We start from the raw sequence: 144,179 nt of genomic DNA, 5'->3' as shown, positions 1-144,179 counted from the left end.
AAGGGTCGCAAAAGCAAATGTTTTGCCCCCCATAGCTTTTTGTCTGAAGCATCCCTCTCGTGTAGTCCAACCCTCCTCATGTCCCCCTCTATCTGGGCTCTCCATCTTTTTCTTTTGCCAGGTTTTTCCATGTCCAGTACTTTCTCTTCCATATAGTCAATGTTTCCTCTCTGTACATGATCAAACCACCTCAATCTTGTCTCTCTCTTCACTCTCACGTCTTCATTTAGCTTCCTGTCTTTTATAGTCACTCCCAAGGACCAATGCAGTATGTTCATCTTTCCTACCTGTAATGTAGATTCTAGCCTATCTGTAGATTCTAGCCTATATGTTGTTGTCACTGCTTCCATACCATAGGGCATGGCAGGCATGGACATTGATTTGTATATCTTGCTCTTTACCCTCAACGGCATTGTTTTGTCACAAAGTACAGCAGTTACATTTCTCCATGAATTCCACCCAGATTATGTCCTTTTCTTGACTTCCTTCTCACCACTGTCTTCTGCCTGTATTGTTGATCATACATAGTTGAATTCATTAACTTTTGGGACATCTTCTCTTAAGGTCAATCCTGGACTTTCTACTTGCTTATTTATACACAGGTACTCAGTCTTTGTTCTGCTGATCCTTAGTCCTCTAAACTCTCACCCTTCTCTCCAATCTCCATCCTCTTTCTCCAAACTTCACTTGTCCTTGTTTGCCAGCATGATGTCATCAGTAAATATCTTGCTCCAGGGTGGCTCTTTCTGAAGATGATCTGTAAGGCTGTCCAGTACCACAAACATGAGAGGGTTCAACACCAATCACTGATATAGTCCTACCTTTGCCTCAAATTTGCTGGTTGTTCCAACTGCATATCGAACTATGGTCTTACAGTCCCTCTACATGTCCTGAATTATGCTGATGTAATTTTCTGCTATTCCCTTTGCCCTCGGGCAACACCACGATGCCTCTCTTGGTACTCGGTCATATAACTTCTCCAAATCAATAAATACACAGTGTAATTCTTTCTGTCGTTCAACGTATTTTTCAGTTAAGATCCTGAGTGCAAATATCGCATCTGTGGTACTTCTTCCAGGCATGAATCCAAATTGTTATTTCCCTATAGTGACTACCTTCCTAAGTATTACTTCAATCACTCTCTCCCATATCTTCATTGTATGTCCCATCAAAATGTTCCCTCTGTAGTTGCTACTTTGAGTATCACCTTTTTTTCTTGTAAATTGGTACCACTATGCTCTTTCTCCATTCGTTGTTGAAGAGTCTAGTCATGAACTCTATGACAGTATTGCCTAAGTATTTCCAGACTTCTGCTGGTATATTGCCTGGTCCCATAGCTTTTCAATTTTTTATTCATTGTAATGCTTTTATCACCTCATCCCTTGCAGTCTCTCCCATGTCCTCTTCATTCATATGTGGATCATCTGTCCTTCGATCTCTGTTATTCTCTTCATTCATTAGGTGCCTGAAATAATCCATCGATCTCTGTAAAATATCCTCATCTTTTGTCAGTACTCTTCCATCAGTGTCCTTGATCAGTTTTATTTGTTCAACATCCTTGCTTGCTCTGTATCTCTGTTTGACTGCTCTCTATATATATCCCTATCTCCTTCCTTTGTATCTAGTCTTTTCTATAGGTTGCCAAATGCCCTTGCCCTTGCTATCACTACTGATATCTCATTTTCTTTCTTAGCTTCCTTGAATTCAATCTTGTTTTGCTCATTCTCGTTTTTGTCCAGCTTTATTTTGGCCAACTTTTTCTTCGTTATGCAGTGCTGCACTTCTTCCTCCCACCACCAATTTTCATGTCCCTTCTTTTTACACCCTGGAGATTCTCCTAGCGCTTGTCTGCCTGCTTCCCTTAGTGGAGTTCAGGGAGGAGTTAAGGCAGACACTGGGTGGTAGTGAAGAGTTGCCGGGTGGCTGGGCAAGCACTGCAGAAATAGTGAGGGAGACAGCTAGGAAGGTACTTTGCGTGTAATCAGGACAGAGGAAGGAAGACAAGGAGACTTGGTGGTGGAATGAGGAAGTACAGCAAAGTATACAGTGGAAGAGGTTGGCAAAGAAGAAGTGGGATAGTCAGAGAGATGAAGAAAGTAGACAGAAGTACAAGCAAATGCAGCATAAAGCGAAGAGAGAGGTGGAAAAGGAAAAGGTGTGTGGTGAGTTGTATGAGAGGTTAGATGCTAAAGAAGGAGAAAAGAACTTGTACTGATTGGCTAAACAGAGGGAGCAAGGCTGGGGATTAGCTGACAAGCGAGGAGAGTGTGTTGAGAAGGTGGAAGGAGTACTTTGAGGGGCTGATGAATGAAGAAAATGAGAGAGAGAAGGTTGGATGGGGCTAGTGAATCAGGAAGTGCAGTGAATTAGCAAGGAGGAAGTGCGGATAGGTATGAGGAGGATGAAGAGTTGAAAGGGAGTCGGTCCAGATGACATACCTGTGCAGGCATGGATATGTTTAGGAGAGATGGCAGTGGAGTTTTTAACTAGATTGTTTAACACAATCTTGGAAAGCGAGAGGATACCTGAGGAGTGAAGAAGAAGTATACTGGTACCTATTTTCAAGAATAAGGGTGATGTACAGAATTGTAGAAACTACAGGTTATAAAGTTGATCAACCACACCATGAAGATATGGGAAAGAGTAATAGAAGCTAGGTTAAGAGGAGAAGTGACGATTAGCGAGCAGCAGTATGTTTTCATGCCAAAAAAGAGCACTACAGATGTGATGTTTGCTTTCAGAATGTTGACTATGTATTGTAGAGAAGGCCAGAAGGAGTTACATTGTGTCTTTGTGGATTTAGAGAAAGCATATGAGAGGGTGTCAAGGTGTGGTATTATATGAGGAAGTTGGGAGTTGCAGAGAATTATGTAGGAGTGGTGCAGGATATGTAGTATAAGGGATGTATGACAGTGGTGAATTGTGTGGTTGGAATGACAGATGGGTGAAAGGTCGAATAGGGATTACATCAAGGATTGGCTCTGAGCCCTTTCTTGTTTGAAATGGTGATAGACAGGTTGACAGATGAGCTCATGCAGGAGTCTCCGTGGACTATGATGTGGATGACATTGTGATCTGTTGTGAGAGTAGGGTGCAGGTTGAGGAGAGACAGAAGAGGTGGAGGTATGCACTGGAGAAAAGAGGAATGAAAGTCAGTAGGAGCAGGACGGAATACATATGTGTGAGTGAGAGGGAGGTCAGTGGAATGGTGAGGATGCAAAGACTAGAGCTGACAAAGGCATATGAGTTTAAATACTTGGGGTCAACTGTCCAAAGTAACGGGGAGTGCTGAAGAGAAGAGGTGAAGGAGAGAGTGCAGGCAGGGCGGAGTGGGTGGAGAAGAGTGTCAGTAGTGATTTGCGACCAGCAAGAGTTAAAGGGAGGGTTTACAAGATGGTTGTGAAACCAGCTGTGTTATATGGTTTGGAGACAGTGGCACTGACGAAAAGACAGGAAGGGGAGCTGGAGGTGCAGAGTTGACGATGCTAAATTTTTCATTGGGAATGACAAAGATTAGGATTAGGAATTAGTCTATTAGAGGGACAGCTCATGTTGGATGGTTTGGAGATAAAGCAAGAGAGGCAAGATTGAGATGGCTTGGACATGTGTGAGGGAGAGATACTGGGTATATTGGGATACAGATGCTGAATATGGAGCTGCCAGGGGAGAGGAAAAGAGGAAGGCCAGACAGGTTTATGGATGTGGTGAGAGAGGACATGCAGGTGGCTGGTGTGACAGAGGCCTAGCATTCATGGACTTGCACCCATGCCTGTCGCTATAGTGACAGTCACTGCCTAAACTGCAGGTCACAAAATCTGCAAAATTATTTAAAGTGTCAAGGGAAAACAGCCTTGAAAATCTTGACATTTGCCAACTGCGGACAAACTGCATCGCAAAGAGGAACAATGATCGCAAGTCAAACTTCACCAATGAGGACAGACGGAAACATAACAGGACAGAAAACTACGGCCTCAAAGATCCAGTCTCAACCAAAACTGAACATATTTAATATCACAAAGTTAGAATGTATGCCAGGGCTGTCATTCAGGAACCACTTAGATCTCAGACCAATGTAAAAAGACATAACTTGGTGTAAGAAAAACAAAATCTGGACCACTGAGCAATGGAAGAAGAGAAATATGGTCTGATAAGTCATCTTTCACCTTTCTTTTCTTACATCTGGACAGTTTTACATTGACAAAGCCAAAGGATGTCTTAAACTGACAATGTCTATTCCCAGCTTTTAAACATGGTGATATATCTGTTTTGGCCATCTCAGCCATCTTGTGGGAGATATTGGGTTTGAGGATGGCTCTGCATGGTTGTGTAACAGCAAAGAAATATGAGTCCATTTTACAGGACTAGGCATGCTATATGGATGCAAACAGGGTTTCCTCATGTCGTGATATTCCAAGAAAATAATGCCCCATATATCCCAGAAAGTTAAATCAGTTCTTCTGAACACAATGTTTAGTGGGAAAAAAACATTTCATCACTCATCTAAGTGACTTTGTCAGTCTAAACTGACTTCAGGTATCCCCAACCTTATAAACAATACAGTTGCATAATGACCTAAACCAACGACCAGTTTCATGTACAATTTGCTGTGATCATTAACTAGAGTTGCAATGGCCATGTGTACTATTCACAGAGGATTGGGGAATAGTTACAATCACAGCATTGTAAGATGGCGATAGATGCACTCTTATGTTTTAATACAGGCACACTTCTAATACCCAGAGTTGGTTATTTTGTTCTTCTAACAATCAATACTAGATCTATACATAATCCGGTCCTCTATGTGTGGTTGTTGTTACTGCTGGTGGTTTAAATTTGAGAGAGTACACTTCCTTTGGATTTTTTAAAAAATTATTATTACTTTATTTTTTTGGTAATTTTTCTAGTACACCATGGCAATGTATATAGTGGTTAAATTGTTCTCGTGTGTGATAAGGGACTTTCTCAACATCAAACTGCAGCTGAACTCAAAGTTTCCAGCTTCAAAAAACTGTTGTAAGATAATTTGTGTAAATACTGTAATATGTCCTAAGAAAAGGCGCTGGCAGATAAAGGTATCAGAAGGATAATAAACTTGTAATGTGAGCAAAACACTATGTAAGATTCAATGTAAGATTAGGTAATAAAGAAATATAATTGGGCATTGATAAAGTCGTCTTCGTATGGGGGGGGGGTGAAGGTGGGTTTAAAATTGTAAAGAATATAATGAACCAATCAGAGTATAGCTTCAAACTATACTGGATGAGGGCAGGTAGCTAATCTTTAATATATCACTCCATGTAAGAATAGATAATAATTTGATATAACTGGGCATAAATAAAGTTATCCTCCTGGGCGGCATGGCTCAGGAGGTAGAGCGCATAATTTGTAGGTCGCTGGTTTGATCCCCAGCTCCTCCAGAGTGGGTCAAAGTGTCCTTGAGCAAGACACTGAACCCCTAACTGCTCCCAGTGAGCAGGTTGGAAACTTGCATGGCAGCCTCCACCATCAGTGTATGAATGTGTGTGTGAATGGGAGAATGTGAGGCATACACTGTAAAGCGCTTTGAGTCATCAGTAGACTAGAAAAGTGTTATATAAACACAGTCCATTTATAATTTTACCATTTATAAGAGGGGGGGGTAGAGATGGATTTGAAATGTAAGAAATTATAGGCTTACATATTAATTACTATGGTTTTAGCTTTAGATAAAAACATAAAACAGTGTATATTATAGCTTACATTCCTAAAGAACACTCATATTAACTAACACTAGCAGTTGGTGACCAACCAACACCTCTTACATCATCTTACATCCCCCCAGTCAGAGCAGTCTAGAACCGGGCCTGATCTAGGGGTGCTCAAATGGCAGCAAGTGTAAAATCAGTGAGGATCAATGGGCAAATTTTTCAAATACACAAACCATTGCAATTTTAGGAAATTATCTTTCTATATTTGCTAATGTTCTCTATGTTTGCTAATGACCACAGCATATCTTACTCTTCACTACTGATGCAGAAGTGCTTTGCCAACTAGTACTCTCTATAAGACAATTCTATTCATGTCTGCCTACTTTGATTTCCTAAATTCACATATAGCCTACAAATAATCTCCACTATATGATTAGACTCTAATGTAGGGTTATGGTTGTAGAGTATGTAACTTTTAAGCAACAAATACATAGGAAAAAAAAAAAAACAATTCCTTTCACTTCTTGCCTGAAGTTATTTAACTAGTACATTACCCAAGGGTTACATGTTCACAAAGTGGTTAGGGAGAGGAACTGACTGACTCTAAGAAAACAAACTTCAAGTGTAATGAGTTTCGATTTGCTTTCTGAGTCTTTCACTGCATGTGTGGTGTGAGAGATGTGTAATGCTGAGTCTCTATTGTGACCAGGATTACCTTGAGGATGAAGATCAAGACATGAAAGGATTTAGAGTTGATACCAAAGCTTGCACTCTTTGAGGCTGTCCAAGCATTGTAGATCAATTAAACTATGTCCCACCATATTGATCTACCGCCGTTGTGCAAAGCATTTAGGGGACTAATTCTGTCATTGCATATCCAACTTTTTATCCAAAAATAAAGACTTTCATCAATTATGAAGGAAAACATAAATATTTATGTTATCAATCAAATTTGATTATCCCATCAGTTCAATTCAGCATTAGCATGTCTCTGGAAAAGCCATCTAGTGCTGATAATGAACTCTGCTGCTGCGCAATCTGTTCACCTGATGAGTCAGTCATTCGCTATATGATATTATTATATTTAACAGTCTGATGCTAAAACATTGTCTAAAATGGTTTTATACGTTATGTTTAAGCGGTATCTTCTCATATTGCTGAAGTTTTTTAATAAAAATAAAAGGACTGCACAGGATCTGACATTAAATCCCTTGATGGTGACAATTATGGGGCTACATACTCCAGTTCCACCAAATAACTTAACACACTTGTCCCTACATCAAAGGAGAGGACATCAGGTGAAGCAATCAGAAATCTCCTTAAAACAAATAGCTTAGTCAGATACTAAACTGTAAACACCCTAGTTTTTCCACTAGGGGTTATCAAGTGGGCATCTTCTCAGTGACTTTGAGGTCATGGAGAGCATACATCTATCTAGCCAGCTTCCAGAAGCTAGAAACCAACCAGGAAAAAAAAGAAAAAAAAAGGCCCAAAAAACATTTATTTCCCATGCGCTAAAACAAGGTTTTTCAACATAAACCCATTATAAAATATGAGAGATGGACACTATGTTTCACTCATTGTATTGATCTGTTTCACAGAATGTGAAACTCCTTGCATACACTACTCAGCACATGGAACTAGAAGTTCACTTTTTCTGTCTGGTATTTTTTCTTTCTGTATGTCTTACCCCTTTACTAGCCCCCTGTTCCCTCCATCTTTTTTCTTTATTCTTTTTATCAACTCTTTCTGTCTCATTTTCATCCATGTCCTGTAAGCTACTTGCCTCTTAATTCCAGGGAGGAGTGGACCTTGTGTATCTGACTGTATAGTCCATTACTGATCTAACATACACATGCATATCATTCCAGACAGAAGCACTGAAGTTGGAAGCCTTGCATTTAGTTTTGACCAGGTGCTTCAGAAGGTGCCCAGTCTCGCAGATGAACTGTTCATGTACAACTTATTTGCAGCTCCAATAATAACATGATGACCAACGTTTTGTCACATGCATATAATGCATGTCAACGTGTTGATGAATTGAGGACATCGTTTAGGACGTTCATGCAGGTATACTTTTAACTCCGATTTACACTCAGTGTAGATTATAACACTTTATGACCAGTCTCCCAGATGTCACAGTTGAACTTAACCATCTCAAGCATAACACCTAGCTATAACCATTTCAAACACTGTTGCTGAACTTAACCATCTCTAACATAAAGTACCAAAGCAGATGATCAGGATGGATGGCCTGAACAATGTCCTCATTCATCGATATGTTGAAATGTATTGTATGTACATGAAAAACGTGATTTAATAAGGTGACACATAGCCTAATGAGGCCAAAAATATATGTTATTCTCATCCAGAGATGGGGCAGTATTTCAATTAAAAGTATTTGAAACACACATTTGAACTATCCAAAGGAGTTGAATCAAGTGCAACTGGACTTGGTATATATCCGTGAAGACGTTTCGCCTCTCATCCAAGAGGCTTCCTCAGTTCGTACCTTTCTGACTAGACCAAGCTAGTCTGACTGGCTGGTGATGAGACTCAGAATTTATCCACTAGGAGTCGCTGTCAGAGCTATAGATATAGGTGGCTCTTTGTGTTCCGATGTTTACCAACGCCCGTCGCTAACAAAGCCATAGATATGAGTGGCTCTTTTGTGTATCGATGTCCAGCCGCGTCCGTCGTTATCGGAGCTATTGATATGCATTTGTTTAGCAGCGACGGTCATTGAGGGTGTTAGTTTCGACTTCATTGTTCAGTGGTCATGAGAGTCGTTGGAGCCATTAGTGACCGACTGTTGTTCTTGGAGGCTAGGCTTCTTGAGTCTCCTGGGTAGAGATGAAAGGACGGCATTGTAAGTGGGAGATAGGTGGTGTCGCGGACCTCCTCCTCTGTTGAGGGATGGTTTTTCCAGTTTCGCATAGATGGCTTCCTTCACCCCTCTTTCAAACTATCTATCTTCTCTGTCCAAAATGTTTACGTTTCTGTCCTCGAAGGAGTGTGTCTTCTCCTTTAGGTGTAGATAAACTGCTGAGTCTTGTTCCGAGGAGTTTGGCCTTCTGTGTTGGGCCATCCGTTTGTGTAGTGGTTGTTTGGTTTCTCCTATGTATAGGTCAGTGCAATCCTCATTGCATTGTACGGCATACACCAGATTGCTTTTCCGGGTGTGTGGTACATGGTCTTTGGGATGAACCAGTCTTTGCCGGAGTGTGTTGCCCGGTTTAAAGTATACCGGGATGCGGTGTTTGTTGAAAATTCTCCTGGGTTTCTCGGAGACCCCAGAAACATACGGGATGACTGTGTTATTCCTTCTGTTCCTTTTCTCCTCGTCACTCACCTGGTTGGTCTTTTTGGAACGTGTTGCAGTTTTCACAAAGGTCCAACTGGGGTAGCCGCAGGTTTTTAAAGCTCCCCTCAGGTGTTTGTGTTCTTCTCGTTGGGCCTGAGTGCTGCTGGGCACATTGTCGGCTCTGTGTTGCAAAGTTCTGATGACGCTGAGTTTGTGTTCCAGCCGGTGGTGTGAGTCGAAAAGTAGATATTGGTCTGTGTGTGTAGGTTTCCTGTAAACCCCAATGTGGAGGCTCCTGTCTTCCCCAATGTGGGCGTCACAGTCCAAGAAGGGCAAACTGTTGTTCTTTACGTCTTCCCTTGTGAACTTAATGTTCTTGTCCACTGAGTCGATGTGTTTGGTAAACGCTTGCACCTCTTGTGTTTGGATTTTGACCCATGTGTCGTCCACATATCTGAACCAGTGGCTCGGAGAAGTTCCTCTGAAGGAGTTCAGGGCCCTGTGTTCTACCTCTTCCATATACACTCACTGGCCACTTTATTAGGTACAACTTGCTAATACCGGGTTGGACCCCCTTTTGCCTTCAGAACTGCCTTAATCCTTCGTGGCATAGATTCAACAAGGTACTGGAAACATTCCTCAGAGAGTTTGGTCCATATTGACATGATAGCATCACGCAGTTGCTGCAGATTTGTCGGCTGCACATCCATGATGCGAATCTCCCGGTCCACCAAATCCCAAAGGTGCTCTATTGGATTGAGATCTGGTGGCTGTGGAGGCCATTTGAGTACAGTGAACTCATTGTCATGTTCAAGAAACCAGTCTGAGATGATTCGAGCTTTATGACATGGCGCGTTATCCTGCTGGAAGTAGCCATCAGAAGATGGGAACACTGTGGTCATAAAGGGATGGACATGGTCAGCAACAATACTCAGGTAGGCTGTGGCGTTGACACGATGCTCCATTGGTACTAAGGGGCCCAAAGTGTGCCAAGAAAATATCCCCTACACCATCCAGCCTGAACCGTTGATACAAGGGAGGATGGATCCATGCTTTCATGTTGTTGACGCCAAATTCTGACCCTACCATCCGAATGTCGCAGCAGAAATCGAGACTCATCAGACCAGGCAACATTTTTCCAATCTTCTATTGTCCAATTTTGGTGAGCCTGTGCGAATTGTAGCCTCAGTTTCCTGTTCTTAGCTGACAGGAGTGGCACCCGGTGTGGTCTTCTGCTGCTGTAGCCCATCTGCCTCAAGGTTCGACGTGTTGTGCGTTCAGAGATGCTCTTCTGCATACCTCGGTTGTAATGAGTGGTTATTTGAGTTACTGTTGCCTTTCTATCAGCTCGAAGCAGTCTGGCCATTCTCCTCTGACCTCTGGCATCAACAAGGCATTTTCGCCCACAGAACTGCCGCTCACTGGATATTTTCTCTTTTTTGGACCATTCTCTGTAAACCCTAGAGATGGTTGTGCGTGGCACCATTTGAGTTACTGTTGCCTTTCTATCAGCTCGAAGCAGTCTGGCCATTCTCCTTTGACCTCTGGCATCAACAAGGCATTTTCGCCCACAGAACTGCCGCTCACTGGATATTTTCTCTTTTTCGGACCATTCTCTGTAAACCCTAGAGATGGTTGTGCGTGGCACCAACAACCATGCCACGTTCAAAGTCACTTAAATCACCTTTCTTCACCATTCTGATGCTTGGTTTGAACTGCAGCAGATCGTCTTGACCATGTCTACATGCCTAAATGCATTGAGTTGCTGCCATGTGATTGGCTGATTAGAAATTTGCGTTAACGAGCAGTTGGACAGGTGTGCCTAATAAAGTGGCCGGTGAGTGTATAAGTTGGCCACAATGGGCGATACTGGTGAGCCCATTGCACAGCCGTGTTTCTGTCTGTAAAACTGGCCCCTGAACTGGCCCCAATTCAGGGGCCAGTTTTACAGACAGAAACACTCCTTCAAGGACAGCAATGTACACATTTTGGACAGAGAAGATAGATGGTTTGAAAGAGGGGTGAAGGAAGCCATCTATGCGAAACTGGAAAAACCATCCCTCAACAGAGGAGGAGGTCTGCGACACCACCTATCTCCCACTTACAATGCCGTCTTTTCATCTCTACCCAGGAGACTCAAGAAGCCTAGCCTCCAAGAACAACAGTCGGTCACTAACGGCTCCAACGACTCTCATGACCACTGAACAATGAAGTCGAAACTAACACCCCCAACGACCGTCGCTGATAAACAAATACAAATCAATAGCTCCGATGGCGACGGGCGCGGCTGGACATCGGAGCACAGGAGAGCCACGCATATCAATAGCTCTGTTAACGATGGACGCGGACATAACATCGGTACACAAAAGAGCCACTCATATCTATGGCTCTGTTAGCGACGGGCGTTGGTAAACATCGGATCACAAAGAGCCACGCATATCAATAGCTCTGACAACGACTCCTAGAGGATAAATTCTGAGTCTCATCACCAGCCAGTCAGACTAGCTTGGTCTAATCAGAAAGGCACGAACTGAGGAAGCCTCTTGGATGAGAGGCGAAACGTCTTCATGGATATATACCAAGTCCAGTTGCACTTGATTCAACTCCTTTGGATAACCATGACCTGGATGAATGAGAACATTCACAGACACATATTTGAACTACTTTTGAGTATTTTGTAATATGTATTGTATCATTATGGAGAACATAGACTGTAATTTGCAATATGTTACTTCTGGGAGCAGTATTTTGAATTTGAAAATACTCAAAAAATATTTTTCAGCAATGACTTCAGACACCAGACTTGAGATTTTTTTTTCTAGCGATAGCCTATTCATTTATGTCACAGTGATGATGAGAATAATACACGGATAGCAAGCTTCCATATAACACGTGGTGACGTGAGGCGGATGCTGTGTACGCGGTGTGGATGCTGATGTGGGCTGCGTTCAGGCTTGATAGGTCCTCCCTCCCACTGATATATTATAGAAATTCCAACAATGTGAGGCATGAACTGCAATTAGCAAAGACGCATTGAAGAATACTGTTTTTTGTTGTTTTTTGTTTTGGTTTTTTCAGTAAATCTGTTAGTTACAATAAGACCTTCTGGACAAATCAGTTTTGTGCTTGGATATGCTGTATCTGCAGACGTACACCTCCATTTCCTTATCTATGTATGTCCATTTTGTCTTAGCGAGGGTAAATACTTCTTTAAATGCACATTAGCATCTTTAAGGCTGATCTATCAGGACAAATTGTAGAGAAGGGTTGGTGTGTAAACTGACTGGATTCAAACCCACGGCATTGATACTAACAAAATAAGGGTGGGTAAGACAAAAAGACTGTAAGCCTATATTTTTCAGGAAAATTTTTCACACAATCAGTTGTCCTCTTTATATTTGTTCATAACATAAAACTGATTTTAAGCACCCTTCCACTGAAGAACTGGTCTTTGGAGAAATTCTGTCACCCCAGATGCTATGCATTTTTTTTCTTTTCGGTATTTGAGAGACAAAATACAAGTATTTTAATTATATACATTTCTCAACACCTTTTGATATATTTCAAAAAATGTGAAGTGTCTGCTCATCTCTGTTCTTATCATAAAGTGGCGTAGTCACATGTGGACCCATGAGACTAGTCGACATGCATCATATGCATGCACAACGTTGGTAATCAACATATTTTGGGAACTTCAAATAAGTTCTGTGAGCGTTTTGACTTTGGGGCCGGGTTGTTCAGAAGTGTGTTACGAAAGCGGGATAGTCTGGGCTGTTTGCCCTCATTAGGCTGTGAAGAAGCTAACAGTTGTCAGGTTGACATTAAATAAATACTTCAAACAGATTTGCTCATATTTCAGCAGATATGACCAGAACGTCACAGGTTGGGGGGGATGAGAAAATGCATCTGCACAAAATATTTTATAACAGCAGTAGTGGAATTTCAACTTTATCTGTAATGTTAAACAGGTATTAAATAATTTCCGGTCCTCATTAAACAGGAGATGGAAGTGGTGTATTGAAATAGCTCCTTTAATGATAATTATTTTGAAATTATGAATAAAAACTCAATTATCACTGACCAGCTTTCAATGTTTGAGGTGGGAAAACTGACAAGTGATGGAAATGGCTTTTTGAACTTATTCAGTGGCAGAGCTATACTTCTAAATCCTCTTCCATCACCTCTTGTATTTTTTTTTATTATGGTTGTTAATAAGTCAAACACATATACATCATCTGTGTCTGGGACGTTTAATTGCGCATTAAAAATTCTATATGATCTTCTACACTGACATTCAGAGATATTTGGAAATGTAAAAGTGTCTTTTAAATAAGTCAACAGCTGATACCCATATGCATGACTTGCTTTGTTGATGAAGCTTTCAAAGTTCTCAATATTCCATCGGGCACATTTTCAGAAACTCTTGTTCTCTTTTTCTTATCTGGTGAAATGTGTCCGCTTTGATCGGCTTTTAATACACCAGATCTGACAGTGACAATCTGAACTGTTAAAGTGGCATTTTGAAAATTTCTGGACAGTCTCTGTCCGGAGTCTTCCTAAGAGCTGATGGTTGGGTGGTGGATAACACGACAGTTCTCCACAGGGTCTGGACCTTTGATTTGTTCATAATTGAATGTTACCCTTTCCGATGGAGTTTTAATGAGGCACTTGTCATGGTAAAGATATGTGTATTGCTATCAGCCCTGGCGAGGCTGATACGTGTGCACATTAACCCTTCTGCACATGAACAATCCTGTGCTTTACTGTTAACAGCACAAAAGCAAAGATTTTGTATCTCACTTTATTTTCTTCCTCTGCAGTAATTTATCATGTATTTGAAGGACCTTGCAGTGTTACGGTTGCAAGGCAAAAAAAAAAAATCCTCACTATCCTTTGTGTACAGTCATTGCTGAACTTGAATATCTAATACTAGGTTGACCTTATCAATGAGGTTGCATATAAATTTTCCATTAATAATCAAATACAACGATTTAGATCACCCTTCACATCACACTTTGTGATTAGCAAGCAATGATGATTTGATGTGATAGGCTGAATTAAATGCTAGATACATGCACACAGTAGCATACCAACTGAATATTTAATGTAACCAGTACTTGTTTTCTGGTAAGACCCTCATGTGTTAAACACTTCTAAATCGATTCAAAATAATTTTCAATTATACGCTGAAACCGTTCTATTACATATTCAAACCACATTTACAACTTGATACCATATCTATGTCCATTTAATACATTTAATACAAGTCCCTGTAACTGTTGGTTAAGTGATCAATCTCACTCACACAGCTCCTAAATTTGCTTACCGCTGGATTGCTACATGCTATAAACAGCTTTTCATTCCGGTAAATTTGTGTCCAGTCAAAGCACATGCTGAAACCAATTCCTTTGTTGCCGCTAATTCCAACAGGCTTTCTAACAGGTCCTGGCTAACTGGGCAGCACTTGGCAGAGAGTGCTCCCCCAGGTATAGCGGTGAAAACTGGGCTCCCGCACCAGTATTTTCCAGATTGGAACAGGAATAGTGGATTATAACCATCTCAGGTTTACAAAAGCAGAAAAGAAAAACACAGAGAAGGGGAAGAGAATGAAACTAGTGCATGAGAGGTTTTGGATGAAGAATGAAATGAAATACAAAAGGACCTGTTGAAAGCAAAGAATGACAGAAAGAAAGGAAAGAGAGTAGCAAATGGAAAGAAAGACATCCTCATAAATCCAGAACTAGTCTCAAGTCCCTGTAACTGTAGATTAAAAATAAGCAACTCACTTTTAGAGAGGTCCCATAAACAATTCTTTCACATTACTTTAAAATTTGACTCCATAAGAACTTTTGTGAAATATATTCATCAGCTCATACACAACATGAAGAAAATAAGTCCTATTCAATACATCCACAGGCCACTGCTGGTTTATGTATGAATCCCCTGCTTCTTCTTGAATTTGAAATTGGTCAAACCTGAGGGGTAAATGGTCTGGTGGTTGCATCAACGTGGGCCAGAGATACAGAGAAGATACCTATTACAGTGACCATCAGGGCAACACAATTGGCAAATCACACTCCAGTTCTTAGTGCTTAACCAGTTAGCTAATTGAAAGCAATAATGTTTTACCAAAATAACAGCAACGACACAGATAGACATAACTTAACTTAGGAACCAACAAACCATTTAGAAGATTTGGAGCTGTTATTTGACAATGGAAAATATTTGTCAACAGCATGTTTTACCTGGTAGGCTACATCCCCTTGATTTATATGATGTGGACACCTTCATCCATCGTTGACTCGTGGTGCAGGTGTGTGGTTCAAAATTTATGCGAATGGTTTTTGATTGGCTGGGTGGTTTGATTTATACCTCATAACCAATTCACACATTACTAGCTAGGACATTCCTCATGTTTGAATGGAACAATCCATATCAGCAAATTGCTAGTTTACAACTTGCTAGTTAATACTAAAATGTTAATAAGGATGTTACACACAAATGTAGTGACAGATTTAGTAAGGACTGATGCAGGACTGATGCAGTCCAGTTCAGGTATCTATATACTAATGCTGGTTTTCTCTTCTGTCAGGTAGTTCATTACATTCGTTTCTTCCCCCAGTTATTCCAGCCTCCAATCAGGAAGGTTTGACCTGAGACGTTTCCCTGGGAAGGACACACCACTCTCTGTCCTTTTTAACAACAAAAAGATAATACGGGTTGATGTGTCTTTCTCAAAAGAACCATCTTTGGCATTACACCTGGGACAACAGGTGAATGTGATTAGCTACCTGTCAGACGAGAAAGTGCTGGTGGTACCAGGGGACCTGATTGAGAACTACTGATGTAGCATTATTCATCATCATCATACATGGACATCTAAGTCAATCTACACTACCGTTCAAAAGTTTGGGATCACCCAAACAATTTTGTGTTTTCCATGAAAAGTCACACTTATTCACCACCATATGTTGTGAAATGAATAGAAAATAGAGTCAAGACATTGACAAGGTTAGAAATAATGATTTGTATTTGAAATAAGATTTTTTTTACATCAAACTTTGCTTTCGTCAAAGAATCCTCCATTTGCAGCAATTACAGCATTGCAGACCTTTGGCATTCTAGCTGTTAATTTGTTGAGGTAATCTGGAGAAATTGCACCCCACGCTTCCAGAAGCAGCTCCCACAAGTTGGATTGGTTGGAGGGGCACTTCTTGTGTACCATACGGTCAAGCTGCTCCCACAACAGCTCAATGGGGTTCAGATCTGGTGACTGCGCTGGCCACTCCATTACCGATAGAATACCAGCTGCCTGCTTCTGCTCTAAATAGTTCTTGCACAATTTGGAGGTGTGTTTAGGGTCATTGTCCTGTTGTAGGATGAAATTGGCTCCAATCAAGCGCTGTCCACTGGGTATGGCATGGCGTTGCAAAATGGAGTGATAGCCTTCCTTATTCAGAATCCCTTTTACCCTGTACAAATCTCCCACCTTACCAGCACCAAAGCAACCCCAGACCATCACATTACCTCCACCATGCTTAACAGATGGCGTCAGGCATTCTTCCAGCATCTTTTCATTTGTTCTGCGTCTCACAAACGTTCTTCTTTGTGATCCAAACACCTCAAACTTGGATTCATCCGTCCACAACACTTTTTTCCAGTCTTCCTCTGTCCAATGTCTGTGTTCTTTTGCCCATCTTAATCTTTTTCTTTTATTGGTCAGTCTCAGATATGGCTTTTTCTTTGCCACTCTGCCCTGAAGCCCAGAATCCCGCAGCCGCCTCTTCACTGTAGATGTTGACACTGGTGTTTTGCGGGTACTATTTAATGAAGATGCCAGTTGGGGACCTGTGAGGCGTCTGTTTCTCAAACTAGAGACTCTAATGTACTTATCTTCTTGCTCAGTTGTGCAACGCGGCCTCCCACTTCTTTTTCTACTCTGGTTAGAGCCTGTTTGTGCTGTCCTCTGAAGGGAGTAGTACACACCGGTGTAGGAAATCTTCAATTTCTTAGCAATTTCTCGCATGGAATAGCCTTCATTTCTAAGAACAAGAATAGACTGTCGAGTTTCAGATGAAAGTTCTCTTTTTCTGGCCATTTTGAGCGTTTAATTGACCCCACAAATGTGATGCTCCAGAAACTCAATCTGCTCAAAGGAAGGTCAGTTCTGTAGCTTCTGTAACGAGCTAAACTGTTTTCAGATGTGTGAACATGATTGCACAAGGGTTTTCTAATCATCAATTAGCCTTCTGAGCCAATGAGCAAACACATTGTACCATTAGAACACTGGAGTGATAGTTGCTTGAAATGGGCCTCTATACACCTATGTAGATATTGCACCAAAAACCAGACATTTGCAGCTAGAATAGTCATTTACCACATTAACAATGTATAGAGTGTATTTCTTTAAAGTTAAGACTAGTTTAAAGTTATCTTCATTGAACAGTACAGTGCTTTTCCTTCAAAAATATGGACATTTCAATGTGATCCCAAACTTTTGAACGGTAGTGTATATCATAGTTAAAGGTAAGCATAATTTACAGAATGGACCTCAGGTCTTTTTTGTTTACACATACCTCTAGTATGTATAGGAACTTCACTTTCCATGAAGAGAAATTTGATTGAACAGGATCCTCCTGGGCTGTAGGAGAGACTAAATGTTCGGATGATGACGTTCATGATCAGGAGGTAGCACTCACTAAAGAGTGGGATATTCAACTTTCCTTCTTATATGTTCTACAAAGAACTGTATGACAGAATGGATGCATGAACTGAACCAGAGATATTTGTCTATTCCTCCACCAATATGCAGACCAATCAAATATGATTAGGGCACTTTTGATTTCCTTGAGATCATGCTGATTTATTTCAAAGCCTCAATCAAACTCAAGTTTCAATCAAATGCCCCATTAAAAGGGAACTGTTTTTTTTTTTCAGTATGAAGTACAGAGAGATGGGCAATCAAATCAAAGAGGCTTTGGGAAGGAAGTCTTAGTGGAAAGCTGAGCAGGCAGGCAATAGAGCGGCAAACAAGTTAAGTGTAAGTGTGTGTGAGTCTGTGTATGTTTATGTGTGTGTGTGTGTGTGTGTGTGTGTGTGTGTGTGTGTGTGTGTGTGTGTGTGTGTGTGTGTGAGAATGTGTACATGCACGTGTGTGAATGTTTTTAAAGCTCTAAAGTATTTTCTGAAGCCCAAAATGTGATGCCTGTCACCCCTTTGGCAGATACACACGAGTCATAGTTTCAAAGGGTTTCATTTCACCAAGAATACAGATTAAAACAGTAAAAGCCAATTCTAAGCAGTATTTTTATTTTCAAGGTGAGCAAACTTTAAAAGTTTGTTTTTTTTAAAGAAGGAATAAAAGAGTGTCATGCCACTATAGATTTTAAGTAAAATATTAACTAAAAATAATGCTATGCTTTCTTCAAAAGAAAGGTTAATCTATGGATAGAAAGATGTTCACCAACAAGGACTTGAGGTTTTTACTATCAAAGATGAGCAACGATCAAGCTGAGAAACTCTTAAAATCTCAGCAGGACCTGCATGCTGCTCTAAAGCAATTGATTCAGGCCTTAAGCTATTACTAAAATCAGTATTAAAAGTGAGGAAATCAAACAACTCAAGAGAGATGCTGGAGGTGTGGTGCTCTTCATTTAAAGCAAAAGTGTTCCTGGGACAGTATTCTTTAATGCTGCGGTAGGCAGTTTTTTTTTTATGGTGTCATTGTGCAAAAATTCCATAATAACTTTTCCGCATATTGTAATTCAAATGTTCTGAGAGAAAACTAGACTTATGCACCTCCTCTTGTCTCTGTATTGAGGCTTTAGAAAATCTAGCTCGGGACAGATGATTTTAGCCAATCACAGGTCATTTCAGAGAGAGGCCGTTCCTATTGGCTGTTTTACAAACGCAGATGCGCGTGTACGCAATCAATCCGCCCCGTCTCGCTGGTCGCTTGTGGTTGTAACCCTAACCCTAAAAATAAACAAGACCAACTTGAAATGGCTGCTTCACATGAACAATACGAGCGTAACTAAGAGATTTGCTGAAAAGAATAATGTTTTACATGAATAGATTACCAACTACTATAAAAGTTTCACGAGTGTCACTTTGACATGTTCTGGTTGCACACAAGGTTTTTTTTCCCCCTTGGATTCCCCCCCCCCTTTTCCCCCCAATTTTATCAGGCCAATTACCGAACTCTTCCGGGTCGTACCAGCCGCTGCTCCACCCCCTCTACCAATCTGGGGAGGGCTGCAGACTACCACATGCTTCCTCCAGTACATGTGGAATCACCAGTCGCTTCTTTTCACCTGACAGTAAGGAGTTTCGCCAGGGGGAAATAGCACGTGGGAGGATCACGCTAGCCCCCCGTTCCCCCTCCCCCCTGAACGGTCACCCTGACCAACCAGAGGAGGCGCTAGTGCTGCAACCAGGACACATACCCACACCCTGCTTCCCACACACAGACACGGCCAATCTGGTTGTACACGAGTATAAGGGGCTGACGAGCAATGTGGAGGTCATTTGGTGGGAGGGATTTAGCGGAGTGATACGAGAGAGAGGCGGAAGGTTTTCCACTGTAATGTTCATGCTACCTCCTGCAGCTCTAAATGGTAGGCATTGCAAAGAACATATACTTATAAATGAAAGACCTGTGAGTAATACATTTACTTTTGACTTCACCAGAACAGACTGACATGGTGTAATGAAGCACATTTCCAGAAAAGGAACCGTAAAAGTCACAAATCTTTCATTTACAACGAGTCACAATTTAAAGTTTCTACATCATTTGTGATTCTACCTGAATCCTGACCTTTTATTGTTCGTTCTTTATCACCTATGCTTCTTTACTATGTGCTGGAAAAACATTCACATGGGTTTACTTCTTTGTTATCACCATAGCCATTATAAACAACAAAACAGATAATATATCCTTTAAAAAAGGAACAAAGGGGAATAATAATAAAAAAACCTATGGGAAGAACGTGGATGATGTTCACAAAACGATGTGTAAAAAAACAATAGGAGCATCCATATTGACAGATGTATTTGAAAATAGAGTTGCACAAGCCAAAGAAAGGCTATATTTTACACTTTTTTTCACAAATATTTTCAAACATTGTGTTTTTCTCAATAAGCTGAAAAATGTTTCAAGGATTTCAGAAAGCTTATCAAACTGGCAAATTTCAGTTGGGAAACCATGTCCTAACCAAGTCAAAAGTGCAGTAAACAATGAAAAATTAGTTTTCCAGGAAATGGTCAATCCACAGGACTAACCCAGCCACTGAGGATGCATAATTTAGTGTATTTTTGATGCCAGTCCCAAGCCCAGAAAAATAGGAAGGGTTGCATCAGGAAGGGCATCTGGCACGAAACCTTTGCTAAATCAAATATGCGGATCACAAATCAGATTTCCATACCGGATTGGTCGAGGCCCGGGTTACCAATGACTGACACCGGTACTGTTGGCCACCAGGGTGCCGGGGGAAACTATGCTACTGTTGGGTGAAGGAGAAGGAGAGGGAGTAGGCATGTGCAGAGACAGTGGGAGAGGAAGAAGGGTAAGTGTGTGGAGGTGAGAATCAGAACTTTGAATGTTGGCACTATGACTGGTAAAGGGAGAGAGCTGGCTGATATGATGGAGAGAAGGAAGGGAGATATACTATGTACGAAAGAGGTGGGTTCAACCTTTTGTACCATGGTGCGATGGGAGGGAGAAATGGGGTAGGGGTAATTCTGAAGGAAGAGTATGTCAAGTGTGTGTTGGAGGTGAAGAGTGTGTCGGACAGAGTGATGAGTATGAAGCTGGAAATCAAAGGTGTGTTGATGAATGTTAACAGTACATATTCCCCACAAGTTGGCTGTGAGATGGAAGAGAAAGAAGAATTCTGGAGTGAGTTGAATGAAGGGGTGGAGAGTGTACACAAGGAGGAGAAAGTGGTGATTGGAGCGGTCTTCAGTGGGCATGTTGGTGAAGGGAACAGATGTGATGAGGAGGTGATGGGCAGGTATAGTGTCAAGGAGAGGAATGTGGAGGAAAAGATGGTGGTGGACTTTGCGAAAAGGATGGAAACGGGTGTGGTGAATACATATTTCAAGAAGAAGGAGGAACACAGGGTGACGTACAAGAGTGGAGAAAGTGCACATGTGGACTATATCTTACGTAGGAGGTGCAATCTGAAAGGTATTGGAGACTGCAAGACGGTGACAGGGGAGGGTATAGCTAGGTAGCATTGGACAGTGGTCTGTAGGATGACTTTGGATACCAAGAAGAGGAAGAGAGTGAAGGCAGAGCCAAGGATCAAATGATGGAAGTTGTAGAAGGAAGACTGTTGTGTGGAGTTCAGGGAGGAGTTAAGGCAGGGACTGGTTGGTAGTGAAGAGTTGTCGGATTGCTAGGAAAACACTGCAGAAATAGTGAAGGGGACAGCTAAGAAGGTACTTGGTGTGTCATTTGAACAGAGGAAGGAAGACAAGATTTGGTGGTGGAATGAGGAAGTACAGCAACATATACAGAGAAAGAGGTTGGCAAAGAAGAAGTGGGCTAGTTAGAGAGATGAAAAAAGTAGACAGAAGTACAAGGAGAAGTGGCGTAAAGTGAAGATAAGGATGGGAAAGGCAAAGGAAAAGGTGTATTTTGAGTTGTATGAGAGATTAAACACTAAAGAAGGAGAAAAGGACTTGTACAGATTGGCTAGACAGAGGGACCGAGCTGCGGAGAATGTGCAGCATGTTAGATCAATCAAGGATAGAGATGGAAATGTGCTGACAAGTGAGGAGTATGTTGAGAAGGTGGAAGGAGTACTTTGAGGGGCTGATGAATGAAGGAAATGAGAGAGAGAGAAGGTTTGATTGTGTAGGGATAGTGAATCAGGAAGTGCGGTAGATTAGCAAAGAGGAAGTGAGGGCAGCTATGAAGAGGATGAAGAGTAGAAAGGGCGTTGGTCCAGATGATATACCAGTGGAGGCATGGAGGACTTTAGGAGAGATGGCAGTGGAGTCTCCCCCCCTCTTTTTCTCCCCAATTGTACTCGGCCAATTACCCCACTCTTCCGAGCCGTCCCGGTCACTGCTCCACTCCCTCTGCTGATCCAGGGAGGGCTGCAGACTACCACATGCCTCCTCCCATACATGTGGAGTCGCCAGCCGCTTCTTTTCACCTGACAGTAAGGAGTTTCGCCAGGGGAACGTAGCACATGGGAGGATCACGCTATTCCCCCCAGTTCCTCCACCCCACTGAACAGGCGCCTCGACTGACCAGAGGAGGTGCTCGTGAAGCACCAAGGACACACACCCACATCCGGTTTCCCACCCATAGACATGGCCAATTTTGTCCGTAGGGACGTCCGGCTAAGCCGAAGGTAACATGGGGATTCGAACCTGCAATCCTCATGTTGGTAGGCAATGGAATAGACCACTACGCTACCCGGACGCCCGACAGTGGAGTTTTTAACTAGATTATTTAACACAATCTTGGAAAGTGAGAGGATGCCTGAGGAGTGGAGAAGAAGCATATTGGTACCAATTTTAAAGAATAAGGGTATTTGCATAGCTGTAGTAAATATAGGGGTAGAAAACTGATCAGCTGCAGCATGAATATATGAGAAAGAGTAGTGGAAGCTAGGTTAAGAGGAGTGGTGATGATTAGTGAGCAGCAGTATGGTTTCATGCCATGAAAGAGCACTACAGATGTGATGTTTGCTTTGAGAATGTTGAAGAAGTATAGAGAAGGCCAGGAGTTGCATTGTGTCTTTGTGGATTTAGAGAAAGCATATGAAAGGGTGCCGAGGTGTGGTATTGTATGAGGAAGTCGGGAGTTGCAGAGAAGTATGTGGGAGTGGTGCAGGATATGTATGAGGGAAGTGTGACAGTGGTGAGGCATGTGGTTGGAATGACAGATGGATTCAAGGTGGAGGTGGGATTACATCAAGGATTGTCTCTGAGCCCTTTCTTGTTTACAATGGTGATGGACAGGTTGACAGATGAGATCAGGCAGGAGTCTCAGTGGACTATGATGTTCACAGATGACATTGTGATCTGTAGCGAGAGAAGGATGCAGGTTGAGGAGAGACTGAAGAGGTGGAGGTATGCACTGGAGAAAAGAGGAATGACAGTCAGTAGGAGCAAACGGAATACATATGTGTGAATGAGAGGGAGGACAGTGGAATGGTGAGGATCCAAAGACTAGAGCTGACGAAGGCATATGAGTTTAAATAGTTGGGGTCTACTGTCCAAAGTAACGGGGAGTGCAGAAGAGAGGTGAAGAAGAGAGTGCAGGCAGGGTGGAGTGGGTGGAGAAGAGTGTCAGGAGTGATTTGTGACAGAAGGGTACCAGCAAGAGTTAAAGGGAAGGTTTACAAGATGGCTGTGAGACCAGTTATGTTATATGGTTTGGAGACAGTGGCACTGATGAAAAGACAGGAGGGGGAGCTGGAGGTGGCAGAGTTGAATATGTTAAGATTGTCACTGGGAGTGACGAAGAAGGACAGGATTAGGAACGAGTATATTATAAGGACAGCTCAGGTTGGATGGTTTGGAGATAAAGCGAGAGGTGAGCTTGAGATGATTTGGACATGTGTGGAGGAGAGATGCTGGGTATATTGGGAGAAGAATGCTAATATATGGAGCTGCCAGGGAAGAGGAAAAGAGGAAGGCCAAAGTGGAGGTTTATGGTTGTGTTGAGGGAGGACATGCAGGTGGCTGGCATGACAGAGGAAGATCCAGAGGACCCTTAATGGAAGCAGCCAAAAGTAGTAGTAGTAGTAGTAGTCAATCCACAGGACTAGCTCCTTCCTATTCAGTGGTCTGTGCTAGTCCCAAATGGGGCTAGCGAATGTGTGTGTGAGATTTTTTTACATTTTTTTACTTTGCTTCAATCAGTATACTTTAGCAAACCTTTACTTATACTACCTATTCATATCGTATAAGGAAAGGTTTAATCAATACACAAAGCACCTTTATACAGTGTTTCTCTCCTCCCATCTCTCTTCTTCCTTTGCTGGGCTCTTGTTGTTCCTAAGGGCCCCCAAGTCAATTTTCTGTATATTTTCTTCTCGTCTTCACTCATTCATCCTTCACTTTGTTCTTATTTCCTATGGTTTCTCTGCTTCCCTGCCAGTGCAGGATAACAGCTGTATCATGAGGAAAGCCTTGTAAACACAGTGCCTTCCCCTCCAGTGAACATCCCCATTACAGTTGCACGCTTCCTATCCCTCTCATTGGTTGAGTCTTGCTCTATTACAGAAGAGGTTGTCACTAACCAAGTAACACAGCAAGACTGCATTTTACTGCTTACCCCCATTGCAATGATTTCACCATACATGGAAATTTAGACCCGAAATAAATTTGGTTTCATTTAAAAAGTGATTTGCTTTTCTGCTGAGGCGAGCTGTTCATGATTTTCAATACCTGTTTTGATATAACGGTCATCCATTTTCCAATGGACTAAGTTGTCATATGGGTGGCCTGTGTTTATTTGACGGATCATATAATCATTTATTAGAAATAGCTACCTAGAAAAACTAAACTTAAGTTTTCTTTTTTTTTTTCTTTCGCAGTCACTGGAGGCTTTTCATTCTTCATCCAAGCCCTCTCAGGGATAAAATTATTATATTGAAAACTGCAATAGAACCTTTTGAGACATATTAACCTCATGTAGTGAGTAATGTAGCACGCCAAAAAACACATTTCTCACTCTGTTGTTCACAATGTACATTTCTCCATCAAAACGAGAGAATAAGCATGTCCAATATGATACGTGGCAGTCTCACTAAAGCACCTTTTCATTTCCATGACAAGCAGTTTATTAGTGAGTTGTATAACCACAGTATTTAAATGTTTATTCTTTGTTGCTAAGTTTGTCTTATGAAATGGCCTCTGCCCTTAGTTGAACGTGATTTGGTGGAATAATGAGAGCTCTCAGAAATGACTATCATAAAATGAAAAGACTGACGAAGGCTGACTTAAGAGTAAAACCATCCTATGTGACTTTCAGCTGTCACATAAGATGTGACATGATGTGAAAGCAATAGGCAACAAGGCATTTTCAATTTAAGTTGGCTAGATGAAGCTGCAAACGTTTCCCTGACTCACGCTGTGCTGTGACGGGTGTGACGGACTGCAAATCGAAGTTGAGCTGGCCTCAACTTTTTTAGCAGTCCAATGATGTGCCCAAGTGTCAATCAATCATCATTTGTAATTGTTCTACCTTTACACTCCCTTCCTTGTCTCTTCCAAAAGATGCTAGTTCCACCTCCGATGAAGGGAAGGAAAAAAAAATTCACTGATATCTTAATTCTCAACCTCTCATTTATTGCGACATAAGCAAAAAAAAAAAAAAGCAGTTAGGCAAAAGTGATGTCCCCTTATCTCTGTCTTTCTCTCATCGTTCATTCTTAATGACTGACCAATGGGACACATAAATATTCTCAGGAGAGATACCAGGAACTACTACTACAGCTTTCTAAATATTTGAATGAACAGCTCAGCCATACAATCCATCTTATGTTTATACCTTGTACTATGGTCTGCTGTTTCCATCCATATCTAATCTGCAGAATAGACCTGTTGTTTTGTTTGCCCCTTCACATCAAGAGGTAAGAGGTACACAAGGCACTGTACCACTAAAAGTCAGCATGAATATAGTTTTTAAGTAAATCACAGGAACATGATTTCAAAAATGTAGAGGCAAAGGCTACAGATGAAAACATTCTGTAAAATTTGATATTGCAATTTTATATGAAGGTTTATTGAATCTTAAAAGGATAATTCCACTATTTTATTTTATTTACAAACAGATCTTATTTTCATTGTGTCAGCATCATGCAAATCATTTATCAGGAATGAGGAAAAACACAGGAGACCAAGGCGAGTTTGATGTTTATTCCTCAACTCCAAAAACCAACTGCAGCTGGAACAACCCTGCACCGGCGAGCCCGGGAACGTAAACCACGCCCCCAGCTCACAGTCCTGCTGGGTGAGAGGCATAGCCCCTAGTGTCCGCCACAATAGCATCATTTTACTCACTGGTGTCGTCGTCAAGATCTTGGACATGGGACAAAACATCACAACAATGTGTAATGAGTCAGTGAACATGAGCATCAGATACATGTTTCAACAAACCCAGTTATCCTAACCATGCACTTGGAAGTGACATTGAAAATGGAAGTTAAATGTTATTATTCAGTGTCCAATATAATCAATGATCAATCTCACTGGTGAACTACTTTCTGGTTCAACTTGCAGGAATGATCAGCCTAAACTTACTGTAGGTAGAAGTCACCATCAATAAGCTACCCAGCCAGTGCAACTGACAAGTCATAGATAATGGACAATCTTGTACAGAGACTAACCAAGGCTGGTTGTTGAAAGAACATATTTAAGGATTGTGTTCTGTGGCATTATAAGACACTGGTGTAAAGCTGTATCCAGTGGTGGTCCCATTTCCAAAATGTGCAAAATGAAGCCAATGAGTAAAATGAGGTCTTAACTGAAATACATGATGGCAAAAGGCACAAAAATAATACCCAGGTTGCCAAACAACAGAATTAACTTTTGAGACATCACTTGTTCATTTGTGTGAGCTCAGCCCAGTGCCAGTCACATAGGGTATCTTAACGGTCCTTGGGGATGTGGCGTTGAAGAGACTACAGATGTTTCCCTCACACATACTTGCAGAACATAAACATATTAATCTGAAAATGTTAATTAACTAATAAACCACATCACCACTTATAGCCATGCAATCAACTACTAATGTTGAGACTATTGATATGCAGCTGTATATCAACAGTCTCAACATTGAGAGCTGTACAGATAAATGTGCTTTGTTGTGAAATGGTTCAAAGAGTGCCAACAGAAAGTTATTCACAGATGAAAAAAAGACAGTAAACTGCGTATAGAAACCAGAAAATAATGGTATCTTCAAAACGGTGTTCCTTTTGTCCACCTGTGTTGCTGTGCAGTACTTGAGGAATGATTAACCGCTTCAGAGAGTTCTCCCAGTGGTAAAATGGAGTAATGGTCAATCAATCCTGAACTTGACCCATCCAGTTCCAGAAATGGATCTCCGCCAAAGCAAAGCAAGTGAGGCATTTATTCCCTTTATCTTCAGGATCCTGACAAAATGTCAGTCTTTCTTTCCTCCTCTCTCTTCCCATGTATAAAGTGTATAGACCTGGCCTGCAGCTAAACTATTACAATTACCATCTGTGCTCTGCAAAGAAAGCTGAACATCCCCACAGTTCACAACCTTTAATACATGGAAGAAAAATCAGTCCAATTATCTTCTCTTAAGTTTAAGTGTGCAAACACAGTTTATGGTGCTGTCTGAGTCAATCCAACAACACACACAGGGAAAAAAAAAAAGAAAAAGACAAAAAGCTCCAATATGAAGAGGGGGAACCAGGTTTTGCTTTATAACCTAACAAAAGTATTTCTTTCCAGTGCCAGCCTGCCACCACAGCTGAACAAGTAGTTCATAAGACTATAAAAGCATGTCCTGTCTGACAAATATTATTTTTTTATACCTTATCAAATGGCCAGAATATGAGAGTTTACTTTTGCAAATTTCAAAAACTTTGTTCTGTTCGGGTGACTGGTTTTATCACAGCAAATGTCTCTAACTTAACAGGGTGATATCTAAGACACTGAGGCATGACACTTTGAAATTAATTTATTGAAAAGGTCACCCCCTGTAGATGACTGTCCTCACCTGGTCTGGATGAAAGCTAACTGGTAGGCCAAATCACTCTGGATGCAGACCAGAGCAAAATACTTCTCCACTTGTACACATTGTATTCTGGGTCTCACAGGGATCTCACTTTCAACTAACTGTACAAGGCAGTAAAACAAGCCCATATATTCACCAAGGCAAACAGACAGACAGACAGATCGACAGATAGGTATAAATGGCCTTGTGCATAACTATATATGAACTTATGGAACAATCAAATATATTTAAAAAAAACATTCAAAAGGTTAACTTTAAATGAACCGAAATAACCTTTAGATGATCTGTCTAAACTCAACCCCGATTATCCTTGATATGGGACACTGAACAATAAGTTTTAAATTGAGAAAACTATAACGGGAAGATGTGGACATTTAAAAAACTGAAATCAAATCACATGAAATGTATTTTCCCCTTTCTGTTACTCTATCTTGGGAACTCTTATCTTCACTCACCGCATTTCCTGACTACCAAAAGACAAAGCCATGAAAAGACAAAATTCTACCTTTACAAACATCATTTGATTTACAATAATTGCAACTTCACCAACCATGAGTTTTAATTGCCAGAGAATATGCAAGGGCAGATTATAGAAATAGAACAGTGGAAGAGAGTTTAACTCAGTGCTGGAACTCTTGTTTAACCCCTGCGAGTGAAACTGAGAGGTCGAACACAGACTTCTTAATTGTCTTTCACTCCAGGTTGGCAACAAGAAAATACAAGTAAGGAGCACCACCAGCTCAAAGGAGGTTTGAGTCCTGCTTTCCCATAGAGTCTAGAAATTCTAACACTATTGCTTGGCTCAGGCACATGAATATTAGACCAGGGAAGTAGTCGTGGCAATGTAATTGTGCATACTAATTGGAATAAACCCTAACCCGGAAGTGAATACATCTTGCCTACTGATGGCTCAAATATACTACCAAGCGGATGCCTACACGGTTGGCTGCGGACATCACGGATGTTTAGTAGTTATGATTATACTACTTTCTAGAGCTCGCTTGGAGGAAAAACTCAATTAAAGAATTCTATATAATCAATTTAATGATTATTTTAGCAAAGTGGTATAGTCATAAATCAACATTTAGCCATTCTAAACCTTTATGTATAGTATTTGAAAATTAAACCAAACAGTTCTAGTGTTAAAAACATTGTTAACTCGAAAAACAAGAAAGCTGCAAAAACTGTCTATTTGTGTTCTTTGTTTAATGTTTTCACTTAAAAGATTCACCCTGGCTCTGATTTGTCTGTATTAATAACTTTTTTGTTTGTATGTGAATTTTATTGTCCATAAAGATGTAAAAAAAAAACTTTCTAGAGCCTGCTTGGAGGATGCATTCCACATGGTAGTGGACAAATGTAAGAAGGTACTAAATGTAATGAGGTGTTTATTTGGAAGTGAATGGGGGGAAGGCAGATAGAAGTGCTTTGAAGGCCATATAAAAGTGGTTTAATTCGGTCAGTATTAGATTATGGCTGTGTGGTGTATGGGTCAGCAGCAAACACTTCTCTAAAAAAATTACTTAAAATATAGTATCAGGCTTTGTGATTATGCAGAGGTGCATTTAAAATAACCCCAACAGCAGCATTACAGGTGGAAATGGGAGACATGCCACTAGAAATGAGAAGGATACAGCTATCCTTGAACTACTGGGTTAATTTACAGGGCCATAGTCAGGATCACCCAACACTGGACACTTTAATCCTTGTTGGGAAAAGGAGAGGAGGGAAACAAAAAGCTTTGGATGGACAATGACACAGAAAGCAATAGAACTTGAAGTAGATCAATTAAACATTAGTCCAACAGTGTCTTTGCCAGCGATACCACCTTGGATACTTCCAGATGCCACTGTAGAGTTCACATGATTAGAAAAGAAGAATAAAGATAAAAAGCTTAATTATGATTCACATACCATACAGGCTGTTACGGCCCTAGTGCTGTGTCTGTAATTTTCCCTCTCCAGGTGACGCCCCGCCTCCTGTGGAGCTGCTGATTGAGCCCAGGTGACCCCAATTCCTCATCAGCTGGGTATATAACTTGGAGAGGGACACCCACCAGTGGGCCATTGTTGGTAGCAGTGTGTGGGGAGAGATGGCCAGTGGGCCACTGTTGCCAACCAGAGAGCAAGCTCTTGTGTATTTACTCCTTGAGAAGGAGGGTGAAGCTAGTGTCCTTGTTTTGGTTTGATCTGAGTCTTTGTTAAAGCCTGGTTAGTTAAGGGCCAGCATCTTTAGTTGCCTGTCTTATCTTATAGTTTGATTAAAGGGTCTTTTCGTTAATAAATCTGTTTTTACACCTGGTTCCGCCTCCCACCTTTCTTATCCCCCCCGGGATACTTTTATTTTCTTTGTTACTTCCCCTGGACCTTTAACGGGGAACGTAACAATTGGGGGCTCGTCCGGGATAATTTTCTTTGAATAAGACAGTAAGGAGGTGGATTCCTGTTGTGTTAATTGTTGCTGTGTGCAGCTTGTATCCAGTGGCGGGTACGGTAAATATTGTAAATTCGTTTGGTGTTTCAGACAGCTTCCCTGGTTAGAATAGGGGAGTGTCCAGCTGGGCTGTGACCAGTCCTTCCATCGGACACTCTTTTGTTATTTTGCCTTTCTTGTTTTAGGAGTAATCCTGGGTGGGGACAACGCTCCCTGGCGGGGGTAGGCTTTTCGGGGCTCAGGCCGCCGAAGTTCAGCCTTTAAAGCCGCCCCGAGCCCGGCACGCTCCGAGAAGACAGATAGGCGAAGCTTCAACTAGGTAGGAATGGGGGAAGTTTGTTTGTTGGGCTAGCCATATGTCTAATTTCAGCTTGCCGTAATTTGCCACTGGTGGATGTGACCTTTTGAAGGTGTGAGATTGAGTGGTGGTAGCTGAGGCCCGTACGTGGTGTTGTGGTGTTCTCAACTATGGCTACGTTTGATTTGCGTGAATTTACAGCTAATCCTACATTAGCTCAGCTGGATGATTGTAGGAAAAAAGAGCTGTGTGATATTGCGGTGCATTATGGCATCTCCATCTCAGGTTCTCTTTCTAAAAGGGACCTGAAAGCTGTGCTTATAGATGCACTAATTGTTGGAGGGGTTCTTAGCTTACCGGTGCCTCGTAGTGAAGCCGCATTTATCTCGGCTGACAGCCGCTCTGATTCTCCGGCAGAGGAGCCGGCTGAGCAAATACCAATTAGCTTTACTCCGGGTTCCCGTGGTGTGACAAAGAAACCGGTTACTACCCCCCTTTGAACCTTTCTCCGTAGAGTCCACGCCTGGTTCTAAACTGGATGTGCGGTTAAAAGTCCGTCTTGCTCGTCTCCAGTTGGAAAAGGAGAGGGAACTTCAGCTTCGTAGGGAGTTGGAGTTGAGGAAGTTGGAGGCAGAGACAGCCGTCAAAATGCGACAGTTAGAGCTGCAGTTAGGACCTGGCTCGGCTGTTACGAGTGAGTTGCCGACACCAAGCTCTACCGCCGCTTTTGATGTGAGCAAAAACATCACGTTGGTCCCTGTGTTCCGTGAGGCCGAAGTTGAAGCCTACTTCGGTGTGTTTGAGCGCATAGCCGCCGCTTTGAGCTGGCCGCAGGATGCCTGGGCTATATTGCTCCAGCGTAAACTAACTGGGAAAGCTCGGGAAGCTTGCGCCTCACTTCCCGCCGCGGATAGCATTGTCTATGAAAAACTCAAAAGTGCCATTCTGCGGGCATATGAGTTGGTGCCAGAGGCGTACCGACAACGTTTCAGAGGCCTCAGGAAAAGCCCAAGTCAGATGTATACTGACTTTGCGCGGGGAAAAGGCCTTCTCTTTGAACGATGGTGTTCAGCTTGCAAGGTCCACGACTTGGCGTCCTTAAAAGAGCTGATAGTGTTGGAGGATTTTAAAAACTGTGTGCCTGACCGCATTGTCACTTATTTGAATGAACAGTGTCCACTCTGCATCAGGCAGCAGTGTTGGCGGACGAGTTCGCGCTAACGCATAAAAGCGTTTTTGTGCCGCGTAATATTTCCTCCCCCGGCGGCGGCAACTCACGAAATCCTAACCTGCATGTTACCCAAACGTCGCGTGTCGGTACCCCTCCAAATCCTAGGGTGGAGAAACAATTTTTTTTTTGTCATAAGTCTGGACATGTGGTGGCAGATTGTGAGGCTTTGAAACGGAAGCAGCAGGCAGCTGCCCCGAGACAGCCAAAAGGGGTGGGGTTGATAAAAACGATGTCCACGTTCCCCCTTAACCAACCTTCCCTTGCCGAGGGGCCAGATGAGTGTTTCGGCCCTTTCATCTCTGAAGGGTTTGTATCGCTCACCGGCAGAGCCGAAGATCAATGTCCAGTTACTATCCTGAGAGATACTGGTGGTTCCCAATCATTCATTCGCGCTACTGTCTTGCCTTTGACTAAAGACTCTGCCTGTGATGCGAGCGCTGTTGTGAGAGGAATCGGAATGAGTTTTGTGCCTGCACCGCTTCATCGTGTCCATGTGAAATCGAAACTCGTTAGTGGTTTGTTTCCCGTAGCTGTTCGCGCCTCTTTACCAGTCAGCGGCGTTGATTTCATCATGGGGAACGACATAGCAGGAGGGAAAGTATACCCCACACCGGAGGTCATGGATGTTCCCTTGTCTGTGACAGAGTCTGATGACTTGGCAAAGAAACATCCTGATGTGTTTGGGATCTGTGCATTAACTAGAGCTCAGGCCCAGAAACGGCCAAAAGAGGTTGTTCTGGCTGATTCGGTGTTTGTTTCAGCCTTGTCTGAGGACAAGTTGTCCTCTGTTGGTGAGTCAGCGAGTGATGGGCCCAAAGCCCACAAGAATGCAAGGACGGACGCTGCTCCAAATGTGACTCTACCACTAACACAGGAAGCATTCATCCAAGCCCAAAAGAGTGACCCTTCTCTGGCGAAGTGTTTTTCTTCTGTTGTGAAAGGTGTCGACAGATGTAGAAGAAACCACTCATATTCACTAGATGATGGTTTGCTGGTGCGCACGTGGGTTCCACGGGGGGTAGCTGACTTGGGAGAAGACTGGAGTTCAGTTCATCAGCTTGTAGTTCCAGTTGGCTATAGGCAACATGCGCTGACCTTAGCGCATGAACACCTGTGGTCGGGTCATCTGGGTATAACCAAGACTTACGACCGTGTTCTAAAGCATTTCTTTTGGCCAGGACTGAAAGCTGACGTTGCACGTTTTTGCAAAACGTGTCACACGTGCCAGCTTGCAGGCAAGCCAAATCAAAAAATTCCCTGGGCCCCTTTGCATCCAGTTCCAGCTGTTGGCCCCCCCTTTGAACATGTTATTGTAGACTGTGTTGGCCCCTTACCCAGGACTAAGTCTGGTAAGCAGTTCCACTAAGGAAGATTACCGCTTCCGCCGTTAGTAGAGCTCTAAGTTCTTTACAACTTTTGGGTTACCACGTGTTGTACAGACCGATCAGGGCACAAACTTTCTATCTAAGACCTTCAAACAAACACTGCAGTCTTTGGGCATATCACACGCAGTGAGTAGCGCGTACCATCCTGAGTCACAGGGTGCGCTAGAACGCTGGCACCAAACTCTTAAATCCATGTTGCAGAAGTACTGTTATGAGACAGGGAAAGATTGGGATGAAGGTTTGCCGTTCATGCTTTTGCCATCCGTGACGCAAAGCAAGAGTCTCTGGGGTTTAGTCCGGCTGAACTCATTTTTGGCCATAATATGCGTGGTCCATTAAAGGTTACAGGAGCAGTTCATGTCTAATTCGTGCTCCCTGTCTGTGCTGGATTTGGTTTCCCAGTGCAGAGCACGACTGCATAATGCAACATTACTGGCGAGGGAAGCCCTGTCCGCCTCCCAGGATAACATGAAGAAACGATTTGACCGTAAAGCAGTGGCGCGTCAGTTCCGTCCCGGTGACCAAGTACTCGTCCTATTGCCGGTGCCTGGATCTGCCCTCACTGCACGATTTTTGGGTCCATATGTGGTGGAAAGAAAAGTCTCTGATACAGACTATATTATTCTCACTCCTGAGCGTAGGAGGAAAACACGGTTATGTCATGTCAACATGCTTAAACCTTACTTTCCCAGGAATACTCCTGGGGTGACACAGGCAAGTCCCGAAATGTCTGCTTCCTTAGTATGTGTGGGTGTCTTACCTGATGATGGACTCCACCTGCCCTCTGGTGGCCAACAGAGTGGTAGGCTGACCAACTCTGAGTTTCTATCTGATGTTAACTCCCACCTGTCGTACCTCCCTGTGGAGCAGCGAAGTGACGTCCTCGGTCTATTTCGCACCTTTCCCACTTTGTTTGATGTGCCGTCCTGTACTAGTGTCTTACAGCATGACATAGACGTTGGTAATGCTGTGCCCATCAAACAGCATTCCTACCGTTGTTCTACTGAGAAACGCGAGGTAATGAAAGCAGAAGTTGATTATTTGATTAAGAATAGTTTAGCAGTGCCTAGTCACAGTCCTTGGAGTTCCCCGTGTCTGTTGGCTCTGAAAGCTGACGGGACACCCCGTTTCTGCACTGACTTTTGGAAGGTGAATGCAGTTACGGTGCCGGACTCTTCCTTTGAAGATTGTATTGATAATATCGGCCCCGCTACTGTTATCACTAAACTAGATCTCCTAAAAGGATATTGGCAAGTTCCATTAACCTCCAGAGCATCAGAGATCTCGGCTTTTGTGACCCCTGACCACTTCATGCAGTATACTGTAATAGCGTTTGGCTTGAAAAACGCTCCTGCTACGTTTCAGCGTTTGATGCACAGGGTGTTAGGTGATGTCCCCCATTGCAACGTGTACCTCGATGATGTAGTCGTGTACTCAAATAATTGGACAGACCATGTGTCTAGCCTGAAAACTGTTTAAAAGGCTCAAGGATGCAAACCTAACACTCAATCTCTCAAAGTGTGAGTTTGGCAAAGCCACTGTTACTTACCTGGGTAAGCAGGTGGGTCATGGGCAAGTCCGACCGGTAGATGCAAAAATCACTGCGGTATTAAACTACCCAGTTCCCACCACCAGACGTGAATTCCGCCGTTTTTTAGGCATGACTGGCTACTACCGGTGTTTTTGCAGGAACTTTTCGGTGGTAGTTGCCCCCCTCACCACTTTGTGTAGCCCGGCTATTCCCTTTGTGTGGACGACTGAGTGTCAGCACTCCTTCGAAGCTGCAAAGTCTCTCCTTTGCAGTGCCCCTGTTCTAGCTGCCCCTAACTTCTCCATGCCCTTCAAGTTGGAAGTTGACGCCAGTGCTTCTGGAGCTGGCGCAGTATTGCTGCAGGATGATATGGGCGGTTTACCTCACCCAGTGTGTTTCTTCTCTACAAAATTCAGACGGCATCAACTCAACTACTCCACTATTGAAGGAAACCCTAGCCATGCTACTTGCCCTGCAGCATTTTGAAGTGTATGTTGGTTCTAGCTCACTTCCGGTGACCGTGTATACCGACCATAATCCACTTGTCTTTTTGGCTCAAATGTACAACCACAACCAACGGTTGATGCGTTGGGCACTCTTGGTACAGGGTTGGAACATTGAGATCTGGCACAAGAGGAGCTGACAATATGGTGGCTGATGCTTTATCCCGTAGGTAAAATGCCTGTCCGGTTACCGTACAAAAAGGTGTGAACTTGAAAAATGGCAAATGTTATCCCCATCCATACTTACGAGAAGTGATTAGCAATGGTGCAATTGCCCTCTTACAGATACAAACCTAAAGTTCGTATTTATAAGAGGGGGTGTTACGGCCTTAGTGCCGTGTGTTGTGTATGTGATTACCCTCTCATTTATACAAACCTAGGGTTTGTACTTATGGGAGGGGGTGTTACGGCCCTAGTGCTGTCTATTTTTCCCTCTCCAGGTGACGCCCCGCCTCCCGTGGAGCTGCTGATTGAGCCCAGGTGACCCCAATTCCTCATCAGCTGGGTATATAACTTGGAGAGGGACACCCACCAGTGCCAGTGGGCCATTGTTGGTAGCAGTGTGTGGAGAGAGACGGCCAGTGGGCCACTGTTGCCAACCAGAGAGCAAGCTCTTGTGTATTTACTCCTTGAGAAGGAGGGTGAAGCTAGTGTCCTTGTTTTGGCTTGATCTGAGTCTTTGTTAAAGCCTGGTTAGTTAAGGGCCAGCATCTTTAGTTGCCTGTGTTATCTTATAGTTTGACTAAAGGGTCTTTTCGTTAATAAATCTGTTTTTACACCTGGTTCCGCCTCCCACCTTTCTTATCCCCCCCCCCCATCCCCTGGACCGTAACACAGGCTTATATTGATAATTACCACAGTTATGTCCAGATTTATACAGATGCATCAAAGAGTTCAGTAAATAAAGTAGTAGGCAGACCTTCCCAGTTCCGAACAAGCCAACTCAAATGACATAATTGCCTCTATGGCTGCGCTGATAAACATAAGGTTTGACAGCATCGAGAGCAAGGTCAGGGCAAACGCTTTGAAAAAGACAGTTGATTTTGCATGTGCAGAAATGAAGGAAAAGAGTTGCAAAGGAGAAGGAACGAGTAGATACATATCAACAGAGGATCTCTGAGTTAGAAAGGTACCCCAGGCGATGGAACCTGAGGCTGTATACAGTTGAGTCGGAGATGGAAGATGTACGACAGAAAGCTATTGAGATTTGTCAAGCTGTCATAACAGAACAAAAAAAATGAAGCTCGCTGATACCATCGATACTGTGACACCAGGCCCAGGGACATCATCCTTCACATTACCTCATGAGTCTGCAGAGATGCTATTTGGAAAACTGCAAAGACGTCCCCCTTCCGGGAGAAAAACCTACAATTTGCGGAGGACCTTTCGAAAGAGAACAGTGAACACAGGACCAAGCTGTGGCCACTGATAGAGAAGGTTCAAAAGGAATGTAAAGCAGCCTACTTTGATAGATCAGGCATTCATTATGCAATTCTGAGGTTCCCAAAACGGACACACTCCTCACCTTGGCTATGCCTTGAGATCCTGTCCATGAATATCACAAACAGAATCAGGGGGCAATCTTGATGGAGTCTGACACCCACCAAAAACATGTTTGACTTTGTTCCAAGAATGCGGACACAGCTCTCACTTTGGATATACAAGGACTGAATGGCTTGTAGCAACTGCCCTGGACCCCATACTCCTGCAGTACCCCCCACAGACTGCCCCAGGGTACATGGTCGTAAGCCTTCTCCAAGTCCACAAAACACATGTAGACTGACTGGTTAAACTTCTATGCCTCCCTCAGCACTTCTGCAAGGGTAAAGAGTTGGTCTGTTGTTCCACGGCCAGGACGGAATCCGCATTGTTCCTCCTGAATCCGAGTTTTGACAATCGGTCAGAGCCTCCTCTCCAGCACACTAGAGTAGACTTTTCCAGGGAGGCTGAGCAGTGTGATGCCCCAATAATTGGAGCACACCCTCCGGTCCCCCTTTTTAAATATGGCAACCACCACCCCAGTCTGCCACTCCACAAGTACTGTTCCCCGCGTGTCAGCCAAAACAGCCCATCAATGTCCAGAGCCTTCAGCATCTCAGGGCAAATTTTATCCACACCCAGTGCTTTGCTACTGAGAATCTTCTTAACTACCTCAGATACCTCTGCCAGGAATATGTGTGGGGCTTCCCCCAAGTCTTCAGACTCTACCTCCTCCACTGAGGATGTGTTAGCTGTGTTCAGAAGCTCCTCCAAGTGCTTTCTCCACCACCTGACAACATCCCCAGTCCAGGTCAACAGTTTCCCTCTCCAGCTGAACACAGCCTGGGTCATTCCCCAGGGAGAATTCCAACACGGCGGCACTCAACTGGGGAGTTGTGAGTATCCTCATACCTGCCCGGCACCTGTCACCTTGGCCAACTCTGGAAAAGTAAAGAGTCCAGCTCCTCTCCAGGAATTTGGTACCAGTGTCAGTACTGAACCACAGGCTTGGACTCAAAACGCAGACTCAGTTCACAAAAATCAAGTACTTTTAATCGGAAAGAGGTCTATATACAGGTGATCAGATAACAAGGCAACAGTGCCAAATCGGCAGGCAAAAGGCAGGGTCGAAAAGGCAAAAACAGGTCAGGAAACTATAGAGCTAAAGAAACTCACACAAGGGAAAAATAGCTGGAACACTGTCACAAGGAACAAGACGAACTGGCACAGAAGGAAGAGAACACTAAGACTAAATACTCTGGAGGAGGGGAGACAATGAGACACAGGTGCAACACACTAGGGCAGGGCAGGTAATCACACAGGAGGGAAACACGTGAGGGCAGGAAGTAAAGGACTATCCAGACGGGGCGTGACAACCGGAGCCCATGCTATGTGTGGCGGTAAGCCCAACTATATCTAGATGCAACAGCTCCGCCTCCCACACCAGCTCAGGCTCCTTCCCTGTCAGAGAGATGACATTCAACATCCCGAGGACCAATCTGTGATGCCGGAAGTGGACACATCCTGGTCCCCAACTTTGCCAGCCACCCGGACTGCACTGCACCCTACCCCAATGCTCATCCTCGCATGGGTACATGGGGTGGTGGCTCCATGTTGTTGTTTTTTTTTCAGGCTGGGCCCAACCGGGCCCCATGGGCCAAGGCCTGGCCACAAGACGCTTGCCAGTGAGCTCCCTTCCCAGGTCTGCCTCCAGGAGAGGGCCCCAGTTTCACTTTTCCAGGTGAGGTGCTGTAGCTCTGCTGGTGTACTTTCAATGGGTTTCTTGGGAATCACTCTTAGTCTGGCCCCTCGCCTGAGACCAATTTGCCTTGGGAGACCCTACCAGGAGTGACTTGTAAAGAATAATAATAATAATGATAATACAAACACATAGGGAACCAACAAGAATGATCAGACATCAACACCACTGAGACCACTGCTGCCATCAACAAGCCCAACAACTGGAAGGCACCAGGGATAGAGAGAATTGCCAACTTCTGGATCAAGAACCTGCCCAGCAGCCACAAAGATCCAGCATGGGCCTACAATGACATAATCAAGAATCCAAAGAAATGCCCCAAATAGCTCACATGGGGAACCACGTACCTGCTCCCAAAGACAGAGGAGACACAGAACCCAACGAATTACAGACCCATCACCTGTCTACCAACAATGTACAAGATCATCACCTCCATCATCACCGAGAGGACCTATAGCTTCCTCGACAAAAACAACTTGTTACCAGCAGAACTGAAGGGATGTAAGAAAAGTAGCTACAGATGCAAGGACCAGCTACTCATCAATAAAGCCATATTGCAAGAGGTCAAACCGAAGAAAAATAACTTATCAACAGCATGGATTCACTACAGGAAAGCATTTGACAGCATAACACACTCCTGGGAAGGGAAGAGCCTCAATATCTACATTCTGCCCAACAACTTTCAAATTGATCACGGACAGCATGAAGACCTGGAAGACCACCCTGAATCTCCATCATGCAGAGGGGTCGATAACATCGAGATCGATCAACATCAGAAGCGGAATCTTCCAAGGGGACTCACTATCACCACTGCTCTTCTGCCTTGCACTCGTGCCACTCAGCAATCTACTGAACAGCAGCAGCTATGGGTATAAATCACAGAATGGCAAACTGACCCACCTGTTCTACACTGACGACCTCAAGGCATTTACCAAGGACGACAACCAGCAGAAGGGTCTACTCACCATCGTCAAGACCTTCAGCAACAACATCAAGATGGAATTCGGAATCGACAAGTGTGCCAAAGCCAATTTAAAGAAAGAAGACTTACCAAGACTGCAGACCTAGACCTTGACACTGACACCGTGATCAAATAGCTAGACAAAGATGGCACATACAAGTACCTAGGAGTGAACGAAGGAGATGGCATACAACACTCAACCATGAAGGAGAAGATCCAGAAAGAGTACCACAGGAGAGTGCGTATGGTACTGAAGAGCGTACTCAATGTGGCTAACAGAATTTAAGCTATCAACACCCTAGCGATACCTGTACAGCTTCAACATCATCAATTGGAAACTGAACAACATCAAGAGACTAGACACCAAGACAAGAAAGATGCGGACCATGGAGAAGATGTACCACCCAAAAGCATATGTCGACAGGCTGTACCTACCAAGAGCTTCAGGAGGACGAGGCCTAGTCCAACTCGAACTGACCTTGAAGACTACCACTATCGGGCTGGATGTATACCTGACAAAAACAGATCACCCACTCCTCTGAATAGTAAAACATCAGATTTACTCCATCAATAAAGAAGCTGCACAGTTCAAGAAAGAGCTTGATGTCCCAGAAAACCCACCAACAGAAAATGAGGCAACTACCATCTACACCAAATGAGTGAAGCAGAGGGCAAAACACCATGGCCAGCAGCAACTGAAAAAAACCTGGGAGGACAAAGCAATGCACGGGAAGTACCCAAAAAGAATGAAAGATGCAGACGTGGACCAACAAAAGACACACCAGTGACTGAGGAGCACTGGACTGAAAGCAGAGACGGAGGGCCTGATAATCGCTGCACAAGACCAGAGCCTGGCAACCAGATCATATCACCATCGCATCATCAAAGACGGAACAGAACCAAAATGCAGAATCTGTGGAATGTACAAAGAAACCATCGACCACATTGTCTCAGGCTGCCGGAACTGGCAAAGACCAAGTACATATACAGGCACAACAAGGCAGCAGTACACCTGCACTGGAAGATCTGCAGGAGTTACAAGATCAAGACGACTGAGAAGTGGTACGAAGATCAGTCAAAAATGGTTACTGAGAACAATGATGTCACCATCCTCTGGGACATGCCCATCCACACTGACAGAGAGATAAAAGCCAACAAGCCCGACATCGTTATCATACGAAAAAACAAAACAAACAAAAAAAACCCTCAGTGAAAGCCACAGAGAAGCTGACCAAGTACAAAGACCTGGCGATTGATATCAATAGGATGTGGGGTATGAAGATTGAAACAACACTAGTGGTCATCGGAGCTCTAGGACTCATGAAGAAGGGAATGGAAAAGTTCACCAACCATATCCCAGAAAACATCAACATCCATGCAGTCCAGAAGATTGCCCTACTCCGAACAGCCCACATATTACGACGAGTACTGTATATCAAGTGACACCTGTCTTATAGTACCTCAGGTCCATAGTTTAGACCCAGCTCTACAGGACATAAAACAGGAAACATGAAAGAAATAATGAATAATAATAATAATAATAATAATAATACATCCATTATCCAAGCCGCTTATCCTAATCAGGGTCGCAGGATGTTGGATCTCAGCAGTCATTGGGCAGCAGGCGAGGACACACCCTGGACAGATCACCAGTCCATCACAGGGCTGACACACGTACACACACACACACACACACACACACAGACACACACACACACACACACACACACACACCTACCTAGGGACAATTTAAGTATGGCCGAGTCACCTGACTTACATGTCTTTGGACTGTGGGAGGAAAACGGAGCACCCGGAAGAAACCCATGCAGACACAGGGAGAACATGCAAACTCCACAAAGAGGACAACCTGAGACGACCCCCAAGGTTGGACAACTCCGGGATTCGAATCCAGGACCTTCTTGCTGTGAGGCGATCACACTAACCACTGTGCCACCATGCCACCAATAATAATAATAATAATAATAATAATAATAAACTATTTATATTGCACCCTACTAAACATTACAACGTTACACAACAGGAATTATAAATGACTTATAATTGATTCAGTAACACATTTAGACATCATTAGCAACAGATGAGGAACAGGCCTCATTCAATTCATAATATAATCAGAAAATTATTAAATAAACATTTACTACTGATTTGTTCATGTGAATAATTCAAAATTAACATCCATTGTAAACGACTTACAACGTATTTATGATGTTAACATCATCACTTAATTTCATATTCACTTTGAATGTTTCACAAGTCACTCATAACCACAAATAATTAAATAATCATTTATGAATGATTTGTTAATGTGATTTAATAGTTAATCGTTTATGTGTGACTAACATTTGTGAGATGTTTAGGAATCAGGAATCCAGAAGAATTTCTTGTCATTTCAACCATGTACTTGCGCTCACAAGAGAAACAAAATTTCGTTTCTCCCAGCTCACAGCAGTGCAGCACAAAAGATAAAAACACATAATCAAAATGACACCACAAAAAACTTACAAAAACAGAGAGAACAAAGCAGAAAAAAATCATTTAACAACACAGTCCATTCGGCAACACAATCCAAAAATTCCACTGTCCAGAAAATGAACGCCAGCCAGGATGACTGCCAGAACTGCCAGTCTGCACGGGCTAGCAGTTAGCTTATCCTGCCCCACTTCTGCATACTGCCAAACTGCCCTCAGTGTTTCCTCTTCGGGCGCAACTCTGAGCAGGGCCGTGGTCCTTCGGCTCACAGGACGCAGCAGACCAGGCTCCCACAGCCAATCCAATGCTAGCTCTCCCAGCCAGACACCCTCGACACACCTCATCCGCACTCCACATAACGACACAAATGCAGACGCAAACAAAAACACTGCACAATCTATGCAAGGCGAGGCCGCCACCAGACCACCTTGGTGTTTTCTCTCGAGTGCAACTTCGGGCAGGGCCGTGCTCCCTGGGCCCTCAGGACACAGCAGACCAAGCTGTCCCAGCCGATCCAACACCAGCTCTCCCAGCCATTAAATGGAAAAATTGATCAAAATAAAAACTTCACATGATGACACAAATTTAGACACAGACATAGACGTGGACAAAGACACCGCATAGTCAGTACTGGATGAGGCCGCTGCAAACCTGAGTTCACACCGCCATCTTCCGCCATGTTAATATAGTATTATCTAATAATTTATAAAGGCTTATGAATGTTTTTTATAATGTGTTTATAATTAACTAATGTATTTTAAGTGACTTACCAATTATCAGGATTAAGTCATTTATAATATAGCAACAAACTATTAAGTAATCATTTACTAATGGTTTGTTCAAGAATATTTTATACTGGGGCATCAAAGTACCGAAGCTGCACCCGAGAGGAAACGCCTCTTCAAGAACTACTACCCTGTTACATGCTCGTAACACTTATTGTTTTTATCATTAAAAAAAAAAATCTCTTTCTCGTGCTTTTACTTTAGTTTTGCTCTTAGATGCTTGTTTAGAGAGAAGATGCACTTATGACCTGTGATGACTAGTTGTTCTCCTGATTTCCTACATTAAATGCACTTACTGTAAGTTGCTTTGGATAAACGCGTCGGCTAAATGACTGTAATGTAATGTAATGTAGCGTAGTGGTCTACTAATCGCCAGTTCAAATCCCCGTGTTACCTCCGGTTTGGTCGGGTGTCCCTACAGACACAATTGGCTGTGTCTGCAGGTGAAAAGCTGGATGTGGGTGTGTGTCCTGGTCGCTGCACTAGCGCCTCCTCTGGTTGGTCGGGGAGCCTGTTTGGGGGGGGGGACTGGGGGAGAATAGCGTAATTCTCCCATGCGCTACGTCCCCCTGGTGAACCTCCTCACTGTCAGGTGACAAGAAGCGGCTGGCGACTCCACATGTATTGGAGGAGGCATGTGGTAGTGTGCAGCCCTCCCCGGATCAGCAGAGAGGGTGGAGCAGTGACCGGGACGGCTCGGAAAAGTGGGGTAATTGGCCAAGTACAATCGGGGAGAAAAAGAGGGGGATTAATCCAAAAAAAAAAAAAGGTTTCATAGTTAACTAATAATTTATAATAGATGAATTACAACATGTGAAATGTTAACTTTTACCAAATAATTTACAAAGGTACTATTGATGTTTTGTTCATGATTTCTTAGCCATTAACTAATGTCTTAGTAATGACTTAATAATGATTGTCATTATATGTAGTGTTACCGTAGGTTACTTCATTGTGAACTCACAGTTGCTACGCAGCTCCAGTTGCACTACATGCACCATATTTTTGTGTGTCAGAGCCAAAAGAGTGCATCCATGAGCGAGTGTCCTCTAATGCCTTCATTTATGTCCTATTATTGAGGACAAAGCTGTCCTTGTTTTTTGAGCCAAAAAATTTTACCTGGTGTCAGTAATGAGACATTGTATGGTGAGATTACAGATTTATAGCGAAACACACACACACACACACACACACACACACACACACACACACACACACACAGCTTTCGATCTGTTTCCAGCACCATAGTCTCTCAGCTTCTCCCTCACTGTTAAGAACCCCTTATTTTTCTTCCTACATCTCCATCCACTTCTCTTTAGTTTTAGCAAGAGAAAAGGAGAGAGGGTTTCATCTCAATTGTTCTTCCACTGACAAACATTTCTTTTCATTTGCTACTCCTGGGGGGCCCTCATCATGACAGGGACAAAGTAGTAAAATCAATTGACATGGATTGTATGGTTGCTCTTGCAAAATGAATAGAGCTGGCCCCAGTGATGATATTTGAATATGTGTTCAGCAGGCTGGTATAAGAACATCATTTCAGCATTCAGGTGACTTTACTAACTCCATCTTTAGCGTAGCCTGTTATCCTAATCCTAACAATGTGGTGCTCTGCTTGCCATGCACATACCACTCACTATAAGAGGGGTCTATTGAGACTAGGACTCTCAACTTCAAGTTTCAAATAAATAAAAAGAGAGAATATTGACTTTAGTGTTGCTTGATCTGACTGCTGCCTTTGACACGGTTGACCATGATATTTTAATTAAAAATATTATTATTCAGTCAGCCTAGGGAGTCCTGCTCTTAACTGGTTTTCATCCTACCTAAAGGACAGGAGCCTTTATGTTTCAGTTGGTAGTTTTAAATCAGAAGAGACAAAAAAAAGAAAAATCTCTGGGGTTCCACAAGGGTCAGTCCCTGGGCCACTGCTCTTTAATTTATACATGCTCCCATTTGGTATTGTCATAAAGAAACATAATATATACTACCATTCATATGCCATTGACATACTGTTGTATATGTCCCTATATTACGGTGATCTCAGTCCTGTTAACAAATTAGTAAACTGTATTGATGATGTTAATTGCTGGATGTCCATAAATGTTTTACAGCTGAATGCAGACAAGACCGGGATACTCAGAATTGATCCTTAAAATTCAGAGACAGGGAATTTATTCACACCTGTCATCACTGTCTCTGAAATACAGTGAGCAAGTCAGAAACCTTGGCATTATTTCAGATGCTGATCTCAATTCTGAAAATCACATTACCAATATCACCAGAACAGTGTTTTAGCACTTATAATATATATCAAAACTTAAGAGTATTCATATCTCAAACTGACTCAGTACATATACGTACATATACATAAATATGTCATGCATTCATATCAAACAGGTTAGACTAGCGTAACACTACTTGCACGATTATCCAAACAATCGATAAGATGGCTCCAGCTCATCCAAAATGCAGCAGCCAAAGTCCTTCTTACACATGCACAAGAATTTGAACATAAATATTACTTGGGCTCTGAAATCACTTTATTGGCTCCCGGTGCAATACAGAATCACTTCCAAAATCCTGCTTATAATCTATAATGTCATGTTGTGACCAAAACAACTTGAAGCTTACCATTCTAAAGACAGTGGAGATGGTTGTGAACTTCAGAAAGAACCCAGCCTTATCCGCCCCCATCACCCTGTGTGGCTCCTCAGTCAACACTGTGAAATCCTTCCACTTTCTGGGCACCATCATCACACAAGACCTCAAGTGGGAGCTGAACATCAGCTCTCTGACCAAGAAGGCACAGCAGAGGTTATACTTATTCGGCAGCTGAAGAAGTTCAAACTGCCAAAGCCAATGATGGTACACTTTTACACCACCTTTAATGGGTCCAACCTCACTTTCTCCATCACTATTTGGTATGCCGCTGCCACTGCCAAGGACAAGGGCAGACTATAGTGTATCATTCACTCTGTTATGAGGATAATTGACTTCACCAGGCCATGGTCTCTTCAAAACACTCCCCTCTGGAAACAGGTTAAGGTCTATAAAAACCAGAACAGCTTCTTCCCCACAGCAGTGAGCCTTTCCAACAAGCCCCAGACACCCACTGACACTGCCCCGCACCCACCCCCCATCCTCTTTTACCCTCTCCCCACACCACATCATGACATACACTTACATACACACATACACCAACAGAACTGGAGTTGGTCCCCAAGTGCAGCATGAAGGCAGCAGCCCACTGCTCCTAGCTACACAGATCATAACTAGGATGGTTAATTTGCAGTAACTGAATTTCCTCAAGGGGATTAATAAAGGGAACTTAATTAATTACATACACATGCACACATTCACATGCACAAACACAGTGCAATCTATCAATCTGCCTTACTGGGCTCTCTGTTCATGGACACTTTGCATAAAGCCTGTACTATCCTGTAAATAACTCTTATTCTACAACAAAATTCTTTCTATGTTCTTGAACTACTTGGCAATAAATATGATTTTGTTTCTGATTATGATAAAGCTCTGAATGGTTTGGCTCCTCAGTACATTTTTGACTTACTCACTGATTATAACCTGATCAGGCCTCTCAGGTCATCAGGTGGAGGTTTTCTAGCTCTACCTAAAATTAGATCCATGGCTGGCGAGGGTGCCTTTAGTTACTGTGGTCCTGCTCTCTGGAACAGGCTGCCTGCTGAGCTGAAGGCCATCACAACTGTGTGCACATTCAAAAGCAAACTCAAAACGTTCCTGTTCTCCCTATGGTTAATTACTGTGTGTGTGTGTGTGTGTGTGTGTGCGCGATAGCACTTGTTTCTTGTACAGTTAGTGATATGTGCCCATATGATAAGGCAGGGGTTTCTATTTGATTGGGTTGATGTTTTGGGGATTTAATTGTATGGTATGTTTATGTCTGTTGGGTGTATGCTTCATTGATTCAGTTTCTGCATTTCATTCATGCATTTATTCATTGTTATATTTATATTACCTATTTTATCTATGTTCTCATATTAATGCCTATATTTTTATATTTCGCTTTTAATGTAAAGCACATTGAGATTACATATAAATAAAACTGCCACTGCCATTGCCATATGTGATCTATTATTATGTTTGTGGAAAATTATCAAATATGATGCATGACAAGTAAATATTTCTTTATTTTTACTTCAAATTTTATATGTATGTAATTTAACATTGGATTTATCCTGTTTGAAGTTGAGTAACATGTTTTTTTTTTACTGTGGGCTAGTAAAATGTTATCATCTACGCTAAAAAAAATTCTGCATGACTAACCCAGTTGGCTAGTGCCCAAACACTTTTGAATGCCTCCTCTGAATATGACAGAGATACTCCCAAGTAATTTTTGCAAGTCCAAGTCAAGTGTCAAGTCTTTCAGCTAGAGTCCAAGTCAAGTGTCAAGTCTTTGGTCACAAGTCCAAGTCAAGTCTCAAGCCTCTTACGGTTGTAATTAGTGTTCCATCAACTGCTGCATGCCATCCGGTCTGCTTAGAACACTGCATTGCTATATCAAAGGAATTCAAAGCATGTACTGCATTATCATCATTCCTTTATCTATTAGTATTCAGTATCAGCATTGATTACTTGTTTGATATATGATCACTTTAAACAGGCTATTGCAATGCAATATGGAAAAAAAACATACAATGAAAGCTTTCCTTTAAAGTTAATAACTGTATTTGGCAACATTTTACTATTTATTTATTTATTTATTAGCTGGATAGTACTACCTTCTCATACCTAACATATTTCAATGTTTAAATTCTGAATTGAAAGCGAACTGACACCAACCATGGTGCAACAAAAACTGATGACAGATAATTTGCCAAGAACAAAATATTTAACAATCCATCCATCCATTGTCTGAACCGCTTATCCTGCTCTCATTGTCGCGGGGATGCTGGAGCCTATCCCAGCAGTCATTGGGCGGCAGACAGGAAGACACCCTGGACAGGCCACCAGGCCATCACAGGGCCGACATACACTCACTGGCCACTTTATTAGGTACACCTTGCTAGTACCGGGTTGGACCCCCTTTTGCCTTCAGAACTGCCTTAATCCTTCGTGGCATAGATTCAACAAGGTACTGGAAACATTCCTCAGAGAGTTTGGTCCATATTGACATGATAGCATCACGCAGTTGCTGCAGATTTGTCGGCTGCACATCCATGATGCGAATCTCCCGGTCCACCACATCCCAAAGGTGCTCTATTGGATTGAGATCTGGTGACTGTGGAGGCCATTTGAGTACAGTGAACTCATTGTCATGTTCAAGAAACCAGTCTGAGATGATTCGAGCTTTATGACATGGCGTGTTATCCTGCTGGAAGTAGCCATCAGAAGATGGGAACACTGTGGTCATAAAGGGATGGACATGGTCAGCAACAACACTCAGGTAGGCTGTGGCGTTGACACGATGCTCAATTGGTACTAAGGGGCCCAAAGTGTGCCAAGAAAATATCCCCCACACCATTACCACCACCAGCCTGAACCATTGATACAAGGCAGGATGGATCCATGCTTTCATGTTGTTGACGCCAAATTCTGACCCTACCATCCGAATGTCGCAGCAGAAATCGAGACTCATCAGACCAGGCAACGTTTTTCCAATCTTCTATTGTCCAATTTTGGTGAGCCTGTGCGAATTGTAGCCTCAGTTTCCTGTTCTTAGCTGACAGGAGTGGCACCCGGTGTGGTCTTCTGCTGCTGTAGCCCATCTGCCTCAAGGTTCGACGTGTTGTGCGTTCAGAGATGCTCTTCTGCATACCTCGGTTGTAATGAGTGGTTATTTGAGTTACTGCTGCCTTTCTATCAGCTCGAAGCAGTCTGGCCATTCTCCTCTGACCTCTGGCATCAACAAGGCATTTTCGCCCACAGAACTGCCGCTCACTGGATATTTTCTCTTTTTCGGACCATTCTCTGTAAACCCTAGAGATGGTTGTGCGTGAAAATCCCAGTAGATCAGCAGTTTCTGAAATACTCAGACCAGCCGGTCTGGCACCAACAACCATGCCACGTTCAAAGTCACTTAAATCACCTTTCTTCCCCATTCTGATGCTCGGTTTGAACTGCAGCAGATCGTCTTGACCATGTCTACATGCCTAAATGCATTGAGTTGCTGCCATGTGATTGGCTGATTAGAAATTTGCGTTAACGAGCAGTTGGACAGGTGTGCCTAATAAAGTGGCCGGTGAGTGTATACATACATACACACACACACACACACACACACACACACACACACATCTATGGGGACAATTTAGTATGGCCGATTCACCTGACCCATTAAATAATAATAACATGAAACAATTACAGTAATAACACCTGCAATAAGATCAGACTGGTTGACTTTCTCTTACTACACTGGGTATGGGCCACAAAACATGGTTACATTTCAAAAAGATCAAGCTTGACAGTGTTATTGCAGTAAGCCTGGCTCGGTGAGGGCGCATTTCGCGGCAGCTTTTCTAAAAAATTGCAATGCACGTTGCAATTTTTTCCCCCCAGTGAAATTGCGGGAGCAAGTGAAAATTTAAATAGTTGCGATTTTTTTTTGTAAAATTCATTATAAATCGAAGGCAACCTGTTCCACTGAGAATAAAACCGCGTGTTATAAGTAACCTTGCCAAAAAAGGCTCAGGGCTACAAAAATTCTAACAAAATATGCTTTACTTCTAAATGAACAAGTGCACCTAGCGGGTATTCCACAAAGCAGCAAACAGGTTTATAAGTTAAAGTGCACTGAACCTCACCACTAACAACGCATACTGAATCTAACTCACCTTGATTCTCCGCGCTTGCAACAGATCTGGATGCAACAACCTCTGTCATGGTGATTTGTCTTGTCTGTTGTCCACGCATTTCAGCCATTCCACCACCATGCAAAACAGGGCACCCCCTCTTTCGTGCAGAACATCAGGGAATTGCCTTGCACGGTCTTTGACAGTCATTTTAGTTGGTAAATGAAACGTTCGTGGCGCACGTCTGCATCTTCACAACCAGAAACAAGAACGTCATTTGGTGGCGTATGACTCAAGGGTTTGCGCGGGGGATTGCTAGGATTGGTGAAACTCACGGGAAACTATGATGATTGGTCAAATTTGCGGAAACGTTGCGGTGAGTTGACGAAATTGCAAAGGTTGCGCAGAATTCACTGGGGATTGGGTGAATTTACACTAATTGCTACGATCGCGACATCGCGAAATCCTGGTGGCAGGAAAAGCGAGCACTCTCGTAGCCACGGGATAGAGCCTCGGGAAGACCGTTGCATGCCTGTTCCAGAAATCCAGGCAGTCCACTTCTCCATCACAGGACACCCGGGTGTAGCGAAATGAGCTCAGTCTTGACAGATGAGCCATGGTCTACATTCTTCTTGTTGCCTTCTTTCTGCGATTGCGATATAATAAACAAATGTATACATAAATATAGCGGATTCAGGGGCAGCCGGGAAAATGAACCCGGATAGCCCGGACCATGGGCGAACGCGCTAACCAGTAGACTAAAGGTCCGAGCCCGACCCATCAGCCAAGGCCTAGCGAGTCTAGAAATCCGTGGTCGTTACTTAAAAATTGTTGTCAGAGTTGAATTGTTCAGCGATTCTGGCGTGCATACCCAGTGCTAGACCGAAATAATTGTTAACTTTACGGAGGAAATAAATACACGGTGGGGTGTCAGTTATCCTCTTACCGGAATCAACGTAGAAAGAGGCACTTGATTGACAGAAGCGCTTATATACGCAAAGACCGCGTGTCAATCTCAGCGCATTTCATTGGCTGTTATCATTGTTCGTCACACAGTACCCGTATGTACTCATGAAGTTTGCCTGTGTTAATACAAAAATAAAGATTTACTTCTACAATTGAGAGCACACATTTCATATATGTCAACAAAAATAATACAAATTAGTCGTGTTGCTGCGACATGTAGCGACTTTCACGCATGTTTTACGCAACGCCTCTTTCTGCTCAATATCGCGTAACTTGAATCTAAAATATCGCCATGTAACAGAGGTCGTGTTTTTGTTTTTTGTTTTTGCCACCAGCTCGTCAGTGTTAATCTGCTCGTTCTTGTCGGTATCCATTTTTTCCTTCTTTCTGGTCTGCATACAGCGACACTAGATAGTCACGTGACTGTAGACTGCACTCGCTTCACTGCCTCAACAGAAACTGATTGGCCATTTCCCAATTTTGGGCGTAGATATGCAGAGTTCGCACAAACACGTTCACACGCACACATTTCATTATTTAATTAAATCGCAGCCTTTTGCGGTTATATAATTGCACAGGCTGACGTCGCGACCGCGATTAGATTAATCGTGTAGTACTAAACTGCAGGTGTGCTCGCCATGGTCACGGTGTTGTTGCTGCAGTTTACAGTCATCTGTGGCTGCGCGCATGCTATGCATGATAATAAGGGAGGGGATGACATTTCGCCATGGATGTATTATAGCAGAAGTGGATACGGCGCCGCCGCTCAGCCTTGCAGCCAATTTCTTCCAGTGGTCGGTCACTCGCGATATTGCAGCGAAAAATCCCCGGCGGCCCAAAAAGCATTTTCCCCATAGACCACCATTGTAAAGAGACTGCTGTAAAACTGTTGACAGGACACCTGCAGCTACAATCATGGTCAATTATTACTCTTTGTATTGTATATTCTTAACCCATGTGGTTTTAATATTTTCAATTTTTTTTCCAATGCCCAGAAAAGCCCAGATTTTTTTTCTTCTGCATGACGTCACGGCTGGGTACAAGCACTCTACGCGCGGTCATATTGTGTCTCTGGAACGAGGATCTTTGCTAGGTTAAACACACGCTCTTCGGATGAGCAAAAATCAAAGGTAAAGGTGAATAAATGACACAAAGCTGAGCCTTCTCTTTCACACGACAAGATAGTTTGAGTTTGTGGTTTTGCGTCACATTTATTGGTCATTTGTTAGACTTTGTTTTGAACGTATTTTTTATCAACAATTATGTATTTTGCATCACTCATTATCAGTAGTAAGAGTACCAGAAATTGTCTTTTCCATCATCCAATACCAGTACCCACCAGAAATTACAGTGCCTCTCAAAAGTATTTATGCAGTGGTATGCAAGTCTTAAAAATGCTAATGACAGCCTCAGAAAAGCTCAAAATCATTTCTTAATGGTGTCAAAATGTTGTCTAAATTATGTAATCTAATAAATTAATGTGCCTGTAAGTCGGGGGTCACATATCAAGTGCAGTGATAGGAATCAGAACGATTGAAGCACTACATATAATAGGGTAAGCTACAAACCTATTTATGTCATGTGACCAGCTTAATGCGATAACTGACCGAAAGTCGCCACACTTCTGACAACTGTTAAACAAGAATATAACATGACTATTGTATCTGTCACCTTAACTGGTCACATGGCAAAATGAGATTCACAGCTTACCCTGTTTTGTGGTTGTAATGTACCATGAATGGATCACTCTTTTCATTTATATTACTAGACTTTGACCCCAATTTAGAGGAAACGATAATTCATTAGATTAAAAATGTAGACAACATATTGAAGCTATTGAGAACCACTGTGTAAATAATTTTGAGAGGCACTTTATGCATTTTACATCATTCAGTACCAGTACTTAGGGTTCCAGAAATTATGGATTTTCGATAATTTCAATCCCAGTTTCAGAGAACCAGAAATGTGTTTTATCATTGCGTACCAGTAGTCAGAGTAGGTGGTTTAACACCAGATCAGGAGCAGAGGCTATGGTAATAATGTGTTTCACTTTTTCAGTCCATGATGAAGGTGATGAGATCAGGAAGAAACCCACCAGCAGTCATAATAGTGTAACGTGCATGGATAAGTAGACACGTTGGCCGCTGGCTGACGGGTCGGACCCTTTAGTCGACTGGTTAACGCTGTCGCTCTCAGAGTGGGAGATACGGATTCGCGTCCCGGGTGTGGCGACGGTTCCCGGGCTGCCCCCCTAATTCGCTACAATACAGTCACAGGCACTGAGCAGGGGCCTCTGCTGCATACATGTCGATTTCAACCCAAACAATTTACCCCAGAGGCTTTGGTTTTTATCCACTACACTACTGGAATGGTAGGTAATTTGGTGACCAGTACCAGAATTACATATTTTAGAACATCATGGTCACTGGTGGTAGATGATTGAGTTTTCATTTAAATCACACAGTTCACTGTTGAAATACTACAATAGAAAAAGGGGGTAGGACTAGAAAAGTTTGTTTTGTTTTTTTTTAACTTCTGCCTACTCCTTTTCGGACTGCCGAGATTTAAAACAAATGTTTGATGATGATATTGCCTGTTTGTTTTGATTTTTCTCTTTTGTTTTCTTTTATTATACATTTGATTTTTTTATGTTCGAAATAAACAGACGTTCAGTAGTGAATGATAATGAGCAATAATATCAAGGACACTTGAAAAATATTGGGCATACCTGTTTCGACGTTTAGCCAGTGCAGCGTCAGTTCTGTACTGGGGCTCTTGTCTAGTTTATCTCAACACTACCCACACACTGCCTCGGCTCAGGCCTGCCACTTAGTCCATCCCATACAACAATCTGACACTGTTTACATTTGTCTGATTTCTGTCAACGGTTATACACGGCTTGGGTGTGCTATACAACTGATTTCCACACATCAATACCTTACAGACTCTCGGATTGCTCTAGGGAAGTTAGTTTGTCAAAAAATTGTAAACACTGAAATGAACTCACCGAGCACAAGTAGGAATAAGCTGAGGGGGACCAGCCCAGCCTGCGAATCTTCATGGTCCAAACTGCCCTCCTTTGTACATCCTTTAGAAATTGATGCATCATACGGCCTTGTCCTGGCCGAACGCAACAGCCCCAAGCAGCACAACACACCATTTCTCCTTCAACTGCTACAAATCGGCGAGAAATAGGCTGAAAACGCATGAAAAATCATTGAAACGTCATGATAACAGAGCCAGACATTGGTAGGCAACATAGCGCCCCTCAAGCAGGTGACAGGCTCTCAGCCAATCACAGCGCGTGTTACAAAGATCCAAGGATGGCCAGACTCTCGCTATAAATGGCACTGGTTCTCATAGCCTAGAGGCACGATGGGAGTAACACTGATGCGCATATTCAGTGGGCCCCATGTAGCCGGAAGTAAACCAGAAGCCAGAAAATGTTTTGGCATATGCACCAGGCGAGCAATTCTCATAGGAATGAACAGGCGCCATTTTTAGATCTGGTATCCAGTTCTACTACAATACACCCATGCATTCCGCTCGTCAGCCGTTTCCATAACATTAATGCGCCAAAAACGAAAAAAAAAAAATCTAAAATAAAGATTTTTCTCAAGTCCCAAATCTCGAGTCCGAGTTGAGTCTCAAGACTTTTGAGGATTTGTCTCAAGTCAAGTCTCAAGTCGCTGTGTGTGACTTAAGTGCGACTCGAGTCCAAGTCACAAACTCGAGTCCCCATCTCTGGAATATGATAGTGCCTTATTGCCAAGTGAGTGTTGCTTTGTTTTCAATTTAAGTTCTCTGTTGCATGGAGCTGATTTGGACAGAGCAATGAAAAGTAGTAAGTGCTTAAAAAAACAAAACAAAAAACAAAACACTGACTTGCTCACATCGCATCATGTTATAATAGGATAACAATCTAGAGCATCCTGTCACTGTTGATTACTCTCTGATATGGAAACACATCTAAGTGCACAATAAACTAGCTAGACTCTTCTCTTCTGTCATTCCCCATTGATGGAACAAGTTACCAAACTCCATTCGATCCCTTGAGTCCCTCTCAATCGAAGAAGCTATTGACCCAGCTCTTTCTTGAACACCTCCACACCTGACACGTATATGTCCTATTATACTTGAATCTAGTTTTGTTTTGTTTTTGCACTTACTTGCATTGTTATCTCCTGACTAGATCTTTGCTTATGTTGCATTAACTCTCAGATATACATCACTTTGATAAAAGTGTCTGCTAAATTAAATTGTAACATTGCAATAAAGAGAATGGACAGAATTATCACCAGAGCATCAAAGAACTTCAAACTCCCCACACTGGACTCCTTATACACACAACACACCATCTCACAAGCAATCAAAATAACGGATGACCCTCTCCACCCAGCTCACCATCTTTTTCAGCGTCTTGAAGAAGGTACAGGCCACTAGGAGGCAGAAAAAAGGCTTAACCAGAGCTTTTTCCCCACAACTGTACAGTTGATAAATATGCAAAAGTTGGCCTAACTATTGTATGTATGGTATATGAAGCTGTGTACTATTTGTTTTTCTTTTCTTTTTGCATTTATGTCCTTTATGTTTGCACTGGTGTTGTATGTGGTGTATTATTACATCGATACTGAGATTAATTCCACCAGCATAGCTGTGTGGTAAATAAAACAAACTTGAAACTTGATGTAATACACTCTAGCAGTAGCTAGCAAGCAATGTTACAGCACCACTTTCTCTTCATATCCATAGTATAACTACATCCAGAAATTCAGCCAATTGAAATCCAACTGACCTTTCTTACAGAACCAGTGTAGTACTTGTGATCCCCAGTTTTTTGATATGACAAGAATTAAAGAGCCATTTTGCATAAAAGGCCAGAATAAAAGATGTACATTATTAATATAGCCATCTACTACTACTATATCCACGACCCCGGTGTATTATACTTACAGCAAATTGCCATTAAACTGTACAAATTACAGGAAAAAAAACCTTTTCACTAGAGCTGACCTACAGCCGTAGAACTGTAAGGAGGGAACTATTTTACATGAAAGAGTGTAAGTAGAAACAAGGTCTTAATGAGCAATTTGAAAGAGGACATTGACTCTGGCAGCCTAAACTCCACAGAGGGCATTTTAACAAAATTAGGTGCATTGATGGCACAGGCCCCATCTGTTTTGATCAAAAATCTAATGTAAGGAATGACCCAAAGCCCCCTGCCCAGTGATCTAAGGTTTATACCCAGAATGATAAGGGCATAAGAGGTCAGAGATAACAAGAGGGCAAATATAGTCATGTTCCAAAAATGGTAGCACAGCCAGTTGCCAAACTAACAGTTTACAAGTGAGGTGATTCAAATTTTGGCATCACAGGGATGTGACTCTATCATTCTTTTACTCATCTATATGCTAGCTAGATCCATTAGAGGGGTAGTAACTGCTTCAGAGAAAGAAAGTATTGTATGTGTGCAAAAGTGATGCTGAGTATATCATCTGTGTAGTATATCATCTGTGTGTGTGTGTGTGTGTGTGTGTGTGTGTGTGTGTGTGTGTGTGCGGGCACATCCATAATTATATATGCTTATGTCCTTCCACTGAAAACTCCAGTGAGTACTTCAAGCGCTTATTCTTTGTGAGCCACACCAAGTAATTTCCCACAGGTCACAGCAACAACATAACCATAGTTGACATTCTGCTTAGATTTTAAATGTCTTCTGTTCATTCTCAGCTCTATTCACCCACTGACTTGCATCATAGAGGGATGTCTTGCCATTTTTTTATAACTCATACATCCCAGCCTGGAGTGATGCACAGGGATACACAGTCTCCTTTAATCTGACTAGTATATCACACTTCATGTTTTTGTACATGATGTTTTAAATTTAAGTCCTTCTATACCAGAACCCATCTGCTGGTTTCACAATTTCACTTTAAATAGGCTTCCTAATAAATGCCAATGACATTGATTTGGATATAAATTATTGAGTCACTAAATCTTTGAAGAAAATCAATTACGTTCGGCTATGCTGTGCTATTGATATGTTACTTGTGTGAACACTGCAGAGTCAAAATTTTTAAGGGACCATGAAAAAAGGCACTGCTACTGGAGTGAACCGAGGTTTCCAAATGAACCTTATTCTACTGAGAATCCTGACAAATCCAGCATTAATTCATTAATACGAGATTAGTCTTGAATAATTTCTGTAGGTCACACAGCCGACATCCGTGTTCTCCACGAGACACTTGTCATTTCCATCCTGGTGTCATCAAGATCCTTTTCCTCAGGATGTTATGATAATATCCAAGGCCTGTGAAAAATTGAACTCTGGTATCCATCTAATCGACCACTTATGGAAGGAAAACTAATGAGGAGGCTGAGAGAGACCTATATTGATACAGACAGGAAACTGTTCATACATGCATAACACAAGCAGCTAATTTAAGGTCTTAATGCACTAATATAGGAGCAAGCACAAAAACCAGCCAAAGCTCATGAAGGCATGAGGCTAAAACAAATGTTCATCATCTTCATCACCGTGTGCTAGAAAGTGACCTCTGTGTTTGCGAACAGTACAAACCCAGTCTTATATAAATATATCAGTGACCCTTTCGTTTCTGAGCCGGCTGATGTCCATTGATGTTTCTTGTTGACATGATATGTTGTTCTTCCTTCATGACCCTTGACCTGCTCGGTTTAACCAGTCAATCAATGAAAATTAGCCTTTCATCTTTATGGGAGATTGTTTTGCTTGGAAAAGGATATACATTAGCATCAATTCTGATCATATATGTATACATCACTTGTACTCATCATATATATATATATATATATATATATATATATATATATATATACATACATATATATATATATATACACATACATAAAATCCAGTTATTGAAGTAAATTCTCTATGAGAGAGTACAAGCCTGTTTCATGCTATAAGGATTGCTTATAGCATGAAACAGGTTTGTACTGTCTCATGGAGAATTTACTTGAATAACTGGATTATTTTGCTCCTTATTTGTTGAGCACCATCCCACCCCATTGAGTGTTTCTTTTAACAAATTTATATATAACTTTGTTAAAAAGGGTGGCACGGTGGCTAGTGCGGTCGCCTCACAGCAAGAAGGTCCTGGGTTCGAGCCCTGGGCTAGTCCAACTGTGGGGGTCGTTCCGGGTCGGTCTCCCTGTTCTGCGTTGGCTTCCTCCGGGGGCTCCGGTTTCCTCCCACAGTCCAAAGACATGTAGGTCAGGTGAATCGGCCGTACTAAATTGTCCCTAGGTATCTTGTTTTTGGATGTTTTTAAAGCCTTTGACATAATTGAACACAAGTTTATGTTTTGTACTTTAGAATTGTTTGTATTAGGAGAAAGCTTTAAATTTTAATTAAACTCATTTATAAGGACACTAATAGCACAGACTTGTTACCACAAGATCCAGCTTAAAGATTCTTAATTGACAAATTAATTAAACAAGGTTGTCCCATCTGCCCTCTGCTTTTTAATCGCTGCAGCGGAAATGCTCTGCATTCTTGTGAAAAATGCAGACTTTGAAAAATTGACAGGCTTAGGCAAACAGCTGACACTCAGCCAAATGGCAGATGATACAACCATATTCATGAACAAATGGTATTCAAATTCCAAAAATGATCAATGTAATCGATTTCCTCTCTAAGGCATATGGCTCAAGATTAAACCTTAAAAACATTTAGTAACTTCCAATTCATAACTCTCCTCTGACAATAATTCATAATAACCCTGTTAAATCAACTGCTAAATACTTGGGTATACACATTACAAATGATAACACACTGGATAATCTCAACATTTGGAATAATCTAGATAAATGTAAATCGTATCTGAATTTGTGATCTCAAAGAGACATCTCTATTATTGGTTGAGTTTTTCTCACAAAAAAGGAGTGCATTTCAAGATTAATTTACCCAGCTTATACGTCACTCCCCAAAAAAATGCAATGAAAGCAATAAACCAGGTCAACTTTAATTATATCTGGAAAAGAAAAACACTATATTAGAAACGGAATGAAGATTAAAGATTTTGAGGAAGGAAGGCTGAAAGCCGTTGACATTGAATGTATTAATGGTACTATCAAAATAAATTGGTTAAGGCCCTTTGTGAAAAATGAAAACAGCTTATGGTTCAATATCCCAAGCCAAATTTTTACGAAGCTTGGAGGCATCAACATCTAACCTTAAAAAAACTCCCGATCAAATTATCAATGTTTCATCAACAAATATTACTATATTGGTAAATGATCTACAAGCATAATTTTAGTCCCCATACCACTCCATTGTAGAATTGCAGGTATGTGGTATTTAGAAATAAATCCTTGTTTTATAAAAATTGGCTCGAGAAAGGAATATGGTATGTAATGCACTTGATGAAAAATACAGGATACATTATATTTTATGAGAATTTTTGTTCAAAATTTAATTCAAATGATCGAAAACAATATGATGCTGTTATCAAAGCAATCCCACACTGTATAATAGCGATGTCTTATAATTTTTATCAAAATAATATCGATCCGCACCTTCCTAAACTTTTGGTGAATTGACATGTCATCGGTCTAAAATTGCCCAACACCACAATCCAGAGAGTCTTTGTCAAAGAATTATATCAATTTTCATCAAACAGACACTCAATTTTACAATATTTCTCCAAAGATGAAGCTGAAAACTGAGAATACAATTATTTAAGTTTCCAATTGTACCAAAAGTAAAGGAATTGCACTTTAAAAATGCTTAATGTAATATATCCTTCCGGATAATTTTTAAGACATCAATTCGGTTTAGACTGTAACAATTGCTCATTTTGCAATGAACACATTGAAACAACAGAACATGTGCTTTATGAATATCAGTTTGTTGGTGCCTTTTGGGAAGATCTGCATAGTTGTTTCCTAAATTTGACAATTTCTCTGAACTAAAAAAAAGGGTGTGATTTTTCATATGCTTGTGAAAGATGGGACACATGATTTGGCAATTAACACAATTATTATTCTGGGAAAGTTCTTTTTGCATAAGAGCAGATTCCTGAAAACAGAGCCAAACTTTTTCACATTTCAAAGGGAACTGTGACATTATTTATCATCACTGAGTTTAATGGAGAAGAAGAATGCTATGGAACTTTGAATTGACAGCAGAACTTGAACTTGCAGAGAACCTCTAGGACTCCCCTCTCTTTCATTTATGTATTTATTTTATTTTCTTAATTTTATTTACTTTTATTTCCCCCTCTTTCTTTTGTTTTATGTGTTGTATGTAGAATTTAAATATGTCAATAAAAAATGTGTCAATAGAAAAACAAAAAAAAAAGAGTATCTTCAGAGCGTGGGAATAACAGAGCGCGAGGGCACGCTTCTGGGAGAGGGTGACTACTGTAACCTACAAAAAGACTCACAGTAGTTCTAGTTTCGTTGTTAGAAGCATTATAGGAAGTATGCTAAAACAAAAAAAACTCAGAAGCCTATCATTGTGTCTAATATTCAGAACCACCCCACAACTTACATTGGAAAGGTGTAGCTCACAGGAAAGGCGATCCATTCCACATTGTGAGTTTAAGAAATAAATCAGTTTTATAAATGTTATTCGGAGAGAATAATAATATATTGGTAGCTAGATTGAAAATAAAAAGCAACATGTCGACATTTATTAAGGTTGTAACTGCAGACAGGGTCAGTTAAGTTTTTAGTTTTGTTTTCTGCATTATAATTTTGGTTCCTACTTCTCACCTGTATATTTTAGTACGGAGGGCGGAACTAATCTCCGCGGCTCTTTTGTTACCGGCAATTTAAGAATGTAGCACCTCGATAACAAGCGCCAAAAATAATAGCACTAACAGCGACAACAAGAAAATAGCAGCACACAAGACAATGCTAATTAAGAGAAAGACAAGTTAAGATAATAAGAAGGTTTAATTGTATACTTACCTGTAAGACCTGAGGAAAGAAGATAATCTAGACGGAGACCAGACGGAGACCAGACGAAGTGAAGAATTTAGCCCCTCTCAGTACTAAGCAGCTGACGAGGTAATGTTATGTGTTGCTAATTGTCTGTTGTGCTAGCTAATTTGCTAATGTGCTAACTATGTGCAGTTATTGAGAATTGACGTACAAGTATGCATTTTATTTTTATTTGCTCTCAACCCAGTCTCACGGGTTGGCCTGTTCCCGAAGAATAAACCCCGTTCCTATCCAAGACTTGCTTCGTTGTGATTACTGAGTGGAGCTACAAAGGTGTTGGGGCTTTGCGCAGTGTTGCATGTATATTTTAGGGTGTTTCAATAAAACAAAAAAGTAGGGGTTGAAAATGACTGCTCATTCTTATATCCTTCTAATGGTGATTTGTCATGGTGGGTGGCCTTTTGTGGCACACATCACAATGTCTGTCATTTGACGTCGAGGAAAAGTGGGGCCAAACCAAGGTCTGAACCAGAGTCTGGTTCTGGTGCTTTCACATCTGTTATTTTATAGTCATTAGGTTCAGGACTTTTGCGTTCATACCAGCGGACCTTGACTTGAATTTTTGGCTCGTTGTTGCCGCCAGGTGCGCTCGTTGTTGCCAGGCGCGCTCGCTGTTGCTAGGTGTTACTGTTCGTGTTTGTTTTATCACTTCCTATGATTGATCCGAAAGTCCGAACCTTTGATTTCACATTAGACATTCATGAACCTTGGTCTAAACTGAGACTACCTCCTGAGCTTGGACCAAAGACCGTGTACCCTGGTCCAAGAGGTTTCACACCTGGCAATCGAATTTTTCTGGAAAGTCTGAAAGTCCGGACTAAACAACATAAGTGTGAAAGGGCCCTTAAAATCTCCAAGTGCAGTCATTGCAGCTGTTGACATTTATGGGAGGAGACATTGCCAGCTTGGTAGAGCAAGTTACAGAAAAAATAGTTTGTTTTTAAGTAGAGTGTGATTTCTTTTGGCATGTCTGAAAGGAAGGAAACAAATAAATGTCCAGGTCCCTGTCTTATGCAATTCTCCAGTTATTGGATGAATCAAAACAACTCCAGCAAAAAAGCAACTAGGATGCATTTGTGGTGTATTTTCTGGTCCGTGTAAATGTACGGGCATGTCCCAGGTCCATCTCAAGAGCAGCACTTGAAATTTATTCAACAAGCTGTGTCTATGGTCATTAAAACAAGTCTTAGCACTCTGCTAAATTGGAAAAATGCAGTGGAGCAAATGTCAAAATGGCAGATTGCTGCATTTATAACTACTTTGGCCTAACTCTATCCCATAGCTGTAGTTTTAGCTCGATGTAAGAATCCATCCATCCATTATCCAAACCATTTATCCTGCTCTCAGGGTCACGGGGATGCGATGCTGCAGCCTATCCCAGCAGTCATTGGGCTGCAGGCGGAGAGACATCCTGGACAGGCTGCCACAGGGCCCACACACACACACACACACACACACACACACACACACACCTAGAGGCAATTTAGTATGGCCAATTCACCTGACCTGCATGTCTTTGGACTGTGGGAGGAAACTGGAGCAACCGGGGGAAACCCACGCAGACACCAGACATGGGGAGAAAATGCAAACTCCGCACAGAGGACTACCCAGGATGACCCCCAAGGTTGGACTACCCTGGGGCTTGAACCCCAGACCTTCTTGCTGTGAGGTGATCATGCTAACCACTGCACCATGTGCCACTCGATATAAGAATATGTGTGGAAAATAGGAATTTGCCTTTGCTAAACTAAAAGAATTAAAGTTCCTTTTCTTGTCACTTCCAAGGATATGAACTTGGGTGGAGAGGAACTAAAATAAACTGTGGGGGTTTATTTTAATTGGTGTTGATGCACAAGGAAAAGCAGTTCTCAATGGAAACTTAAGTACATGCTTGAATAAAAGATAAACCTAATTTATTCGAACCACCATACTGTCCATGCAATTAGAATCATATTCTATGGGATTCATGTGTTAACACTAACATACCCACTCAGATGAGACAAACCAATATAATTTTAACTTTCTACAATGTGTATTTGGCTATACCACTATGAAATATTGTTTCCATCCAAAATCAGCATTTCCCCAAGATAATTTTGCCCTATGGGTAAAGGTAGAAATTAGCTTGTTGCCAATGTCTATTGGACTTGCTGGTCTCAATGAAAGCTTGAGGAAATGTTTGTTGGGCTGTTCTACATTAACCAATTACTCCACCCTGCCACCTTATACTGATCGGTCAATGGTGTCCTCTTATCTGTGTATTCATAGTTGCCAACTGAAAAAAAAGAATAATCCTCTTGCTTTAATTTTGGCTTTACGGTTTTCACAGTTTCACAGCACTTTCTGTCCCTGTGAGGATATGCACAGCTTAAATATACAGAGCTCCATCCACCCGTGCATTTATGTGTCGGCACTGGGTCAGCAGCCTAATGTGAATGTTGAAAACCATTGTACCATGCGTCACTGTGGAATTGGTGTCAACGGCTGTGATACATGGCAGATCCCGGAGTGCAGCCATGCCAATGTTGCCATGGTGATAGCCTCATCTCTGAAGTTGGCCAAAGAAGAAAACATGGACTACAATCAAATGATAGTTATGGATGTTTCACTAACATGCTTGCGATGCAAAAAAAAAAGTCAAGAGAAAAGAAGTTGAGCTTGTAGCTGATATCATCGATCATGTCTTTTGTTAATGCCAAGGTACTGTTGTACTTACAGTGCTTTATGGCTTTGTGGTATGCGGTCGTTGTCGCTCACTTAATTTTCCTTTGCTGCTCCATTGAAAGCCATGGAACAGAATGGAATCTACAGTCAACTGTCATATTTAAAACACTGAAATTTTATTTTTATTCGTTTGTTATGAGTTGTGTCTCCTCTGTTAGGACTATTTGGGGGAAATTGCATAAGACACTAGATGATGCTATTACAACTTGAGAACAGAACTACTGGAATTTCTAGAAATAAGTGCCTTTTCAGCAGAAAAATAGATTTCAAGGTCCTGAAAATTGGCAATGGTTTCATTCAGACAATACAGTGTGTTGAAAAGATATTAAATGGAGTTTCAAATCGAAAGGAACTCTGTGAACAGAGGACAATTGAAGGAGACATTGGAACGACACACGCTAGGAACCAAATACTAAATTAAGTTGATCAAAAGTAGAAGAAAATCAAAGTAATGCTACATTTATCACTGAAATATCACATCAAAATTTCTGTACATGATTTATTTTATTTCTTACAACCCAGCAAGTGTACAGTACGTATCACCTGATTTAAAAATTCAGTTTATTCGTATCGTGCTGTACAAGTTTTTTTTCTTCTTCTAATATGATGGGAAACTATCAGCTTGGTTCAGGTAGAATGTTATTCATTTTCCGTTCGAGGGGAATGAACTCCATTTAGACTGGAAAGTGCCTGAATGAAAACACAATTATTGCACATTGATGAACTGCCACTCAGTCTGTGTGACAGCTGTGTCTACTTAATGATGATGATGATGATGATGGCGTGTGTGTGTGTATACATTAGGTGTATGATCATTTGTGAGAGTGTGCAAGGGAGCCATATGGAGGAAGAAGATGGGACTGTTTACAGGAAGAGTGTGAGAGCGTGGCCCTGGAGTGTATGGTGTGTATAAACAGACAGGCGAGTGTCACGTCGTGGTCTAATAGCTCATATGAAGACCTGTCCAAAAGGGAACCATAGAGACATCTGCAGTAGGTTGTTCTATCAGTCACTTTGCAGATGAATGTTGTGTGTGTGCACAGACATAATACTGTACTTTTAAACAACTGATGTGACACAGTTACCTTAACCTATTTTGCTTTTATTATTGGTATTAGATTTACACCTATAATCAAATCACATTTCACTACACATAAATTAGAACATCGCTCACATGTGGGAGTAAAGCTGGAGCAGGTGTGAGGGACCCTAGTGTGACATTCAGGCTCTTATTTGGACCTTATCCTCTATTGTGTTGTCATCTTTAGACCATCCCTGTGATAGAGGTGGCCATTATATTTCATGTTTTATCAACCCCCTACCCACCTTGATGCTATATCTCCATCATATATCAGAAACTAATAGTGTGACCGCCACTTATAATTGGCAGAGAGCAAAACATGAATGATGAGATAAGGAAGGAACGAGAAACTCTTTCCCTTTCCTGTAGAGTGCATGCATGCTGTCCAGTTTGTTGTTTGTTGTTCACCCTCAAGAAGTTATACATCATACTAAAACACAAGCCCACGTTTGGACGACACTTAATTACACAGATGGAAAAGTGTGCAAAGGCTATTAAGTATAGTTTAGCTCAGTTCAAAAATGAATGCAATTTTCAATCAGACAAAAGAAGTCAATTTATTCATCTCTGCCTTCTCAGAATGTGACACAGATGCTCTACCACCAAGACCTAAACTGTTCCTACCAATACAAAACACTGCCTGTGTAAACTGATGTCCAGCATTTCACCAGAGGGATAGTCTGGATTTGGAGCTTGAAAACAGTGGTCTTTATGGAAGAAACCTATTTTATATATCTTTTGTTTTATGTTCATGGTTCCTTGAACTGTAAATCAGGCTAGTTCACACAGACATGTCTGTGCCCCCCAGTCTTTAGAGGTGACTTCTACAGTTTATAGTACACAGTGGGCTGCCAGTACCTCCCAGCTCCCCCGCTGGGATACACTATCAGGAATTCACACACTGACTAACAATGTCTGCACACACACACACACACACACACACACACACAACCATGTCATCCTATATTTGTGGGGACCCCTCATTGACTACATTCAGTCCCTAACCTTAACCATCACAACTACATGGTTAACCTCAACTCTCACCTTAACCTTAACCTAATCCTAATTTTAACTTTAACCCTAAACCCAAGTCCCTAAAATAGACCTTTTTTACTCATGGGGAGCTATAAAATTCCCCCACAAGTTAGGTGGTTTCAGGTGATTCTATCCTAATGGGGACATTTGGTCCCCATTAGGATATGCTCATACATTGTTGCTTATACTGCCTTTCTCTACTCAATGTGTTAATGATGGAGTGATGCACAGGCTTGCAGACATGGTCAAAGCACTTTGGAGACTTTGGAGGTGTGCATATCTGCAGCTCTGCAGGCCTTTAAAAAGCCATGGTTACCCTGCCTTGCAACAAAGAGATGTTTACCTACAGACGCATATTTCAGCATCTACCGTATTCACATTTGATGTGAACATGAAACCACTTATTTTTACATGCAGGGATTTTCATTTCTATCTGACTGAAGCTTTCAAATGAACGGTTCATATGTACTTTTTATAACTGTTTATATTATATTATGCCCAAACATGGCCAGCCCTTTCAAAGTATCCGTTTATATGTGCAATTGATGTGGTCCGAACACAACTTCTGCACATGTGAAGAGTGGCATTTAGCATCAAGTAAGTAGCATCAAGTCCCGTCAATACATAACTAGACACACCAATATGAAATGAGATTAAAAACTGAGAGATGTCACCTCAAGTCCACCAATTTATATCATAATTTGTTTCGTGAGGTAGTGCACCTGTACCTCCCCTACGTAACTCACACAGAAACAGGCTATGGTAGTAGGCTCAACAATGCTGAAGCCTTTCAAAGTTTGGAGCGTGAAGTTTGTCCCTGCCAAGGACCAGTTCTTACAACTTAACCTGCCATGTATGTTGCTGCTTGTATACCATTTCACCCAAGGGTCAACATTAGATTAATTTAAGGACTAAATTTAGGCTTAAGGTTAGGGCCAGGGTGGTGGTTCAGGTAAATAATGTTAAAGGTCTAAATGGTTAAGGTGGCATCACCCAGATGAAATAGCGTATAAAAAGGGAGTCCCGCTTGTTGACAGTGTGACACAAATGATCCTGTGCATTAAGTACATAAACATACTGATTGAGAAAGAAGTCAGACTCAACTGTTTATATGGTCAGTTAATAACAGGTTGACAAAAGCTGTCCAACACCTCTTTATAGAGCAGAGGTCAATCGGACACCTCTTCTACAATTTACGTGATTATATAGACAAGTTTATGCGGCACTTCCGGTCCATTTCCGTATTCGGGCCACCCTATGCTTTTCTTTCCCGGTGTAACGAGTAGCTACCTAGTTACCACAGTTCAGGGAAAGGGTTTTCTTTGGTTGGCTTTTTGGCAATGAAGTGATGGGAACAAACAAACACATTTTTCAGTGGTTTCTTCAAATTCAAAGCCTTCAACCACAGCCGTGATTCGAAATCTGCGGTGGGTTTTCTGTGGAAGGACAACAATGGGATGCAGGGACATTGCCGTTTTGTGGCAGGTCGATGGGCAACACACTCTCTATCCAATCACTCATTCGGGCGTTTCCGTTTATTAGTACAGCCACGCACAGCACAATGTGTCCCTGAACCATTTTTTTATTTTCTAATGTCCATTTTTAATGTTTAATGTTGTTGAATATATCACAGATGTAGGCTTGCATGTTGATATCCAGATACAGATGTTTAGACCGGAAGAACAATGCACCCACCCTGGCGCCCTATGTAAGGGTGGGAAAACTCGTCTATAAAGGTTAATCTTTCCAATTGAGCCATCAATCAGATTGTTAGCAGATTGTTAGTATGTTGCATGTAAACGTAGCTTCTGACATGGATGCAAGTATTTGACATGTGGAAAAAAAATACAATGGAAAATCTTATGAGAACCTATGATAATTAGTAGTATTTTTGGTTACAACTTTTGCTGTTATACAACCACATTTCTTCCACAGATGGGGGTGGTGGTGCTGTGGTGTGATGGTTGAGTGATGAGGTGCAGAGAGAAACAGGACAGAATGGCGAGATGCTGAGTGATAGAGTGGAATGAAGAGCTGGTGAAGAGGAAAGAATGACACGATTTCCTGGGGGACAGAGTGTCACATCGCTGAGAGAACATGTTGTAAAGCTTCAATTTCTCACTCACTGAGAAAGTGTATGTGTGTGTGAGAGAGAGAGAGAGAGAGAGAGAGAGAGAGAGAGAGAGAGAGAGAGAGAGAGAGAGAGAGAGAGAGAGAGAGAGAGAGAGAGAGAGAGAGTAAACAGGTCTGTGCTGTTGTTGGATTGACTGGTTATAATGCTAGAGGGGGCAGTGATGTAACATGAAGGAAGAAGGTCATGAATTACAAACATAAGTCTTCAATTCTATAGCAAGACTTCTGTCAACCACTATGTGCAAGATACACATCAGACATAACGTAAAATTAAAATAAAAAACAGACACATCTGTCCCAGCCCGACTAATAGAGGCTAGATTTGCTGGAGTCAGTACAAGCTTAGCTTTCCAGATCCTTTAGACAACAGACACAGTAATTGTGTTTCAGCATAAGAGCTAAATCAGCATTTTGGTACAGGGTTTTGTGCTGGAGATTTCAGAAAGCAAGGCTCCATACAGCCACATGAATTTGTTTAAGAGGATTTTCCATTCAGGTAAGAATAAAATAAAAACTAAACTACGGTATTCACTTTCTGTATGAGACCATTATCAGAATAAAATGGGTCTATGGAGAATATGACACTGTGAAATTCTGCATCTTGAAATTAAGTGCATGTTAAAAAAACCTGTTGTTTTTGATCATCTAAATCAATATTACATGGATTTGATAAAGATCATTAGTTTAATGAAGAATGTAAATTGTACAAATAAATGTTAATGATTGCTGGGATAGGCGCCAGCATCCCCGCGACCCTGAGAGCAGGATAAGCGGTTCGGACAATGGATGAATGGAATGGATGGGCTATGTTTGAATAACTAAGATTATATACACCTTAGGAGAGATGACTTACGCAAGTGGCTACTACACTACACACAGTACAACAATCCAGTATTGTCTCATAAAGAGGTCCGCCAAATGTCTACCTCCTTTCTAAACAGATGGTGCAAAGTTAAGGCATTCAGTGGTACCTTACAGAGCCCCAATCTAAATTACTCTACAGTATTTTCCCAGGTCACGTTCCCAAACCACGATTTCAGTTATTTCATAAAAATATAAAAAGGCTTTAGACAGTTCAAGAATGAAGGCACAAACATGTCAAAATAAATCAAAAGTTAATCACAAAAACTTGACAGTCAATATACGATTGTGTATGAAAAATGTGGTCTTCATCAGAGAACAGTTTGAACTGGCCTTTGCTGCCCTTATTGTGGTCATGTGCAAGATGCCACGTACACTCCACACAGCTCTCTGGAGGCCCAGGTTTCTGATTAACTGTGGTGGAAGTTGATCTGATTGGGAAGGGAAAAGCATGATGGAGGAAGGTGCTGGCTGGAAGCAGAGCAGGGAAACAAAATTAATGGTCTTACCATGAAGTAAGCTCGGCCATGTATTGAACATATGACAGTTGTTCCAGGACTCCAAATCCCTTCTTTGACTTCTCCAAGGTTCCAACTCGTTCTAATAAGTCTATTCTGAGACATTTCTATGAATTTCCTAGGCTACACAAGGCAGATGCTGCTCTTGGAAGGGTCATATTAATCAGCATTAGTAACTATGAATGGAAACCACAACAGTCTTTAAGGCTGCGTTCACACTTAACATGTTTTGTGCATTGTAAACCAACTCTGATGTGTTTGCCAATTTAGTGGGCAGATTTTCAGTTTGTTTGGGCAGGTGTGAATGATGTCGTTCAAACTCTGGTGCAGACCAAACAACCTCACCTGGACGGCTTGAAAAGGTGGGTCTCGGTCCGTTTCCAAGTGAGTTGTGGTGTGGTTATGGAGTGAATGCTACCAGTATCAAACTCAGGAAATCGTGTTACATTCAATGCAGGGTTTTGTGAGGCATTTAATTTCATTATCTGTAACAGTTTGACCTCTTATTTGTAATGTCTGTTTAATATCAGATGAGGGTCTGAAGACCAAAATGTCACGTTTTTACTTGGACAATTATAATAAAGTATATTGTGGCGGACACTAGGGGCTATGCCTCTCACCCAGCAGGACTGTGAGCTGGGGGCGTGGTTTACGTTCCCGGGCATGCCGGTGCAGGGTTGTTCCTGCTGCAGTTGGTTTTTGGAGTTGAGGAATAAACATCAAACTCGCCTTGGTCTCCTGTGTTTTTCCTCATTCCTGCCACAATATCTTTATTTGGATAGATAGTCACACTTCATCTGTCTTGGAAGTGTTTGCCCTTGACTCATTTTGTAACCATGGTGACCAGATGCAAGCAGTCTGAATACAGGGCACACAGAGAAGTTATGTGAGATAAATGTATAAAAGCTACTTTGAAAAAAAGACAATGTGAGCCTTCAATAGGCCAAAAATAAACAAATAAATAAAAATAAACATAGTCTCTTTTTCACCATTTGGTTGACACCAAACAATCAAGACTACAGATGTGAACACAGCGTAAATACACTGTGTCACTTTTTGCTCATCAGTGAACATACGCCCCAAAACATTAATTAACGTAGTGCATGGGAGGATCATGCTATTCCCCGCGGGTCCCCCTCCCCCCCAAACAGGTGCCCAGACGAGGTGCTAGTGCAGCGACCAGGACACATACCCACATATGGCTTCCCACCCACAGACGGCCAATTGTGTGCAGGGACACCCAACCAAGCCGGAGGTAAAACAGGGATTCGATCCGGTGATCCCCGTGTTGGTAGGCAACAGAACAGACCACTACACTACCCAGATGCCTAAAATGCGCCATCTCAATGTCCAAAAAGTACAATTTGATAACCTACCGTTACAATTTCTCATGACTACAAAAAATTATTTCCAGAACATTTGGTCCTTTTAACCAGTTTCAAGGTGTTTTCTATGGTTGGAAAACTAGTCTACCAATTTCCAGGTTTTCCAGCATGCATGGGAACCTTGCTTCTCCCCTTCCCTTCAGTCACATCTCCTCTTCATTCATGAAATGGAGATTGCATAAACCGAAGAACTGTTGCTTTTACACAAATACATCTTCTGTACTAGCGAGTGTGGATAGTGTGCAGGTGTGGATCCTTTTGGGTCACACAGACAGAGCCCGAGTGTGCACAGCATCTCAGACTTTATGGATGAAACCAATAAAAGAGGAAAAGCTCTCATCTGGATCTACAGAAAGAGCAGACAGTACGAAGAAGATGGCACGAGAGGAGACTTGGCTTTGAAAATGAGACTGAACCAGGGAGAAGTAAAGTAATGGGATTTAGAAACCCAGCCCTGGTTCAAACTAATGTTAAGCACCCAGCACTTTAATAAGTTAAGCTCATTTCTTTATGAGGGTGAACATTTCAAGAGAATAATCGTAAGCACTAATTAAATTTACTGGCAGACGCCATGTAAAATACATTACCAGGGGCTGTCGTTGCTTCAATACTTAAAAATCTAAATGAAGACGCAAAATTCTGTTTGAGTTAATTGAAAAATTATTTTCCTTTGACAGTAAATGTACAAGGGCTCTTAGGCAAAAAATAAATAAATAAATAAAATAAAGTATTTGTAGAAGCTTGTATTATCTAATGAGACATTAGCGGGTCCTGCTTTTTTGCAATGGAGGAGGACATGTAGTCATTGATGCAAGACTCCTAGCTCAAAAGTTAAGGTCATTAAATTAAGACTATGGCGATATGACCCTTAGGGAATATTATTAACATCTCTGAGAAGCTGCAGTGGGTTTATTTGGAATTTCAGGACTTCAGGACACAAACTCGTATAATTTGTGATAAACAGTGAGTCCATTATTGAATTATTACATGCACCATAGCTTTCATTACTGTGTCAGCATACTTTAATTAGCAGTAATATACTCTGCACTCGGCTGGCTCATTATGCCTGGTAATTGAAGAGAAAAGAGAGCACTAAGTTACACTTATACCTTAACTACGATATAAAACGGCTTCTACCAGTAATATGAGTATTCACTGATGGCTCCCCTCTCAATTGTCAGGCAAATCAAACACTATAAAGACACACAGCTGATCTTTGTCAGACACCTTCCCAACCATCGGTTTGATATACATTCTGTGTTCATACACAGAAAAGACAGTGTTCTATGTAGACTTATGTAGACTCTATGTAGACATATATATATAGTGCCTCCATTCCTGTTTGTTTACACACAGGGTTTATGGTGACTTCTAATCTGCCTCTCTGATGGTCAAATGGCCAAAAGGCATTAGGGGCATACTCGTTGCCCTTCACTCAATTAAAAACCTTACTTCCAAAATATAGCAGTCTGCATAGGCAATGTATTCTTTTCATGCGGGAGATTTCAGCTATGCCTTGTCATTTGAATGGACATTAATGAGTTCACCATTTACATAACTCCAGCACCTTAATGAACCCTGACTGACTCAAAACATTCCCAAGGATGAGAGGATGGTACAGAGTTCAATGCACTTTCTGACTTCTGCAGATTCCAGCATGAAGTGCTACCCTTTCGTAGGTGAACTGGTGTAGGCCTTTAGGGAAGAGGCCTGCCTCAGAAAGGTGGCCAGGTGTCAAAACTTTGACACAAAGGACACCGTGGCCATAACCCTTACTTCAGCTTGCTTTTAATGTTGCTAACTTAACACGTCTCTTGAGGTGGCTATGTTGACAGTTATCAACGAATTGGACCTTGGTAAATGTCATTTGGTGTAGTGATATGACTGCTTTTTGCCTCAATAACACAATTTTCTAGTATTCAAGATGCTGGAGGAAAGCAGTTTTTGCAATATCAGGAAAAAAAATATCCCCAAACCATGGTTTTACAGGATATAATGTCATAGCATGTGGCATTGACAGTGTTATGACAATGACACATATATAAAAATGATTCATTACCAGTTGAAAGAAGAAAAAGAAAATTGAACTATTTGCCATTTCACCTGCAGCTGGTGATGACATTTTTTGACGTTTGCTTATATATATATATATATATATATATATATATATATACACACACACATATGCATGTCTTTTTTGCAGTTTGGATTTCTGCTACAATGAATGTCATTCCCAATCTGCATGAAAAAAGCTCATGTTTAATTTGTTTTAAGAAATTCACAGCTGATGTTAGTTCATTCAGTGCCTCCATAATATGATTTTATCTCTTGGTCTGTATCATGCCTCATGTTAGCTTGTAATATTTTTCACATTTAGTCCTATGCAAACACCAACTGGTTTTACTCCAGTACACCTCTTAGCCTGTCAAGTCAAGCCAATTTAGCTCCAACTGTATGTAAAAGAGATACAAGTATCTATTTCATATGTATTGTTTGACAACAGTTTGTTAAATTATTAGCGTCAGTTTTTTTTTCCATTTTTAATTTGATTTTCTATCATATTCCACACCAAAACTTCCCTAATGATTAAGAACTAGCTTTTAATTTTGAATTTGTCCCGAGGACACTGGCAAAAGCACAGGAAAAGCATGCCACAAAACAAACAAACAAACAAACAAACAAACAATAAATAAACAACTTAATTAATTAATGAATTAATCAATAATCAAAAGACTGAAGGGTTAAAATTGGGGAAAATATAGCCTTCGAGTTAGGAGGTTGTTTTCCAGATTTCATGTAATCCTTATATACAATTAAAACAGACCAAACAGCTTAATACTATGTTAAGAGTTCACACATGGCATGGATAAACACATACCCTCCCCTCCACTTTAAAAGGAAGAGGGATATTTGAGGTGGTATTCATGACATTACATGACCCTGCAGTACATGACTAGCACAGATAATAAAACCTGCCTTTCCCAAAAAATAATTTACATTGTGGAACACCTGCTTTACATGATTGATGATTGGAGTGTCAGAAGTTCAAACCATCTCACATTTAATTGACCTGGCTAATATGGTGACCCAGTGGCTAGCACTGTTAGCTCACAGCAAGAAGGTCCTGGGTTTGAACCTAAGGCCATCATAGGTCCTTTCAGTGTGGAGTTTGCATGTTCTTCCCATGTCTGTGTGAGTTCCCTCCGGATGCTACTGTTTCCTCCCACCATCAAAAAGACATGCATGTTAGGGTTAATACTCCTGTCTGTACGTAACCCTGACCAAGGCAATGGAAAGAAGAACTGGAGTTGGTCCCCAGGCGCAGCACTGCTGCTGCCCATTGCTCCTAGCATAGGATGGGTTAAATGCAGAGAATTAATTTCATTGTATGTATGTCCAGTGAAGTAAAGTGTCTTCTTTTTAAAAGTGTTCTGACACCCCTTGAAAGGAAAAATATGCCAAGATTGGGATAAAAATGAGACTGAGTTTTCACACAGTATGGGGTATTGAATGAGGAAAGGCCCCTTACCCGGTGTTATTGCCCAGATCTATTAGCGTAATAAAGGTACCACAATTAAGGTATCAAATAGGGTGGCCATGTCCGGCTTTTGGAAGGACAGTCTGGTTTTTCAGCTCTCTGTCCAGCATCTGGCGCAACATCTGGACGAACGCCTGTTTGTTCTCTTTTTGATGGTGTTGAATTAACATTGTGCATGTTCGTAAATTCACTCTTGGAGTGCTAGAGTGCACTGTGTTACACTGCATCTTATTGGCTACTGTGAAATGAGTGTGAGTTTTTATTGGCTAATGGTGCATGCAGGCACTCTGAAAGTGCACATTTATGGTCATAGCTATTTTCGACACCAATATTTTTATTTTGCAGGTTATTGGCTGGTGCACCTGTCAAAGAAATGATCTTGTATTTTATTGGTTTGATGCGCAAATGCTCACCAATCACCAAACATGTAGTATACTAACAGTGTCATTAACGTTCGTACCAGCTGATCATTGAACTTATCTCGTCCAGTTTACCTGGTTAGTTAAGTCAATCAAAATGTCGAAAAGATAAGCTGTACACAACCCTGAGTGTTGTAAAGAACATACATTCATTACAAGTGCTAAGGAGGAATTTTATGCATTTTGCAAGCTTTGCCAAGCCTGCATTGATGTGAGCAGCAGAGGAAAGGGAGCTATTGAACAGCATGCCACAGCTACTGCCATTTTCTTCTTTTAACTGATAGTGAATCAATTTTATACATGCTCAATTGGCATAACACTGTCAATGTCACATGATATGACATTATATCCTGTAAAACCAGGGTACGGTCACACATGCACAAAATTACATTGGTAAATATTCGCCTCCAGTTCACTTCCAGTCTATGGGGTGAATAAAACATCTGAAGAAAATTTGAATCTTCGTTTTGCTTGGAGTTCATCTTTGGTGAACTTCGACCAGCGAATCTACAGCCTCAACCAGGCAAATCATTAAAGTTTGTGTGGTTGGCCATACTTGGCGTCACATCCTGCACTACTCACATTCAGCATGACAAGATATGAATTTCATCTAGGCAGGCGATAAGTCTTTCACCGACATTCGCATATGTGTAACCGTAGCCTAACGCTGCACTCATATTGGCAGTGACAACAATCAACAGAGGCCGGAAATCATTCATTTCCAATGGTTGCTAGACTATACTGAGCGACACGGCGCAGTGAGTCACCTGGCAACAAAATCGCCATGACTTGGCGACAAAGAAAAATTGGACAAAATTCAACGTTAAGTGAATGAGCAGTGACAGAGTCGAGTGACAGCCAATCAGAGGGCAGATGTGTTCCTCTCATATCATTTTGTTGTGAAATGTTTTCAGTGTGTGTCGGACTCTGCCAAGTTGTCCCTTGTCTCCGATTCTATATGGGATATTAATGGACAGGAATCAAAGCGCAGCCAAGGTGAGGAATGTGTCCATTTTGGGAACCTCAGAATTGCATCTCTGCTTTTCGCAAATGATGTGGTTTGTTGGCTTCATCAGAATGCGATCTCCAGCGCACACTGGGGTGGTTTGCAGCTGAGTGTGAAATGGCTGGGATGGAAGTCAGCACCTCCAAGTCTGAGGCCATGGTTCTCTACTGGAAAATGGTGGATTGCTCCCTGCAGGTTGGGGATAAGTTGTTGCCTCAAGTGAAGGAATTCAAGTATCTCGGGGTCGTGTTCACAAGTGAGAGTAGGATGGAGTGGGAGATTGACAAGCTTGGTGAAGCATCAGCAGTAATGTGGACATTGTACTGGACCGTTGTGGTGAAGAGGGAGCTGAGCCAGAAGGCAAAGCTCTCAATTTACCAGTCAATCTTCATTCCAACCCTCACTTATAGTCATGAGCTATGGGTGGTGACCAAAAGGGTGAGATCACGGATACAAGTGGCTGAAATGAGTTTCCTCTGTAGGGTGTCTGGGCTCAGCCTTAGCGATAAGGTGAGGAGCTCGGACATCCAGAGGGAGCTCGGAGTACAGCCGCTGCTCCTTAGTGTTGAAAAGAGCCCGTTGAGGTGGTTCAGGCATCTCATTAGGATGCCTCCTGGGTGTCTTCCTCTGGAGGTTTACCGGGCATGGCCAACTGGGAGGAGACACCAGGGTAGACCCAGAACTCGGTGGAGGGACTACATGTCCAATTTGGCCTGGAAACACCTTGGGATCCCCCAGGAGGAGTTGGAGGGCATTGCTGGGGAGAGGGACGTCTGGGGTGCCCTACTTAGCTTGCTGCCACCGCGACCCTACCCCGGAGAAGCGGCTGAAGATGAATGAATGAATGTGTTCCTAAACTTAAGTTCCTGTATTAGTGTAGCGCCACTAGTCGGGACACCAACATCTACCTTGGTTCGAGGAGTGGTATACATTGATTTACTCTTGAGAGGAGTTGGTGTGGAGTTGAACATTTGGCAGTTTTATCGTCTCACAACAATAATACATACAAACAGCGCCGTCATTTGTATAGCCATCCATTATCCGTTATCTTAACCACTTATCCTGTCTCAGGGTCGCAGGGATGCTGGAGCCTATTCCAGCAGTCATTGGGCGGCAGGTGGGGAGACACCCTGGACAGGCTGTCAGGCCATCACTGGGCCAACACACACACAGACACACACACACGCACACATTCATTCCTACGGACAACTTAGTACGGCCAGTTCACCTGACCCACATGTCTTTGGACTGTGGGAGATAACCGGAGCCCCCGGAGGAAACCTACGCAGACACGGGGAGAACATGCAAACTCCACACAGAGGACGACCTGGGATGACCCACAAAGGCTGGACTACCCCGGGGCTCGAACCCAGAACCTTCTTGCTGTGAGGCGACCACACTAACCACTGGTGTCATTTGTGTCATTTGTATATCAAACCATGAAATAAAATAGAGCTCTTTAAAGCAACAATTAAAAGAGAGAAAATAAAATAAAACGTAAGTCTCTCCCAAGTATAAAGTTCCAACTTGTGCTCCTTAATGTTACAGGATCCGAGAGCAATGAGTTCAGTTCCTTGCCCCGGTGTGTATGCTGATCCAAAGAGTTCAGTTTCTTTGTCCTTGAGTGTGTTGGATGTACTACTACTATGATTACTTCTACCCGGGTAAAGCCAATAGTGTGTACGTGTTCTTGTCTGGTGTCTTGATTGATCGAATCGAGCTAGTCTGACTTCTTATGTGGACAGATCCTACGGTAGGCCACACCACTTCCACGACCATCCACAGTCTCACTGGGCAGGGCTCGCCATCACAGAATCATTAAGATTCTATCTGGTAGTTCAAAAACCATCTTACACACATAGTGCAGAGTTCTAATAAGTTATTCTGTTCTGTTATTCTTCTAACATGAGACCTCATTAGCGTCGTTTCTTCATTTAGAACATATTACAACGTATAACATATTACATTTTAATATGTTTCACTTCAACATGAATATGAATTGAATTATTACTACTAACATGTGCCTTTTAATAACCAAAATCAGTTAAATCACATTGTAGTTGTACTACAAACCATTAAAATGTTCAAACCGAATGGCTTTAATGTCAACAAAATAAGCGAAATGCACTTTTAATGCTTAAGCACACTATCTAGTGTCCACTAATCAGTTAACAGCTAGCTTGGCAATCAGCGCTAGCTTAGTGATTGGCGCTACTTTAGCGATTAGCGAGCTTTTTACCACATAAATATGATGATACTGTAGCGAATTCGGGGGACAACGCAACCACATGAACTGCCGCGGCCGGGAAGCAAACCCATATCGCCCGCACCGCAGGAGACATCGCTAACCGCTAGACTAAAGGGTCTGACCCGTGAGCCAGCGGCCAGCGTGTCTTCTTATCCATGCACGTTACAATACATTAGGCATCAAAGTACACTGAAAACATCAGACAACATTCTCATAACCCCAATTTTATTTTTTTATGAAAGGTATCTGAACATGAACACCAAATGTAGTGTAGTATTCCTTCACAGTGGCTTGCGTTTAACGTTAGCCATTAGCTTAACTACCAGCAAACAACGTGTGCCTCACTCACCGGAGTTTCACACAGAAACTGCCTTCCTCACATTCACAGCTGGGATTCTGATAAAATAACTGCTTATTAGCGTCTATATGGAAATCTTCACGATTTTAAGACCGTTTTGTGGCGGTCGGTCTGGGCGCTCCCGGATCGGCGGAGAGTGGGCCCCCGGAGCAGGGACCGGGACGGCTTGGGGTAATTGGCCAGATACAATTGGGGACAGAAAAAAAAAGAAACAATAAATTCATTATTTTTTTATGTTACATTTACCCTATGTCTTGGTAACTTATTGACTGTAATATCGTACTGAGAACGGAGTCATACTCTATTATGTAAACTACTAATAAGACACGTTAGCCCCTAGCTAACGGGTCGGAGCCTTTAGCCGAGCGGTTAGTGATGTCGCCTTGTGGTGCAGTACACCCCGTATCGAATCCCGCACCGGGCAAGGAAATAACCGTTTACATTGGTGGCAGCGGTGGGATCCGGAAGTGTAAAGATCCTCAGAAGTCTCTTCGGAGCGCGGTAATAACAAAGCGCGAGGGCGCGCTTCCGGGGAGGGCGACGACTGTAAACTACTAATAAGACACGTTAGCCTCTAGTTCACGGGTCTGACCCTTTAGCCGAGCGGTTAGTGATGTCACCTTGTGGTACAGTACACCCCTTATAGAATCCCGCACCGGGCAAGAAAATAACCGGTTACAATTATATTATCCTTTCCTTTTAACGATGCCTTCTGTTTTTGTCTCAATGTTTGTTGAATGTTTGAACCCAGCCACTGAGGATGCGAACCCAGCCACTGAGGATGCACAAGCCAGTGCATCCTTAGTGCCGGTCCCAAGCCCGGACAAATGGGGAGGGTTGCGTCAGGAAGGGCATCCGGCGTAAAATCTCTGCCAAATCAAATATGCGGATCATAAATAAGACTTACATACAGGATTGGTCGAGGCCCGGGTTACCAACGACCGCCACCGGTACTGTTAACCAGCAGGGTGTCGGTGGAAACTATGCTACTGTTGGGCGAAGGAGAGGGGGAAAGCATGTCCAGAGGCAGCTAGAGAGGAGGAAGGGTAGGCATGTGGAGGTGAGAGTTGGAACTTTGAATGTTGGCACTATGACTGGTAAAGGGAGAGAGCTGGCTGACATGATGGAAAGAAGAAAGGTAGGCATACTGTGTGTGCAAGAGACCAGGTGGAAGTGGAGTAAGGCCAGGAGTATCGGAGGTGGGTTCAAACTCTTCTACCATGGTGTGAATGGGAGGAGTAATGCGGTAGGGGTAATTCTGAAGGAAGAGTATGTCAAGAGCGTGCTGGAGGTGAAGAGAGTGTCAGACAGAGTGATGAGTATGAAGCTGGAAATTGAAGGTTTATTGCTGAATGTTATCAGCGCATATGCCCCGCAAGTTGGGTGTGAGATGGATGAAAAAGAATTCTGGAGTGAGTTGGACGACATGGTGGAGAGGGTACCCAAGGAGGAGAGAGTGGTGATTGGAGCAGACTTCAATGGACATGTTGGTGAAGGGAACAGAGGTGATGAGGAGGTGATGGGAAGGTATGGAGTCAAGAAGAGAAATGTGGAAGGACAGATGGTGGTCGATTTTGCGAAAAGGATGGAAATGGCTGTGGTGAATACATATTTCAAGAAGAGGGAGGAACACAGGGTGACATACAAGAGTGGAGGAAAGTGCACACAGGTGGACTATATCTTATGTAGAAGGCGCCATCTAAAAGGGATTGGAGACTGCAAGGTGGTGACAGGGGAGAACGTAGCTAGGCAGCATCGGATGATGGTCTGTAGGATGACTTTGGAGACCAAGAAGAGGAAGCGAGTGAAGACACAGCCGAAGATCAAATGGTGGAAGTTGAAGAAGGAAGACTGTTGTGTGGAGTTCAGGCAGGAGTTAAGACAGGCACTGGGTGGTAGTGAAGAGTTGCCAGATGGCTGGACAACCACTGCAGAAATATTGAGGGAGACGGCTAGGAAGGTACTTGGTGTGTCATCAGGACAGAGGAAGGAAGACAAGGAGACTTGGTGGTGGAATGAGGAAGTACAGCAAATTATACAGAGGAAAAGGTTAGCAAAGAAGAAGTGGGATAGTAAGAGAGATGAAGAAAGTAGACAGGAGTACAAGGAGATGCAGCGTAAAGCAAAGAGAGAGGTGGCAAAGGCAAAGGAAGAGGCGTATGGTGAGTTGTATGACAGATTAGACACTAAGGAAGGAGAAAAGGACTTGTAACGATTGGCTAGACAGAGGGACCAAGCTGCAAAGGATGTGCAGCAAGTTAGGGCGATCAAGGATAGAGATGGAAATGTGCTGACAAGCGAGGAGAGTGTGCTAAGAAGGTGGAAGGAACACTTTGAGGGGCTGATGAATGAAGAAAATGAGAGAGAGAGAGAGAGAGAGAGAGAGAGAGAGAGAGAGAGAGAGAGAGAGAGAGAGAGAGAAGGTTGAATGATGTAGGGATAGTGAATCAGGAAGTTCAGCGGATTAGCAAGGAGGAAGTGAGGGCAGCTATGAAGAGGATGAAGAGTGGAAAGGCAGTTGGTCCTGATGACATACCTGTGGAGGCATGGAGATGTTTAGGAGAGATGGCAGTGGAGTTTTTAACTAGATTGTTTAACACAATCCTGGAAAGTGAGAGGATGCCTGAGGAGTGGAGAAGAAGCATACTGGTACCGATTTTCAAGAACAAGGGCGATGTGCAGAACTGTAACAACTACAGAGGTATAAAGTTGATCAGCCACAGCATGAAGATTTGGGAAAGAGTAATAGAAGCTAGGTTAAGAGGAGAGGTGATGATCAGCGAGCAGCAGTATGGGTTCATGCCACGAAAGAGCACCACAGATGCGATGTTTGCTTTGAGAATGTTGATTGAGAAGTATAGAGAAGGCCAGAAAGAGTTGCATTGTGTCTTTGTAGATTTAGAGAAAGCCTATGACAGAGTGCCGAGAGAGGAGGTGTGGTATTGTATGAGGAAGTTAGGAGTTGCAGAGAAGTATGTAGGAGTGGTGCAGGATACGTATGAGGGAAGTGTGACAATGGTGAGGTGTGCGGTTGGAATGACAGATGGGTTCAAGGTGGAGGTGGGATTACATCAAGGATCGGCTCTGAGACCTTTCTTGTTTGCAATGGTGATGGACAGGTTGACGGACAAGATCAGGCAGGACTCTCCATGGACGATGATGTTCGCGGATGACATTGTGATCTGTAGCGAGAGTAGGGTGCGGGTTGAGGAGAGCCTGGAGAGGTGGAGGTATGCACTAGAGAGAAGAGGAATGAAAGTCAGTAGGAGCAAGACGGAATACCTATGCGTGAATGAGAGAGAGGACAGTGGAATGGTCAGGATGCAAGGAGTGGAGGTGACAAAGGCATTTGAGTTTAAATACTTGGGGTCAACTGTCCAAAGTAACGGGGAGTGCAGTAGAGAGGTGAAAAAGAGAGTGCAGGCAGGTGGAGAAGTGTGTCAGGAGTGATTTGCGACAGAAGGGTACCAGCAAGAGTTAAAGGGAAAGTTTACAAGATGGTTGTGAGACCAGCTATGTTATATGGTTTGGAGACAGTGGCACTGACGAAAAGACAGGAGGCGGAGCTGGAGGTGGCAGAGTTGAAGATCCTAAGATTTTCACTGGGAGTAACGAAGAAGGACAGGATTAGGAGCGATCATATTAGAGGGACCGCTCAGGTTGGACGGTTTGGAGACAAAGCAAGAGAGGCAAGATTGAGATGGCTTGGACATGTGTGGAGGAGAGATGCTGAGTATATTGGGAGAAGGACGCTGAATATGGAGCTGCCAGGGAAGAGAAGAGGAAGGCCAAAGAGGAGGTTTATGGATGTGGTGAGGGAAGACATGCAGCTGGCTGGTGTGACAGAGGAAGACGCAGAAGACAGGAAGAAATGGAAACGGATGATCCGCTGTGGTGACCCCTAACGGGAGCAGCTGAAAGTAGTAGTAGTAGTAGTAGTTTGTTGAATGTTTGTTGTTGTAACATTTCTTCAACAATAAAGAGACAGTGAGAAAAAAAACAACAATAAATTAAGGAATCTCAATGCTAGTTTCGACACTGAAGAGGTTGTAAATGTTCATTCAGACACACAATGGCCCACGGCGTTATGGCGCCCCCAGAGACCAGGAACAGATCAGGATTAGTAGATGGAATAATGGTTAGAGGAGAGAAATTTACCGACACACTTGCACAACGATCGAAACTGGCTTTCGGTTTCATATGCAAATTGGCGCACCGTGCCGCGAAACCGATCACCACTTTTCGGTCATTATGCAGCTGTGTTGGGGATACCTGCAGTCAGCTGAGACTGACGAATTCACTTAGATGAGTGATGAAATGGTTCTCCCACTAAACCTTGTGTCCAGATGAACTGATTCAACTTCCTGGAATTTCATTACCTGGATTACTGTTCACATCTCAACATTGTAGTTTGCTATAATGTATCAGGCTATAACAAAACTAGTATTGAGGTTTCTTCCCATTTTTTCTCCCTGTTAAAACGTTTTTTGTTTTTTTTAGGATGTTGTTCCTCATCCAATGTGATGGTCTAAGAACATTATGTTGTGTTGCTGTAAAGCCCCTGAGGCAAATTACGCATTGCGTAATATAACCCAACACTATGTACTTTTCACAGTGCTCTACCATTACCGCAGGAGGGAGAGAGAGAGAGAGGCAGATCGGAAGAAGGAGAGAGAGGGGGGGGCGATAAACAGTTTTCTGATAACCGTTTTGCCTTATAGGTGCTTGTGTGGGAAATGCCAGCCCATGGTCTCAGCTGTGAAGAGTATGCACTGGAGGGAGAGGGACGCCTTCTGGGCCCTGGTGGAGACTCAACCACAGACCTAATAAAACACGCCTGACACGGCACCTAGGCTTTGAAGAATGCTATCTGAATCCCTTTGTGTTACAGATAGCCTACATGAACTTCACGCGGGAGCATGACACTCTTCAGGCCAGCAGACATGGATATGTTTAGGGCAGAAATAATAATCTATTACTCTCTTGAGTTCTTTCAATTGTCAGATTTTACACAGATACAATAAAAGCCTTGTGGACCAAGAGAGTAAAGTACATATTGAGTGTTCAGCAGGTTTCTAAAGGAAAAAGTTATTGCTTTAAAATCATATACTTGATCTTTTATGTTGAGTTGACTTTGTACTAATTTGAAATGGAATAATAATGGTAAATGGTACAGCTAAGTATTTTTATGTAGATAAATAGCAAATTGGATACAATATTAAAACAATCTTAATAATGTTGTTTCATAATTACAAGTTTGCCATATTTAGATCATCACTACCTATATCACACTTTTGATGATTTTAATAATAAGGCTATCAATATTGATATTTTTTCCCTATCGCAGGCAGCATACAGGCAGGTTGTCTGCTGGGCCTATGACATTCTGGGCAGGCACATTAGGAAGCCCTTACCTTCATGTGTTGTGTCTGGCATCAGAAGACAGTTTCCAGGGGAAGGAGGGATTTAGAAAGGTTTTGAATGACCTCATTTGGGGGACAATCAATCTCAATGACAATCTCTTACTGTATAAAAACTGTTTTATGAAGTTATTTAGTTTTCAAACAGATCTGCATTAATGGGCTGAATCTAGCTGAATCTCCGACAGGTCCGTGACCATTACTCCCGCTGGTGGCAGCACCAGAAGCTGGTGCAGATGGCGGACCTGATAAAGCTGCTGTGTGCACTGAATCGCACCAGCTGTCAGTCTCACCCAGCCCTGGCTGCGACATCCCATCTTGAACTCCATCATATCGCGGGGAAGATAGTTCTCCAGTCTGAAATGAGCGTCACATATGACCGCGCTTTTTGTAAAAGATGCATCAGGGAAATCCTGTCTCGTCACCTGCACAAAACGCACCCAGGCACAAAAGCTAGCACCATTATTTTTGCTGCAGAAAACTGTGGCCTCAGTGTCCTGACAGGCTGGAGTTTGTGCTACTTGCACAAACGCAATAATTTACCATGATGATAAATTATGAAATGTAATACAAAACTACTGATAAAAAGAGCAACTCACTATATAATGACCGCTCGAACCCACCACCACCTACTACTGCACATAGAGCTGAGGCAGTGCTGAGGAGACTGACTCCCCTCTGTTACGCAAGTAATGTTGGAAAAAAAACAAAAAAAACAAAACGCATCTTTACCAGCTTTGCTCAAAACAGCCACCTTTTTCCTTTGAATTTGTGCTCTTACATCTTGTAAAAGATTAATTCCTGCATTAAATTTTACAAATGGTTCTTTTCAGACAAGGTTAAGAAAATATTTTGTACAAATTCAACCTGCAATATGTTCTTTAAAAGGCCCACCAAACTCGCCAGGTCATATTGTAATAAACTGTAATGTTTTTAGCCCTTCTCATTTTCCTGGGGGAGCTTAGCTGCATTAGTTGCCTACTTTATCAGGAGTTTCATTCTTTCTGCCATAGAAACTCTAAACCAAATACACTGCTGAATGCATTTGCCTGTATCTTTGTACCCACGTCTTCTATGTCACACTGAATTGAATGTACTTATGTGACCCCGTTTGGGATAAGCGGCTTGGATAACGGATGGATGGATGGATGGATGGATGTTTGTAGTATGTAGTTATATTTGTGTACTCATCTCTGAGTATATGGAGTGCATCATACGCTGTGTCAGATGGACCAGAATTATTAGTAAATCCAACCTTTACACATAATGTGAGCCAGCACACATGGTCATATTCCTGCAGAAAAGCCACATCAGTCAGTATGTATGTAAGTGCAGTTGGTAATGTACAGTAGCCCATCCAAATTAACATAGAAGTTTGAAGAAGGTGTGTCTCCATTTTTTGATGATGCGGTTTTTTTATTGTTCTTTATTCATAAACTATATCCTTGTTTGTGTTTACTAGTGCAGTGTCCTTTCGGGTATGATACCTACTCTTACCACAGTGCGGATTGCAATAGCAAAGTGGCGCCAGCCAGCCAGCCAGACAGACAGACAGACAGATTCCTTCCATTTTAGCTAGGCTATATTTACCACAGCTATGTGGCTGAACCATTTCTTTTACTTCCCTGCACTTTCCTTATCGCGTCTATATGCTGCTGTCGTGAAAACCCAATTTCCCTGCAGGGATGATTAAAGTTTTATTTGATTTTATCAGACATAACATCCTCAAATGATGGCCTGCCACGCTGGGTTCAAATACAAGGAACAATTAGGTTTTTGTCATTCCCTAAATGACATCTGCAGCGTCTACTGAATTTCAATGTGAGGTTGAAACCCAAACTGCAGAGCAAGCCCTCAGTCATGCTAAGACATACACAACGAAGGGAGTATCTGTCAATACGTTTTAAGTACTGGGAGTGCAAATCCTGATCGACAAATAAAAAGTGCAATAATATCTGGCTGCATCAGCAAGTAAAAAATGCATAAACATATGGTAATGACGATTCAAATTTCATTCATATTTGCACTGTGCTACACTAAACTGGTTAACCTTTTTACATTGTACATGTCAAATGTTTAGTCTATTGAGATAATAGGAATTTAAAATAAGCAGGCCAACATTCTCTCTCTAACTAAAAGCAAAACACAATGGCTATATCACAAACATAATAAAAAAATCCTTTTGAATGCTTTCTTGAACATATTGAGTGTCTTAGACTCGAGGAACTTTTTTAAGTTTCAGTCTCTTTAACAGGTTTGAATGCTCCTTGCAAGCTTTAGTGCCAAACAAGTTGGCCGAAAAAGAATGAATGGTCTGAATGAAAAGCATGCTTTAAATTAGATTGTGGTGAGGATCATCTCTGGTGTGAATCTATTTTCAAGATAACCCTATATAAAGTGGTGCAATGCACTGTGGGCCCATGGCAGGATGTTCTGATTGCTAGATTTCCAAAAACTTCAAAAAAAAAAAAGAAATGTTGGAGCACTTGGAGCACCGCTGTTGATTTATAGCCAGCATTTGAGCCCATGACTCAGGATGATAAATCTTGCACTCCATCTGTTAAACGTGTACTCCTCCATTCATAGTGTAAGTAAGCTAAGAGCCACAAGAACATCCTGCCATAAACCCACGGTGCACTGACCTCTTTCCTTAATTTCCCCGTCCTGATTTGGGTTTTAACCAAAAGGTGCATTTGTACTGGGCAGTATGAAATGAACAGGCCCAACACAATGAACAACACTGCAGACTTCAGAGTGTAGTTTTAACAAACTGTTTTATGTGAAAACACTTTTCGTTTATGGGCAGAGTAAACGGTCAACACTACTATGTGTAACCAGACACACAAACAGCTATGCTTTATGACTGCTCCCAGCTCAACGAGGAAGTTGTATCGAAACGACTGTTGAGAAACAGACCGCGTTACAACAAGGTAGAAACATTTCCTTTACCAAGGACATTTTTACACATACCCAGAATTTTTTCCCCACCTTTTTTCTCCCCAATTGTACCCGGCCAATTACCCCACTCTTCTGAATCGTCCCAGTTGCTGCTCCACCCCCTCTGCTGATCCGGGGAGGGCTGCAGACTACCACATGCCTCGTCCGATACATGTGGAGTCGCCAGCCGCTTCTTTTCACCTGACAGTAAGGAGTTTCGCCAGGGGGACGTAGCGCATGGGAGGATCACGCTATTCCCCGCAGTCCCCCCCCCCCCCAGAACAGGCTCCCCGATCGACCAGAGGAGGCGCTAGTGCAGCGACCAGGACAGACACTGACAATTGTGTCTACAGGGACGCCCGACCAGGCCGGAGGAAACACGGGGATCAAACCGGCGATCCCCGTGTTGGTAGGCAATGGAATAGACCGCCACGCTACCCAGATGCCTCTCACATACCTGGAATTTGTCCTCTGCATTTAACCAATCCTAAATATTAGGGGCAGCCAGATGTGGAGTCTGAGCTTCGGTCAACACCAATGGCAGGAGCATATCCCGAACATGCATGTCTTTATGGAGGAGGAAACCCATGTGAACACAGGGAGAACATGCAAACGCCTCACAGATAGGACCAAGGGACCTCTGTTAGGTCTGAACCCAGGATCGTCCTGCTGTGGGACAATATCTAGGCCACAATACCAACAAGCAATGGCAGTTAAGGAAAATATCAGACGCTCTCTTAAAGTTTGTTAACTGAACTGCTCTTTCGTTGACATTGAGGCTGAAATGCTGAAGGGAGTTTTTCTCCCTAAAAAATAATAATAATATAAATGTTGGACCGCTCCCTGGATGAACGAGAAAGGTCTCATTCGCCAAACTGGGCACGTCTCCGGTTTATGCTATGAACCCAAACAGAACGCTGACGCCGGTTTCGGCGGCGCAAGTTGATATAAAGCAGAGCCACCGCAACTGATCTCTGTCGCTCATCCATGATGATCACAAGTAAACACAAACTACTCGTGTGTGGTATTTGTTGTGTGCGGTCTAGCAAACTTGCTAGCAGCGTTGGTGTAACTAGACTGCTTGTTGTGACGTCAACACAGCGAATTCGCGTTCTGTTCGAACACACCTGGCGGAGCTGGCGGCCAAACACGGGCGAACAAAGCGGCGCGAACTCTCTCGCCGCCTTTGGTCTGAACGTAGCATCAGGGCGCGTACGCTTGCGATGGCCTTGCGGTCGCTCCATCCCACTTCTGACACCCATGTAGCGAATTCGGGGGACAACGCAACCACAAAACTGCCGTGGCCGGGAAGCGAACCTGTATCGCCCACACCGCAGGAGACATCACTAACCGCTCGACTAAAGGGTCAGACTTGTCAGCCAGCGGCCAGCGTGTCTTCTTATCCATGCACGTTACACTATGTAGGATCACAAGATTAGCTTCTCTATTCAAACAAACAGAAATGCAGAGATAGGAGAAATAAAAGAAAAACATTTTGAAAAAATGTCCTCCCGCTCTCTGAACACGTTCAAAACGTAACAGTCAATTCCTATAGCAAGCTGTCTCTATTCCACTCAATTAATTCTCTTCAACAGGATTCAGCGGAGACAAGAGCCATGTAATGGAGCCATCTTTGCCCCGAAGGCGTGACTCGCTGCAGGGGAAATGAGGGAGGGGAACTGCTGAGAGCTCTGTCCACAGGCCACTTTACTAATTAACACCAGTCAACCACCGAGCTCCAGTCACCATCAACATGTTTATCTGCTTTCCCCATTGGCGTCTGTCCCCTAATTGATGCTTCAGATACCGACGACAGCAACGCATGGAGAGAAATATGAATGTGGGTGTTGGCTTGTGTGTGAGTATGTGTATGTCCAAGTGTGCCTTGACTGCCCATTTATCAGCACCGGATTTGCAGCAGTTGGCCAAATAGCACGTTTGCTTGGCGAAAAATTTTACGAAAAGTCAAACCAACCTTCCCAGAGGAGTCATTTCCCATCTTGGCTGAAATATCTCCAGGACAGAACACAACACAACACATTCCTGCCAAACCCAACCCAGTGAATAAAGCAACTAAATTACAGCGATAATCATCAATAGAAAGATATCATAAAGTACAAAATAGAGAACCACAGCAGGCAGAAAATCAAAAAAAATTTTTTTAAGGAGATGACATTTACAAAACGACCGCTTTTCTTTCTGCATAACTTAAAAAAAAACATCTCCCTTCTTCTCTCCCTCTACCTCTCTCACTCTCCCAATAAGCTCTGGCATGTTTAGATTGTCTGTTGTCATATGCTGGAAACAAGACAAGAGCTAAACTATGCCTTCATTATGTCTGCAAAGGAAAATTGTAGCACAAAACATTGGCGTACGAAAGCATGGTTACACACACACACACACACACACACACACCTAGCAAACAAACAGCCACACAGTACAACAATAGCATTATCACTGAGTGAGTGGTGTTGTGGAGGGACCAGTGGATTGACTTCAATGTCCCCGATCAGTAATTCGTCTCTTAGGAGAGAGTACATTGAAGGCAACTCCCGTCAGATGTTCGGTATTTCTCGCGGCTAAGAAACAGACCTCTGGGTTTAAAGTCAAAGAGCAGGAGACAGAAACCCGTTCATAATCGGGCCGACTATGGAAAATCGTGTCAAATTCACCTGAAATCGTGCAGTCTTATCCCGGCATTATGGTGAGATCCACTGTAACTGCTTTAGGGCCTATTCACATGGGCTGGTCTTCATTCACTTGCAGTGATGTGGTATCAGGGAAGCAGGCAGCAGCGGCCCGTGGCCAAAAATACTAGTGGGGCGGACGCTGGGCTCCAGCTCCTGAATCGCAAGCCACGCCCACGTTTGAAGGCGTCATTTTAATAATTAAGTATTAAAATAAGTATAATAACTGTTATTATACTTAATAATTACTATCATTATAGCAATTATTAAGTATAATAATTACTATAATAATGCAATAATTATTATAGTGTGGGAGTGCAGGAATGAGGAGACGGAGAGATCGAGTCGAGTCAATTCCGTTTACTCGCCACACAAAACGACACCGATACAGCACAATCTCTCGTGGCAACCAGCTAACCGCTAGGCTGCTGCAAACACGGCTCCACCCCGGAAACTCTAAGCAGTGCCTACGTCAGCACTCTGAACGTCTGCCTTAAAGGAGCAGCAGCCCCTGGTGAATATACCCTCATTTGTGTATCACCACAATAGTAATAGTATACTTAATTTAAGTATTGTAGTGGTTATGGGGCTACATAATTCCCCTTATTGAGCTAGTACGTTAGTTTACAGCTGCTGTTTCCTCGGTTCGGGTTTACAGTGACACACTTCCGCTGCGCGGGTTTTTTTTGTTGTTGTTGTTGTAATGGTGGAAGGAATAAATGGTGCACGTTGTGTAGCCGAAAGCGAAAGTTGTCACGACTCCTGCTTGAGCTCCTCTACACTGGTGACCCCGACGTTTGTCTCTTGGTAGTTATCAGAGACAATCTTTCGAACGAACATGGTTGACGAAATCAACGCGGTTTCTCTCAAATTGCCAGAGTTCTGGGAGTCATCGGCAACGACATGGTTCGCCCAGGCGGAAGCGCAGCTTGCTATCCGCAAAATAACGGATGATGCTACTAAATACTACTACGGGGTATCGGCGCTCGGATGTTCGACTGCAACTAGAGTGGTGAGTCTCCTTACAAATCCTCCGGCGGCAGACAAATACAAGGGGCTCAAAGATCACCTCTTGAAGATTTTTGAACTTTCCGACGCCGAGAGGGCCCACCGTCTCTTTTCTCTGCAAGGCTTGGGTGACAGCAAGCCATCCGCGCTCATGGACAAAATGCTGAATCTGCTGGGACCGGCGCACACACCCGATTTCCTCTTTGTACAACTATTTCTGCGACAACTGCCTGCTCAGGTGCGGACCGCTTTGGCTAACACCAGCATTACCGATTGCCGCAAGCTAGCTGAAGAAGCTGACAAGTTCTTCCTGGCCAGCCAACAGCAGCACTGCGCGTCCGCGCTCACCCCTGCCCATCCCCACACGCCACCACCTGGTGACTCCATGGTGGTCGCCGCGGCAACCCCCGGTCGGCGACAGGAGCCCGGCCTGTGCTTTTACCATGCAAAGTTCGGGGCCAAGGCGAAAAAGTGCACCTCCCCGTGCAATTTCAGCTCGTCGGGAAACGCCAAGGCCGGCGCTCACTAGTGGCCATGGGCGTCGGCGTGGAGGACAACAGGCTACTTTTCCTGCTTGACTCCATCTCGGGGCGGCGTTTCCTATGCGACACTGGGGCGCAGAAGAGTGTCGTACCTGCATCGAGTGTGGACGCCCTGTCGGGCGCTCACGGCCCTCCCATGGAAGCTGCTAACGGCAGCTCTATCCGTACGTACGGCACGAGGCACATTGACATGTGTTGTAATGGACAGCGGTTCAGCGTGGCATTTCCCCTCCTCGGTGCAGATTTTCTTTGTGCTCATGGGCTGCTGGTGGACGTCAGGAATCGACGCCCGATTGACGCCGTCACCTTCGCTTCACACGCGTGTGCACTCAGCGATACAGGCCCCGTCAGGCTGTCCAGCATGCTCTCCAATGAGGACGTGTTTCTCCATCTTCTCTCCGAGTTCCCTGACCTCACTCAGCCCACATTCTCGTCATCTACGACCAAGCATGGGGTTGAGCACCACATCGTCACCACCGGCCCGCCGGTGCACGCCCGAGCTCGGCGCCTCGACCCGACCAAGCTCTCTGTCGCCAAGGCGGAGTTTGAGAACATGGAGCGCCTCGGCATCATCCGTCGCTCCAGCAGCCCGTGGGCTTCACCCCTCCACATAGTGCCTAAGCCTTGGCGGTGGGTGGCGTCCATGTGGTGACTACCGTCGGCTCAATGACGCAACAACACCGGACCGCTACCCGGTCCCTCACATCCAAGATTTCTCCGCCCACCTGGCTGGGAAAGTGATCTTTTCCAAGGTGGACCTCGTCCGTGGATACCACCAGGTGCCCGTCCATCCCGCTGATGTCCCCAAAACGGCTGTGACAACTCCGTTCGGACTGTTCGAGTTCCTGCGCATGCCGTTTGGGCTTAAGAACGCCGCGCAGTCCTTCCAACGCCTCATGGACTCAGTGTTGCGGGACCTGCCTTTCCTCTTTGTGTACCTGGATGACATCCTGGTCGCTAGCACCTCCGTGTCCGAGCACTTGTCCCACCTCAGAGCCCTTTTCGAGAGACTCAGCTTGCACGGGTTGATAGTTAACCCGGCCAAATGCCAGTTTGGTCTGAGAACCATTGACTTCCTGGGCCACCGGGTCACCAAGGACGGGGCGGCTCCCCTTCCATCTAAGGTGGAGGCCGTCGCAGACTTTCCACGCCCACACACGGCCCAGTCCCTCCGGGAGTTCATTGGCATGGTGTCCTTCTACCACCGGTTTATCCCCTGGGCTGCCGATCTCCTCCGCCCCCTATATGAGGCTCTGAAGGGCACAGCCCCCAAACACGCTGTGGACTGGTCTGCAGAGAGGGACACGGCTTTTAAGGATGTGAAGGCCGCCCTGGCTGACGCGGCGATGCTGGCACACCCTGTGTCTGGAGCGCCCATCGCCATCACGACGGATGCTTCGGACTACGCTGTCGGCGCGGTTTACGAGCAGTGGGTGAGCGGTGCGTGGCAGCCGCTTGCCTTCTTCAGCCGGCAGTCGAACCTGAGAGAGCGCAAATACAGCACCTTTGATCGTAAGCTGCTTGGCCTTTTCCTCGCGGTTAGGCACTTTCGTTTCCTACTGGAGGGCCGTCAGTTCACGGCTTTCGTCGATCACAAACCGCTGGTGTTCGCGATGGCCAAGGTGGCAGAGCCGTGGTCAGCCCGCCAGCAGCGACAGTTGGCCTACATCTCAGAGTTTACCACCAACGTGAGGCGTGTCGCTGGGAAGTCCAACCCGGTCGCTGACTGTCTCTCCCGGGCCATCGCTGGTGCCGCCCATTTGGGACTCGACTACAGCCAGATGGCGGCTGACCAGGCCGCCGACCCAGGAGTGCAGGCATGCAGGACCGCCGACACAGGGCTGCAGTTGGAGGATGTGGCTTTCGACGACGCCGGCGCCACGCTCCTGTGCGACGTCTCTACGGGTCAGCCCCGACCAGTCGTTCCGACTGCTTGGAGGCGACGGGTCTTCGACGCAGTCCATGGGCTGTCTCACCCTGGCAGAAAGCCTTCACAGAGGTTGGTGGCGGCAAAGTTTGTCTGGCATGGACTCAAAAGGGATGTGAGGGACTGGGCTGACACCTGTGTGGAGTGCCAACGCTCCAAAGTGCTCCGGCACGTCAAAGCGCCCCTGATACCTTGCACGGTACCTGAGAGGAGGTTCGACCACGTGAATGTGGACCTGGTAGGCCCCCTACCCCCCTCCCGTGGTTTCACATACCTGCTCACCATGGTCGACAGGACCACGCGATGGCCAGAGGCCGTCCCACTTTCGTCCACGACAGCGCCTGAGGTTGCCCAAGCGTTCATCGGAACCTGGGTCGCCCGCTTTGGCACCCCATCTGACCTCTCCTCGGACAGAGGGCCGCAATTCACGTCAGCACTCTGGGAGGAGATCGCCGCGGGTTTAGGGGTGAGGGTCCATCGCACCACAGCATATCACCCTCAGGCGAATGGATTGGTCGAGAGGTTCCATCGCTCGATGAAGGCCGCATTGCGGGCTACCCTCAAGGACGACCGCTGGGTCGACAAACTGCCTTGGGTCATGCTTGGGCTCAGGATGGCTCTCAAGGAGGACCTCCAGTCCTCATCCGCCGAACTGGTCTACGGACAGCCACTTCGGGTCCCGGGGGATTTCCTTCCCACCGCCACAGCTCCCTGGTCCGCCAGATGCCAACGGACTGCGCTGCAGGAGGAAGCCAGGGCTTTTGCACCGGTCCCCACTTCTCAGCATGGCGGCTGTCAGTCCTATGTCCCCACGGAGCTGCGGTCGGCGGAGTATGTTTTCATCCGTCACGACGCGCACCGCGGTCCCCTGCAGCCACCCTACGACGGCCCATTTCGGGTACGGGACACTGGAGATAAGCACTTTGTGGTGGAGGTTGGCAGCAGGCTGGAGCGGGTTTCTGTGGACCGCCTCAAGCCTGCTCACCTGGACTTAAACCGCCCTGTTGGTCTTGCCCTGCCCCCCCGGCTCTGCCCCCCTCCCCCGGCGAGCCGCCCCCTGCTTCCCCAGCCCCTCACTTTTCCCGGTCCAGCTGTGAGGACTCTGCTGCTTTGCCTGCGGTTAACCAGCCCCCAGCTCCTGTTCAGCGGAGCCGTTGGGGCAGAGAGATCCGCCCCCCTCGCCACACTGACTTTTCGTATTAAGGCGAATTCTGGGGGGACGTGTGTAGTGGTTATGGGGCTACATAATGCCCCTTATTGAGCTAGTAGGAACGTTAGTTTACAGCTGCTGTTTCCTCGGTTCGGGTTTACAGTGACACACTTCCGCTGCGCGGGTTTTTGTTGTTGTTGTTGTAATGGTGGAAGGAATAAATGGTGCACGTTGTGTAGCCGAAAGAGAAAGTTGTCACGACTCCTGCTTGATCTCCTCTACAGTATAATAATTACTATATTCGAGAATACCTGTAAACATACCAGCCAGCAGTGCACATAACGCGGCAGCCGCAACACATTCGAAACGCGAACAAGTCTATCCTTTAACCCGAGTATAAGCGACAGAAGAAAAAACCCCACCTGTAATGAATGAAAGGTCACGTGTTTAACTTGACCTAATCACGGGTGTACGTGCAGTGCGTGTGACGTATACAGGAAGTTAGAAGCGCATGTTATGAAGGTTGTATGTCGGATGAACGCTAGTAAAAGCTACACAGTTAAGAACCTACGAAGTCGGCTCGTTCTTGAATTATTCTTATGTCAGTAAGCCAAGGCGTCTACGGACATTACATGGTGTCAGAATAGTCTGTGTATCTGAAAACGAGCGGTCATGCCGAAGTTTAATCCGCCGAGTGAATTCAAGTTTGACTGCCCCGTTGAATGGCCGGAGTGGAGACAACGGTTTTCGCGCTTCAGGCTCGCGACAAAGCTGGATAAAGACGACGGGGAAATTCAAGTGAGTTCGCTGATTTATGCAATGGGCAGCGAGGCTGAAAAGATATTCAGCTCGTTTGACTTCGCGGCGGAGGGTGATAAAGTGGACTATGATATCGTACTGAAAAAGTTCGACGGCTACTTTATTACCCGCCGTAACATCATACATGAGAGGGCGTGCTTCTATCAACGTAGCCAGCAGCCAGGAGAGACAGCGGAGATGTACATCCGGACATTGTATGAGCTGTCTGAACACTGTGAGTTTGGGGACAAGAGGGATGAACATATCAGAGATCGTCTGGTAGTGGGCATAAAAGATAAGGTGCTCTCCCGTCAGTTCCAGCTCACAGCGGACCTTACTCTGGTGAAAGTCATTGAACAAGTGCGCCAGGCGGAGGCAATAACAAAGCAGCTCAGCCTCCAAGCTAACCAACCAGAGGCCCTGCTGGCTAACGTCAATGTTGTCCGATGGCGGGACGAACGCCAAAACAAAAAGGGCGGACAGCGTCATGGTGGCGGCAGTCCGGCAACCAACAAAGTAGATGAATGCGGGAGGTGCGGCAAGACGCAGCACACCGATGAGCGGAAGTGTCCTGCAACGAACAGTAAGTGCAACAAGTGTCATAAAAAGGGACATTGGGAGCGTGTATGTCACTCTAAAGCGGTGAGAGAAGTCACTGAAGAGGTTAAACAGCTGTACTTTCTGGGAGAAGTTGGCAAAGAGAGCAGTCAGGAAGATTGGACTGTTAGTTTAACAATAAGTGATGTACCAATAACCTTTAAAATTGACACGGGGGCTGACGCTACTGTTATCAACCAAGGGACATTTAAAAAGCTGAAGCCAAACATAAAACTGGGACCTCCTGACACATGCTTCATAAGCCCAGGTGGAAACATCAGCTGCATAGGACAGTTTCAAGCCACAACCAACTACAAGGAGAAACAATACTCCTTTCCAGTGTATGTGATCAAGGGGAGAGGCAGCTGTCTGCTGAGTCGTCTAGAGGCAGTGGAGATGGGTCTAGTGAAGCGGATGAATGAGGTCAGTGGAGTTTTCGGTTCAAGTGGACTGCTGAAAACAGACCCAGTGAAGATAGCTCTGGTGGAGGGTGCCCAGCCATACGCGGTGCATACAGCCAGACGGATACCGCTGCCACTTGTACCACTGGTTAAGAAAGAACTGCAGCGCATGGAAAATGAGGGCATTATTGAAAAAGTGACTCAGCCCACAGAATGGTGCGCCGCTATGGTGCCGGTGCTGAAACCGAACAAGAAAGAGGTTCGCTGCTGCGCTGACCTCAGGAGGCTGAATCGAGCGGTGAAACGTGAGAAATACGTGCTGCCCACTATGGAGGAAATAATGCCAAGGCTCGCAGGGTCAAAGTTCTTCACAACGTTGGATGCAGCAAGTGGGTTTTACCAGATCCCCTTGCATGAAGACAGCAGGGGGCTCACCACTTTCATCACCCCATTTGGGAGGTATGCTTTCTGCCGCCTTCCATTTGGTATAACGAGTGCTCCAGAGATTTTCCAGAGAAAGATGGCGGAAACTCTGACCGGGCTAGAGGGCACAGAGGTGTACATGGATGACATCCTTATACATGGAGAGACTGAGGAAATCCATGACCGGCGCCTAGCAGAGGCGCTGGGGGTCATTGAAACAGCAGGTCTCAAACTGAACCAAGCGAAATGCAAGTTCAAACAGAAACAAGTCCGCTTCCTTGGTCATATCATCAACGAGGCAGGCATCAGACCTGACCCGGACAAAGTGGCCGGAATAGAGAACTTTCCTCAGCCCCAGAACGTGACGGAACTCAAGAGGTTCCTCGGGATGGTGAACTATTTGGCAAAATACGTCCCAGAGCTGTCCACTGTAGGTCAGCCGCTTTATGGACTGCTTAAAGCAACGACAGAGTGGCTGTGGGGACCTGCACAGAACACAGCATTCCAAGACCTTAAAGCAGCACTCGCCACCGCCCCGGTACTCACCTTTTATGACATCACTAAGGCTACGGTGGTGTCAGCAGATGCCAGCAGCTACGGGCTGGGGGGCGTTCTGCTCCAGCAGCACGGGGAACACTGGAAGCCCGTGGCCTACTGCTCCCGACGGCTGAGTGACGCAGAGACAAGGTACGCACAGATCGAGAAAGAGTGCTTAGCCAGCGTCTGGGCATGTGAAAGGTTCGAGAAGTACTTGTTTGGGCTTGACAATTTCAGACTTGTCACCGATCATAAACCACTAGTGCCTCTCATGAACAGCAAAGACTTGGATAATGTGCCCATTAGGTGCCAGAGACTGTTAATGAGGCTGATGCGTTTCAATGCAGTGGCTGAATACGCACCAGGCAAAACTTTAGCTGTGGCTGATGCACTCTCCAGAGGCCCAGAGCAGCGCTACGGAGATGGTGCTTCTCATGATGATGTTGCAGCGCACATTGATGCCATTGTGTGCCAGGTGCCTGCCACACCTCAAAGGATGCAGGAGATAAAACAGAGCACGGATGGGGATCTGCAGCTCCAGACAGTGTTGGGCTTCATCAGACACGGCTGGCCTGAGTATGTCGATAAAGTGCCGGAGACAGTCAGAGACTTTTATCAGGTGAGAGGGGAGTTATCTGAGGTAGATGGTTTAGTCATCAGAGGCAGTCGTATCGTCATTCCCACAGAGATGAGGGAGGTGATCTTAGACAGAATACACGACGGGCACCAGGGGATAGTTAAGTGCAGAGAGAGAGCTAGCCAGTCAGTGTGGTGGCCCAAAATGACAGAGCACATTACAACAAAGATACAGCAATGTCAATTCTGCAGAGAACACAAGAACACACAGAGAAAAGAGCCTTTAATGTCAAGTGAGCTCCCATCCAGACCATGGCAGAAAGTTGGCATAGACCTGTGTGAGTACAAAAAGCAAAACTACTTGATAGTGTCTGACTATTATTCCAGGTTTTTGGAGATTCTAAATCTACCAACAACTACTAGCAGTCAGGTTGTAGCTAGGCTGAAGGCTACATTTGCACGTTTTGGTATCCCTGAAATTGTAGTTAGTGATAATGGGCCACAGCTAGTTTCAGAAGAGATGAGGAGGTTCAGTGAGGATTATGATTTCATCCATGTGACTTCAAGCCCACACTACCCCCAGAGTAATGGACAGGCAGAGAGGGCTGTTCAGATAGCCAAAAGCATATTAAGGCAGGAAGACCCTCTCCTCGCCCTGTTGACATACAGAGCTACACCCTCTTCTTCCACTGGAGCCAGTCCAGCGGAATTGCTCATGGGTAGGAGACTCAGAACCACCTTACCCACATTGCAGCATAACCTGAAACCGGCCTGGCCTAAAGAGGAACTGATCAAAACCGCTGACGCCGCAGCCAAATCGAGGCAGGCTTTCTACTACAACCGCAGGAACGGCGTGCGGACACTGTGCCCACTGAACTCGGGTGACGCAGTACTCACCAAACTTGATGGACAGAAAACATGGACAATGCCAGCAGTTGTTCACAGTCAGTGCTCCACTCCCAGATCCTACATAGTGGAGACAGCTCAAGGTGAACATTACAGAAGGAACAGGCGCCACCTGTTGGCCACACCTAAAACACTCACCTTTGTCAGCAGGGATCCTGACCATGTCACTCCAGGGGAGAGTGGAAACACGGATGAGTCCCGAGCAGCAGAAATGCCAACTTCCACACCATATGTTACTCGCTCTGGCAGGGTGAGCAAGCCTGCAATCCGGCAGGATTTGTGAGGCGTATGGACTTGTGTACTGTGGGAGATTTTTTTATTTTTTTGTGAAAAGGGGGGTGATATACAGGGTAAAATTGTTGGCAGTAAATGTTCAGAGAAATGTTTAGAAAATAATCTTAGAGGGGGAGATGTAATGAATGAAAGGTCACGTGTTTAACTTGACCTAATCACGGGTGTACGTGCAGTGCGTGTGACGTATACAGGAAGTTAGAAGCGCATGTTATGAAGGTTGTATGTCGGATGAACGCTAGTAAAAGCTACACAGTTAAGAACCTACGAAGTCGGCTCGTTCTTGAATTATTCTTATGTCAGTAAGACAAGGCGTCTACGGACATTACACCACCCACGATAAACTAAAGCAATGTCTAAAAATAGCTTACTCCTACTTTTCATAATTATGAGGGCATGACAGTTGCATTACGTCTAGCATGCAATCGAGTAGCTCGTTCTAGATACTTTTGGACGTACCTTTGAAACCGTTGCCTTTTCTAGACGCTCCTGCGTTGCAGTATCCAACGACTAAACTAAATCCACAAGGCCACGGAAGACGCCAGGGTTATCGGATGATTCGGTCTCGTCGTGTCCTCTAAGGGCCTAGCTCCAATGCTCCACACAATGTTATGCAGTCAACAAGCTTTGACAGAATAATCCAGGTTTTGTCCACCTCCTTAGCCTACTGTGATTCCGCACACTCACATGGTAGCTGTCGTCAGGCTGTGCTGCTGTTAGCTTGGTCAAACATGGCTAGTTCCATAGCACGATATAAATGTGCTTTGCTTGACTCGTGTTTCTTATCCCGTTCTGAAAAGTGCTTCAAATCACTCAGTCCTGCGTTAGTCCATATATCCCCCTTGTCCTGACCCTGCTACCGATGACCGGGACAATGGGCGCGGGAAACAGAATACTGTATTCCGTGTTGAGCGACCACATAGCCATGTTTTCTTTTCATACCATGTTCACGAAAATGTCCTGTTGTAGGTTTACCCTTCGTCCTTTGTTCGCTGAGTAATGTTAATCTCTGGTCTATCAGGGCCAAGCTGCTTAATTACTAACTTCTATTGTAATTGTAGTCGTTCAAATCGTTTTTTTTTCTTTTAATAAACTCTACACTGTTAGACACAGCTGGTGCAAAAATGCTGGTCACCATTTCTGCAGTAGTCTGACCGCGCGGACTAACTCAAGAAAACGGCAGAGGGCTGCAGAGTACGGGAGTAGGGCGGACTCATTTCTGCCCCAATGAGCCTCCACCGGCGCTTATTGCAGTTCCCATCTTTGACCACAGGGCGTTATGATAAATCTGCCAGTGAAAGCGGGGCGCTGAGGTCTCCTGCTCCAATATTGCGCAAAACACTAAATTGAGACCGACTCACTGAAATGCCGAGTTTAACTTTCATAGATCAAAAGTTGTTGACTAGTTTGATCCACTGTCACGGCCCCAATTCCGTGTGTTGTGTAGAATTACCGTCTTGTATACAAACCTAGGGTTTGTTTTTATGGGAGGGGGTGTTACGGCCCTAGTGCCGTGTGTCTGTAATTTTCCCTCTCCGGGTAATGCTCCGCCTCCTGTGGAACTACTGACTGAGCCCAGGTGACCCAAATGGCTAATCAGCTGGGTATATACCTTGGAGAGCGACACCCAACAGGACCAGTGAGCCATTGTTGGCAGCTAGAGTGAGAAGGAGACGGACAGTGGGGCCGTTGTTGTCAACCAGAGAGCGAGCTCTTGTGTCGATACCCATTCCTCCTTGAGATGGAGCGTGAAACTTGTTCTTGTTTGTTTCTTTTTTGGTTTAATCGGAGTTTGTTTTGTTAGCTAAGCCTGGTTAGTTAAGAGCCAGCATCTTCAGTTGCCTTTTTTTATTCTATATTTTGATTTAAGGTTAATTTTTATTAATAAATCTGTTTGTTTTTACACCTGGTTCCCCTTCCCACCTTTCTTATTTCTCCGGGACACTTTTATTTTCTTTGTTACTTCTCCTCATCATCCCCTGGACCTTTAACGGGGAACATAACATTCACTCATTCCACAAAAACTGTGTCCTATTTACTGCAATGTAAATTATGATGTATTGTAACATGCATGGTTAAGAAGACGCCGCTGGCTCGCGGGTCTGACCCTTTAATCGAGCGGTTAGCGATGTCTCCTGCGGTGCGGGCGATACGGGTTCGCTTCCCGGCCGCGGCAGTTCCTGTGGTTGCGTTGTCCCCCGAATTCGCTACAGTATTAACGCGGGAAACATTTGTTTACGAGGAGAAACTATGCTTTTGGTGGATTTTTTTATTTATCTTTTTTAGTGGGGCGCTGCCGCACCGGCCTATATGAACGGGCCGCGCCTGGAAGCAGGTAGCAATCATGCTCATATGCACGTCCCCACACACACTTTCTCAACCACAGTTGACTGTTCTTGAACTTTTGACAGCACAGCGTGGGATTTAGGCCAAAGAAATTTACCAGTGGACACCATATTACTCGACCAATGAAATTAAAACTTGCTTTGTTGTCACAGATAAAGAAAAAAAAATCTTGCAGACTGCTGGTTCCCAGAACTTCTCCTGTACATGAGAACTAATCTAACGACTTGATAATGCCGGTACTCTCCTGCATTGATCCATTTCTTTACATTCATAATCCATTCTTAAACTAACAGATTGACCAAGCCTAACAAAATTCCCTAACACATCTAAATCTCCCCAAATAACACAGTGTTAAGTTGTCTACCGATTCTATTCTGAGAGTCAAATTACATCTTGTGGTAGCACTCTTATGAACTTTGAAGCAGGAATTTACACATAACAGCAATATTGCTAATACAATAACTACTTTTAAACATCATTCTACGTTTAAAATAAATGTAACAAACTTCGAATCACATTTTTTGAGCTGAAAACCTATTTACCTAGGATGGTAAAACTGATTGCCCTGATGATATATTCAACAACAAACGAGATCCCATCACACAGCCACCTTAAGGGAGATATCTGTGTTATCTCCGATCAACCCCTCCCCAAATCCTTAATTTGTGATGTCATATAATAGCATCCAAGGCACTGGCATCTCATATTGTGTAGCTGACACACATGGGATCTTCATCTACATCCATGTTTTCTCCTTTTTCAAAATATGAGTAAGTAGCAGTAAGCTATACAAACTTGCTAAAAAGTTTTTACTTTATTACAGTTGTCCTATACAACCTGAGTGGTTTCTCCCCTTTGCCTCTTTTTCACATATGGGATGTGGATTACCATGACAACACATTCTCCTTGGAGGACTGTAAACATAATTTTAAGGACAGATGAAATGGGTACGTGGACATACTGGATGTACTCGCATGGGGAGACAGAGGCCTTTGACTTTCACAGCACGATAAAATAAGATTCTACCAGGCTGGGCCAAAACCTTATCCATACTGACAACAGTGGGACTGACCAATATGAAGATTTGTCATTTGAGGGTGGGTGCAAGGGCAAGCCACTCTCCTTGTTGAACAAATGGAGAAATGGCAAACTGTCATCACTTCTTTCCATTTCCTTTGGATTGCTGACACTATGTGATATATCTTAATCAAGGACCATTAGTGCGTATAGATACATTTATTATAAATCACTCCAACTTGACATGCAGCAGGTGATTCTATGACTTGAGGTGTATGCATTTAATGTTCTGTGGCTATTGTAGTGAATGAATACTGTAGTAATATGAATTCTTAAAACAGTCGAGTATAGAATTACTCAAATGATTATGCTGTGCTATATATAAAAGGGGCAAAGTTTTCAACCTAGCAATAATCACGCCTTGGATAAAACGGGCAACGATACTGCCATTGCGCAAAGCTATAAATAAAAGGAGAGTGTAATCACAAAACTAAACACTAACACCACACGTTTTTTTTGTTGTTGTGAACTATCATTAAATACACTACACACTTAAATACACTACACACTTAAATACACCACAAAATATGGCATGGTTAGGAATATGTAGGCATATGGCTGCAAAAAAACAAAAAAAAAACGAAAGAAAGAAAGAAAAAGTGATTGAAGTTTTTTGAAGCCCACCAACTGGATGGTGGTCCCCAACAGACCCGAAAATCCTCCTTGAATTAATTTTTCACAAATTGACCACGGTATATGAATATCAATACCTTACCCAAAATGCAACATTTTATGGAGATGCTTTGAATGCTTTGTCCTGATTCTTTGAATTGTGTATACATTAGCATAATGACATATAAAGATGAATATGTCTTTGTAGATATGTCATTTTTGTATTTCTCTCATTACCTGTTACTTTTTGTATCTTTATAGAATGATGTATAAATAGGGGGATGCTTGTTTAGATGTCCGCAAAGTAATTAAGAAATACTACTATATATTACTATAACAATATTTCTAATAAATCAAATGAATAAGTACTTCATACTGAGTAAAGTGTTGTAGTAGGTATATATATATATATATATATATATATATACACACACACACACACACACACACACACACACACACACACACACACACACACACACACACACATGATTCATTACACAACAGTCAGAGCCCCAGTGACTCGCAGTTATATAGAGGCGACCCTCTCATTCCCCGGGGAGAACTCCAACACGGCGGCACTCAAGCAGGGACTTGTGAGTATCCCCTCCCCCGCCCGGTGCCTGTCACCTTGGCTAACTCCAGAAAAGCACATCGGAGGGTGTGCTCCAATTACCGGGGCATCACATTGCTCAGCCTCCCTGGGAAAGTCTACTCTAGGATGCTGGAAAGGAGGCTCCGACCGATTGTCGAACCTCGGATCCAGGATGAAGAATGCGGATTTCGTCCTGGCCGAGGAACAATGGACCAACTCTTTACCCTCACGGAAGTGCTGAGGGAGGCATGGGAGTTTGACCAGCCAGTCTACATGTGTATTGTCGACTTGGAGAAGGCTTAAGAGCGTGTACCCTGGGGTACTCTGTGGGGGGTATTGCAGGAGTATGGGGTAACGGGGCAGTCCTTGTATATCCAAAGTGAGAGCTGTGTCCATATTTTCGATCAGCAGCAAGGGCCTCTGAGCGATGGGGCAACCAGGCATCCCGAGGCAGCAGAGCGAAGTGGTCGGGCGGGGGTGTAGGGCTTGACCATGGCCTGGAGATAGGAAGGAGCTGTTCCTTTCACTGCCCTGTAGGCTAGCACCAGAGTCTTCAACTGGATGCGAGCAGCTACTGGGAGCCACTGTAGGGACATGAGAAGGTGAGTTGTGTGGGAGAACTTAGGGTGGTTGAACACCAGATGAGCTGCAGCTTTCTGAACAAGCTCCAGAGGTCTGATGGCTGACACCAGGGTGCCAGCAAGGAGGGAGTTGCCGTAGTCCAGTCGGGAGATGACCAGAGCCTGGATGAGCACCTGTGCTGTCTCGTCGGTGAGGAATGGGCGAATCCTCCTGATGTTATAGAGGAGAAATCTGCAGGAGCGAGCAACCGATGCAATGTTTTCAGCAAACGACAGTTGGTCGTCCAGGATCACACCCATATATTCATGTGGAACAGGCAACAGAGGGTGAAGGTTGATAACCTAACTTCACACCCTCTTACCCTCAGGACAGGTGCTCCTCAGGATTGTGTTCTCTCCCCCTGGCTCTTCTCACTTTACACCACCCACTTTACATCTACAGATACCTCTGTGAAAATAATAAAATACGCACACAACACAACCATTGTAGGCCTCATCTCCAACAATCATGAAACCCAGTACTGCACTGAAGTAGACCAAGCTGTCACTTGGTGTGCAAACAACAATCTTCTGCTTAATACAGCCAAAACCCAATAACTCAATCTTCTGATGCATGCCAAATCCTAATACACCCATACAAATGAACGGAGACCCCATCACCACCACCGACTCTTTTAAATTCCTTGGAACATACATCAGCAATAACCTGAAATGGAAAATTAACAATGAACATATCATTGCAAAAGCTCAACAACGACTTTACTTTCTTAGTCAGCTTAGAAAATACTGGATCTAGCATCAACTGCTCGTTCTGTTTTACTCAGCCATTATTGAGTTCATCATAACATCTTCTATTACAGTATGGTATGGCGGCACAGACAGTCAAACACGGAAAAAACTGCAGCAGATCATCAACAAGGCATCCAATATCATAGGCAACCCACTCCCCTCAGTTGAATCTCTACATACTAACTAAAGCGAGCAAAGAAGATCATCTCCGATCCCTCACATCCTGCTCATCACCTCTTACAGCTCCTTCCCGCAGGGAGGCGTTACAGGTCACTGTCAAGTAAGACTAAACTCTTTGCAAACAAGTTTTTCCCCCCCTAACCATAAGGACTATGAATTCCTTCATATAGTCCCCTCCTCACACACATTGGCATAAATACCAGCATCCACCTGTTATGCCTGAAATGTTTATTTCTGTTATTGTGTAACTGTATTGTTCATGGTAATATGTGGAGTGCCTGTTGTTGTCCATGTATGTATTGTGCTGCACAGAGTAAAGTGTACCAAAAAAAATTCCACTGGCCTTGGTCATGTGGCTAATAAAATAATCTATCTATCTATCTATCTATCTATCTATCTATCTATCTATCTATCTATCTATCTATCTATCTATCTATCTATCTATCTATCTATCTATCTATCTATCTATCTAAATTCTTTGAGACAGGAAAAGCCTGTTTCATGCCATAAGCAATAATTTACTTGACTCACTGGATTATTTGCTTCTTATTTGTTGAGCACTTTCCCTATCGTTGAGTGTTTGTTTTTTTTGTTGATTTTTTATATTTTTTCTTATTTTTCCCTTTTTCTCCCAATTTAGTGGCCAATCGATCCCTATTTTAATTCAAACACCCACCCTTGTACTGCATGCGTTCGCCAACTGCATCTCTCCGGCCGGCAGTCTCGAAGGAGACACCTCGCCACTTTCATGACAAGGCGACTCCAGGCCGAACCACTGCTTTTTCCGACACACACACACACAGACACATTCATGTGACGAACACAAGCCGACTCCGCCCCCCTCCTGTAGACAGCGTTGGCCATTATTGCTGCTTCAATGAGTCTGGCCATAGTCGGATCTGACGAGACCAGGGCGCGAACCCCAGTTCCCAGTGGGCAACTGCATCGATCGTTGAGTGTTTCTTTTAACAGAGTTATATACATAATCACATGGTGCGTCACCAACTATATATAAACTTCTGTGTAAATTGCGTTGTCCCTGAAAAGACTGTCGATTGTTATTCAAATAAGAAGCCATGGGTAAAGATGGACATCCAAGCCAACCTGAATGAAAAGAAGAGGGCCTTTAGAGCTGGCAATAAGGAGGACTTGAGAAAAATACAACGGGACCTTAAAGTGAGACTCAGAGAGGCTAAAGACAACTACAGGAGGAAGTTGGAGCAAAAACTCCAACAGAACAACATGAGAGAGGTCTGGAGTGGTATGAAGACCATCACCAGTTTCAGGCCGACTGGCAGCAGAGCAGTGGAGGGCAGCTTGGTCAGGGCCCATGAAATTAATGTGTTTTTTTATTAACAGATTTTACACAATTACCCCCCCCCCCCGGGCTCATCTGTTGCCTGCTCTCACCAACCGTCAACTTCACTGCCCCTCCCTCCCCCTCCTCCCCCCCCCAGCCTCCAGTGGGGGCCCTACCCCCCCCCTCCCTGGGTTCCTGGACTAATGGCCCTCTCCAACCTGACGAACCCCCCTCCCCCCCTACCTGGTGTGCTTCATGGTTGATCATGTCAGAAGACAGTTGATGAGATGTCACACAAGCAAGGCGGCAGGCCCGGATGGTGTTAGCCCCAGGGTGCTCAAAGCTTGTGCCCCTCAGTTATGTGGAGCGCTTCACCATGTCCTCAACATGAGCCTTAGACTTTAAAGGGTCGTTGTGCTGTGGAAGACATCCTACCTCGTTCCTGTGCCTAAAACGTCGCATCCCAGGGACTCCAAGGACTACAGACCGGTAGCATTGACTTCCCACATCATGAAGATTCTGGAAAGACTCATCCTGAAGCAGCTTCGGACCATGGTCAAGCCACACTTAGACCTCCTCCAGTTCGCCTACCAACCCCGACTGGGAGTTGAGGATGCCATCATTTTCCTGCTTAACCGTGCCTACATCCACCTGGATAAGCCAGCAAGCAATGTGAGAGTCATGTTCTTTGACTTTTCCAGTGCCTTCAACACCATCCGGCCAGCTCTACTGGGTGAGAAGCTGGCAGCAATGCAGGTAGATGCCCCCCTTGTGTCCTGGATTGTTGACTACCTTACTGGTAGACCACAGTATGTGCGCTTGCAACACTGTGTGTCAGACAGAGTGGTCAGTAACACTGGGGCTCTGAGAGGACAGTCCTGTCTACCTTCCTTTTCACCCTGTGCACCACGGACTTCAATTACCAGACAAGTCCTGCCATCTTCAGAAGTTCTCTGATGACTCTGCTGTAGTCGGATATGTCAGTAATGGCGAGGAGGCCGAGTACAGGGCTGTGGTGGGAAACTTTGTCACGTGGTGTGAGCAGAACAATCTGCAGCTCAACGTGACTAAGACAAAGGAGCTGGTTGTTCACCTGAGGAGGGACAGTGATAACAGTGAGCCCTGCACCATTCAGGGGGTCAGTGTGGACACTGGAATACTATAAGTACTTGGGGGTGTATATAGACAATAAACTGGACTGGGCTAAGAACACTGATGCCATCTACAAGAAGGGACAGAGCCGTCTCTACTTTTTGAGGAGGCTGAGGTCCTTCAACATCTGCCAGACAATGTTCAGGATGTGGTATGAGTCTGTGGTGGCCAGTGCTCTCCTGTTTGCTGTTGTGTGTTGGGGCAGCAGGTTGAGGGTAACAGATGCAAACAGGCTCAATAAACTGATCCACAAGGTCAGTGACGTTGTGGGGGTGGAACTGGATTCTTTGGCGGTGGTTTCTGAGAAGGACACTGTTGAAATTACATGCCATCATGGACAATGCCTCCCACCCCCTCCATGACATGCTGGTTGGGCACAGGAGTACTTTTAATAATAGACTCATTCTGTCGAAAGGCACCACAGAGCACCACAGGAGGTCATTCCTGCTTGTGGCCATCAAACTTTACAACTCCTCCCTCAGACTCAGGCTGTCAGACACTCTGACTTAATGGTCACTGGATTGGCCCTGTCGAGTTTTGTTTGTGCTGCTTGTTGTGTGCTGCGGTAGTGCAGTATAGATAGGGTGTTATGTGCACCATGCTTGTTGATATATTTAGTTCTTATTTATATTTCTTATTTATCTTTTATTTCTATTTGTTTGTTTCTATTTTCTTTTCTTGTATCTTGTTAGTTTTTAGTTATTAGAGTGTGAGTGTCTGTAATAGAACTCAGTTTCCCCTCGGGGTTAAATAATGTATTCTGATATGTGCGTATGTGTGTGTGTGTGTGTGTGTGTGTGTGTGTATATATATATATATATATATATATATATATATAGTAATCACTAACAAATTGTTCAATGTTTCTAGGTGTACTATCTTTTTAATACTTGCTTTTTTTTCTTTGTAACTTTTAGAGGACTGATCAGCTTAATAGTTTAAAGTGGAGTGTAAAAGCTGGTTCATATGCTTAAAGGCCAGCAATCAGTTCTATGCATAGTGTGTGGTTGACGATGAGGACATATCAAGACAGTAGTGAGAAAAGTTGTCTCAAAATGCCTGGCTCAAGGGTTCTTGACATACGTATGGATAACTTGAAATGGAGAATGTAAATTCCCCATAGGAGAGGAGAGAATGGGCGTGTGTGTGTGTGTGTGTGTGTGTGTGTGTGTGTACATGTTTAACTACCCTAGTGTGGACCAAATGTCCTCATTAGGATAGCAAAACCAGAAACCACCTACCTTGTGTGGCCCTTTTAGAGGTCCTCACAAGGAAAAGGGTCTATTTTAGGATAGGACTTGGTTTTAGGGTTAAGGTTAGAATTGGGGTTAGGTTAACGTTAGGGTAAGGGTTAGGGTTAGGCAGGTAGTTTGTGTGGTTAAGGTTAGGGTTAAGGGCTAGGAAATTAATGTAGTCAATGAGGGGTCCTCATAAGGATAGTGAAACGAGGAAACGAGTGTGTGTGTGTGTGTGTGTGATGGTGAGTGACAGCCTGTCCTGGATAGCCTCCTGCTTTACACACAATCCTGAACTGGATTAAGTGGTAGAGCGCCACTAAAACCTCTCAAGATGTATGCCTATATGACCAAGCACCTCTTTTGTCATACCGTAGAGCCCATTCAACCATGACTAAGCCAGTCTCATTGTTTGGCTGTGTGTCAGTAGTGTGGAGCAGGAAGTGGGACTTCACTCACTTTCCCTCTCCCCACCACAAAAAAAAGAGAGAGAGAAGAGAAACAAGAGCCAGAAAGAAAGCAAAACCTTTTAGTAAATGAAACACACAGCTCTTTTAAATAAATCACATTCCCAACCACAGAGATGAACAGAGGGGAAATAGTAAAGAAAATGGGTAAAACCCATCCCAGCATAATGTGACAGCAGTTCTGTAACTTCCAGGGCTCCTCTATCAAAAACAGAACCAAGGAAATAATGTCTCTGTTCAATTACATCAAACTCACATCAGCATCATATGGGGAGAGGAATCCTCGCCGATAAGATGATGATCCAGTATGTGGGGAGTTCTGGGATTCAAATAAAAAACTGAGCTGAAACATGGTGTCAGAAGCGGTTTGGCTACCAAATCAGCTAATGAATCCACACCATGGCGAGTAATAGCATTCCGACACCTGAGAGCATGCAAATGTCCGGGGATTCAGCAAAGAATTGGGAAGTTTTTCGAGCAGAGTTCGAGAATTTTTTTGCTAGCAACGGGTCTACATGAGAAGCCGAATGAAGTGCAGGCAGCCTCGCTGAGACGACTAATGGGTAACAAGTGCCGCCATATTTACATGCACAATCTCGCATCAAGGGTGTCTCCCCGCCTGCCGCCCAAAGACTGCTGGGATAGGATCCAGCATCCCCTGGACCCTGAGAGCAGTATAAGCGGTTTGGATAATGGATGGATGGATGGATGGATAGATGGATGGATGGATGGATGGATGGATGGCTCTCACGTTGACCAAGGATGAAAAGAAAGACCCAACTGCTATCTTGGATGCTTTGGGGGATTACTTCGAGCCGGCGAAAAATTTAATCTACGACAGGTACGTGTTCAGGTGTTACAAACAAGAAACGGATGAACCAACAGACAGTTGTCTAATGAGGCTAAGGGAAAGAGCAGTGTCAAGGATGAACTGATTCGAGACAGGATCATGCTAGGTGTTGCAAGTGAGGACACCAGGATGTGCTTGCTGCACGAACGAGACCCGACGCTAACTATAGCAGTTAAAACCTGTCGGCTTGCGGAACTGACAGAGAAACGCATGGAAATTATGGAGGGCCCACAAGTGCACACAGACAGTGTGAATGCCGTGGACAACTAAAACGAGAGACATAAAACTCAAGGAAAAATTGTGGGGAGAGACTCACATTGGACATGTAAATATTATGGAAATGTCACAAGCAGGGCAGAGAACAATGCCCAGCCTATGTAAGCATGTCTTACCAAATCAATTCAAATCACTTTGCCAAAGTATGTAAGGCTAGTAGCAAGTCCGACAAAATAAAAAAGTGAATGTGTTTGAAGATGTTGAGCAAGGGGAAGGGGACTCAAATACTGATGATAGACTCTTCCTTGCCACTGAATGCATTAGCACCATGAAATCCCAGGACCTCAAATGGTTTGTGCACCTGCGTCTGAATAAGAAAAGGCAGGCATGTCAGATATACTATACAGGCACCACTTGCAATGTTATGAGCAGCAAGCTCAAAGAGAAGCTGTCACCCGGAACAGCGTTACACCTGAGCACAACCAAGCTGAAACTGTATTCCGGGGAAATTATGCCATCGCAGGGGAGATTCCACACAGAATGTGTCATTCGAGGAGAAAAGCACAACCTCGTCTTTGAGATAGATGAAACCAAGCAAGAACCTCTCCTCTCCAGGGCCACATGCAAATGTCTGGGCCTCATGAGCTTCACAATCCCAGATGAGCTGAATAAAGTAGAAGCAAGTCATGGTGCACCCCTTACAAAAGAACAGCTGTTAAAAGACTACAATGATGTCTTTAATTACCCAATTGGATCAGTCCTGGGTGAAACACACTTTGAGCTGGACCCTAACGTAACTCTAGTACAATGTCCACCTCGAGATGTTCCTGTAGCTTTGAGGGCAAGAGTCAAGGAAGAACTAGACAAACACATCAGAGTTGGCAACATCACACTGGTAACTGAGCCTACTGCATGGATAAGTAATATGGCAATTGTTGCAAAACCAGAAAAAATAAGACTCTGCATTGGCCCAAAATCCCTAAATCGAGCACTGCTGAGGTCTCACTACCACATGCCAACACTGGAAGATGTGTTGCACAAGCTGCCCAAGGCTCGCTTATTCACACTGGTGAATGCCCGCGATGCCTTTCTACAGTGCAAGCTTGACGACAAAAGTAGCCGTCTGACAACATTCTAGACACCATGGGGCCGAATGAGACGGCTCAAACTCCTGTTTGGAGTCTCAGTAGCACCAGAGATCTACCAACACAAGCCACACGAACTGCTATCAGCCCTGGCTGGCATTGAACCAATAGCTGATGACATCCTGGTGGTCAGTTGTGGTGACACGGACACAGAAGCGGAACTGGACCATGACAACAACTTGCGTGCTCTCATAGAGCGATGCAGGGCCATGAAGCTCAGACTGAGTGAGCACAAGCTACAGTTCAAACTCTAAGCTGTGAGCAACTCCACAGGTTCCTGGATAAAGACACTGAATGGCACTGATTGCCCAAGCATGAGGATGCAGTGCGTGAATTAAAGCGGATGGTCTCTAGCACTCCTGTTCTCAAGTACTATGACATCATAAAGCCTGTTACGATCCAGAATGATGCTAGCATGGCTGGACTTGGGTGCTGCTTGTTGCAAGGGGGGCAGCCTGTGGCCTTTGCCCTCGAGAGCGCTGACACAGACATAGCAAAGCTATGCTCAAATAGAGAAAGAGCGCTTGAGCATAGTTTTTGCCTGCCACAGATTCCACCAATACTTATATGGCAGAGAAACAGTCACTGCAGAAACGGACCACAAACCATGGATCACCATCTTCAAAAAGCCCCTCTTGAGCGCACCGAAACATCTTCAGGGCAAGTTGATGCAGCTGCAATGTTACAACCTCGATGTTGTGTACAAGCCTGGGCCTGACATGTATGTCAGCGACATTTTAAGCAGGGCTACACCGCCGTGCTATGGATTGGATACCCCATACGTGTGACATGCAGTGTGTACCATGGACAGAACTCAGAAAGAGTACTCACAGCTAAACCAACCACAGCACCTGGATGTTATTGCCTTCAGATTCCGCCAAATAGCATAGCACACAGAAACGGATGATGTACTTCAAGAGCTGAAATCAGTGATCCTTGGTGAGAGGCCTGACTTCAAGGACGACAACCAATTGGCAGTGTGGGAGTACTGGCCCATTAGGGATGAGTTGAATGTGCAAAATTGGGTGCTGTAAAGAGGTACATCGTTATTCCCAGCAGAAGGAATCTATGATGTCACATGAGATACCAGCACGTCCATAGCAAACAGTGAGCAAGGATATCTACTCATATGATGGCAAATACATTCTCATCCTTGTAGACCATTACTCAGATTACTGGGATATCGACCAGCTGCCAGATCAATCAGCCAACATGTTCATCACGCGCTGCAAAGCCCAGTTTGTGCGTTATGGACAGCCAGACAGAGTGATCACTGGTAACAGCTCACGTTTTGCTTGTGAGCAATTCAGGAGGTTTGCAGTGAGCTGGGGTTTTACCCATGTCACATCCTCACCCTGACATCAAAAATTGAATGGTTAATATTCATATGCTGAATATGGAGCTGTCAGGGAAAAGGAAAAGAGGAAGGCCAAAAAGGAGGTTTATGGATGTGGTGAGGGAGGACATGCAGGTGGCTGGTGTGACAGAGGAAGATGCAGAGGACAGGAAGAAATGGAAATGGATGATCCGCTGTGGCAACCCCTAACAGCAGCAGCCGAAAGTAGTCGAAGACAGCCTCACCCCAACATCCAAACTCAAATGGCAAGGCCGAGTTGGCCATGAAAATAGTAAAGTCTCTCTGCAAATGAGCAACACTGGATGGCACAGGTACATGGATGGCCATCCTCCACTGGCGCAACAAACTCACAGATGGGTTAGACAGCAGCCCAGCCAAATGCTTAATGTCACATAGGCTCAAAACTTCTCTGCCAGTCACGGACAGCTTGCTTCTACTACATGTAGTGGTCGGAGTGACAGAGAAGTTGTGGTTGAAACGGTGGATGGCTAAATCAACCTACGACCGATCTGTCAGGGACCTCCCAGTGCTGAATGCAGAAGATCGTATAAGAATGAGGCCTCTACCTGGTGATCACACAGCATGATGGCCTCTGGGACAGTGCCTCCAGAAAGTCACTCCTCGTTCATTTGTGGTGGATGTTGACGGCACTCTACAGACGCAACTGTGTAGATCTGTGTGTAGCAGAGTGCTCAGCCCAAACACTGCACTTGGGAATGCCTGAGCAGGGCAGTCCTGAACAGGGATAGGTCACCGGAAAGACCACCTCAGCCGAGACAAGGGACGTCTCAGGTCAGGGCGAACCAAGTGAGGTGGAACCTCCTCACACGCCAAGTGCACCAGAGCAAGGACGGTGCTCGACACTGGGAAAACCCAGTGGCACAAAAGGCCATGCTGTCTACTCACGTAGCGGCCGCCTGTCACAGCCACCACAAAGACTGAACTTGTGATTTTAAGGTGGCATTGAGAGAAAATTGGCACTAGGGTGTAGGCATATCACTGTCCTCACAAAAGTCCACTCACATACACATTTACAGTACATACACAACGAAACTGTTCACAAATGACTGTTGGACTGCTCCATATTCATTGTTTAAAAAAACAAAAAACAAACATTGTGATAGGATGGAGACAATGTATTATGTAATGTCTATGCCCTTTCTAAATGTGTAAGTTCAAGTTTAAAGTTTATTCACAGAATTACCTTGCCTTGCCTATTATTAGAGTGTGAAATGCAGTGCAGTTGGTGGGGTGTTTACATGCACCTTGGAGAAGTTGGAGGAAACTGTTTACATTAAGCATTTGATTAAATTTATGTTCCAAAGCTAAAGGAAAGGAAATGTTGCAGGCATGTGTTGATACTGAGTCTTTGGTGACGCCTACTGGTGACGTGTGTTAACCAGGTTGCCATGACGATATATCCGGTTTGTGGGGCGTTCCGGGAATCAAATAAAAAACTTTGAGCTGACGCAGTAGGCGCCGGCGCTAGTTCACGGCGCACGTGGATCTACGGGTGCTGACATATGATCCCCGGCAAAACCGCTCTGCGCTGACTGACAGTGCAACTGTTTTCCCATGGGGAAGCGCCACATGGGGAAGCGCCACCATTGGCGTGGCGCATCGCTCAAAATTGCCATCGAGCGCTGCGCTCAAATTATTTCAAATTATTCCAATTATTTCAAGTTCAAATTATTTAAACTTTGACCTCGGTTTCCGCTGTCTTTTCAAACTGCAACTAACGAGATACTTTTTTTTAACAAAATTTTATTTAAATCCAATTCAAAACATTACAAAGAGATCATATATATATACACACACACGCACACATATGTGTATATATATATATATAGGGGAAAACCAAGCGTTGGTGTTATGAGTGGGCCTTGGGGGTCCAGGCCTGTCCAATAAAGTCACTGTGCCCTCAGCTGAATTATCTCCCAGACCAAAAAAACAAACAAACAAACAAACAAAAAAAGTGAAATACTTTGACAGCTATAAGTAAAATTAAGTTACACGAATTGGTAACCATACACCATAATGCAAAACAAAGCACAAAACAGTGATAGTTTGCATTTAGGAACACATTTCTTACTAATAATAACAACCCCCTGCTTAGCCAGTTAGAAACAACTACCATATCCGCATTGAATGACCAGCTAATCAACTGTATTACAAAGTTGAACTTACAGGTATGTAGAGACGTTAGATGGGTGGCACTAATTTGGACATTTTTTTGGCGGTAAGCAAAGCTGGTGAGTTCATAAATCCACTTATGCACCTTGGGAAAATGTCTCATCTGCTTTGCACACTATGCTGTGTAAGAGTGGTATTGTTTGCACTTTGTGGCTACATTTCTGGATGAGCGCACATATGGTTGTATAATTATGCTTACCAGTTCTTGACGTGGCCAAAAAGATGTTGTTTATCCTTTAATTTGCTGTGTAACCTGTGAAGGTCGCGGCCCAATGTGTAGGTTTATTTGTTATGTAGAATTCCTTCTTGCAGTATAGTGGGGCAGCTTAGCTCCAATATTCATAAGGATTGTGCATTTTGTGATAAAAGCACCAAACTTGGTACACATGTAAGCTTAATATATTTAGAAGAAATTTGGATATGGAGCCACTGAGAATTAACCCCGTGGTGGCCATGGCAGGCATGGACGTTATTAGATCGCTTTTAGCGGGGCTGCAGCCTCCCTAAATTTCATATCAGCCATTACGACAAGACAGAGGGGAATGTTACCTTTCCAGAGATATGAATATTATTGTTCTAGTCCAAATAGAAGCAGAGATATGCCATTTTACATATTTTGTAAAGTTGATACCCCGTCCACTCCTTATGCTCTGGTGCCAACCCTGGTATGCACTATGCTCTGCGCCCTACCTCGTGGTGAGCGACGAACAGATTTCTTATCATCTGAAGGCAGCCTAAGGTGTGGATAATGATGCTAATTTCGAGACATGCTGTGCAGGTGGTAATGGGCGCAACAGAGGTGCAGTTGTATAAGGGTTGGATCAAAAGGAATAAATTATCAGTAGCAGTAGTGGGGGCTGTCTTCAATTATGGCCAAACAGATCAGCTCCTCTCTTTCCCTTTAAAAGCAGAGTGCTATCTGTCATGGTGAACTGCCAATTTCGAAATGGATGACTAAAGTCCAGGGTCCAATCCCAATGCCCCCCCCAAGGCCTAAGCCCTGTACCCTCACGGATTTAATTGATGTTGAATGGCAAGTGTTTCAGTGTGAGAGGCTGCGAGGGTTTGAAACGGTATAAATAGGAATGGGACAGCACTTTGCAACATATCACATTACCTTTACAGTACCAAAACATGTTTCATACTGTTGTGGGTTATGGACTTTTTTATTTTGTTTTTCGTTTTTTTTTATTTTTTTATTTTTACTTTCTTCACAGCCAAGGTGCTTAAGGGACTGGTTGGATATCTTCCAGGCTCTTGACTTACAAAGTGGATGAGCAGTAACTGTCAAATAATCAATTTACTTATTTTTGTCAAAACAGTAAAATGTAAAAGAAATGGTTGATGAATAAACTAGGTGTGTAATACAGCATGTGCATGCCTTCCTCTGATTTCATGTTTATGTACCATTGTAAATCCTTTTTAATGTAGTATTTCTTTGTAAATGTAGGCAAACCAGTGCACCCAATATGCCAGGCTGAACAACCATGTGCCCGTGTGTCCTCTTCCATACTTGTTTGTTCACTTTTTTTTTAATGCTTCTCAGCTTCACTTGGTAACCCCATGTTAAACATCACAACGCTATGAACTGTGGGCAATTCCCACAGGCAAAGTCTGCAGAAATGAGGATTCATGGAAAGTATACATAAAGGGTCAAATAAAGTTGAATCAGTTCATCTGGATACAACGTTTATTGACAAATATGTGTCATCACTCATCTAAGTGACCTCTTCAGTCTAAACTGACTGCAGGTATCCCCGCCCTTATAAACAATACAGTGGCATAACGACTGAAACCAACTATCAGTTTCATATGCATATATGGGCTTGACCATTAACTAGACTTACAATGGCCATGTGTACTATTCACAGAGGATTTGAGAATGTTTGCAATCACAGTATTGTAAGATGATGACAAATGAACTCTTACCCCCCCGCCCCCGCCCCCCGATTTAAGGATGGTTGTTCCCTCTTCACAAAGATGGCCTTTTTGACTCCCTATTCAAATCAGTGTTCCTCCCTATCAAGGATGTGCACATCCTCATACTTGAAAGAGTGGCCACTGGCCTGTAGATGGGTGTAGACTGCAGAGTCCTGGCCTGACGTGTTAGCTCTTCTGTCTTGTGTCATCCTCTTGGCCAGCGTTTGTTTGGTTTCCCCGATGTACAAGTCACAGCAATCCTCCTGGCACTTAACAACGTACACTATTGTACACTATTCTGGCACAGTGCATTTTGGGGTTTGAAAGGAACAGAGATGTGACACTGTTCCAACACTCCCACCACATACGGAACCACCACTTGTTTATGCTTAGGCAGCTGTTGTCCTTCTCCTCTCTTTGATCAGCTGGTGCACTGTTTGGGCACCTCCTGACTTTGTCAAATGCCCAGTTAGGATAACCACACTTAACCAAGGCCCGTTTAATGTGGGATTTCTCCCCTTCCCCGGCCGCTGTGTTGGTGGGGACGTTGTCAGCTCGGTAGTACAGCGTCCTGATGACTCCTAGTTTGTGCTCCAGTGAATGATGAGAGTCAAACGTTAAGTACTGATCAGTATGCGTTGGTTTATGTAAACACCAACAATCAAATGTCCCCCATCACCGATTGCAATTTCCCAGTCTAAGAAGGCTAACCTGTAATATTTCACATCCTCCCTGTTGAACTTGATATGATTGTCCACAGAGTTAATGTGGTCAGTGAAATGTGGCACATCCTGAGAATTAATTTTAACCCAGGTGTCATCCACAAATCTGAACCAATGGCTAGATGGTGTCCCTGGATATGACATCAGAGCCCTCTTTTCCACTTCCTCAATATACAAGTTGGCAACTACAGGTGAGACTGGAGAACCCATAGTCCACCCATGCCTCTGCTTATAGTACTGCCCCCCATATGTCAAGTATGTGGACTGAAGACACAGCTTCAGGAGCAAATGCTCTTGGTCAGTGTTAAAGGTGGTCCTATTGCAAAGGGTGGGGTCATTTCGTGATTTCATACAGACTATCATCAGGCCAGGACTTTGCACTCTACACCCATCTTTAGACCAGTGGCCACTCTTTCAAGGATGAGGATGTACGTATCCTTGATACGGAGGAACACTGGTTTGAATGGGGAGTCAAAGTCATCTATGTGAAGAGGGAATGACCATCCTTGAACCGAGGGGGGGGGGGGCTAAGAGTATATCTGTCACCATCTTACAATGCTGTGACTGCAGCCATTCCCAAAACTCAGTATATAGTACACATGGCCATTGCAACTCTAGTTAACGGTCACACCCTTATTTGCATACAAAACTGATCACTGGTTTTGGTCGTTATGCAACTGTATTGTTTATAAGGGTGGGGATACCTGCAGTCAGTTTAGACTGAAGAGGTCATTTAGATGAGTGATGAAATGTTTCTCTCTCAATAAACGTTGTATCGAGATGAACTGATTCAACTGTCAATGATTTCCTTACCTGAATTATTGAGCATGCATAAATAGGTACATATAGGGGCTCTCCTCGTGCACTTGATGATTTGACAGTGGGACAGCCTTCATCGATTTAGAAGGAATGCACCTCAAAGTCTTTGAGTCCATGAGTGTGGACATTAGGATTGGGTCCAGACTTTTCAGACACAACATGACAACGGCACTGCTGCACTCTAAAACTCATTTACAATGGCTTGCACCAAAAAATGATGGCATTCTGCTGCATCGAGCAAGGCACAGGTGCAGCGCAGCTTGCTGCTCCTGAGCCCAACTTTGCACTGTGATGGATACCCGGTCGGCCAATAGAAATGAGGCAGCCAGCCAGGCATGGAAGGCAAACTTCAGGAAAAGTTAACAGTGTGTCAGAATTCCCTGAATAGTACAACACATGTTTACGATTGCATAAAGACCTCAGGAAGAAAGCCCTAGCTTGGAAACATGTTTCCAACCAAGTAGACATATCAGATGTGTTTCAACAGTCAGGTAGCTTGTAGACAGGCAATATGTGCAGGCAATAGTTTAGGATTGTTATATGGTTTACAAAGTGTCCCCCTCAATAGCTCTACACACATATTAAAGTTTCTTGATCAATAAACGGTTTAGTTTAGTTTTTGGCTTTTATTTTTGTTTTCTTTTTTTGGCACCAACAAAATGACTAACTTGTCCAGCGAGAAGTTTTGAAAAGTCCACCTATTTCCCTCCGCACTGAACCCAGTGTGTTGTGGAAACCGGTGTCCTTGTACAGGAGGTTCAGATTCAACAAGTGTGCACACAACAAAGAGTTGAAAGAAGCCATATGTGATTTGCTAATTTGGGGTCAGGGAATCTTGATCTGATACCCTCAATGGTGTACTTATGCATCAGCATAGTGCCAACACCTCATTATATAAACAGCAATCTTTTTTTAAATGTTTAGCTATTTTGTATAAAATTCAGTTCAATACTGACCCAATAGGCCTACAATATTTGTGTGTGGGTTAACGTGTGTGTGTGTGTGTGTGTGTGTGTGTGTGTGTGTGTGTGTGTGAGAGAAAGAGAGAGAGAGAGAGAGAGAGAGAGAGAGAGAGAGAGAGAGAGAGAGAGAGAGAGAGAGAGAGAGAGAGAGAGAGAGAGAGAGCGAGCAAGTAAGAAGCTCTACCAATGCGTCCCTATCGGCGATGTAAATGAAGCCAGACCTAGCATCATATGGCTCTGTTATTAATACAATAATCCCACATACTATACTAGAGTAAAACATGAGCTAACTCATCATAAACACACAGCCAAAAGCTGCTTTGGGTCAATCTTTCCCTGGTAGTCTGTATGTCCTTTCTTCAGAGAGGGTCCCAGCACTGCCACGTTACAACGTTAGCTCTGGAATCAATTAGTGGACCTTCCTGTAGCTGTATGTTTCAAAGAATGGGATGTACCCAGTATCGCCATCTTTTCTTTTTCATCTGGTCTTTGATTAGAAATATGATGAACTCACCCTCACTGCAGTGACTTGTGGACTTCGTTTTTTTCTGCTTTCCCGAACTTCTTTCAGAGAATGATGAGAAAAGTTTGCATCCGACTTGGTGTGAATGCTTTGGTGCCAAAAAAAATTTGTTTTGCGACTATTTCATACTTCCATGTCATTTTTTTCATATAGGACTTGGTCTGAACAGACTTTTATTCCTGATAGAACACAGTTGCCCTATAATTTACACAGAGACAAACCGAGAGAGAGAGAGAGAGAGAGAGAGAGAGAGAGAGAGAGAGAGAGAGAGAGAGAGAGAGAGAGAGAGAGAGAGAGAGAGAGATGGATGGATAGATATGAAAAGAGAGAGCGAGAAAGAGAGAGGATGAGAAAGAAAGTTATTTCCAATACCTTACAGACATTAGCTTTGTATTTCTGTGATGTGTAATCACTCCAGGAAAGGCAACTGCTATATCAGTAATAGAAAAGTGAAGTGTTCTGCTGAAGAGTGAATTTTAAGACTGTGGAGACTTGGATTTGGCAGTTCATATTTTATCTTTTTTGCTCACACTAGTACATCAGGGAATTCAAACCAAGGCAAGGTGCCAACAGCCCCCTCAAAATTAAAGTACTGACTATTGCAATACATCAACCACACAATACAACACCCACAGCTATACAGAGCATGGTGAGCATGACTACCCACCAAGTACACAGCAAATCAAAGCCACTCCATCAGATGATAGCATTGCCTCCTATGAGCACAGGCTTCTCTCACCAGGTTTTGGACTGCAGATATCACCAATGGTAGTCGGTGACTAAATATCAATGAAATTAAAACATTGCTACCATATTACATGTGATAAATTCATTGTTTTAGGACTGTAAGATGCATGAAAGCAGGTTTGTGTGTGTGTGTGTGTGTGTGTGTGTGTGTGTGTGTGTGTGTGTGTGTGTGTGTGTGTGTGTGTGTGTGTGTGTGTGTGCATAAAGGCTTACGGTCTCCTCTGAGGTCCTTATATCAAGATGTAGTATCTTTGTTGCAGTCCAGCTGATGGCCACACACACACACACACACACACACACACACACACACACACCCACATGCACACACACACACACAAACTGCACATACGTATGCGGGATGACATATGTCTCTTACCTAGAAAAGAGAGAAAAAACAGATTGTAAATTAATGTTTCATGTATGAAAACTAATATACAGAGGGCAGCAGTTTAGGCTTTCAATACCTCCTCCCCCAAGCAATATTCTGCATATGTCCTTTGTTTAAAATCAAGGCTGCACAGGTCTCAATAAGTGTTCTTTCCCCAACTGGATTCAAATAGTGGTTATCTTCCCCAGAGGTAACAATGGTTGTTCATATTTCTTGCAAGTTTTCAATGCAGTTATATCGAAAAAAATTGTAATATAAAATGAAATGACTGCATTTGTCTGGTCCTTTTCTTATTCTTGTGTGAGGACACAAAGCACTTAACATTAAAATGACTGCATCACATTGCAGCATGGGTGGCCACATTGGGAATCGAGCTCTTAACTTTTGGCAGTATCAGTGCCATGTTCAAGGTACAGTATGTGATGCCATAACACCAGGCATTGTACTGACTAGGCCTAGCAGGACCACAATAAAACACTCTTGGGGGATCATGACCTGCTTGGCAAATGCAGAATGGAAGGGCATGTCCGTACGATTATCCATGAATGTGAAAACTCCAAGGCTGGTTTGCTGCAACCTTTGGTGGGCTACACTGAAACAGGCTGTACTGTACTATAAGTAAATGTGAATAAAAACGCTACATATAGCTGTTGTAGCAAATGCCAGTGAATTCTAAAGAACTGAATAAAGAATTCATGATGAAGGGGACTAGAGGATTTTCCCCCGGTGATGTGAGTGGTGGACACTTTTCCATACAATTTCAGAGACACACAGAAGACTGCCAAGGCTGGAGTACAAACCAGGAAAAATGGGCAATGTGGGCCCAGCAGCCCCAATGGGTCTAGGTTTGCCATGTGTCAATTTGGTTTGTGATAATTTGATAATGTATTTTTTTTATGTACCATCTTAAATCATTGTTAATGTAGTGTTTCTTCGTAAATTTAAGCATGACAGCACACCCAATATGCCAGGCTGAAGACCCATGTGCCCATGTGGCCTTCCATGCTTGTTTGTTTACCTTTTTTTTTTAAATGCTTCTCGGCTTCCCTTGGTAACCCCCATGTTTAACGTCATAATGCTATGAACTGTGGGTAATTCCCTCAGGCAAAGTCTACAGAAATGCGGATTTATGGAAAATGTGCATCAAGGGCTCACAGAGTCTTCATGCAGTTGATTTGAGAGTAGAACAGCCCTCACTGATTTAGTGGGAACATGCCCAAAAGTCTGTGAGTCCGTGAGTGTGGACATTAGGATTGGGCCCAGGCTTTTCAGACACAATGTGACAATAGCACTGCTGCACTCTGAAACTCATCATTTCCAATGGTTTGTGCTGTGATACGACGGCATTTCGCTGCATCAAGCAAAGTGCGGGTGCAGCGCAGCTCGCTGCTCCTGAGCCCAACTTTTCGCTGTGACGAATACCTAGTGGGCCAACAGAAACAAGGCAGCTGGATTCAAATACAGGTAGTCCCTGGGCTACACATGAGTTCATTTTCTTTAATCCGTTCTTATGTCGCAGGTGGTGAACGTGGTTATATACCTGCTGTCAGGGTGGAGCTCTAGCTGGTGGTACCCTGCTGTCAGATCCAGCTTAGAAAACAAAGTGGCTCCATTCAGTTCATGACTAACATCATCCATAGTGGGTGTGATGTGACGTTCACGTTCGATGACAAGGTTTGCTTGACGCATGTCCACGCAGATTCTCCCTTTGTCTGGGTCTTTTGGTTTCAGGGGTGTGACTATGGGAGAGACCCATGGTGTGGGACCTGACTATGTCTCAATTATGTCATCCACTTCCAACTTTCGCAGTTCATCTTCCACTTTCTGCCTTACGTGGGATGGCACACGCCTGTGCGGTTGACATGTGGGTTGGACATTGGGGTTGATATGGAGCTTAACCTGGAAGTCTTTCAGCGTGCCGATTCCATCAAACAGCTCTGGGTAGCTGTCGACAAGCGCATCTGCAACTGTCCTGCTGGATGGTGTGGGTGACGGGGAGGTCACTATCTTGATCAGTCCTAGCTCCATAGATGTGTCATAGCTTAGTATGGACAAACTGTCCCCTTGAATCACATAGAACATGCCTTGACATGGTTTGTTTCCTTTTTTCCTCATTTGCTTTGAACGCACCAACAACAGGGAGAGAGATTTTGGAGTGATAGGGGTAGATTTCCATCAAAGTTGGCCTGAGTTGTGTGCATGGCTTTAGTTTGTTAAATGTTATTTCACTGATGATGTTTGCTGTGGCCCCCCCGAGTCTATCAAGACTGGCATACTGAGGTTGTTTATGTTAATGTTGGTCTGTGATAGATTTGCAGTCTCTGTGTTTACTACGAACACACATTCATCATCGCTGCTAGATTAACCTGGCTTGTTACTTTCACTGGGTGTAGTGCTGGTCACACGGTGTACTCTCTGACGTGTGTTCTGTTGTTTACTGTTGTCTTCATATTGTTTTGTGTCCTTACGTCTGAGTTTTGAGTGGCACTGTCTTGCAAAGAGGTTTTGTTTACCACATGCTCTGCATAGCTTGCCTTTACCTGGGCAGTCCTCTTCTAATGGGATTTTGCCTCCACAATTCCTACACTGGTTGTTTGGTTTACCTCTCATTGGGCGTACATTTCCAGCTGTTGGCTTGTTTTGAGCCTTGTGACGCACCACAGTCACTATAGTAGCTGTACCCTGTTCTATACCTGGAGCCTGCATTTCAGACTGTTCTAGAGTTCTCCCATGGTCCAGAAGTCCATTCAGTGTTATGTTGGGCTCTCTCAGCGCCTTCCCGTGAAGCCTGGAAGACATGCAGCTATTAGTTGTGCTTTAATTTCAGAATCTGTTTGTAAACTCACAGTTTTTTGCTAGCATGCGTAGCCTGGTGTGGTGGCTACCCAGATTCTCTCCTGGTTGCTGCACTGCTTTTCTGAATATGTAGACTTGATACTGGACACTATTTTTGGGTGAAAAATATCCTGTAAGCTTCTGTTTCGTGACTGCATACTTGTCTGCCTCGACTGCCATAGTATCATAGATATCATGCACTCGTTCTCCTGCTAAGTGCAACAGCAGTGATTTTAGCCCAGCATCTCCAGTAATATTCATATAGCTATGGTATAATTTTCAAACCTTTGTACCCATTTTGTCCACCGTGGTCCAATAGAACTGGGATCGCTTTCAGTATCAAAGGGGAGGACAGCGACGTTGCCTGCGAGCGACTTTGGGAGTTAGCTTGTGTCCTCGTTAGCTTAGCTTAGCAACTCACGCGGTGCTTTCCTCTTTGTTTTTCAGTCGACGGAATTTTCCTTCGTCACACAGGTTTGATCCTCGCCGCCAGTGTGATGTTTTGTGCTTCTAATAACATCATTAAATGGACAAATATTGGAGTCAACGATGATTTTAGTGACGTCTCACAGGACATATTTACACATGGCAGGTGGCTTACTGACTGCACATATATAAGTGCCTGACTACCTAGCTGGCTACCTTACCCTCCTATCAGCAAGGGGCGTACTTAGACAAGATCACAGTCGTAAACACTATAGCTTGTAATTATTTGCTTATGGACATTACACTGACGTGTAACTAATGTCCCCCCCCCCTTGTCTCTTCTCCCGCGTATGTGAATGTTGTGTTACAAGTGAGTCTATCGTGTGTTCATGTGTAGTATGTCCTTCTGTCAGGTCGACATAGTGATGGTGGTCACGTGGCTCAGGTCCTAGACTGTTCCGGTGGCATTTGGGCACTGATTGGCATCCTCCTCATCATATTCTTCATGTTTTGTAATTTCATTATAATTCTGTTATCCTCTTTCAATGTTGCAGTCTGTAAATTGTGTACACACAACATCCATTGCACATATGTCCATCTTGGGAGAGAGATCCCCTTCTCTGTTGCTCCCCCTGAGGTTTCTTCCTATTTCTTTCCAACCTCTTAATTGTTTTGTTTTTTTTAGGGAGTTGTTCCTTATCCGATGTGAGGGTCTAAGGACAGGATGTTGTGTTGCTGTAAAGCCCACTGAGGCAAATTTGTAATTTTTGATAATGGGCCATACAAACAAAATGTACCACAAATAAAATTGACTAACATCTCTTCTTATATGGTCACATACCAGCAGAGTATTTGGTTTAATCAGGAATCAGGAATCAAGAACAATGTATTGTCATCTCATTCATGTACTTGCGTACACAAAAGAAGACAACATTTTGTTTCTCCCAGTCCACAGCAGTGCAACACAAAAGACAAAAACACATATTCAAAACATCCCAAAAAACGACACCACCAAAAACATACAAAAACAGAGAAAACAAAGCAAAAGAACACAAATAGTCAACAACACAGTCCATGCAGTAAATTTGCAACACAATCCAAAACTGTCAATGTCCAGAGAACGAATGTCAGCCAGGATGACTGTCAGAACTGCCGGTCTGCATGGGCTAGCAGTTAGCTTAGCCTGACCCGCTTCCGTGTCATGTCAGACTGCCCTCGGTGTTTCCTCTTCAGGCAAAGCTCTGGGCAGGGCCGTGGTCCTTGGGTCCACGGGATACAGCAGACCAGGCTCCCTCAGCAGACCCAATGCCAGCTCTCCTAGCCAGACACCATCGACACACCTCCCCGCACTACACACGATGACACACATGCAGACGCACACCACAACACTCCACAGTCAACACTAGGCGAGGCCACCACCAGACCGCCCTTGGTGTTATCTCGGTATTATCGGAACTGCCAGTCTGCATGGGCTAGCAGTTAGCTTGCTTAGCCTGCTCCACTTCCGTGTCCTGTCAGAATGCCCTTGGTGTGTTTTGTTCAGGCACAGCTCCCGGCAGGGTCGTGGTCCCTGGGCCCACAGGATGCAGAAGACTAAGCTCTCCCCACTGGCGTAACATACTTATTATGGGCCCCTGGTGCAAGCAACCCTCGTAGACCCCCCCTCCCCGTCTCTCTCTCACTCGCGCACGCACACACACCACCATAGGTGGGTTTAGTAAGTAATTTTAGTAATTTATTTGTATAGCACCTTTCACAGATATACAATCACAAAGTGCTTCACAGCATAAAATATAACAAATAAAATATAAATATCAAAGTAACAGACAAAGTTTACACAGATTAGTTATTGTAAAGGTCAGTACGTCAAAGATTGGCTACACTTCAGAACCACGGAGAGCGGACGCACCACGGACAGAGTTCGGAAACCTAAACAGACGGTCTCTAAATCAAATCAGTCGACAAGGCACTGAAACAAGTCAACAAAGCAACTAGGCTGTAATATAGCTAATAGCCCTGTCATTCGACAGTAACAGGGGAGCACACATCAGACTCAAAACCTGGTAGATTGCATGGTTTGGCACGCACGCAGCACACATTGCAGCTTTTCTTTTTTTCCTCACTCTCCTTCCTCTTTTTACATCCACTTTTATGTGTGTAACTCATGCTTGCTTGCTTGATTTTATTTTTCTAACGTTACTTAGGTAGGCTAGATAGATAAATGATATTGCACGCGCTAAACAAGCTATCATCACATGCTCAAAACAGACACGTAACATTGGACTAGGGCAATGCATGCAGAAATATTGACGGGCCCCCCCTCACGACGGGCCCTGGTGCCACTGCACCGGCTGCACCACCTATATTTATGCCAGGGGCTCTCCCAGCCGATCCAATGCCAGCTCTGTCAGCCATCAAAAAAAATCTACGCTCACATACATAAATCTTCATAAAAAATGTTCACACAATGACACAAACTCAGACGCAGAAGTAGACGTGGACAAAGACACTGCATAGTCAGCACTGGGTGAGGCCGCCGCAAATGTGAGATTGTGCCACTATCTTCCCACACTGGAAATCTTGCCTTGATGTCTTGTCTGGCTCGGTTAATTTCTTTTTCTAATGTGTGGTGCATATGTTGCTGTCTTTTTTGATGATATGACATTAGCTATAGCCACTGTTGATCTATTGTTTACATCTGGGTGCTGCTGAGAGACGCTCCTCAAGAGCTTAGCTGCATGGGTCTCAGCGTTAGCTTCTGAGTTAGTGGTGCTAATGCTAGCTGTGGCATTACCATTGTGCTCACTGACAGGCAGCTCATCCAAAACAATCTACCTGTTCTTCAGCCGAACCTCTGATGAGACATCAGTGAAACTCTGCTTGTTGTGTCTGACTCTTTTACCCCAGACGGTCCAGAGCTCAGGGTTTGACACTACAGAGGCAGAACAAGTCTTTGGTCTTGCTCTCTAGTTTAGCCAGTAACACATATTGAGATCCACTGTGGTGTTGGTCTCAAGCAGGTTTGGTCCGACCATGGAACACTGTCCACATAGTCATCGGTGTGGCGCTCATTATGTCCAAAAGCCGCTCTGCAATGCTCTTTATGTCCCTGGTTCTGATCGTCAGCCGGTTCTGGGACATCAGCTTGGGAAGCAGCAATCAGAGTGTCAGTAAGTGTTTCATCCTCTTCTTTTTGGTAGAGCATAGAGATTCTTTTTTCAAGCTCTGATTTTCTGGCTGAGCTTGGCACAGCTGGTGCATTCAGTGGAGGGAGAAGAGAGGGGAGGCACAGGTCACCAGTCCATCACACCACACACACACACACACACACACACACACACACACACACACACACACACACACACACACACACACACACACACACGATTCACAGCTATGGACAATTTAGAGACTCAATTTCACCTACTATGCGTGTCTTTGGACTGTGGGAAGAAACTGGGGTACCCAGAACAAACCCACACAAACACAGGAGAACATGCAAAGGCCACACAAATGGGTTGGATTGGGCTGTTTGATTGAGTTCATTTTATGCGGTCTTTATTTTATTCATATTCAGACAATTCCTTGGTCTATGCTGTACTGTGTTATGTTATGTTATGTATCAAATATTCAGTGCTGTGAATTGCACCATACACATATTCATATAGCACTGATGGTCCGTTACGGGGAAATACATAATCAAACAAAGATATTTATTATTCACTCTAGAATTGACAATATGAAGACAAACATAGCATTTCATAAACACTGCCAAATCATCTTCACACATCATCAAAAATGACTCCCACATAGTTATTAACAGCACTCTATATAACGACTACCATCTGGCAAAGACAAGAAAACCATTCCCTTTAGTTTATCAACATTTAATATTAACCGTCAGAGATTAGAGAGAGAGAGAGAGAGAGAGAGAGAGAGAGAGAGAGAGAGAGAGAGAGAGAGAGAGAGAGAGAGAGAATGAAAAACATAACAAAAATTATAGGTCACCTAAGGTCTAATCAAATATAATATGAGATAAAAAGTTATTGCTTTAGAACTCTGTCAATGTAATTATAATGTTAAAATGAGGGGGCGGCAGAAAGAGTCAAGAACGGTCAGCCTGGCCAGGCAGATGCACATGCACCCAATTAACCTTCTTATTTATAAATATGTGTGTGTGTGTGTGTGTGTGTGTGTGTGTGTGTGTGTGTGTGTGTGTGTGTGTGTGTGTGTGTGTGTGTGTGTGTGTGTGTGTGTGTGTGTGTGCATTTGTGTTCTGTGTATCTGTCCATCCAGAAAGGGGTCTATGCACACAACAAGAAACTGAATGTTGATTACAGCTTCTTGAAAAGGAAGTATGGCCGGGCTGATGACTACAGCCCCCCCCCCCCCCCAAAAAAGGCATTTTGCTTATAGACTCGTCTTTCCTCTTGAAGGGCGTATTCAACTGAGCACCAAGAAAGCAACATTTCTTATTTCATTTGTGCTAACTAAAAAATGGCCAGTTACACCAGAGTGCTCCTCTTGTTCCCTGTAAAGCTTTCTATAAACAGTCAACTTCTTACTGGAAATATGATGGTGTGATGGGGTAATGGAGTTCAAATGAGGTAAAATTAGGAAAGAAAATAGCTCTTAGTATGTACCAAAATAATTGAAGGGAAGTAATATATATCTGCAGATGATAAGATGATAAGAGGATGGCGGTGTGAGTTTGCGTTTGCAGCAGCCTCACCCAGTAACAGTGTGGGAAGATGGCAGTGTGAACTTACGTTTGTGGCGACCTCACCCAGTACCGTCCATGCAGTGTCTTTTTCCACGTCTGCATCCAAGTTTGTTTTGTCTTTGTTTAATGGCCGGGACAGCTGGCACTGGATCGGCTGGGAGAGCTTGGTCTGCTGCATCCTGTGGGCCCAGGGACCATGGCCCTGATCGGGGCTGTGCCCGAAGAGGTAACACCGACAGCAGTCTGACAGGACACGGAAGTGGAGCAGGTTAAGCTAACTGATAGCCCATGCAGACTGGCGGTTCCGATAACACTGAGGGTGATCAGGCAGCAGCATTGCCAAGCACTGACTGTGTTTTAGTGTCATCATGTGGAGTGCAGGGAGGTGGGTCAAAGGTGTCTGGCTGGGAGAGCTGGCGTTGGACCGGCTGGGGGAGCATGGTCTGCTGTGTCTGGTAGGCCCAGGGACCACGGCCCTGCCGGAGCTGCGGCTGAGGAGAAAACACCGAGGGCGGTCTGACAGGATGCAGAAGCAGGGCAGGCTACGCTAACTGCTAGCTCATGCAGACTGGCAGTTCCGACAGTCATCCTGGCTGGCGTTCGTCTCTGGACAGTGGAATTTTTAGACTGTGTCGCACTGAATGGACTGTGCTGTTAACAGTTTGTGTGTGTGTGTGTGTGTGTTTTGATTTGTTTTGTTTTGTTTTTTGTTTCTTTTGCTTTGTTCTCTCCGTTTTTGTATGTTTTTGGTGGTGTCGTCTTTGGGAAATTTGGAATGTGTGTTTTTGTTTTTTGTGTCACACTGCTGTGGGCTGGGGGAAATTGAATTTTGTTACTTTTCTGTAGAAAATACATGAAAGAAATTACAATAACTTGTTCCTGCTCCCTGATGATAAAATCCAATATGTATCAGAAATCGCTGTGATTTTAGATACCATATTCTGTTTAGCCAAATGCTCCTTCAATGTTCTGTTTGACTGGGGCATCTAGGTGACGTGGCTGTCTATTCCGTTGCCTACCAACACGGACGGAGATCGCCAGATTGAATCCCTGTTACCTCTGGCTTGGTCAGGCGTCCCTGCAGACACAATTGGCCGTGTCTGTGGGTCGGAAGCTGGATGTGGGTATGTGTCCTGGTCGCTGCACTAGCGCCTCCTCTGGTCGGTCGGGGCACCTGTACGGGAGGAGGGACTGGGGGGAATAGCGTGATCCCCCCACACTATATGTCCCCCTGGTGAAACTCCTCACTATCAGGTGAAAAGAATCAGCTGGCGACTCCACATGTATCGGAGGAGGCATGTGGTAGTCTGCAGCCCTCCTGAGATCGGCAGAGGGGGTGGAGCAGTGACCGGGACGACTCGGAAGAGTGGGGTGATTGGCTGAATACAACTGGGGAGAAAAAAGGGGGGGAAAAAGAAAAAAAAAGTGTTTGGCACCGACGTTTTTTGTTTTTGTTTTTTTTAACCTGTGCTGTTGGCTGGCTTGGCACACAACACAGGGAATGTGTATGCCAGTGTGTTTTAGACAGAGTTAATCTGCAGGTGGAGTTCGGGTTCTCCACCTGCAAAGGCAATCTTTATTAATTATCAAGAACCACTTATGATAACTCTGTCCTTTGGATGATCTGCGGGATGACACGAACACATGGTTTTTGTCATACATTTATAGGCCACTCCGGTCCCCCTCTTCTGCAAGTTTGATCAGCTGAACAACCAATCAGTATCCCTTCTCCAAGAGGTGGGAAATCACCACATGTGAAACAACGACACTTAGAATAAAAAAAATGACGTGTATCTGATAACACAGAGACATAGAAACAGACGCTGACATGTGATCAACAAAATGTAATGAATTCGATCTTATCTGTATCAATTTAGGATAACAGTTATAGCAATGAAGGAGAAGACAAGACAAATAAAGAAAAGAAAGGGGAAGAAAGGACTAAGAAGAAGGATGTTATACCCAGAGCGTGTTCCAGGGACTGTGTGAGGCAGATGCTAGCAGCATGTGACATGTCTACATATGTGTATGTGAAGTCTCCACCTGTGAGTGCACGGGATTAATCTTAATAAATCCTGGTCTCTGAGATCCATGACTTATTGTAGTGGCTCTGAGTAGCAGACAGGCTCTGCAGCCACCCACCAGCCCCGCAGTCATGCAGACATGACCAAGAGAACAGCCGGAGCCCACGTCACTGCACCCCCAGAGGAACATGGAGCCCACAGGGGGCAAGGAGCCTACAGAGCAACAGCCCCACATGTTCCTGGGGAGCACAAACCAGTCCCCAAAAGCAAACGTCAAGCCTGTCCCTGAGGTGCACCCCCACCGCCAACCCCCAAGTTCAGGCACAGGATGCACCCCCGAGCTGTGGACAGCAAGCATAGGCCGCTGGCCTGCAGCCGAGCCCCACGGTTGACTAACCAACACACCACCGGGACATAAGGGTGAGGCCCGCCACACCGCTGCCACTCAGAAGCCCCATCTGGCCACATGCACCAAGCATACACCCATGTAGCCAAATACACCCAAACCAGGCAGCCTGATTGCATCCTCCCCCAGAACTCACAGGACCCCCCCCCAACGGTCAAAGAAAGCCAGACATGCAGACCCCCACTGTCTTCCACACCCGCAGCACCCATCACAGAGGAGTCAAGCAGCAGAAGCAAGTCTGACAGCTGCCCCCAGCCCGTGGACCATATCCATGATGGCGAGCATTCTCCACAGCCCCGCCAGTCTGCAGAAGGCAAGACACCACCCAGCACCGAGAACGGAGCAATACACCTGGGCAGGGCCCCCCCCAGCCAACCACCCACCCACACCGACCCGCTGACATTGGCATTCAAATGTATAGCGACAATACAGAATGTTGTATGTACAGAGCAGGCGGTCTAACGGAAGACATTTTCACACAACATACACATAAATGGCCCTATCTTCATACAGGTGTGTGTGTGTGTGTGTGGGGGGGCAATATATGTATTTGCGCTAAATAAATCAATAAAATAAATAAATCAACTCAGATGCACAATGCTGAGATGAGTGAGTTGCAAACTCATAATGCACCACATTTATAAACATCACACATGAAAGCGGCATGTTACATCTGTCATGCTATCACCTAAAAATAATCTTCCTGCTGTCTATGTAACTGGCCATTCAATTTATAAATGGCTGTTATTTTATAAAAGCAATAATTGTGTTGAATTAAAACAACATACTGTTCAGATTAATTCTATGTCCCTAAAGGAGAGACAGAAAATTGATGACTCTGAGTTCTGACGCTGGATGACATTGAGTAAGCTTTGCTTTAAAAAAAAAAAAAAAACTTGTATCTACAACAAACAGGTATACAATTGTCATACAGAGGAAAAAACAAAACAACACAAAACAAATTTGTAGACAAGGGGAGTTCAAAGTCCACTCGTTTTAAGTCCTCTCAAGAGTTCAAATAAAATGTATTTTCTTTAAAATATCAAAAGTCTTTATAGCTTTTTTGTTTTTCACATTTTCAATTAAGGTGCCATACTGCTGGAGTTCAACAACAAATCGATGAAAGCAGGGTTTAGAGTCAGACCATTTAGATTTGTGGATGTGGAATTTACCAAGAATAATCAAAAGCTGAATTTTATCGGTAATATTGCTGTCCAGCGCATGAACACAAAATATAACATCACATCAAATAAATTAATCTGTACATTAGTACCAATTTTGTTAGGTTGTTGTGGCATATCCCTCCTGTGATGTTCTTGTGTGTAACACAAGTAGGCGGACAACTTATTAACCAAACACAGAACTTTACTGGAGAAGCTCAGGTTCAATGCATACAGCCATACTGTGAGCTACTGTCTGACTAACTGATTTCGCAGGTTCTGCCTCACGCAATGTATGACTGCACATGATGGCAATATGTCACTGTCGTGAATATTAATCACTGTAATGTTGTACCTATCCATAAACATTACACCTCCGAAAAATGGTCTGACACTTCAACTGATAATTTTAGATTTGTTGGAAATCCCAAAACCAATGTAAGTGCTAGTTACAAAACAAAAAGTATTTTAGCAAGCATTACCATACCCTAACACTAGCTCACATTAAGCTAATGATAACTCAATTAAACAAACGGTAAGAAAGAGTTTTTATAGTTCAAAACTACTTTAAGACACAAACCATATGTTGATATTACAGTACTACAACGAATACTAACCTTGTGCCTCTTCGGGGGTTGCCAATACATAAAACATTTCGTGCTTTCATTTCACTGTTTTCTCTTTTCTCTCGCTCGCGGTAGGAACTAGGTAAGTATTAGTGAGTAGTTTTCAAAATAAAAGTACCTCTAGTCAAAACAGGACTTAAGGCACTAAGCCTAAAACAGGTAAAATACGTAATATATGCAACGGAAATGACTGTTCAACAGGAATATCTCTTCTTTAGAGCTAAAACATAAATTGGGTTATTTACAGTTGTTATCAAGCCAGATCAATGCTGTTATTTAGAAATGTGCTATATCCAATCACTAGTAGACTATTACTTAATGGCATTACTGCCTTTAAACTATCAAATAAAAACTGAGATTTTTGTTGGTCGATTAATAAGACAGCAGACAAGATCAGACAGGAGTCTCCATGGACGATGACATTCGCGGATGACATTGTGATCTGTAGCAAGAGTAGGGTGCAGGTTGAAGAGAGCCTTGAGAGGTGGAGGTATGCACTGGAGAGAAGAGGAATGAGGAGCAAGACGGAAGTAGGAGCAAGTAGCAGTAAGACGGAATAACTATGCGATAATGAGAGGGAATACAGTGGAATGTTCAGGATGCAAAGAGTGGAGGTGACAAAGGCATATGAGTTTAAATACTTGGGGTCAACTGTCCAAAGTAACGGGGAGTGCAGTAGAGAGGTGAAGAAGAGAGTGCAGGCAGGGTGGAGTGGGTGGAGAAGAGTGTCAGGAGTGATTTGCGACAGAAGGGTACCAGCAAGAGTTAAAGGGAAGGTTTACAGGATGGTTGTGAGACCAGCTATGTTATATGGTTTGGAGACAGTGGCACTGACGAAAAGACAGGAGGTGGAGCTGGAGGTGGCAGAGTTGAAGATGCTAAGATTTTCACTGGGAGTGACAAAGAAGGACAGGATTAGGAATGATTATATTAGAGGGACCGCTCAAATTGGACCGTTTGGAGACAAAGCAAGAGAGGCAAGATTGAGATGGCTTGGGCATGTGTGGAGGAGAGATGCTGGGTATACTGGGAGAAGGGGTAACACTTTAGTATGGGGAACATAGTCACCATTAATTAGGTGCTTATTAGCATGCAAATTAGCAACATATTGGCTCTTAATTGGTCATTATTACATACTCATTAATGCCTTATTCTGCATGGCCTTATTATACAACCAGTAAGCCATTAACTATGAGTTTTCCCTCTATAACCTCAGAATTATTGGTTATTAGTAGTACCATCTCAATATGCTTTGCTTAGTATGGACTTTATAAGGTGGGAGTACCACAAGAAGAGTTATTCTCCCTTACTAACATGTAATGAATATGGTCTGTTCTTACATAACAAAACACAAAACTACAAGTGTTAATAGTGTTAAATTACTGTAAATTAAGTTTTTGTTACTTAGAATATGTTCCCCATACTAAAGTGACATCTTGATCATTACTAATTCACAAGTAATTAAGTTTTTTTATGTTCCCCATACTAAAGTGTTCCGGAGAAGGATGTTGAATATGGAGCTGCCAGGGGAGAGGAAAAGAAGAAGGCCAAAGAGGAGGTTTTTGGATGTGGTGAGGGAGGACATGCAGGTGGCTGGTGTGACAGAGGAAGACGCAGAGACAGGAGGAAATGGAAATGGATGATCTGCTGTGGCGACCCCTAACGGGAGCAGCAGAAAGTAGTAGTAGTTTAATAAGACAGCCATGAAAACTCATATTTGCAGATTGTGTCCTGTTGTTTCTGATGAATAGTTTATTTAAATAAAACCTGGGTCAACTTTTCTAGCACTTTCCGCACAAAGACATTAGTTTATTCTTGTTAGAAACTTGTTCTGTGTGTAAAGCTCTGCACCCTCTTACTTCCTTCACCAAATCAACAGTGGGCTCAGCGCATTGCACGCTGCCTTTAAAGGGAAGGAAAAGAAGAGATTTGATTGGCTCGTTAATAAGTAGCCCCGCCCATACTTGCTAATAATATACTCTTCCCTGTTCCCAAATGGGCAACAGGTGTGCCACACGTTTCTGCCACCAAAATAGCAAAAGCATGTGTATGTAGACAATCGGTATATCCTAGACGATCCGTATACCCCGGAAGTGTTATTCCTGGACTAAGCTAGCTAGTTAGCTTGCATGAGCTACCGTTAGCTAACCTAATGATAAAACCCTATAGGTTACTAGTGTAAGCTAGCCACTTAGCTTACGTGAGCTATCATTAGCTAACAGTGGAAATAAACCTATAAATTATGAGTGTTCCTGTTGTTTAATTTCAGTCCTATTGTGTCTTCATGTTATTAATAGCATTACACGATTATTATTATTATTAGTATTATACTATCAATGTGCTGTTGGCTACTATTACTACTACTACTACTACATTGCCGACAACGTGACAGTTTATAGGCAACAACTGTTCAAAGTAGGCTGCGCGGACCCTTTAACCGACTGAACAATAGAATTGCTTTGTAACAACTTCCGACTTCCGGGGTATACGGATCATCTAGGGCAGTGGTTCTCAACCTTTTTGGGGTCCTGGACCCCCTGCGTATTTTTGATCTACCCTTAGGACCCCTCCACCTGATCTTGGGGGAGGGGGGTTGCAATTTGATAGAAACAGTAGAAACTGCATTTTAAATTGCATTATAGCATTTATTCACTCTTTGGGGCAAAAATAAGAGCTTTCAGTTGTAACTTAGATATAGTTAACAAAACAGAATTCTTATGCAGTAACTTTCAGATATATGTAACAAAACAGAATATGTATTCAGTAACTTTCAGATACATGTAACAACAGAATTTTTATGCAGTAACTTTTAACAATGCAAACGGGAGCGAGATCTCTTATTAAAATACAATAAATTAGACTTGTGAAACAGATGTAATTAGAGAAAAAAGTCCTGTTACCCTTTATAGTTTAGGTAGATAAAGGTCTCAGTCACATTTGAGTAAAATAATCCTATTTTTATAAATGTCATAGGATCTTTTTTTTAAAAATATTTTATTTTCACGGACCCCTTGCAATTACACCGCGGACCACTAGGGGTCCGCGGACCCCCGGTTGAGAAACACTGATCTAGGGTATACCGATCGTTTACCTACGGCATGTTCTCTCACTTATCCCCCATACGTTTACATTGAACCTACAATATACCTTTTACCCCTAGGAGTCGGTGAGTCGATGAGCACAGATTCATGCAATGACTTGGAGTCTATAAGGCTAAAATATTACAATTATAACAAAGAGCTAAATTGTTCGTATATACATTTATGTTTAACAATCATTAGGGCCCCTATTAAATGGTATCCAATACTATTTTTTTGTCTGCCTATAACTAACTCATTTGAATGTCATGTAACATAGTATGTTAACATTATATGGCTTTATATGATTATACCATCAAACTTATGAACGTTAGTTACTCTGAAATAGCAATTTTTACACCAATTAAGGGAAATGGCTACCTCTGAAAAATGCAGCAATTGGGCGTCCGGGTGACATGGTCTATTCCGTTGCCTACCAACATGGGAATCGTCAGTTGGAATCCCCTGGCTTGGTCGGGCGTCCCTACAGACACAATTGGTCGTGTCTGCATGTGGGAAGCCGGATGTGGGTATGGGTCCTGGTTGCTGCACCAGCGCCTCCTCTGGTCGGTCGGGGCGCCTTTTGGGGGGGGGGGGGGGGGGGACACTAGGGAGAATAATGTGATCTTCCCACACGCTACATCCCCCTGGCAAAACTCCTCACTGCCAGGTGCAAAGACGCGGCTGGCGACTTCACATGTATCAGAGGAGACATGTGGTAGTCTGCAGCCCTCCCCGGATCGGCAGAGGGGGCAAAGGAGCGACCAGGACGGCTCGGAAGAGTGGGGTAATTGGCCGGATACAATTGGGGAGAATAAAAAAGGGAAAAAAAACGCAGCAATTTTCAAGAATGTATAATACCACTTCACAATTATGTGGATGATAGTGATTTTGTTTTTAATGGTGCAAATGGCTGTTTGGGGGATTACAAACACACACACACACACAAACACAAAAATTAAAATTAAAATAGCAGTGAAAAGAACAGAGTGAAGAGAGGTGATATGCAGGACAGACGAAGAGAGGATGGGTCTGGTGTCAGATGTGTTGAAGTATGGAGGTCTCATATTCTTATCTCACCCCCCACCACCACTACCACCGCCATGAATAAAGGACAGAATTTGTAATCCTAAAATAGCCACTTGACATCTGGAATGGCATTTAGATGGGTGAACTAAATGGAAAAATGACAATTAGACGATCGGGCTCAATGGGGTTTAAAATGTAAAATACACCCAAAAGGTTTAAAGAAATTCATATGCGTGCTTCATGCATAAACTGAGGTCCATTATTAATCTGTTGATCATATTAAGCATCTAAGCAAACTAATATTAGGGAAAATATAGATATGCATTCAGTTTTGTTTTTTTTCCAGAATATATCTGTGTTAACTGCCCAATAGCAGTGTGATGCTGACACCAAGATCAGAGGTGCTAGGATGGAGAGCAACTATATCATAAACTCATAGCAAGATAATGCCAAACTCTGATTACTCCAAAACAGACTCATATACACTGTTCAAAAAAATAAAGGGAACATCTAAAAACACAATATAGACCTCGATGAATGAAATATTTCAGCTGAAAATCTTTATTTATTAGACAGAGGAATGTGTTTAGAGCAAAATAACCTAAGAATGATCAATGGAAATCAAAATCATTAGCCCATTAAGGTCTGGATTCAGAATCATACTCAAAATCAAAGTGGAAAATGAGAACATAGGCTGATCCAACTTCTGTGGAAATTCTTCAAGACGATTCAAAATGAGGCTCAGTAGTGTGTGTGGCCTCCACGTGCCTGTATGCACTCCCTACAACGTCTGGGCATGCTCCTGATGAGACGACGGATGGTCTCCTTAGGGATCTCCTCCCAGACCTGGATCAGGGCATCGGTCAACTCCTGGACAGTCTGTGGTGCGACATCGCGTTGGCGGATGGTACGAGACATGATGTCCCAGAGGTGCTCGATTGGATTCAGGTCTGGGGAACGTGCAGGCCAGTCCATAGCATCAATGCCCTCGACATACAGGAACTGCTGACACACTCTGGCCACATGAGGACGAGCATTGTCATGCATGAGCAGGAACCCAGGGCCCACTGCACCAGCATATGGTCCGACAATGGGTCTGAGGACCTCATCCCGGTACCTAATGGCAGTCATGGTACCTCTGGCTAGCACGTAGAGGTCTGTGCGGCCCTCCAAGGATATGCCTCCCCAGACCATCACTGACCCACCGCCAAACCGGTCATGCTGGAGGATGTTGCAGGCAGCAGAATGTTCTCCACAGCGTCTCCAGACTCTCTCACGTCTGTCACATGTGTTCAGTGTGAACCTGCTCTCATCTGTGAAGAGCACAGGGCGCCAATGGCGAATCTGCCAACCAAGATGTTCTCTGGCAAAGGTCAATCGGGCTGCACGGTGTCGGGCTGTGAGCACAGGCCCCAATTGTGGACGTCGGGCCCTCATACCATCCTCATGCATTCTGTTTCTCACTGTTTGAGCAGAAACCTGCACATTAGTGGCCTGTTGAAGGTCGTTTTGTAGGGCTCCGGCAGTGCTCCTCCTGTTCCTCCTTGCACAAAGGACCAGATAGCGGTCCTGCTGCGGGGTTGTTGTCCTCCTGCGGCCCTCTCCACGTCTCCTGGTGTACTGGCCTGTCCCCTGGTACCTCCTCCATGCTCTGGACACTGTGCTGGGAGACACATCAAATCTTCTTGCCACAGCACGCATTGATGTGCCATCCTGGATGAGCTGCACTACCTGAGCAACTTCTGTAGGTTGCAGATACCGCCTCATGCCACCTCTAGTGGTGAGGGCACTAGCAAAATGAAAAACTAACCAAAGATCGGCCAGAAAAGATGAGGACAGGCAAATGGTCTGTGGCCACCACCTGCAAATCCATTCCTTTTATAGGGGTTGTCTTGCAAATTTTCTAATTTCCACCTGGTGGAAATTAGAAAATTTGCCAACAGGTGAAATTGATTCACAAATCAGTGTTGCTTCCTAACTGGACAGGTTGATATCTCAAAAGTGTGATTGACTTGGAGCTACATTGCATTGCTTATGTGTTCCCTTTATTTTTTTGAGCAGTGTACTTAACAAATGGCTTTTATTGAATAACATAGCCACATAACTACGTACTTGCCAGCCAGCTAACAAACTGACAAATCACACCATAGGTACAAGCATGCTGGCTGAAAGGTCTGTCAAGATGCAACCTGACAACCTCAATATAAATCACAGATGTGAAACGCCAATATTTTGCTCAGGACAGAGATCACCATGTGGCCGTGAAACAATAACAAATTGAGATTTGTCAGTATGGAATCATATCAAGAGACATTATGGTATAGATTGAAGCAGCATCACCAAGTAATGATGATGGGATACAAATTATAAAGCAGTCAAATCACCAGTATATCTGAGAGGAGACTCAGTTAAGGACACATGCACACACATATGCCACATACACAGAGAGAAATAGATGGAAAGAAAGGAAAGGACAGAAGCAAGGATACATATAACACACACACACACACACACACATACACACACACACACACACACATGCATACACGTACAAACACACACATGCATACACGTACAAACACACAGTCAGGTGTGTGTCAGGTGGTGTTTCCTATTCTAGAGGGAGATGGGGTGTGACAGTCATTACCGCAGCACACACACCCTGAATAAGAAGTCAGTCATTGCTTTTACACTGGCAACACATCCACAAGGTTACACTGCACTTTTATCACCAGTACAAGGACAAAGAAAGAAAGGTGGACTTTTTTGGCAAAGTAAAATACGAGACATTGTAAAATACAATACATTGTTAATATGATCAAATTATTGTCCAACCATATATTAACTTTTCATGTTTTTATGCAATTAATCAATATATTCATTTCAGTATAGCATCAGCCCATTAATGGTCACGGCCATAATTGCATATGAAACTGGTCGTTGTTTTTGGTCATTATGCCACTGTATTGCTTGTAAGCGTGGGGATACCTGCAGTCAGTTTAGACTGATGAGGTCATTTAGTTGAGTGATGAAACGTATCTGTCAATAAACATTGTATCCAGATGAACTGGTTCAGCTTTCTTTGATTTTCTTACCTGGATTATTGAACATGCATAAAGACATCAGCCAATCTATTAGAGTCCCCTACAGTAGAAAACACAGTTTTTACCCCAAGGGGCTCCTGTGGAGAACCACTCTGGAAGGACAAATGAAAACCTTCTAATTAAATATCATAGATATATCATTTAGCCAAATTATGAAGGATGGGCCCTTAGTGTTTGCTCTCCTCTGAAGATAAGTGCATTAGTAATGGTCAGTAGGCCCCCGACCTGCATGTGTCAGTTTTTAATGCTTTACTACATTTATCTTTGTGTGTTGTTTTTGGGGGGCTGCAGCAGACAGAGGTTTATTTTCTTTCTTTTTTTTTGTGATCAGAGTGTGGCTGACATTTTTCACTTCCAAACTCATAAAAAAAACAGAATCCGGGGTCTCAGACACGAAAGAGCTTGTCAGACATATGAACACTGACTTTCTTCCTTTGTGTTGCCCTCGCCCTGGCAAGACCATTCCTCCAAAAGCCCTGCGAACCCTCAGCTTAGACTAATCTCCACAGATCAAACACATTTTTCTCATAAGTTCTGCCACATTTCTATATCAAAATCCAATTATTCCGCAGACAAAAGATGATAATCCAATTCATTATTTTGCCAAATAGCAGACTCAGTCCGGTCATTATTATCCTAAACTACTGTAATACTCGTGCTTTATGACAGAATTTACTTAAACTTTCATACAGATAGTCACATGGGTGTGTTAAAAAGAGTTAACATCTCTTAATAATACATTCAGAGATAATCCTTAATTAGGATTGTGGTGAAACAATGGTCTTGCATCCATTAAAGTCACATTTGTTCTGTTCACCACACAATTGTTGTTCAAAAAGTGTTAATTGAGTGTAATAAATTCATAATCAAGCATGCAATTGGGTGACCAGCCTTTTGAGCCCGCTGACTTGAGTGGCAATCTGCTCACCCACAATCCCCTAGTTTTACCAGGGTAGCAAACAATTAACACCACTGTGATGAATAATTGTGTGCTTGCTTGCGTGTGTGTGTGTGTGTGTGTGTGTGTGTGTGTGTGTGTGTGAGTAACTATGATAGTCCAACTCAAATCTAGTGTTGATTAATGTCAATTTTAACTTAATAACAATGTCATGGCATGAAATAGTTTAATGTTCAATGTGATCTGAATTTCCAAAGAAAATTAAGTTTAGGTAAGATTAGAAAAAAATAAACTCTCTCTGCAAGGACAAGGGATTCCATCCATTAATTCATCCTTTATGTAGCTAATTTTTCATTCCTGGAAAAAAAAATTGAACAAACTATGACTTTTATGCGGTTTAAGAAAAGTAAGATGACCATGACACATCATACCTTGTAAAGAAAACAGGCATTGCTGGTTTCAATGTATAGATGTGAAAAAAGTTAATATTTTCACTTTATATCACTGTGGATTTCACCTTCCAGATCCAATCTTGTTCTTTCTTCAGCCCTTGGTATTTTCTAGCTTCTCATGCTCTTGCTTCTTGATGTTGCCGTCGCTCGGGATTGCTACACTGATCACTACTGCCGTCTTCTGTTCCTTGTCAACCACCGCAATGTCTGGTTGTTCAGCCAACACCTGCTTGTCAGTCTGCAATTTGAAGTCCCACAGGATCTTAGCTCTGCCATTCTCAATCACCTTTGGTGGTGTCTCCCATTTCCACTTGGTGATTTCCAGTCTGTATAGCCTGGGTGCATAAGATGGCGTCGTTCGACATCCGACGTATAAGTACTTGCAAAATAACTTCTGGTGTGGTTTGTTGAGAAAAGAGATGGCTTTGTTTTACTCACTGTTTGCAGGACCTCCCTAAAATCATGGTCAGTGATGTACATGTAGATTTTTAATTTTCCTTGAGCTAAAAGACCACACAGGAGAAAACATGGCGGACTTAGCATTTAACTATTTCACTACTGAGCTTGAAATTGACTTTAGAAAATGCCGAGGGCAGTCTTACGACAATGCTACCAACATGGCTGGTAGGTGCAACGGTATGCGGCAAAGAATCATCGGGAAAAAAAAACAAATTTGTAAGATGTATTCCATGTGCTGGTCACTTTTTAAATTTGGATGGATGGACTCTTCCATCTTCCTCTAGCCGTGAGGGTGGGGGATTGGGAGGGGCCTCACAAGTGGAATAGCCTAGGGCCTCCCTTCATTGACACATTGAAAAGCAGGTTAAAAACGTTACTCTTTAAAACAGCCTACAGCTAAATTCATAGTGTGTGTGTGAGTGTGTTTTATCCATCCATCCATCCATTTTCCAAACCACTTATCCTGCTCTCAGCGATGCTGGAGCCTATCCCAGCAGTCATTGGGCGGCAGGCGGGGAGACACCCTGGACAGGCCGCCAGACTAACCACACAGGGCTGACATACACACACACACACACACACACACACACCTAGGGACAATTTAGTATGCCCGATTCACCTGACCTACATGTCTTTGGGCTGTGGGAGGAAACCGGAGCCCCCGGAGGAAACCCACACAGACATGGGGAGAACACGCAAACTCCACACAGGATGACACAGGATGACCCCCAAGGTTGGACTACCCCGGGGCTCGAACCCAAGACCTTCTTGCTGTGAGGCGACCACGCTAACCACTGCGCCACTGTGCCGCTCTGTGTTTTATATATTTTGCTATTTTTATATATTCTGCTCTGTTGTTGCTTTTAATTAATCAGTGTTTATGACACTTTTATTTTACAAACTCAGTTTTAGATTTGTCTGTACTTTTATAAAATGTGCCTGTACTATGACGACATGTGTGGAGGAGAGAGACGTGTGGAAGAGAGATGCTGGGTATATTGGGAGAAGGATGCCAAATAGGGAGCTGCCAGGGAAGAGGAAAAGAGGAAGGCCAAAGAGGAGGTTTATGGATGAGGTGAGGGAAGACATGCAGGTGGCTGGTGTGACAGAGGAAGATGCAGAAGACAGGAAGAAATGAATGACCCGCTTTGGAGACCCCTAACAGGAGCAGCCGAAAGTAATAGTAGCCTGTACTTTTATTTTCTATTTTTTTGTGAGGGGTGAGATTTTATTGTTTTATTGTGTGAAGCACATTGTGTTACATTTGTTTGTTTGAAAAGTGCTGTACAGATAAAATCTGTCTGAGTCATCTAAATCCGGCACTGGCTATTGGTGTCCTATTGGCTCTGTATAGTGCCAAGCACTCCTGTAACCATGTGTGGAACATTGAATCATAGGCTTTCTTGTAGCCAATCCAGGCTATATGTTGGTCTGTGTGGTCTTGGATGACTACTCTATCAACCAGTAGCTGATGCTTGGACCCTCTGGTGTTGTGCCCACTTCCTTTCTGAACTTCTTTCATTTATTGACTCATGAGCCCATTCAGCTTAGCTGCTATGATGCCTGAGAGGATCTTCCATGTTATGGAGAGGCAGGTTATCAACCTGTAGTTTGAAGGTGGTGTACCCTTGTGGGGACCCTTCGTGATCATTATTGTTCTCCCCTGTGTTAGCCTGTCAGGATGAGACCCTGATGGTAACAGCTGGTTCATGTGTCTTGCCAGATATTCATGGAACACCATTAGCTTCTTGAGCCAGTAGGTGTGAATCATGTCAGGGCCTGGTACAGTCCAGCTCTAGTCCAGTGCTTCACGCTTGAGACTCATCGTTGATGTCGGCCATGGTTATGATAACTGGTTCTTGTTCTAACAAGAACCAGTTATCGGCCAACATCTTTCTATGCTGCTTTGATCATAGCTGCCAGCCTTCTATTCCATGGAGAGTACTGTTGGTAACCTGTGTTCTTAATTCTGTATTCAAGCATCTCCAGGATTATGGTTGCAGTGACATACACAAGCTCGTTGGTATCTGTTATGGTGGCAGTTGAGATATTAAATAAGGCTTTGTTCACATCCGCAAGCAAGCTTTGTGATGGCAATTTGTCACTGAGTCATGGAAGCCCAGCCCGGGGGTTGACTGTCTATAGTGTTGCCATGATTCTCATTTGAACCTCAGTGGCTTCAGCTGTCATGGCTTGTAGGATTATTTTAGCTGGTTGGAGTCTGTCCTCATGTATCTGCTGCCCACTGGGTGGCCCTTCAGGGTGCTGAATTCTATAGTCATCCTGTTGGGGACTCTCCATCTCAGGTTATGGCAGTAGCTTCCCTCTATTAATGTTCGAGCTGATGTTTCCACATACGCTTCATATAGCCCCTCTCCTGTGGTCTGCTGTTCTAATAGCATGCCATCAGTTCCAGGTTCTCGGGCCTTGTCCATGAATGTCTTATTCCAGTAGCCCATTTCTCATCAGGTTGTACTAGTTCCTCAAAACCTGACACGGACCTCATTAACCCGGGCGACGTGCGAGCTGGTAGGACTCTATTCGTGTTACTCTCACTCATATTCGAGGTAGCCGACTTGTATAGCATTAGGAGTCTAAGCCACAGACTTGCTTGATACTCATCCCAACTGGCATCTGAACCTCTGGTCTCTGGCGGGAAAGCCAGTGTTCTTACCTACTGAGCTATCCAGCTGCATATATATATATAAGTGTTCAACAAATGAGGAGCGGAATATTAAGATAGATGTAGGAAAAAAAGCATTAATGCATTTCAGTACAAGCTTTTTTCGTGCGTCACACACTCATCAGCTGCCAGTATGATTAAACAACAAAGAAGAACGCACGGTCAACAAATATTATGTTGACCCGCATCAAAACCCTAATTTCGGAGAACAGCAACCAATGAGAGGATAGAAAACATTTGAAATATTAAAACCAATGGGGTAGGTAGTTACGATGCACAGCAACCAA

Source organism: Lampris incognitus, chromosome 7 (assembly GCF_029633865.1).
Source record: "Lampris incognitus isolate fLamInc1 chromosome 7, fLamInc1.hap2, whole genome shotgun sequence".
Classification (NCBI taxonomy): Eukaryota; Metazoa; Chordata; class Actinopteri; order Lampriformes; family Lampridae; genus Lampris; species Lampris incognitus.
This window is presented reverse-complemented; position numbering follows the sequence as displayed.